The sequence below is a fragment of the Rana temporaria genome, chromosome 10 (genome assembly GCF_905171775.1).
Source record: "Rana temporaria chromosome 10, aRanTem1.1, whole genome shotgun sequence".
Taxonomy (NCBI): Eukaryota; Metazoa; Chordata; class Amphibia; order Anura; family Ranidae; genus Rana; species Rana temporaria.
In genome coordinates, this window is record NC_053498.1 from 92,358,446 (window position 1) to 92,482,151 (window position 123,706).

Consider the following 123,706-nt stretch of genomic DNA (forward strand, 5'->3'; position numbering starts at 1 on the left):
TATACACACACAGTATACATATACATATACACATACACACACTGAAAAGGTACTGGAGAGGCGGGGCAGCTATAATCTTGGGATTTATTTTAACCACTTAAGCCCCGGACCTTTAGGCAGCTAAATGCCCAGGCCAGGTTTTGCGATTCGGCACTGCGTCGCTTTAACAGACAATTGCGCGGTCGTGCGACGTGGCCCCTAAACAAAATTGACGTCCTTTTTTTTACACAAATAGAGCTTTCTTTTGGTGGTATTTGATCACCTCTGTGATAAATGAATAAATATTGATGCGCTCGTATTAACTCATGTGCAATGTGAATCGTACATATACAATCAAGCAAAAAAAACTGGTGAAGAAACTTAAAGCGGAGTTCCGGCCACAATTTCACTTTTTAAATATAAATACCCCTGTAATACACAAGCTTAATGTATTCTAGTAAAGTTAGTCTGTAAACTAAGGTCCGTTTTGTTAGGTTGTTACAGCATTTAGACACTTTATAAAATAGGAATTGACTGGGGCCATCTTAAGTGTGGGCATCATGAAGCCAGACTGTATGACTTCCTGGATTTCAGCCTTGCAGATCTCGCACATGCTCAGTGCTGCACAAGCAATGTAATAGTTTCAAGTCAGGTTTCCATAGCAACGGGAGGAACTTGCTTCCCCTTGTCTATGCAAAACTCTCCACCCCTCCTCCCTCCAGGAACCAGTAAATATACTAAATCATTTGTTATGTAGATATATCTGCACAGAAACAGGATTATATATATATAAATATACTAGACATTTGCGCCGTCAATAAATTCATTTTGTTAAGTTCCGTTTCGCAATGGCTGTTATTTTCGTATTTCGTGCCCGAAACTCAATTCAGATTCGTACGAAATACACATTTTCGTTAGATTCGTTCACTTTTCGTAACAATTACCCACATTCGTTATGATGAATTTTTAAAAAGCTGGACTAATAGTATCTGCTGTGCTCATTATGAGGGGTTCCCACCATCCCTGTGCTGACTTCCTGGGGCTGTACATCTACTGTGCTCATTATGAGGGGTTCACACCATCCCTGTGCTGACTTCCTGGCGCTGTAGGGATTATGGGAACCCCTCATGAGCACAGCAGGGGTACAAACCCAGGAAGTCAGCACAGTACAGGGATGGTGGGAACCCCTCATAATGAGCACAGCAGGAGTACAGACCCGGGAACTCAGCACAGTACAGGGATGGTGAGAACCCCTCATAATGAGCACAGCAGGAGTACAGACCCGGGAACTCAGCACAGTACAGGGATGGTGGGAACCCCTCATGAGCACAGTACAGGGATGGTGGGAACCCCTCATGAGCACAGCACAGGGATGGTGGGAACCCCTCATAATGAGCACAGCAGGAGTACAGACCCGGGAACTCAGCACAGTACAGGGATGGTGGGAACCCCTCATGAGCACAGTACAGGGATGGTGGGAACCCCTCATAATGAGCACAGCAGAAGTACAAACCCAGGAATTCAGCACAGAACAGGGATGGTGGGAACCCTTCATGAGGGGTTCCCACTATCCCTGCACTGTGCCGAGTTCCTGGGGCTGTACTTCTGCTGTGCTCATTATGTGGGGTTCCCACCATCCCTGTGCTGTGCTAATTATGAGGGGTTCCCACCATCCCTGTGCTGTGCTGACTTCCTGGGTTTGTACCCCTGCTGTCCTCATTATGAGGGGTTCCCACCATCCCTGTGCTGTGCTGAGTTCCTGGGTACTGGCTGGTGTCACTGCTTGGTACTGGCTGGTGTCACTGCTTGGTTCTGGCTGGTGTCACTGCTTGGTACTGGCTGGTGTCGCTGCTTGGTGTACTGGCTGGTGTCACTGCTTGGTACTGGCTGGTGTCACTGCTTGGTACTGGCTGTTGTCACTGCTTGGCACTTGCTGGTGTCACTGATTGGTACTGGCTGGTGTCACTGCTTGGTACTGGTTGGTGTCACTGCTTGGTACTGGCTGGTGTCACTGCTTGGTACTGGCTGGTGTCACTGCTTGGCACTGGCTGGTGTCACTGCTTGGCACTGGCTGGTGTCACTGCTTGGCACTGGCAGTTGTACAGAGCCGATTTGTCTGCTTCAGTTACACTATATGTAACTAAATGCAGAGACCAGCTGTCAGCATGATGTCGGGGGCGGTCGGGACGGGGGGCGGAGCCATGCAGATATCAAACATCAGCCAATGATTGGGCTGCTTTAGAAAGTGGGCGGGGCTACATACACGTAGCGTCCCGCCCAGATCCCATACCATTGGCTCAGCTGATGTTGGTGTTTTCAGCTGCTGTGCTGGTCCCGTCCCCCGACATCGAGCTGATTCCTCTGCAATTCTGCGATGTATTCTCCCAGGAGGCATAGCGGTCCGTGTATGACGCCGAGGCAGCTGCCGCCGCGGCGGGGATGTAAATGGGAATACAATATAACTGTGAGTTTAAAAGATAAAAAATAAATATATGCCAAAACGTCATAAGGGGACAGACCTACATGGGATGAAGCTATGTTGTGAAAGAGGGTGGAACTCCGCTTTAATGGTTTTAAAACATGAGTCTACTGTGGTATAAAGTTTAACTGCCCCATAACAGAAAGTTGCAATATGGAACCCTTTTGGACATATTCCTGCTTTGGCAGCTGTAACGCTGAGGGAATCAAACTGTAGGATCAACGTCTACTTAAGATCTTGGCTTTATCCTTCACTGAAAGCAAAACCTTGTGCCGATTATCCCATTCACAAGAGGATCAGTGCTGATGTCATCCCATGACAAAGACAAGGTCAAGACAATATATCCATGTAAGCTACTTTGCATTTCTCAAACTCTATTTGTTGCAGATAGAAGAATTTACCTGGTGCTACACAGAAATAGTATTTTATTGTAGCTGTTACGCAGTTAAACCGCAAATCAACATTCAAAAGTTAAAGTGACCATGTCAGCACAATATAAAATAAGCTCCCATCTACAAAATATATATATATATATATATATATATATATATATATATATATATATATATATATATATAAAATTTGCTGCCCAGGCCATGGAACAACACGTTTAAGCAAAATCACCAGCTGATGTCTGTGCCGAAAGTCATTTAAGGAACGTCAACTTTCTGTATCTTTACACAGCGCTTTCTCCCACTGACCCCTATAGCACTACTCTGTCCGGTCCTGATGACAGGGTTGATTAAATATGGACAATTCTTATGCCGCGTACACACGACCGTTACTCATGTCATGAAAAAAAAACAATGTTTTTCTCGACGTCATTTGTCGCGATTCCTCTCAAGCCTGCCTTGCATACACACGTTCGTGAAAAAAAATGCTCGAGCAAAGCGTGGCGACGTAAAACACGTACAATGGCACTATAAAGGGGAAGTTCGAATGGCACCACCCTTCGGACTGCTTTTGCCAATTTCCCCGTCTCATAACTTGCTTCTGAGCATGCGCATTTTTTTCTCCCTCGTTAAAGCGTACACACGACCGTTTTTCATGGCGTAAAAAAACGACAAAATAATATAGCAAGTTCTACATTTTTACGGCATTTTGCTCTGGAGCATACACACGACCGTTTTTCACGACCAATTTAAAAAATTGCATTTTTCTTGTCATGAAGACATAAAAAATAAAGTGGCCTTCAGACTTCTCTACTGCAGCTGCTCCTAGTTGCACTTACAGTCAGGTCAAGGTGAGTTCCTGTAGCCTTTCCTGTATATATAGGTAGCTCTACAATAAGGCCATTAAAAGAGAAGTCATGATTTTCACCTATAGGGTCCTTGGTCTGTTAAATATACCATTAAATATGTTTAGGTATATCTGGTGAATAAGTGCAAAATAAATACAGAAATCTTGTCTGCCAATAACTTCCTGGGCTGTCTGCTGAACTTTGTCAGTTACATTGTTCCCAGCTATCTGAAAAATATGCAAAGAAATAAAGAGGTGGTGTAGTAATGAGGGAGCCGTGGTCCACAGAAGTAAAACATGCCCTATTTTGTGATGCAGAGTAATTCATTGCATGAAGAGATATGATGATCATACAGGAAGTTGGGGTTTAAAAAGCATTTTTTTAATTTTGAACAGAGGTGAAGCTTAAAAGCTGCCATGAAATAGGTGAGAGATGGGCACATTGGAATGGTTTGGGCAGAAAGGACATTAGAAAAGGCTTCTATTCATTATGAACATTTTTATTCTGCCTTAAAAGGTGAACTTGGCCTTTAACCACTTGTGGACTGCCCACCCTACATATACTGCGGCAGGGCGGTCGCTCTGTGCCAAATAACGTACCTAGTACGTGATCTGCCACTTTCGGGTCTGGGGCACGCACTGCCAGCAACCTGCTTCCCCCTATGATCACACACAGCAGGACCCCGGTGGCAGGTACCACAGACTCAATGTCCGCCGGCATCCACCGATTAGACAGAACGGCAATCTGCCTATGTAAACGAGACAGATTGCTGTTCTGTCAGAAGGGAAGGTATTGATCCAGTGTTTTTGCAAAGCAGGAACATGCTGCTGTGACAGCCATTGCTATCCAGAAAGTAAATTGGTGATCCGACAGGGATAGTTCTCCCTAGCAGGTAACACTCCCCCTTTGGTCACAGTACCCAGGAGTCAGCAACAGTGGTACGCCCTGCTTAAGTTCCAGCTGTGTGCACAATTTAGGACCGCCCCTCCAGCTCCCCAAAATGCAGTACTCTTGGTGTGAAGTAGACAGAGGGCAAACCCACAAGTAATATGGTGACTAAAAAGAAATCCCTCCCAAACGTTTAGACACAGGAGCCACGCATGCCCATTTTCAGAGCACCACCAAGTGGTCTATGCACTGAAACTGCAGTTATATCTAGAAAGAGCCTCCTGATATTGATATGGGTGTCGTCAACCGAGCCATGAGGGAACAATTGCTTGATCCATCGTTCGAATACACAGAGTATACACCCGCTGAGCACTCCACTACCACACAGAGATGTAGCAGCCAGTCACACCAGGGCAGAAAACTGCATGGGTTTGGAAGCAGGGCTTTACATACACTTTTTGGCAAAAAAAAAAAGGGCAGAACTTTGGTTTTACAAGGCAATAAAGACGTATTTATTCATTCACCCAGCGAGAATTTGCTGCTGGAGTCCTCCTAAGATATAAGTGCTAGGGTACATGTGTTCATAAATTGGTCATTTGAGATTAGTTTTCATTCTCAAGTTTGATTATGCTAGACCAGGGATATCCAAACTATGGCCCTCCAGCTGTTGTGGGACTACACATCCCCTGAGGAATAGTAAAACTGACATTCACAGACATGAAAAGAAAGGGTCTAACGCGCTACTGTGAGTAAACAAATAAAGTGAATGTCCCCTATTATGTTTAGCACTGATTCCTTTATACATATTTCCCACCCTGTGGACCTTTAGTCTTTTATCATTAGCCATCCATGTCAGCGGCATATATGAAATATCATATCTTTGTTAGTCCGCGACATTTGAAACAGTACATCTAACTATATTTGTATTTACGTCCATTTGCGGTTCAATCTATAGCAATGCATTGTCCTAATCTATGGACTTCAAGAAAATGGCGGTTTATTTACGTCCAGTTTGTAACACATTTAAGTTGTGGCTCGACAGCCAATCAGTTCCCCTGATGAAGTCACGAGGTGCGTGACATAACGCCGTAGGGAGTCGAGACCACGTGATACCTGCACATGCCGGAGGCCAGCAGAAAGACGTAAGACGGCGATGCACTCGCCACGTTCTGTCACATTGTTTATGCACTTTACCAGTTTCATTGATGTAAGTGTCCATTTTTATATAATAAAGCACCCCCCCTTTTTAAACTTACCTCACCATTTCAAGGCATCCGCTCTCGCTTTCTTACCACTTGCTCCTATGGTACATTGAGCACCAATTAGGTCCTGTACATGCAGTGTGAATAAAAACCAGCAGCGATAAGGAACATCACTGGAAAGGAGTGAGGTCCATACCCTGGAGACAAAGACACCCAGACCATATGCACACATATATAGTACCTTTAAAGCGGGAGTTCACCCAATGATGTTTTTTTTTTTCTCTTTTCCCCTTAGATGGATGCTCGTTTTGTCTAGGGGAATCGGCTAGTTGTTTTAAAATATGATCCGTACTTACCGTTTTCGAGATGCATCTTCTCCGTCGCTTCCGGGTATGGGTCTTCGGGAGCGGGCGTTCCTTCTTGATTGACATTCTTCCGAGAGGCTTCCGACGATCGCATCCATCGCGTCACTAGTAGCCGAAAGTCGGTGCGGCTCTATACTGCGCACCGACGTTCGGCTTCTTTTGGAAAATCGTGACGCGATGGATTTGACCGTTGGAAGCCTCTAGGAAGACTGTCAATCAAAATAGGAATGCCCAGTCCCGCAGCCCATACCCGGAAGCGGCGGAGAAGATGCATCTCGTAAACGGCAAGTACAGCTCATATTTTAAAACAACTAGCCGATTCCCCTAGACAAAACGAGCATTCATCTAAGGGGAAAAATGTTTATGTACGGGTGAACCCCCGCTTTAAGGTAAGGGTACTGTGAGACCGTTTATGGAAATTTTCGACTTATTATATGAACATTGCACTTATGCACTTTTATTTATTGGAGTCACTGACACTTTGAGTCCTTTTATCTAGTCACACTCCACGCTAGCATTTTGATGCTATTTTTGTTATGTACTAATCTTATTTCATTACTTTGATTTTGTTGTGGTCACCGATTGCATATTGTCATCTGGAGCGCTTATCACATTTTTATTTTATTCACAGACATGAAGGGAACTGGAGGGCCATAGTTTGAAGAACCATGTGCTAGACCCTACATTACCTGTTTTGGGTGGACTTTAATGCATCAGTTACATAGTTAGGTTAAAAAAAATAATTATAGATAGATAGATATCCATCTAGTTCAACCAATTTAAATAAATAAATCATACCATCCCATATACAAAATCCAAGCACCCACAGTTGATCTAGAAGAAGGTGAAAAACCCCTGCAGTCTGATCCAATTTGCTACAGCAAGGAAAAAAAATGCTTCCTGAGAGGAAATCAGATTTTCCCCTGGATCAACTTTACCTATACATTTTAGTATCCAGTTATAATATGTACATAGGTGTATTTTATCTGTACACCTATGTAACGTGCCATGCGTTTTGGGATGCAGTGGCAGCACATACAGCCCCTGGTCCCAATTTAGCCTCAAACACACCCATATGGCTGTCAAATTGGGACCATCAGCTGTATCAGCATTTCACATAGGTGTACAGATAAAAAAACAGACATGAATGGAGCACATAAACCTCCAAAATAGGCAAACACAGCCCTACAGTATAAGGACATAAAGGAGACCGAATTCCTAAAGTATATCTACTTAAAGGTTTGTGTTGCAGTTTGGAAGTAGTTACAAAGGCCTGCTGATTCAATCCCAAAAACATGCAGTACTTCCAAGTATTGTCAAATGACATTCCATCCAGCCTACCAGTCACCAGGAACTTTCTGAATGTCTTGCGGGTTTTGAATTAGTGTAGGTAGGGTGCTTGCCTCCCAATTGTAGCGTTTCCTTCATGCTATAATTTTTCCCCTTTACACAGTGACTCGTTACATTTTTCTTCAATACAATTGTGCAAACTGTGAATTCTGGGTCCAGGAGAGGGACATGGCAAGTGCCATTCACTTTGACTTGTTTAAACCCGGTTGCAGAGGAGAAGAGCTGCATCTTGGCGACAAATGCTCAGGATTTGGATCAGGGTGGCATAATTAGTAACACACTTCATAGTGAAGTTTGAAAGTTTTTATTAAACGCAAAAATCTGTGTACATTATAATATTAAATAGAAAAAAATACAACAAAAACCAACCCAATAATACCCAGTCTTACCCCGTACAAGGAAGATGAGGTATTCAGTCCTGAATCATTTTCACAGTACTTCCTTTTAATAGAAGGTAACAGACAGGCACAGTGCGGTGGGGTCTCCCCCCCACTTTGGCACAACAATTTACAAAACCTGCCAGACATACCACGCTACAAAACTCAAAACAGTTTAAAGTTAATGCCCTATAGCTTACATATTCAAAAATGATGTGCTTTAGATTCCATTCGATTGTCACACTGGGATAAGAGAAGCGTGCTTTATCAGTGTTTGATCAAGTGTTACCACCTTTTACCAACCGTAGTGTTTTATTGCCATAAGTAAACTGTGACACTCAGTCTGAAAGCGCTGTGTGGGGGTATTAAATATACGCGAAGCAAATCCAGAACACCAGGAAAATCTGTCTCTCTGGTCTGGTGGGCCCATTCAAACAAGTGCATTGCACTAACGCATGCATGTTACCTGTCATTCATATTCAATTACACTCCAAACACACCTGGCTTATCGCTTATGGACATGTGTTGCACTGCCAAAAATGCTACCTGCACCCATACCAATGCAATATGGGCCTAAAACTTTGCTCTCATACGGAAGATTTGATTTACAGAAATGTATATTTTTTTTAACCAAAACTGCCGTTTTATAACCAAACTGTTATTGCTTGGGAATGGACACATGGGCAGTCTTGCTGAATAATCAGTACAAGGAACAAAGCCTAAGTGCCAACCACAGTAACCTAACAGAATTCAATATACCGAAGTCACCACAGTACAAAATAGATTCTGCCAGATTGCTGCGAGTACTGCATGGATTTATTTAATAAGCCCAATGCAGACCTTAAACACACAGTGGGGATTAGAAATACAGAATCACAGCAAATCAGACTTCACCTATTCAAAAGTAATACAGGATGTTTTTTGGTTGCCATGGGTTACCAAGCTGCCATATAAAGCATACCTGTACATTACTTAGGTTGGTTCAGCATGCTGGCCTTGCTCGATAGAAGCCGATTGGTTGATCTGCCTCTGTCAAAAGGACATGCTGGAAACATATTTTTTTTTAGATCAGTGGCTGCAGCTGCTCAGTGTATTCTGACAGTGAGTCCCGCGGTCAGAATTCAATGTCCCAGTGGGGGGTTCCTCAATCCACCTCAGACTGAATGAGAAAAAAAACAAAATCATCATCTATGGCCAGCTTTAGTTCTCGGTTACAAAAAACAATCAAGAAGCTGAACCCTTATTTGCAGTACAGCAAGAATACAGCTATTCACTATGCCTTTGGATACACTGGCATGGAGGCAAATTACTGTACAATACAAATTATTTAGATACAGTAGTGCAAAATTCTCCGTGCATGGAATGAAGATGATCACAGCACAACTCCGGTAATTCTTTATTGAGCACAGCTGGACATGTTTTGCCTACCCTTTTCCTGTGGTGACAAGGCAAAGGAAATCCAGACCAAATGTTCCAAGACTATGGAGAGTGTCGGAAATGTCCTACTTCCTATAAGTGTGTGGTGGGTGCAAAAAGAAGACCTCCTAAATTTTAGATTAGTCACACAGAAGGAAAGTAGCTTCCAGGTGTGTGGGAACCTTAAAAAGTAGGAAAGCTCTTTTGGCCCTACTTCTCCCGTGGGTCACAGGAGTCCACTTTGTTCTGCACTTCTGAGATCCATTTTCAGCCAAAAGCGTGCTAAAGCCTTCTGAAGTCACTGAGCCAGTCAAGACTATGGAGAGATCCCGGGCTTATAAGTCAGGATCCACCCATATACTTGGATCGGCAGCTGACTTAGCCTTTCAGGAAGTGGTGCTGCCGCCACCCCAGTGAGCGCTAGAGTTGTAGAGAGCCGATGACTGTCACCAGCTCTCCACTCACTGAAGACAGAACTGAGCAATCAGCAGGAGTTTAATTGGTCAATTCTTAGAGGTGGCAGGGAACAGATGCAGCATCAGACCAATGCTACACCCACCTAGGTTAGTATGTATTTTTTTTTCTTTTTATGTTCCTAAAACTACTAAAGATTTGCAGTGCATCCTCAATGTAGCAGCACAGAACCCCACATTGTGTTTATAATGCCCTGGTCACACTAGCATCTACATTACCGGAAAGTCTAAAAGGCGCAACTTTTAGATACAGAAGTCCGGTGGCCCTGAACAGTCCCTTTACCTCCCGATCCAGGTAAAACCCGCAGCGGTGAGGTAGAGGTTTCTGTTTTACATGGAGGACACACAGTTATAAAAAGGGAAATTTCTATTTAACATGCTTGAAAATAAATAAAAAATTCACATGGTACCCATTAGGGGTGCAACGGTTCCTCAATTAAGCGTGATCCATATGGATCAACACCTTCAGGTCGGCGCACACGCGATCTGCGGGCCTCCCAGTCTGGCATTGGCCATAGGAAAGGCCGCGGCTTCAGCCTAGCTCCCGGAGCAGCGGAAATCTTGGTCCACCCGGCGGCGGATGCTGTCTCATCACATCGTCGCCGCCATCTTGCTACACCCCACACTCCTTCACAGTAATGATAGAGTGAGAAGAGGCAAGCAGACATCTTGTTACACCCACCGGAGTTTTAGATTTCAGTTATTTTCAACACAAAACGGAGCTTATATACTTAAATACAATATTTGCAAATCAGACAGACTGTTTAGATGTTAAATTTTAAAAGCAGCAGCAAACCGGCTGACCTTCCATGATTGCCAATGTGACAGAACACCTCTGATTTTCACATTTAAACAGTCTGTTGGATTTACAAATACTGTATTTAAGCATTTAAGCTCCGTTATGTGTTGAAAATATATGTGAAATCTAAAACTCCGGTGGGTGTAACAAGATGTCTGCTTGCCCCCTTTCCACTCTATCATTACTGTACAGGAGTGTGGAGTGTAGCAAGATGGCGGCATTTGCATTTGTCTTTTTTTGCAGATCCGAAAAATGATCTGACCTGCGACTGATCCGAGCCGTGAGTTGTTTGATCCGTTGCACCCCTAGTGCCCATGCACAATAGATGGCCATATAGGACTAGCAAAACATTCCTAAAGAATTGCTGGAAATAAATATTTGTTCAGCCTAAAAATACCTCCATACAGGGTTAACATTTTTTTTTTTTAATGCTCTTAGAACCCAACATACAAGAGTTTAAATTTTCTAAAGTAAGTGCACACATGTTCAACTAACCAATCTTGAAGAAATAAATGTAGTTTTTCAAATTCCAATGCACATAACTGAGGTTTTACATTCTCACAGGGGCACTCCTTTGACCCACCACAGTTCAGTAAATGAATCCCTAACAGCATAAATGTATGCAATGCCAGTGTGTTGCACAGACTTGTACTAAACTCTCCAGTGGCGCTTCTAAACCAACTCCACTCCACCCTCCCCCCCCCCCTCAGAAGTAGAATCTCCCACTGGTGGTCTGCTCTTTCTCTTAAGGGGTAGTCCCTTTCCAGCATAGATCATAAAAATCTGCAAGCAATGGATTTTTCACTTGAATCCATTGAAAATCAAATGGAGAATCCAACTGGAGAGACCCCACATAATGACCAAATAGGTGGTGCAAAAATCTTGCTGCCAATGTCCTTGGGTGGCAAGAAGCTTTAGAATCACATTAGTATTTGTTCCAAAGCTTAAAGGTTGGATTTAGATGTCCTTTAATTGTAAACACAGAGTAGGCAATAGTTAAATCCCTGTCAGTTTGTGCCGTCTGGTTCCCACTGTGAATTTTTTTTTGCCAATTCTTGTCCTGACAACACATCATATGAGGAGAGTGAAGTGGAAAAAAACGCAAATCGCAACATGCCATTAAGCCAACAATTGAATAGAAAGGGTTTTGTGACATTCAAATATCACAGAGCAGAAGATATTTTAATGTAGATCAGAGGCTGGTCACATCAGCGGTGTGTTGTGTTATATCTGACCACACTTATTCTCATTGAATCAAATATCTGTCTATCGTGTTAAAAAGGTGGTACATTTTAAATATAACATACATAAATAAATCTGGCAGAGGCCTAGCTATAAGACTACTGGGCTAGATTTACAGAGCAGTCAATGTGTGGCCAGCTGTACTCTAACCATAGTGTTGTGGTGTGTTACACCTTCACAACACCATTTAGATCTGATTGTGCATCCAACTGTAGCCAAAGGCATTTAGGATGAACAACTACATGAACTTTTTACTTGGCTCAGCCACATTATTTGGGAGAGGCAAGTTTCCCATTACTACGACCCCTCTGAGCAAATATTTAGACCTACTGAAAAGAAAAATGTTGTGAAAAGCTCATGTAGGTTCAACCACCCTATATACCATTATACATGGATAGGGGAACCAAACTACAAACTTCTGCAGGGTTGGGTACTGGCCAAACCAACCAAACTCTTCTGTCACACCAAAATAACAGGCTGTTTTGGTGGGAAAAGCTTAGCACTCCTGGTAGCGTTGAAGCTTGTCCGACCTTTTTCCACACATTCCAATTGGACACTGAGGCCTTCGATGCAAAGCACACCTTGGTTTGAGAATACCCATGGACATTCTAGTCATTCCTCCTGAAATCAACAAGCTGGGTAACAATCCAATATCTATGCATGCTTTAAAAAAAGTAATTTGTAGGCTGCCATTACTGACCTGATAAATAAAAAAAAAACCTGCACAAATCACAGTGGCCATAATCTGCTTACTAGAGCATGAATGTAGCTGGTACTATGTAGAAGTAATCCTGTTTCTAGCCATTGACAGGTCGAATACAGCTAGGACTTGGTCCTCACACATTGGGTCACCGCTTTGCATCAGCTGTCTAGATATCTTGTCCATCCAGCCCCAGTATAGGTTTCCAATAAGAGCCAGAATTAGGAGGATAGGGCCGCATGGTGTCTTGACATGAAAAATGGTTGGACTCCCAAAAGATATAGCGCTCTACCCTCTCACATATAAAGCAATCAAGGTTGTTAAACATATTTCCGCAGCAATTGTTCTATGACCTTAACACCAGAATTCTATATATGGATACAAGCTGTTTCTATAATACTAAAGTAAAGATATTGTAGGGTAGAATGGCAACCGTCTTTCAGAACCTTCAAGCACCATCAATGATGGGTGATAAGAGTTAATTTCTTTTTTTTTTTTGGAAGAACAGAATATGGTTTTCAAAAAAGTGTGGAATTACACACAGTCCTTGACATTTTGTGCCGTTGAAATGCTTAGGTTGGGGTTGTATTGCTCTTCCATGCAAATTATTTATTTTCTTAATTTATCACAAAGCTAACTTGCCAACATGGCTTAGAGTCCTAGTTAACCAAAATATTTTACACAGGAAGAAATGGCAGACGCACAAAACTGTGACTACCACTGCTAAACACAGGCCTGGACCCTCGAACGAGAAAACAAGTAGAATCTTGAAAGTTGTATCACTTGCAGCCACAAAGATCCTGTATCTGATGCCATAGCCCTCATGGTTTTCACATTACACAGCCAATGGAATACAAAGCTCTTCACTGTCCTCATCTTTCCAATGAGTGCTCAGGAGTGGCTGCAGCCCACAAAAGGAAAAACTGCTCCAATGTCAAATCTGTCGTCTAAGACTGTTCTTGCTGCTGTTGCTGCATCTGTTGCTTTTTCTTGACAGAGATCCGTTTTTTCCTGGCAGCCAGCATTTCATAGAAGGGATCCACGCTTACAGCCGCTCTAAACACGGGAATAGACAGATGCAAAGTCATTGTTTTTACTGCATTATAAAAAAGGTATTAGGGTCATAATACATTGCTACTCACTATTGTATGTGCTAATTTAGATCCATCTATATGTAACAAAACTGCGCAACTAATACAAGAAAATCCACAGATGAAACAGAAAACACCTGTAAATAATGGGCAGCCAAGTGGTTAGCACTTCCACCTTTAAAGCACGAGAGGTGTGAGTTTGAATCCAAACCATGACATTACCTGCCTGAAGTTTAAACGTTCTCCCTGTACCCGAGTGGGTTTCCTTCAGGTCCTCTGGTTTCCTCCCACACCCCAATAACATGCTGGTAGGTCATTTGGCTCCTAATTTGGCCCTAGAATGTGTGTGTATGTACAAATGTGAGTTAGGGACCTTAGATTGTAAGCTCCTTGAAGGCAGGGAGTGATGTGAATGTACAATATACCATATGTACAGCACTGTGTAAATTGACAGTGCTATATAAAGTACCTGGATCAATTAAATATACAGCAAATCTTCAGTCCCAAATCCTCATCACTGAAAGCCCTGGGTACGTTTATAAGACCCATTATATAGCAAACGCTATATGGCATTATGCAACAACCATTTTGGTTGCGCTTTATATCTCCATTTTCCGTTATTAGAAAACAGATTCCACAGTCAAATTCTAATGTATATTGGTACAGGAAATAACTGCTCACACAGTTTAGTCCTGGTCCTTCCTGATCAAAAAAAAAAAGGAGTACAAGTATATACTAGAACACAGTTTAGTAAAAATTAACCTTGAGCTGCCATTTTTGGACTGAAAACTAGTATTTCCAGAAGCAGGGGGTCAGTAATGGCAGCCCCCACATTCCTTTAACAGGTTTCTTTTAAGTCATTTCTAAAAACACTATAAAATAGACCGGTCTTGGGAAATATATGGCAGGGCTCCAATGGACTATTAAAGACCAGGCAATGATTTAAAAAATTAAACATATAAATCCCTCATTCCTGGAAAGCAAACTTAAAACTGCAATGAATAGCCATATGGCTAACTTTTTAAGCAGATAGCAAGTAAATAAAAAAAGGTTTAGAGATTATCAGATCTGACAGCTTTACTCTCTGCTCAATTACGGTAGCTCAGCACACTAGTTGACCAGACTTCCTTACTGCACAGAGACAAAGCCAGAAGTCATTTTTCAGAACTGTACAGTCAGTTAAAACCACAGGATGGCAGTACAGGACTTCTTACTTTATAGATTTGATCCACTCCTCTTTCTCTTCTGGGGTTGGTGCTGAAATTCGGTAGACATTATGGTTGCCCTCCACCACTCTTCCATCAGCCTCCGTTTTGCAAGCTTTGATCAACTGGCCCTTGTTGTTGGGTATGTACAGCTCAAAGCAATTCTGTGTGAGACCAAATGTAATCAGTAATTCAGAACACAAGCCACTGGAATTTATAATATTAAGAGAAATATATCCATGACGAGCCAAGCAGCTTAAAATACAATAAGATTTACCGGTTTCCTGGGATCCTCAACTTCCCGGATACTGAGATTCTCCAGTGGTATGATCCCTCGGGGCTCCTTATCCTGAAGAGGTGTACAACACTTGTTAGAATAGGCTTGTGAGAAAGGAAATATTTAAAATTTGAATTCCAGCAATGGCTATTTTTGCATAGTTACATTGGACCTATGCAACTATGCATGTGTCATACCTGGCCAAACCCTATGGAAGCTGGAAATCAATGTAGTTGACACTGCTACTACAGTGAATGCCGCTAGCTTCCTGGGTCCCCTGCCAAGTGGCTGCCCTGATGTTTTGTAGCACAGGTTGTCTCTCATTCACCATGGGCATAATTCAGAGAAAACTTTGAATTTTTTCAATGAATGCAAAGCATTCTCTGATTGGAAGAGGTAAAGATTGTGATGTCACCGCCCTGCCTCCCCACCTCGTCCAGCCAGAGAACACTGCATTCATTGAGAAAATGCAACATGCCCTCTGAAGGACATCTGCGCCAAGCAAGAAACCTCCTGTTCCTGACTTTGCGGTTAGGACGTCAATTTAGCTTAAAGCGGTTCTCCACCCTAAAGTGGAATCCCGCTGATCGGAACCCTCCCCCCCTCCGGTGTCACATTTGACACCTTTCAGGGGGGTGCAGATACCGGTCTAAAGACAGGTATTTGCACCCATTTCCGGCCCGGCATTCACGGGCAAAAGACGGGCATTCTGTCACATCCCGTCACCCCCCCCCCCCCCCCCGTTGTGTGCTGGGAACACTCGGCTCCCAGCACACAGCGGGAGCCAATCGGCGGGCGCGGCGCGACTCGCGCATGCACCGTAGGGAACCGGGCAGTGAAGCCGCAGCGCTTCACTTCCTGGTTCCCTCAGCGTGGATGGCGGGGGGAGCAGCAGAGAGACGAGCGATCGCTCGTCCTCTGCTGCGATCGCGCGGGGCTCCAGGACAGGTAAGTGTCCTAATATTAAAAGTCAGCAGCTGTATTTGTAGCTGCTGGCTTGTAATATTTTTTTCCCATGGCACATCCGCTTTAAGGGAACACATGCTGGTTCAGAGCTTGGTAGAGCAGAGGCAATTCCTATATCAGAGTAGTCAGCTGGCCATTTTGGGCACCATTATTGAGGAGCAATAAAGTACCCCTGGAGATGGCATTTACTGGAGCATCATAACAAGTGCAGTATGACCTGCTTATGTGATATAAGGGGGTCAACGTGATCTGGTCAGCACTCTTGAAGGTCAGTCTGTAGCGCATATAATCATCAGAGGTGGTGAAGATTTGGCACAGTGTTTCCACCAGGGTGGACAGACTTTTTTTGCCTCCAATTTACATACTGGTCACGGTCTTGTACCTTTTCTTACACTTTAGGAGGATATGTTAATTTTATTGATTCATGAAAGACACAGGTTTTTACCAGTGCACATGTATTAGTAGATTTGTGAGTCATCAAGTTCATGGCACTGTTGCACTTGAATCACAATACGTTTGCACAATGATGTTTTTTTCAATTGGTGAGTACATTATCAGCACCACATTCCTTGGAAAACAGATTAGAGCTGCACGATTCTGGTCAAAATGAGAATCACGATTCTTTTGCTTAGACTAAAGATCACGATTCTCAAAAATGTATTGCCAGAAGCTCCGCCCCCCAAAAAAATTAATAAATAAACCTGTGATTTTTCTGAAAATATGAATATATAAAATAAGAGACCAGTGATATGTCTATAATGTTAAAGATCATATAACTCTTATGAAAAAAGCAGAATCAAACTTTGATTCTGCTTTTTTCATAGGAGTTATATGGTCTTTAACATTATAGACATATCACTGGTCTCTCTTTTTATACATCAGAAGCAGTACTGCCAGCAAACATTGGGTGGCGCATGGATACACACAGTTGTACAGAACTGTGAGAAGGATTATTACATCAGAAGCAGTACCGCCGGCAACCACTGGGTGGCGCATAGATACAAACTACTGTTGTGAGAGTAGCTCAGGCATCCATCCAGCGGCGCAGGCTGCTGACGTCGGTTTCGATATCGGCGCCATTTGCGTTCCACGCTGGCTACGTGGAACCAGCGGTGAACACAGAAGAATCGCGGGTCATCGCACGGGGAGATCGCGGGTGGGGAGAATCGAGATTGCGATTCTCTCCGCGATTAATCGTGCAGCTCTAAAACAGATATACAAAGACTAGTGGGACTAGTAAATAAATAAAAGACAACTTTTTTTGTATGTAGTGAATTATTGTTTATTCCTATAGCACCTAAAAAGTCCCACTAATCTTTTTGTACATGTTTTTTGCACACATTTTGATGTGTTTCAGCAGCGCCAAACCCAGAACCAAGCGAATGCCTTGTACAGTGATTTTCCTGTTTCCATGGGATCGGAAAGGTATGGAACATGGATAGTTACACTGGTCCAAGCTGGACAATGCAACTATGCAAAAATAGTCACAGCTGAAACTTAGCATTAAAAATATACAATTCTTCTTATAGACGAAACCCAGACACAATGACATTTACTAATGAACTTACAAATCGATAATCTTACAAATTAAATATGAAGAAGTTCAGGCAACACCAATTGGTGCAGCCATGTATTAAAAAAAAAAAAAAAAAAACATAGGGAAGGAGAAAAAAAAAAAGGGAGACAGACACACACACACACACACAGGATAGACGTGCTGATGTCATCTCAAAAGGACGGGCGCTCGTATGCCGGCCAGCTTCTTTACACGAACGCCCTTGTTATTATGCCTGTTTTTACCTACAAATTGTAAGTGCACATTTTGTATTTTTTTATAAATATTTATGGTTAACTGTATTACGCTATGTGAGCTTTTTACATCTTTTGGGTGGAATGGTGGTGATCCCTGAATATTAGCCATTTATCCAGTGTCCAGCAATTGTCTGAGCCGGAGGAGTTTGACTGACACCTGCAGTTGTGCGCATATAGGCTGTTTTTCAACCTGCTTCTGGCAAGCACAAAATCTTTACGGTGGTGGATCACGAGTGCTTTGTGGTGAAAATTTGGATTCAATATTTCTGCTGACACCTCCAAGACCCTATTGGACTTGTCTTTATAGACTTTTCTTTGTGTTTCAATCACTTATTATTATTAGTTTTAATCATTGTATTGTAGCGCAGCTTGCTTTGCACCTTTTTAGGGAATGGGAGTACCGCCACTAGCAGCAATCAGACTGCAGCATTACACATTGCTGTCAAACATGAGAACAGAAGGAGAGCACAGAGTGAGCACAAGGATGGTCTCATCAGTGTGCTGCTTCTTGTTTATGGTCCAATCAGCAAGCTGGTCCTGTGTCTAGGCCCTGTTGTGGTTGTGAAAGCTGCAGAAGAGGTTGCAGGCTCTACTGTCCTTTATGGCATTGATGTCTGGATCACAAGCCCAGCTAAAAAGAATTAGCAGGAAAAACAAACACCATACACTTATGTGCTTTTAACCAAGTATTTGCCTTGGGTCCAGGCGTTAACGAAGACCTGCACTGCAGTCACAAGAGAACAGATGTGCAATCTGTTCAAGAGGGAGGCTTCATACCCAAATGGATCAATGGCACATGCATTAGCCATTATATACCCACATAGGGCTAAAACATCTAAAATCGATTAATCGACAATGGAATTAATCGATTACTATTTTCATAAATCAATTAATCGGCCAGTAACATGATGGGGTAAAAAACAAAACAAAAAAAAAAACAATTAGCCCTTTAGGCCCATTTCACGCGGTTGGACCGTTCAGGTCCGCCTGTCAGCGGACCTGAACTGCCGCTCCATGCAATCCTGGGGAGCATCAGATGTCAGCGGAGACAAGTCCACTGACATCGGACCCGATCCGTAAAAATCAGACGCATGGCGAAACGCCCCCATCCGTCCATAGCGGATCGGGTGAGATCTGATGAAAACAGACATGCTGTCCGTTTTTATCAGATCTCTCTATAGGAGACATCGGCGCTGCACAAGCCCCTCCCGCTCAATGAGCAGAGAGGGACCTGTCATCCACCGGCTCAGCAGAGATCAGCAGAGAGATCTCCCGATGAGCCGGCAGAAGTCCGCCTCGTGTAAAAGTAGCCTTATAGTACAAAAAGAGAAAATAATCGTTACAGTAAATATTACTTTCACACAGTAAAAAAAAAAAAAAACCTTACAATAGCGATTATTTGCTCTTTTTGTACTATGAAGGAATAAAAAAATAGAAAATTGTGAAAACAATTATACATGCACAAATATCTGTATCAGTGATAAATGGCCCACATATGGGTTATCGTAGCATTTCCAACAATACACGGTTATATTTAAAAGACCCAATGAATACAGTAATAGGTATCAAAAACTTATTAACAGAAAATTACCTATTACTGTATTCATCTGGTCTTGCAAATATAACCGTGTATTGTTGTAAATGCTACGATAACCCACATGTGGGCCATTTAACACTGATACAGATATTTGTACATGTATAATTGTTTTTACAATTTTCCATAATAAAAAAAATTATATTATCTATCTGTGTGCCTTTAAAGTAAAACTTTTAGTCAGTCTCTACACATTATCGGGACGTTGGCACACTGTTACTGCTGTGTCCACAGTGTCACCCTGTGAGGACACACGTAAAACCAAAAAAACTTACCTTGAATAGTGAGAAATGGTTATGCACGCAACCTCTGAATTTATGCCAGTAAACAGCGCTGATCCCATTACATCTGAAGAACTGTTCTTGCTAGCTTTCTGCGGTCATTACTTATACAAATGCAGATACAGATCTGATCTAAGTGTGCCTTCATTTATTGTAGGAAGCTTGCTGTGGATGTTCGGAATGTTAAGTTTGCTCTGCATGACAGTACCGTGACCCATGTATGCAGATCCTTTTATTGACTATGTATGCATTTTTTACTCCATAAACACCTCGTTTAATTAAATTTAAAAAAAGTGTGCCTTCATTAAAATTCTGTTTGAATATACATTGTACATTTAGATGCATCTCACACATCTGTCATGCATTATATTTTTTTTTTTTTTTTAATGCCTGGCAGAATAAGATGCTCTAAAACAAACTCACTCCTGCCCAAACCCCTGAATAATCACTGGACCAAGAGAGATGAAAGAAGCAAAGATTAAACTCAACCTGTGCTTTGCCAATGCAAGGCAAACATCAGCCTGGCTGTAATGCTGACCCACCAATATTTTCTGACACATTGTCCCATATAACTATGCAAATAAAGTTAGAGAAAAATAAATAGTCCTGAACTGCATATTCTGGGTCTGTGACTTAAAAGGGGTTGTAAAGGTTTGTCTTTTATTTTCTAAATTGTTTCCTTTAGGCCACTTTCACACGGGGGGAGTCAGTAATGATCCACCCCGTGAACCTCCGCTTGCTCAGCAGGGATCGCTCCGTTGATCCCCGCTGAGCCGGCAGATGACAGGGTGGTCCCCGCACACTGTGGAGGGACCACCCTGTCTTTTCTCCGCTCTCCCCTATGGGGGGATCGGATGAACACGGACCGCCTGTCCGTGTTTACCCGATCCGATAGACGGATGGAAAAGAAGGGTTTTCCTTCGTCACACTTTGGCGGGTCGGATGTCAGCGGGCATGTCACCGCTGACATCCATAGAGGAGCACAGAGCGCCAGTTCAGGTCCGCCTAAAAAACTGGCAGGCGGACCTGAATGGGCCGCCCATGTGAAAGAGCCCTTAAGCTAGTGCATTGTTGATTCACTTACCTTTTCCTTTGATTTCACTTCTAAATGTTTTTTTTCTTTGTTTGAATATCTCACTTCCTGTTTCTCCTCAGTAAGCTTTCCACCATCATCTGAGCGGTGGAAAGTCATTCAGAACAGCTTACTGAACACCTTACTGAAGAACAGGAAGTGAGAAATTCAGACAAAGAAAAAAAAAAACATTTAGAAGGGAAATTGAAGGGAAAGGTTAGTGAACCAACAATGCACTAGCTTAAAGGAACCTATTTAGAAAATAAAAAATGAACCTTTACAACCCCTTTAACTGTAGAGGTCAAAAGGTTTAACATGACAGTCCGGAAATGGAAACCTTCAAGTTTCTCTCAAGAAAGAATATAAATATATACGGTTATAGGAAACCTAAAAATAAAACCATGCTCTTACTGTAGTATATTCAAAATAGTACAAGCAGTTGTCGGTCAAGATAAACCAGCGCCGTTTCCATGTCTTCACACGCCCACCTGTCAAGACAACAGGAAATGAAGGGAGGGGGGGTGATAGAAGAAAAGTCAACACTTATTTTACAGAGCTGCAAGAGTTGCTGTGATCCAACTACACCTTGTGGTTTCATGCCACTGCAACGTACAACGTGAACATTCACATATAACACCACGTGTGGTGACCCGACCCAAACCAAAAAGTGAGTTAACAATTTTCTAAATGGAGTGATGAGTACAATAGACTGGTGCTGACCTTCCTTCAAGTCAGTGCAATGTTACACACACACACATACAAATGAACTACCTTATCCAATCACAGTCTAGAATGAAGGTACTAATTTCTGGAATTAGTCATTTTGCAGTGATGCAAAAGTATTGCACTATAAAGAAAGCATAACTACTTGCAGAGGAGGGATCCATCATTAAAACTGGATGATTATGATGTGACTGAACATTAGCAATTGGAATTTGTTAATGGTTGGAAAATGGCGTTTAACTTATACCAGTGTAGGAAAGCAAAAAAGTTTACTAGAAGACTAATTAAATACAATTTTGTCTTTATAGTTGCCATTTTTATTGGCATGGAAAACACACTGGAAGGTTTCAGCAGGGTTTCTGGTGTGTTTATGCGCCTTTAGGGAGGAATGGTCTGCTTCCAGCATGGAGGCTCTCACAGATTAGAGTTAGAATCACACTCCAGCTTCCACATTTGTCTGCAGACCTTGCACAAGACCGATTTCTAGCCAAATCAAACCTAAGCCCCCCATCTTCTGCCATTAGCATTGTCAAATGACAGAGCTTCAGGAGCCAGAAGAGGTTCTGACAGCTAAATACTGTAATAAATAGATATTATGGTCTGTAGTGATGTCAAAATAAGCACAGTATTTGCTGTAGCCAATAGGGGATGAGCCGAACACCCCCCGCAGAAGATGCGAACAGGCAATAAAGTCTACGGGACACAAACGTGAAAAATCAAAAGTGCCAATTTTAAAGGTTAATATGCAAGTTATTGTCATAAAAAGTATTTGGGGACCTTGGGTCTTGCCCCAGGGGACATGTATCAATGCAAACATTTTTAAAAAATTGAAGTTTTTCCAGGAGCAGCGATTTTAAGAATGAATACAGTGAAAAAAAATGAAAAAAAGTTGAAATTTTGTACCGGGGGGGGGGGGGGGGGTGTATAGTATGCCTGCAAAGTAGCGCATGTTTACCGTGTTTAGAAAAGTCCCTGCAGCTAAATTGCATTTCTAAAAGGAAAAAAAGGGTCCCCCAAAACAGATAAAAATCATTGAAAAAAACCCGGCATGGGTCGTTCCCACTCAGTCTATTACCAGGCGCTTTGGGTCTGGTTTGAATATTAAGGGAAACTCCGATCCAAAATTTAAAATAAAATAGATTTGCCAGCGATTCTCGACCCAAGGAGGATAAAAAAAAAAAAAAGCCATCGCGATCTGCCTCCATGGTAGGTTCCCGTCGAATGACACTACACCTGCCGTGACAGCTCTTAAATAGCTGAGGGCGGGGCCACCTGTGACGTGCGCAGATGACCCCATCCCCTCTGACACCACAGGGGTTTCCCATGGCATCAGAGGGGGGGGGGTCACCTGTGACACCATGGGGAACCGCAGGAAACCCCCGTGGTGTCAGAGGGGGCGGGTGCTATTTAAGAGCTGTCACGACGGGTGTAGCATCATTCAACAGGAACATCCCATGAAGGCGGATCGTGGCAGCGTTTTTTTCTGTATCCTCCTCGGGTTAAGAATAGATGTACATCGCTGGAATTTTTTTATTATTTTTTAATAAAGGACTTGTCCCAAGCGGTCTCCTGTGTTTTTTACACTTTTTTTGTCAAATGGTAGGGGTACAGAGTACAAATTCACATAGTTGTTACATTACACATTGTTAAAGTGGGCTTCCACATTCCAATAAGCCCCCCGCCCGCAGACCCCCACAACCACTGGGCAAGGGTTGTGATGAGGCCCTTGTCTCCATCAACATGGGGCCATGGTGCTTTGGACCCCAAAGCATCCTCCCCATGTTGCGGGCATGTGGCCTGGTACAGTTCAGGAGGGGGCGCTCTCTAGTCCCCCCCCTCTTTTCCTGTGGCCTGCCAGGTTGCGTGCTCAGAAAAGGGTCTGGTATGGATTTTTGGGGGGAACCCCAAGCCATTTAAAAAAAAAAAAAAAAAGATTGGCTCAGGGTTCCCCTTAATATCCATACCAGACCTGAAGTGTACTGCAGGACCAGACAATTCATTATAGCCACGAGCAGTTTTAAATTACTTTTTTCCTTTAGAAATGTCATTTTTCTGCAGGGAGTGTTCTAAACAGGGTAAAATGCACCACTTTACAGGCATACTGTAGACTGTCCCCAGGTACGGAATTTAAAGGAATATTTCACTTTTATTGTTTTACTTTAAGCATTATTAAAATCACTGCTCCCGAGGGAAAAAAAACAGTTGTTTTTTAAAAAAAAAATAAAAATTATTTTGCATTGATACATATCCCCTGGGGCAGGACCCAGATCCCCAAACACTTTATGACAATACCATGCATACCAAGCCTTCAAAATTAGCCAGTTTGATTGAGGCTGCCTAAGCAAGAGATTAACTTTTTTTTTTGGTGCCATGAATATAAAAAATAAAAAAAAAACTTCCGTTCTTGAACTACCTAATGTGACCTAATCACATTAGGGCGTTCAAGAACGAAAGTTTTTTTTTTTTTTTTATATATTCATGGCACCAAAAAAAAATTTTTTATCTCTCGCTCAAAATAATCATGTAATCTAGTAATGCTCATAAGCGAGCTACAGATTTAGGGGTCATGCAAGAGAACAGCTTCATAGGGGCCTCTGCGGGGGCCGTTACAGCATTGCTGCCTATCCGTCTCTTCGATATTTGACATTTCTAAAAAGGGTCCAATGCCTGTGTCTACTGCTGCATGCCATGGCTCCTTCTACCAACCCCCATTTCACTACAAAACTCAGCGGTGATTTAGCAGGTTGTCAGGAAGACACAGGCATCTGACACTCCCAGAAGAGTCAACAGCCAATGAAACTAAAGTAAGCTGCAGTGCTAGATCAAAAGGGAAGGTGGGATAAACAGGTTGTCAGAGAGGGGATTGTATACATATTTGGATCACTTTTACCCTGGGGGGGGGGGGGGGGTGCAAACTGAAGATCCTTTTAGATTGAAATTTGCACGTTACCATCGCAAAACACCAAAGCTTAATACTTTCAGGACTAGATAAAAATGCCTTAAGACTCCCAATTAAGCTTTCCATACATAACAAAAACTACTGTGTGTATAAGGTGGGCAGTTGTAGAGTAACAACCCCAGGCTACAATGCAACAACAAAGGTGTGGAAGAAACTATTTTCCAGCAATCAGTTGAAATGATGGATCCCTTTATTGCAAACATATTTCAGGTTTTATGTGTAATTCACCCATCACTGGACAAAATGTGCACCGTGTTATTACATGAAAACTAGGATGAGGGTCAAGTGTAACACCTACCTCCTGAGCAATTATTGTGAGCAGACGGAAGAGCAAATGTCATCAGCGGCGGAGCACACAAGGTATGAAAAACAGAAAGTCAGGGAAAAAAAAGAAGGTGCACACAAGATAGGGAGGGCAGGCAGGCAAGTGAGGATAAAGAGAAAAAAGGAAAAATAAGTCACATAAACAAAAGGTGGAAATCAAGGTTCATACACATCCACTAGGCACAGTGCACTTTTAGCGCATTCAAGTACTAAATAAGAGAATCAGCAGAGCAAAAATAAGGTAGGAGCCATGTACAGGACGTGGAAAGAAACCCGTCTTAGAATATTTGCCCTTTTAGCAATAACATCACTTTTGTAGCAAAGTACATTTGAGATTTTAAATCATTAACGCACCAAACTGTTGGGAGAGTTAACATTTCAATACACTCAATTAGCCTCTCTGTGCAACATATGTCAGGGTTTGTTTACATTCAGGGCCAGTTAACACCAGACGCAGTTCCGTTCAGTGTGCTTTTTTTCTGCACAAAATGCATGCACAGTGTTTTCCATGTATTCCAACGGCTCTAGTTCACACCATGCAGTCAGTTTCCAGTCAGTTTCTGCACCGGAAACTGACTGCATGGTGTGAACTAGAGCCAACTAGAGCCATTGGAATACATGTAAAACACTGTGCATGCATTTTTAGTGCAGAAGAAATGTGCAAGGAACTGAAAGGAACCGTGTCTGGTGTGAACTGGCCCTTAAATCCTCTAACTTGCTGCCGGTCTGTGTGCCTGGAAAACAAAATGCAACCAGCACATGCACAGTAGTCGCTAAAATGGTGGACGCGCTTGTACACGTGTCCACGCAAGTCCTGTGCATGTGTGGGTGCCCCAAGATGGTCCCCATGCATGTGCAGTGAGGGGACAAGATGGCACCAAAATGCTAGTTAATCAGGCAGGTTTAATAGTGTCACAGTTAAAGTGGATGTAAAACGCAGACCTGAAATATGCTTATAAGCACGAGTCACTTCGGATTACTTTTCTTGACACCAAGAGAAAAATGGTGATGGGGAGGGCACAGCCTGTGATTGACAGACTCAAGTCTGTTCCTTTGTGCTATGGTGAAGGGGGGGAGGGGCTTCCCTCCAATTGGCTCTCAGAGCTCTCCTCACTGATATAACTTCAGCTCTCTGCCCCCTGTTTTTCAGAGATGGGGGATCCTGTGTAAATTCTGAAGTTTGAATGACGGCTGTAGATGAAAACGGGTACAACTTATGTGGAAGGATTTGTTTCATCCCTGTGTATCACCTGAGGCCAGGTCACTTCACTGGGTATATATGAGGGTTTACAACCACTTTAAGAACCGCCACAACCCTGCACATAAAGCTGTCCTAGTAGTGCATCCACTCCAGGCCAGACTGCACTAATTAGGCAGCTGGGAAAGAGGTGAATAAAGATCCCAAAAATCCAGTGCCTGCTTACTGATCCTTCAAAGTTATCTGCATCATCTGCTTACAGCCCAGCCATGCTCCCATATTGACGCGGGGTCCGGATACAGTCCCCACAGTACAAAATCAGTAGGCACACCGATCCAAAGCAATCATACATACACGCCAGCACACCATGGAGCGTCAACTTCCGTCCGAAGGGGCTCTGCGCGACTCCGAAACGTTGCACTTTTCTTTGGGATGTCATCTCTTACATAAAAAAAACGGAAGTTGTCGATCCATTGTGTGATGGCGAGTATGTACACTTTTTTTTACGTTTCCAGGACCCAACTGGTAATTGCTGCAGCACCCACCCATTTATCAGCCATATCTGCCAGTAACATGTGCGATAGGAATATTGATCAGACTGTATGGAATAGCTAGAAACTAAGAAGGATGGACTTTGAAGGCACACGGGTAAAGTAAAAAAATTAAGTTTTTTTTTTATTGTAAGAAAGTAAAACGGTTATACATCAAAATATGAAATCCGTATCAACCGTAAAAATTGTATACTGTTGGAAGTGTGATTGGAACCTGTGTGCGGGCCGTTTAATAACATTGATACGGATATTATATGTATAACCGTTTTAATAATTTCTTACAATAAAAAAAAAACCTTAAACGGTTATACATATAAAATCCGTATCAATGTTATTAAACGGCACGCACACAGGTTCCAATCACACTTCCAACAGTATACAATTTTTATGGTTGATACGGATTTCATATTTAGATGTATAAAAGGTTTAATAATTCCTTACAATAAAAACCCTTAATTTTTTACATTATCTACCCGTGAGGCTTCAAAGTCCATCCTTCTTAGTTTCTAGCTAGTCCATACACATTATCGGGACGATGGCACACTGCTATTGCTGTATCCACAGTGTCACCCTGTGAGGATACACGTTAAAATTCAGTCTTTTCAAATATTGATCAGACTGATCCAAAGCAATGTCACACGCTGCCGCCAATAGTAAAAGAATTATAAGTGTTTCTTTTAATCAATACTATTTTTTCTCTTACAGAGATGCATCCATCACTTGAGGACACTAGCCAAAATTTGAGGATCACATGGTGGGAGGGGCCAAAAAAAAAAAAAAAACGAACGTATGTGAACTGCTTGGGGAAAAAAAAAAAAAAAATCGCAATTTGGCATAAAAATGTCCCATCATAACAGAAGACTTGCATGCTGCACCTTCCACCTGATTGACACTGGCAACGCCACCCAAAGCTTTAGACACTTCCTCAAATACGTATATAAGCGAGTGTCTAAAGCTTTGAGTGGCTTTGCCAGCTTCCAATTACCTGAAGGTGGAGCATGCAAGTCTTCTGTTGTGATTAAAGACATGTGTCCTGTATTGTATGAAAAAAGAAAGGACTTTGTTTACTTGCAGGAAATTTGTGTATGACATAGCAACTGGATGGATACTCTTTTACACTGTCATACAGGAGCATTTTAGTTGAAAATACTAATTTCCACAAACTGCTAAGCCATGTGAATATGCAGACCAGGTCCAATCCAATGTACTGCCTGCTTCCTACAAATCGGACACCTAGACAGGGAAGCTGAACAGAACTGGGGGGGGGGGGGGGGGGGAGTTAGAGATCCACCCCCAGAATAACTCAGGAGCAATTAGCTGCATCCAGGCTCGGACATATGTCCCTGAACCACACCTAAATCGCTGTGTGCGATCGGCACCGATCGCTTTCAGCCCGAAATTTGTTTAAAATGAGCTGAGCAGTCGATGCCAATTGCATAACCCAGTCAGGAATCCGGAAGTCACAACAAACCAGCTGTGTGAAAGGGGCCTTACAGAGCTCCTTACTTAATTTTTACTGGACTGCATTTGCAGATAATTTGCTGAATTCACACGTATAGGAAAACATAACATTTTAAAATCAGCAAATCTGCAGTTATCCTGGAATCTTTAGGTGTCTGGAACAAGAATGGTAATCTATGAAGGCCAGTTCCAGGCATGTGCTGCATATAGTCTATAACACAGGACAACAATCAGAGGGGGGACCACATTTTAGAACCCTGGGCAGATTAACGGTCTCAAAAAAGAAGGGAGCACAGAAGTAAATTGTTCTTCGTTTGAGACATTCCCCTTCAAAGCCTACATATTAAAAAAGATGAATGGATACTGTATTCCATCATCAGGCCAATACCCATTGGTCAACACGGATTACTGATAAAAAATGTGATTATGTTACTTGTGGGGCTCAACTGGACAGAATCATTTCATACATGGCTCAGAGTCATGTGGTGGGATTGTAAGAGAAGAGAAGCTGAAAACAGAAGAAGGCAAGGCTAGATCATGTCTGCTATACACAAACCATGGCAGCCAGACTTACCGAGTTTGAGGAGCCAACCTTCTCTATCCGGATTAAAAAAAGTATGTGTGAGGTCATTCCCATCATCCTCTGGGATCTTAAATGGCTCATTCCTTATGCTGTCATAGAGGTTCTGTAATAATAAACAAAAACATCTTAAAGGCCAGTTCCAGGAAACAATCCAATGAAGAGTATTGTGTCCAATTTAAAACACAGCATGATATTTGTCATTTTGCACGTAGAGCAGAGTAAAGCCAGAGAGTCGGGCATCAAGCACTTCTGAAAATACCAAGCGAGTGGCTATAATGCTCATCCCGTGACTTCAGTACTTTCTGTCACTGGTCAGCAGAGGAGAACAGACTTAATTTTTTTTATGTTCCATGTTAGGGTCTCAGACAATATTGAAGCCAGCCAGTCAGTGACCTGGAACTATACAAATTGGACTTCATAACCGCCAAGACAACGAACATTTTCAGAACAAGATTAACAGAGGCAGCAGCCATAAGCCTCTTAATACAGATTGCCTTTAAACAATTATAGATCTGTGAACCAAGAATCCCCCTTTTAATACAAAGTTAGGAACAATAATATTGGAGTCACATTGGGTTGAATGGTATTTTCTGCACCACCAACAGGTGTTCTCCGATCAGATTACCAACAAAACAGGGGTACGGCTTAGCAGCAGACGCAAGGATCTCTTCCACGTCATATGTTGCCTTTCAGCCAATTATCGCTCAGTGGTCATGACTAAGAAAAATCTCTTATTTAATACACCAAAAAGCTTTATCTTTTGTAGCCATGATGTATGGCAGCATATTATGCCTATTCTTCTCCAATTCAAGCTCTGAACAGGATTGCACATGCAGCCTACTGAATAGTAATCCCCTTATGGCATTATATACAAAATGGTCTGATCAGTAGGCATTTTAGCATTGTCCATATGTTGCCGGGGAAGCATTGCCAGCTTGTCCCCAACTGCACTTCGTTTACAACATTAAGAGGACCAAGAAGTGACAGAAGCATAGGTACTATAATAGGGGGAGGGAGTCTCTTCACATGGATTCTATAACCAAAGAATAATCTGTATAAATAAAATGGTTTAAAGCAGGGGTTCACCCAAAAAATATGTTCAACATGACATTCAGCCGAGTTGTCAGAATGACAATCGGCTGTTTTTTTTTTTTTTATTTCAGTGCCGTACATACCGTATTTTCACCGCTGCTTCCGGGTATGTAAGCTGCAGGACTGGGCGTTCCTAATTGATTGACATCCTTTCGACCAGCGCATACAGCGCGCCACAAGTTGCCGAAAGAAGCCGGACTGCGAGTCGGCTCTATTACGCGCCCGCGCACCGACGTTCGGCTTCTTTTGGCAACTTGTGGCGCGCTGTATGCGCCGGTCGGAAGGATGTCAATCAATTAGGAAAGCCCAGTCCCGCAGCTTACATACCCGGAAGCGGCGGTTAAAATACGGTATGTACGGCACTGAAATGAAAAAAAAAAAAAAAAAAAAAAACAGCCGATTGTCATTCTGACAACTCGGCTGAATGTCATGTTAAAAAAATTTTTTTGGGGGTGAACCCCCGCTTTAAGAAAAAATAGAGAGAAATAGATAGAGATATACAATAAATACACACACGCGTGCGTGCGCTCGCACACACACACACACACACACACACACATCTATATATCTCACACACATACACAGTTGTGCTCATAAGTTTACATACCCTGGCATAATTTATGATTTCTTGGCCATTTTTCAGAGAATATGATTAACCCAAACTTTTTTCATCCATGATTAGTGTTTGGCTGAAGCCATTTATTATCAATCAACTCTTTAAAATTATAATGGCAACAGAAACTACCCACAGACCATGATCAAAAGTTTACATACCCCAGGTCTTAATACCGTGTATTGCTCCCTTTAACATCAATGACAGCTTGAAGTTTTTTGTAGCATTTGTGGATGAGGCTCTTTATCTTCTCAGATGATTAAAGCTGTCCATTCCTCTTGGTAAAAGCCTCCAGTTCCTGTAAATTCTTGGTCTCGCATGAACTGCACGTCTGAGATCTCCCCAGAGATGGCCACTCCAGAACCTTCACTTTATTCTGCTGTAGCCAATGACAAGTCGACTTGGCCTTGTGTTTTGGATCATTTTCTTGTTGGAATGTCCAAGTACGTCCCATGCACAGCTTCCTGGCTGATGAATGCAAACGTTCCTCCAGTATTTTTTGATAACATACTGCATTCATCTTTCCATAAATTTTGACCAAATTTCCCGTGCCTTTGTAGCTCACACATCCCCAAAACATCAGCGATCCACCTCCGTGTTTCACAGTAGGAATGGTGTACCTTTCATCGTAGGCCGTGTTACTCCTCTCCAAATGTAGCATTTAGGATTGTGGCCAAAAGCTCAGTTTTGGTCTCATCACTCCAAATGACTTTGTGCCCGAAGATTTGAGGCTCGTCTGTGCCGTTTGGAGTATTGTAAGCGGGATACTTTGTGGCATTTGTGAGGCGAGGATGGTTACCTTTAATAGCCATTCAAACCCCTTTGTGTCAACTTGTGTGCATGTTATCAGGCCAAAATCACCAGGGTATGTAAACTTTTGATCAGGATAATTTTGGTAGTTTGTTGCCATTATAATTTAAAAAGAGTAAACACAGTTGATTGCTAATAAATGGCCAAACACAGTGAACACACCATCTCCCCGCAGGGATGCAGTCCCAAGTGAGGGGGCGAGCACGTTGACTAAACCCCAGTCAGAATGGTTCAGAAGATGGGGGCAAGCTTACAGAGGAGGAACAGGAAGTGAGAAATTCAGATAAAGAAAAAAAATATTTAAAAAAGGGAAATTGAAGGAAAAGTGAACCAACAATGCACTAGCTTAAAAGGAACCCAATTTAGAAAAAACCTTTACAACCCCTTTAAAGAAGAGTTTGTGCCATTATTCATATTCTCTGAAAAATGGCCAAGAAATCAAATTCTGACAGGAGATTATATATATATTATATTGAGGTGGTAAGTGGATAAGGGGGGAACTAAAGCGCTGGCTATTACTAACCAAATGAGATGAAAATGTGCTGGCAATCAATACCTTAAATCATGAAACAATGCAGCTCAAATCAAATTGGTGCTAACAACAAAAATAGTGAATGTAAAAGTGGTGTGATGAGCGCAAAGTATTGTATAGATGAGTGAACAATATAACAAAATAAAAGTTTACGATCCTCTAATCTAGAGGAAGAATAACTCCAATCACCATGCGATGACGTGAGATATGTGCTAAACACAAAACGTCCAATGAAGTGATAAATGTGAAACTAAAAAAAATTAATTAAAAAATGTGAACAGTTGAATGTCCCAAATAACATCAAACAATGAAGTGATTCGTGTGAACGTGCTGGCAGCGATGGAGTGAACCAGTTGTATAAGGTGAACAATGCCCGATGATCGGGCTCACAAAGCGCTTACCTCCCTCACAGGGAAAAACAGCATCGAAATCCCCAGCTGGACTGTCCCACAGCTTCTCCAATGAACGATCGCCGTCCTCTCGATTGTCCTCTCGATTGTTCTCAGGCGCGTGTCCTCACCTCTGTGTGTGGTTCTGGTCTTCTCAAAGATGGCGACTCAGTATCACAGCAAACACAGGATGATGGAGGAGGAAAAAAGGGGGGCTCCAATAGTGTAGTAATTCTCACGAATGTTTAATAGATAAAAAAGTTTGCATGCATAGCAGAAAAGCTTTCAGTAAAACAAAATGACATGCAGCAGTGGTACGGACGAGATGCCGCAGCACTTCCGGTATTGCTAATTACGCCTTACGCGTTGCGTCACGTGACTTCATCAGAGGCTGGGGATTGGTTGAGCCCGCTCTTCTTAAATAGAGCAGCGAACGGAAGTTCAAAAGCGGCCATTTTTAATGCTGGATGCCCTTAGGCCGGGACGCGGCCATTTTGGATAAGGGAATACACACAGCAATGTTTAATAAGGAGTTGGCAAAAACATAGCTCAAATATAAATCCAAATGCACTAGCATATTGATCGATGTGTTAACTGGACTTGATTATGAGCTGCAAAGAAAGGGGAGGGGATTGCACATATAAACATATGGTTATAAAAGTGTATAATAGGGAGACCAGAGCATAGCGTGAGCACGGAAGGTCACTTAACCGTTCTAACGGTAGGTCCCAGTCTGTGCTAAATCTGATACGGGAAGAAGCAATAAGCTTCTCATATGTATAAAATTACATGATAAAATAATAAAATACATAAAATATACTGTGTAACAATATAATATATTAATATAAAATGGGTCGCCGCCCAAAATAGGTAATGTAGATGTGAGATATAATAAAATCCACCCTGGCTCAAAATAATTTGCCCAAAATCGCACAACCTGATATATGCTGGTTGCCATTGAATATGGGGCAGGCAAGGAGTGGAAAAATATTTTTAAAAAAATATTTAAAAAATTTAAAAAATATAAACCGAAGTGTGGCTACATCTCATCCTTTACAATAAACTACAATGTAACACTACTTAGAAATTACTAAGAAAGCAATTGACATCAAAGTCCACATTCAATCCATCAGGTACCAATGAATGTAAAGTGTGTATCCATTGGGATTCTTTTTGACTTATCGTTCTGACTAGATGTGACCCTCTCCATGGTTTATTGTACTTATCAATAGCCCAGAAAGATAAATGGCGTGGATTCTTATTGTGGACTTGGTCAAAGTGTCTACTAACATTGTGTTTATCACAACCCTTTAATATGTTTTTAATGTGTTCTTTAATCCGAACCATTAAACTGGATCACTCCATCGCTGCCAGCACGTTCACACGAATCACTTCATTGTTTGATGTTATTTGGGACATTCAACTGTTCACATTTTTTAATTAATTTTTTTAGTTTCACATTTATCACTTCATTGGACGTTTTGTGTTTAGCACATATCTCACGTCATCGCATGGTGATTGGAGTTATTCTTCCTCTAGATTAGAGGATCGTAAACTTTTATTTTGTTATATTGTTCACTCATCTATACAATACTTTGCGCTCATCACACCACTTTTACATTCACTATTTTTGTTGTTAGCACCAATTTGATTTGAGCTGCATTGTTTCATGATTTAAGGTATTGATTGCCAGCACATTTTCATCTCATTTGGTTAGTAATAGCCAGCGCTTTAGTTCCCCCCTTATCCACTTACCACCTCATTCTAACAATCACTAGAGCAGCTGCTATGGAAGCACTTTCCTACATGGAACACCGCCAGGTGGACCTGGATGAGGTTTTTAATGTTAATAACCACCATAAGGACACTGACCTGAATAGCCAATTTAGGATATTGGCTCATAACATGGAAAGAAAGGTCAATCTATGGTGGGACATTCATACCTTTGATAGGTACATTAAAGAGAAAATTGTTCCCAGAAGGCTCAGATGGGATGTCCCTCCCAACGATGGCCTCCTGGATAAGCAATCGATTGATGAATGGTTTCATTTTTTCAATGATAAAAGTCTAGATGATATCCACTTTCTTTTAAAACGCAAACAAAAAAGGGTACGCAATATTGATGCGATAATAGAAGAAACCAAAGTCAAATTGGAGCCTTTCAAGGATTCAGCTGATTTTAAAAAATTGGCAGCCCAATTGAATACTAATTTAGCTACCAAAGATGCAGAAGCCCAAAAAAGGAAAACCAAAAAATATCAACGAGATATTTCTGACTATGCAGCAGATCAGGTTTTTAAGTGGCAGGCTAAAACCACAGCCTTTCCACCTACATCTACATACTCTACACCTGAGAAAGAAGTACAAATTCAAGATCCCACTTTAAGCAGACCGATTCAACATATGGGTTGGCAAACGAAAGCACCAGTGATAGTAAGACCAGAACAAGAACAACAATATCACCAAAAAAATAGGGAAGAGTCAAACCATCGTACACCGCATAATAAATCGAAGAAACCTTTTAAAAAACCTTTTAAAAAATCTAATTGGAATCGCCGCAATTCGGAGAGAGAGTATAGGGATAATAGAGGACCGGTGTATCATGCACCGCCTCCTAATCCTCCACCCTATTACCATCATTACTACAATCATCCACAACGGAGTCCAATTCCCACCTACAATCATTATGAGCCCCTACGACACTATCAGGAACAGCACTATCCAACACACCAATACCATCATGATCCCCAAAGGTCTTTTTTAGACAGAGATCGGAGGGATCGGTCTCCAAGAAGACCCCCTCAGGAAACATATCGATCCCCAAGGAGACACACGCAAGTGGACCAATCACCCCCGAGGAAAACTCAGGAACTATACAGGTCCCCAAGAAGATCAAGGGAGGAAAGAGCAATCCGTACTCCAGAAGAAAACGGGGATGCAGAGCGGGGAAGAGATCCCAAAAGAAAGAGATTGGAAAAGGGGAGGGAGTCTTCAACTTAAGTGGTAAAACACTATCCACTGATGAGTTGGTGGTGTTGGAAGGGGGTCTCAAACATGCACCTGTAAAAAATCTAAATAAATTCGATACATACATTAATATCCAAAAATATATCCGCAAAGTCAATATTAAAAAATACTTCCTAGGAAATTCAGTGAAATGTCAACTACCCACATCCAGAGAAATGGACATGGTACAACACAGCACTCTTCGAAATAACTCTGTGTTTAATCCACAGGTCAGCAATGGCCAACATATTGAAGTTTTTAAAAAACTAGTGCTTCAAGATTTGGAAGCTTTGAAATTAAAGAAAGCCTCAGACCCCCCACATATTAAAAGGGGTATTCAAAGCCTAAAAAAACGGAAAGATATTGTAATTCGCCCCGCGGACAAAGGGGGAGGAGTTGTGGTCCAATCCAAGGAACAATACCATCAGGAACTCCTTGGACAACTTCAAGATGAGGACACATATACGAAATTACTGGCTAATCCGATTGTTAACTATAAATCACAATTAAAGCATTTGATCCATTTAGGCAAGAAAAAAGAAATTTTGAATAAAAAGGAGGCCATCTTTTTGTTACCCGAAACTTGCAGAATTCCTGTCATATATACCGTCCCGAAAATTCATAAGGATAAAATTAATCCTCCGGGCAGACCGATCGTTAATGGGATCGATTCCCTGACTTCAAGGATGGGCCAGTATTTGGACCATTTCTTGCAATCAGCAGTGCAGCAAACAAAGTCGTATTTGAGAGACACAAAACATGTCCTTCAAATACTAGAAGAAATACCAGTCTCAGAAGGTAACACATTATTAGCCACCGCTGATGTGTCATCATTATACACGATTGTGCAACATCACCAAGCGTGTAGTGCAACTAAATGGCTTTTGAAGAATTACACCACTTTAGTCTGTAAACAACGAAAGTTTTTGATCAAATGCCTCGAGTTCTGTTTGAAATCCAATTATTTTTGGTATAACCAAACATTTTATAACCAAAAAACAGGCATTGCCATGGGCGCTAAATTTGCCCCATCAGTGGCCAATGCGTTTATGGCACAGTGGGAAGAAGAGGCAGTGTATTCCAACACCCCACCAGAATTAATCCTGTACAAAAGGTACATCGATGATGTGCTGATTGTTTGGAATGGTTCCAGAAATTCGTTGGAAGAATTCTTCATAGGCCTTAACTCCAATGATCAAAACATTAAATTGGTGACAAACATCAGTAACATTATGGTGAATTTTTTAGATTTGGAAATTATGATTATTGAGAAGAAACTCATAACTAAAACACACTTTAAAAGCGTAGACACCAATAGTTACTTATCTCTCAAAAGTTGCCATTACAAATCGTGGTTATGGAATATACCGAAAGGACAGTTAGTCCGCATCAAACGCAATTGCACTAAGGAGACTGATTTCCTCACCCAAGCTGAATTTATTGGGGAAAGGTTCCAAAAGAAAGGATATCCGGAACAGTTTATCCAGCAACAAATTCAAGTTGTCGCTGGACTTGATAGGAAGTGTATGCTGCAAGGGAGCACTAAACCCCAACGGAATTTTGAAGCACCAGCTATTATTATGGATTACAATGTCCAATATAAAGATGTGGAGAAACTCTTTAAAAAACATTGGCATGTATTAACAGCAGATAAACATCTCAAGAAAATTCTACCTGCTAAACCCAACATTATCTACAAAAGAGCTCCTACCGTTCGAGATATGTTGGTTAAAAATGTAGTTGACCCTCCCCCCAGGAGTGGATATACCTTTTTTAATAAAAAAGGCTTTTTTCCTTGCAAGTATTGTTTTGCATGCCTACATGCAAAAGGGCCTCAATTGAAGAGAACAGAATTTTTGGCCACCCATACCAATGTATGGTATCCAATTAAAGATTTTATTAGTTGCCACACAGAAGGAGTGGTATATGTTTTACAGTGTACATGCAATCTACAATATGTAGGTAGAACCAAAAGACCTTTAATGGTTCGGATTAAAGAACACATTAAAAACATATTAAAGGGTTGTGATAAACACAATGTTAGTAGACACTTTGACCAAGTCCACAATAAGAATCCACGCCATTTATCTTTCTGGGCTATTGATAAGTACAATAAACCATGGAGAGGGTCACATCTAGTCAGAACGATAAGTCAAAAAGAATCCCAATGGATACACACTTTACATTCATTGGTACCTGATGGATTGAATGTGGACTTTGATGTCAATTGCTTTCTTAGTAATTTCTAAGTAGTGTTACATTGTAGTTTATTGTAAAGGATGAGATGTAGCCACACTTCGGTTTATATTTTTTAAATTTTTTAAATATTTTTTTAAAAATATTTTTCCACTCCTTGCCTGCCCCATATTCAATGGCAACCAGCATATATCAGGTTGTGCGATTTTGGGCAAATTATTTTGAGCCAGGGTGGATTTTATTATATCTCACATCTACATTACCTATTTTGGGCGGCGACCCATTTTATATTAATATATTATATTGTTACACAGTATATTTTATGTATTTTATTATTTTATCATGTAATTTTATACATATGAGAAGCTTATTGCTTCTTCCCGTATCAGATTTAGCACAGACTGGGACCTACCGTTAGAACGGTTAAGTGACCTTCCGTGCTCACGCTATGCTCTGGTCTCCCTATTATACACTTTTATAACCATATGTTTATATGTGCAATCCCCTCCCCTTTCTTTGCAGCTCATAATCAAGTCCAGTTAACACATCGATCAATATGCTAGTGCATTTGGATTTATATTTGAGCTATGTTTTTGCCAACTCCTTATTAAACATTGCTGTGTGTATTCCCTTATCCAAAATGGCCGCGTCCCGGCCTAAGGGCATCCAGCATTAAAAATGGCCGCTTTTGAACTTCCGTTCGCTGCTCTATTTAAGAAGAGCGGGCTCAACCAATCCCCAGCCTCTGATGAAGTCACGTGACGTGACGCAACGCGTAAGGCGTAATTAGCAATACCGGAAGTGCTGCGGCATCTCGTCCGTACCACTGCTGCATGTCATTTTGTTTTACTGAAAGCTTTTCTGCTATGCATGCAAACTTTTTTATCTATTAAACATTCGTGAGAATTACTACACTATTGGAGCCCCCCTTTTTTCCTCCTCCATCATCCTGTGTTTGCTGTGATACTGAGTCGCCATCTTTGAGAAGACCAGAACCACACACAGAGGTGAGGACACGCGCCTGAGAACAATCGAGAGGACAATCGAGAGGACGGCGATCGTTCATTGGAGAAGCTGTGGGACAGTCCAGCTGGGGATTTCGATGCTGTTTTTCCCTGTGAGGGAGGTAAGCGCTTTGTGAGCCCGATCATCGGGCATTGTTCACCTTATACAACTGGATCACTCCATCGCTGCCAGCACGTTCACACGAATCACTTCATTGTTTGATGTTATTTGGGACATTCAACTGTTCACATTTTTTAATTAATTTTTTTAGTTTCACATTTATCACTTCATTGGACGTTTTGTGTTTAGCACATATCTCACGTCATCGCATGGTGATTGGAGTTATTCTTCCTCTAGATTAGAGGATCGTAAACTTTTATTTTGTTATATTGTTCACTCATCTATACAATACTTTGCGCTCATCACACCACTTTTACATTCAATATATTATATTATATATACATACATAGTGAGGAAAATAAGTATTTGAACACCCTGCTATTTTGCAAGTTCTCCCACTTGGAAATCATGGAGGGGTCTGAAATTGTTATCATAGGTGCATGTCCACTGTGAGAGACATAATCAAAAAAAAAAAATCCAGAAATCACAATGTATGATTTTTTTAACTATTTATTTGTATGATACAGCTGCAAATAAGTATTTGAACACCTGAGAAAATCAATGTTAATATTTGGTACAGTAGCCTTTGTTTGCAATTACAGAGGTCAAACGTTTCTTGTAGTTTTTCACCAGGTTTGCACACACTGGAGGAGGGATTTTGGCCCACTCCTCCACACAGATCTTCTCTAGATCAGTCAGGTTTCTGGGCTGTCGCTGAGAAACAGAGTTTGAGCTCCCTCCAAAGATTCTCTATTGGGTTTAGGTCTGGAGACTGGCTAGGCCACGCCAGAACCTTGATATGCTTCTTACAGAGCCACTCCTTGGTTATCCTGGCTGTGTGCTTCGGGTCATTGTCATGTTGGAAGACCCAGCCTCGACCCATCTTCAAAGCTCTAACTGAGGGAAGGAGGTTGTTGCCCAAAATCTCGCAATACATGGCCCCGGTCATCCTCTCCTTAATACAGTGCAGTCGCCCTGTCCCATGTGCAGAAAAACACCCCCAAAGCATGATGCTACCACCCCCATGCTTCACAGTAGGGATGGTGTTCTTGGGATGGTACTCATCCTTCTTCCTCCAAACACGGTTAGTGGAATTATGACCAAAAAGTTCTATTTTGGTCTCATCTGACCACATGACTTTCTCCCATGACTCCTCTGGATCATCCAAATGGTCATTGGCAAACTTAAGACGGGCCTTGACATGTGCTGGTTTAAGCAGGGGAACCTTCCGTGCCATGCATGATTTCAAACCATGACGTCTTAGTGTATTACCAACAGTAACCTTGGAAACGGTGGTCCCAGCTCTTTTCAGGTCATTGACCAGCTCCTCCCGTGTAGTCCTGGGCTGATTTCTCACCTTTCTTAGGATCATTGAGACCCCACGAGGTGAGATTTTGCATGGAGCCCCAGTCCGAGGGAGATTGACAGTCATGTTTAGCTTCTTCCATTTTCTAATGATTGCTCCAACAGTGGACCTTTTTTCACCAAGCTGCTTGGCAATTTCCCCGTAGCCCTTTCCAGCCTTGTGGAGGTGTACAATTTTGTCTCTAGTGTCTTTGGACAGCTCTTTGGTCTTGGCCATGTTAGTAGTTGGATTCTTACTGATTGTATGGGGTGGACAGGTGTCTTTATGCAGCTAATGACCTCAAACAGGTGCATCTAATTTAGGATAATAAATGGAGTGGAGGTGGACATTTTAAAGGCAGACTAACAGGTCTTTGAGGGTCAGAATTCTAGCTGATAGACAGGTGTTCAAATACTTATTTGCAGCTGTATCATACAAATAAATAGTTAAAAAATCATAAATTGTGATTTCTGGATTTTTTTTTTTTGATTATGTCTCTCACAGTGGACATGCACCTACGATGACAATTTCAGACCCCCTCCATGATTTCCAAGTGGGAGAACTTGCAAAATAGCAGGGTGTTCAAATACTTATTTTCCTCACTGTGTATATATATATATATATATATATATATATATATATATATATATATATATATATATATATATATATATATATATATATATATATATATATATATATATATATATACACACACATACACACACACACACACACACACACACATATATACATATACACACACACACACATTATATATACATATACACACACACACACACACACACATTATATATATAGTTGCCTTTTCTCCATTCTGTTGAGCTTTTGTGACAGTTACCCCATTTTTATTTTTGAGCCATTGAGACTGTCTGATGCAGAGTCTCTCAAGCCTACACCTGAGAAGTAGCAGTCTTCTGCCATTCCTCCAAATCTCATTGACCATCTTATTATTGATGCTGTGCTCACCACCATAAAAAAACGCAAGGAACAGCCTATATCCTCCATTAGTTCTGTCCCCAATCTAAGCTCCTTTAGGGCTCTTAAGATGTGATTTCAATGCACCCACTGTTTACAGTCTTCCTTTAACTAAATATTTAGCATGAAGGTGCGCCTCCACTTTTCAAAGTAGGGAAGACATTGGTTAGCCTTTGTGGATACTTACACCTCAGATTCTTGGGTGCAGGAGACCATTTCCAGTGGCTAAAAACTAAAGTTACACTCCAAGCTCCATCCCTGTGTCGCCACACAAATTAGAAGCTCTCTATACAGTCCTGGCGTGTTTTCAGAAGCAGGATGTCCCGAACCTTCAGAAGTGCTAGAACCGCCTTATTCAGTAAAATAAGTGCAGCACTAAACATAACATATAATCAAAATATATAAAATAAAAAACTTCACACCAAAGTGAATCTAAAATGTGCAAACATTCAAGAGACCTTGTGAGTCTATTACCAATTCTCTTAGGGTGGCCAATGGGTGACAAAACCATAATCGGTCTAAAAAGGGTGCTCCAAGAGTGTGACGTAAACCAGAGAAGTCCTCTACAAATAGTTATCACACACAGCCTCTTACCAAATAGCTTTGACCACCAAATAAACAGAAGTCAAACAGCGCAGTTAGGTGGTCGACGGTAATGTCTGGACTTCCTGAGGATCCACCTGTTCACATTATTTGCATCAATCTATCCAACACCAGGATCGTTTCACCGAAATAGTAAAAATCCTTTCCAAGCCACTGGTTGCCAAAACTGGCTGGGTCATTCCAACCTCTACAGATCCACTGGTTTCCATGATGTGCAGTGGATTAAAAGCATATCTAAACCACGGTGGGACTCTTGTCTGAGGAGCACTCCCACAAACTACCCGACCAGTGGGTATAATGTGGCAAGATCCATTCTCCCTGAAAGGAAAGTGTGGAGGAAGCTATAGCATTCAGGCCATCGGGGGCGCTAGAGCTGCTCCGCCCTGTATCACTGAAACTACAAGCTCTCCGCTCCCAAACTAATTCTTCAGTCCAGGACTTGCCAGACTCCTGGGACTGATGGTAGCCTCCTTTAAAGCAGTCCCTATTGCCCAGTTCCACGCTAGACACCTTGGTGTCAAGAAAGTACTTTCTTCCGACCTTCTGAAACATCCTGACAAATACCAGCCTATTGGGCTGGGGAGGAGTACTGAGCATCTTGTCAGTGCAAGAGACTTGGATATCAGAAGAAACTGGTTTCCTGATCAATACCCTGAAACTTTTGGCGATTTGGTTGCCCCTGGAACACCGGACCTCTCGGCAGGATCTTCCCAACTTTGGAGAGATTTTCTCTCACTTTCTATAGTGTTTTTATAGGAAAATAAGTGAAGGGGAATCTCCCAACTGGGGCACAGATGGCCATGTTTAGGACATACTTTAGGAGAGGGAAAAAAAATTAAGTTTCCAATTAAGTTACAAAATAAAAATTTACCCGTAGAAGCTCCTCAGGTAGGTCACCTCCATCATTAATCCCTCTATTCATTGAGATGAACCGCTCCACACCCGGCTTGTCACGGACGTTGGGATTGTGTAGACTAGTGTTCAGCATGATAACCGCAAAGGACAAGACATAACACGTATCTGTATAAAAAGAGAATAATTTGTTTTCCAAAATTAGGTAGGAGGTTGCATGTTGGTATAAGGACTCCAGAACACCACACACACACACAAAGAGGCGCTGGGAACTTCTAGGCTTGCCAGTGTATTCAGAGGAGGGAAAACTTCAAAAACTAACAAGCTTACTAGCTCTTGTGGGGCAGCTACCAAACAACACAATTTCCCTCAATAGGCACTCAACAGTAGCTCAAACCATAGAAATACAGAAGAGAACACCAGGCCAAAATCGGACTAAAGAGTCCAAGATTTTTTTTTTTTAAATATTAAAGCAGCCAATGCATTTCAGGGGAAAGTCTCTCCCCCTTCAATACAGGATAAAACTTATATGGAGTCCAGCAAAACAGTGACTTCACAGATCTATATTAGAACCTGTATTAAACGCTCCACATAGAGTAACAGCTTGATAGCAGCTGCTGAGCAGCAATGCACCAAAATGAGTTGGAGGTTTTTTTTATTTATTTTTTACCAACAATTAAAATGATCTTGGATTCTCTTATTCGTTTTTTCTGGTGCTCCTCTCATGTTGGCATGTTGGCGACGTAAAGCAGTTTCTGAACACATAAATACAGTGTGATTATGATGCAATACCTGTTGACTGGAACACTCCTGGATTGCACATGCAATATCTCTGAGCAAACGCCTCCATCATGCGGTCAATTTTCTGGGCTTCACCTGGTAGACGAAAACTCCATAAAAACTGCCTGTTGAACAAATGAGAATGAAATAAGCATCTACCAAACACCACAGGTCAAAAGAGAAAGCAAGTCAGTATATACGAATGCCTAATACAATCAGAAATTATTACTTCCTTACAAGACTTTATATACACATGAAGGGAAGAAGGAAGAGCGCCTTGGGGTCAATTCACACAGTGCATTGTAAAGCGCCAGTAACTGCAAGGACACACAGGAAACAATGGTATCCTGTGTGCCCCATTCACACTGCAATGTAGTAAAGAGTTACAAAATGAGTATTGTATGAAATGGCTGCTCTTTGGATCACACATTGAAGCTCTGTGAGACCTCTTGATCTGTGGGGTCCATCAGTCTTGGTAAACAGTTTGATGTTTGGTGGAGGAGCACCAGGATTATTCTCTAAACACAAGTAACAGGTTTAGAAGCAAGGTGTCGACAACCATGTACTTTTAGGCGTTTGTGTGTTTTGACACTATAGGGATGATTTTTTTTTTTTTTTTACTTCTTTATTGGTAATTTTTGTTATTAAACATGATTTTTCAAAATTTAGTTTGATCACGCAACACATTTGATTCATATGTTTTGCATTGCTGGTGTTCAAACAATAGTAAATGCTGTTGCCTTAACTTAAATTTGTAAAAATCAAAGAAAGGAATAGATGGACAGCTGCACACCAATATCAACCTTGGAAGGTAACCTTTATTGGTGCAAAATGCACTGCGTTTCGCACAGAGGTCTAGTGCTTAGTCATAGCTATGACCAAGCATTAGACCTCTGTGAGAAATGTGTCAGTTTTTATCCCACTGCTTGCTGTGCCGTGTCTTGTAGTGCTTTTATCCTTTTGCACCAATAAAGGTTACCTTCCAAGGTTGATTTTGGTGTGCGGCTGTCCATCTATTCCTTTCTTTGATTTTTGCCTTGTGCATTGCCAGCACCCACGGTCTCTGAGGAGGACATTGATTGCTTATTGCACTCACCTGGAGCGGCGGTCTCTTTCTCCAACTTAAATTCGTACTAAGCACTTCAGCTCCGTTTTTCCCCCCACTTTGTACATGTTAAAAGTCATCCGAGTTAAGAGATGTGGAAGCGGCCCTTCCTTACTTGGTTTTCAAAAATACAGGTTGCAGGGCTTACAAATTAATCAAGTCTCCATCAGCCAACAGTCAGTTAACTCAATGCTTTATAGACTGTTCAGGTTTCTATTACACAGCTACTGGCAGCCTTTGGATCTTTTATATGTTGGGTAGCCAACACCAACTTCTGACTTTAAGAATTTAATGGGTGGGTCCATTTTAAATGGCATATCATCACACATGCCTGATGAGGGGTCTCGCTCAAATCCAAAACACTGCACTTAAATCTGGTGTGATGCAATCACTTTAATAAATCTTTGGACTTTAAATCGATCCGTTGTGTGCCGACATCTTTCTCCTTGTACAGTAATCCCCTTTTAACCAGCAGGTCGTTTCTTCAGCACACTCGTATGCCAGGCTTTATCCATAAAGGAGTGCAATGGGAATATTCACGGTCTATTCTAAACTGCCCACTGGCTTCTTTTTGGGGCTCCAGTACAAAATCTTCACACTAAACATTCCTGGCATTACAATCTCTCCAACATGACAAATGTAAAAAAAAAAAAAAAAAAGTAGGATTCTCACAAATGCCTTAAAGTGGAGGTTCACCCAAAAACTTAATTTTTAACATTAGATTGAGGCTCATTTTGTCAAGGGGAATCGGGTGTTTTTTTTAAAATCGAAACAGTACTTACCGTTTTAGAGAGAGATCTTCTCCGCCGCTTCCGGGTATGGGCTGCGGGACTGGGCGTTCCTATTTGATTGACAGGCTTCCGACAGGCTTCTGACGGTCGCATACATCGCGTCACGATTTTCCTGAAAGTAGCCGAACGTCGGTGCGCACCGACGTTCAGCTTCTTTCGCTACTCGTGACGCGATGTATGCGACCGTCGGAAGCCTGTCAATCAAATAGGAACGCCCAGTCCCGAAGACCATACCCGGAAGCGGCGGAGAAGATCTCTCTCTAAAACGGTAAGTACTGTTTCGATTTAAAAAAAAACACCCGATTCCCCTTGCCTCGATCTAATGTTAAAAATTGTTTTTCGGGTGAACTCCTGCTTTAAAGAGATATAGAGATTATATATATATATATATATATATATATATATATATATATATATATATACACACATATATATATATATATATACACACATACATACATATACATACACACATACATACACACATACATACACACATACATACACACATACATACACACATACATATATATACACACACACATACACATATATATATATATATATATATACACACATACACACAGTGAAGTGACTGGCCTCGGGTGATACACAGATGAAACAAATCCACCTACACAAGTTGTGCCAGTTTATCTACAGCCATATTTCGCCTAAATCCACTCAAGTGCAGAATTTACACAGGATCTCTCAGCTCTAAAAATCAGGGGGAGGAGAGCTGAAGTTACATCAGTGAGGAGAGCTCTGAGAGCCGATTGAAGGGAAGGGACACACCCCCTTTATACAGCACACAGGATCAGGATCTTTACAAGCTTGTTTGTCATTGTATACTATATAGTATTGGTACATAATCTGGGTAAAGCCTATAGTATTTAGTCTCCCACATTGATGCAAACTGATCCTCTTAGTGGCACTCTTGTATTTCTTTTTTTTCTCTAAAATGTTATGAGATAGGATTAAAGTTTTACTGTTGCCAACATTTTTCCCCTCATTTCCAAGTCTGTCATTACTTGGCAAGTGTGTCTTTGGAGAGCCTGGAATGACCAACAGAACTCCCAGAAGATAAAAAATAAAAAAAGTGCTTGTGATTTAACTTGGCAGCAGCCATGGAAGACTAAACTTATGAGCAGTTTTGGCCTTTAATAATCATCCTATGTGAATTGACACTGCTTGCTTTGAAGGACCATCTAGCAGATAAGCTTTAAGTAAATCGCAATGGCTTGATTACACAGAACAGTATGTACATGTATGTGGGTGGCCAGCTAAAACCTCAAAGTACTACCACAATTGTATACATAAACAATCAGCCACTTGCAACATCATGTTAATTGCACGCTCAAACATTCTCAGGGTTTCCAGACAAACCAGCCATACAAGCCTTGCATTGCATCTATACTAAAATGATAGAAGTGTTACACAGAAAACCTTATCTACATGTCTAATTATGTTATGCAGAGTGGCTGAGTTTCTCATCGCCATCACTTGTTTTACAGTTTCCTGAATAGACCGACTTATTCTGGTCAGTAAATCTGACCACTTCCTCTTTTAGATTAGCCTTCCTGTTTCTTTGCACATAAGCGAGACGAAAAAGGAACCAGCTGGTGGTTTTACAGCAAACATAATAGAAACAAGCTGCTGACCTGAGAGCTTGAACAAGATTTAGGTCTGTAAACTCATGAAGGTCCACAAAAGCATGAAGTACTGAAATGTTCAAGTCCTCCCTAAAAAGAAAGACAAAACAAAAGGAATTAGCTTTCTTTATACTGCATACTTTGGTTAACTATACATTTCAGATTGGAACAAAAAGTAAAAAATATGGCCACAATTTTTTCAAATGAGTGATAACCTGCGACAGGTTGTCATTGCTTTCGGTTTCTCAGTGACAAAGGATCTTGAGAGCAATTTTCCCAGCAGGGACCCTGACGGTAATTAAACCTGACAGAATTTCCAACTCCCCCTTATTCTAAGCCCCCAGTCACGCCAGTGTGATTGGTCATGCTTTTGACAGTTTCAAATCGCAGGAGAAGTTGCACCCTATTATCTGCAATGGAAGCGCTCAAATTGGTGCAACTCTGACCTAGAGTTGCACCGATTTAAAAAATAGTTCCTGCACTACTTTTTGCACGTTCAGGTGCGACTTGCATAGATATCTGTGCATGAAGTCGCTCAGACGTCTTCCAAGTCGCACTGAAACGCTACTTTGAAATCGTGCTACTTCATCAATTTAATGTTGTGATCGGCGTGACTGGGGTGCAAGAGCTGTATTTGTTTGGGTAACAGCAAAGGAAATGAGTAAAGATTGCCACAACTGGAAAACAGAGAAAACTGAAGAGGGTCGGTAACTTTTCCCCAGTATATTCAAAATCCACAAAAATGTTGGGCTGGATTTTTTTTTTTTTTCACAAGGAAATAGCAACTTAAAAACAAAAATGACAAGCAACTAAATTGCTTACGGCTGGGCTCACAGGAGATTGTGACTGGCGTCATTCATGCAAACATTCGGGACCGATTTGTCATTGAAAAGGAACAGGGACGCATCGGACCCCTACTGTAAGCCACATCTGAAGACAGTGTGAACCCAGTCTAAAGCCTCGTACACATGATCCAATTGTTGGCAGGGGATTGTCTGTTGTCCTAAAACCTGACAAGCCTTTTGACAATTGTTGTCCAACTTTCTGCCAACAAATGTTGGATGACATGCTAGTAAATTTTGAGCAAACAACAGTTGGCTGCTAGATTTTCTGATGGTCAGTACAGAAGTCCATCACACAAACGTTTAAAGTACAAACACGCATGCTCGGAATCAATGCTCAAACACAAAATTAGCAGAATGGGCCCAAAGGGTGGCGCTCAAGAGCTGAAATTCCTCATAGTACATCACTACGTTTGTGTTTGACGCACGGAAATTGTGTACCGTTGGTATGCAAGACAAGATCCTGGCACACGCCCTTAAGAGCAGCGGAAGGCGACGGTGGGGGGGGCATGTCCCCTCCCGCTCCTCCGGAATAGCAACCAAGGGGCTTTTAGTCACATCGGTTATCACTAGAACGCCGACCGCCTGCAGCTGCAGGCATCACAGTAATTGATTTTCCCGGTCACATGAATCGATTAATTTCGTCACCCCTACACACTATGCCACTTTTGTTGTACATCTTCCTTTAGATTTATCAAAACCATGTTGTGAAAGGGCCTGCCTGATTGCATACAAATTAAAAAAAACTCATATTATATGGTTTTGGTAAATCGAAAAGAAAAAAAAAAGAAAAAAATACAGAAAATTGTATAGTGTGTATCCAGCTTAAGGGTTAAAAGGATACATTAATTTAATAGATAAACAAATGCACATTTTTTTGCAAGTAAAAAAATGTGCATGATTTTATGTTGCAGGAGCCTGGAAAGCATTGCATCAGCGATCAGCCATGCAGGTCTCCTGCACAGGGTGAGTATCAGCTTACCCATAAATCCCATACGGGTAAGCCGATACTCCCTGACAGGAACACTCAATGAACTACCACGGTACTCCACGGCTCCATGGTAGTCGATTAAGAACTGCAAGCCAACAGCAGCTAAGAATGTCGGGGCTTGTACAGTAGTTCATTCAGACACACATCAGCAGGTGGCTTCTACAGCACTGAGAACATGTACTGTACAAGTACTGAGAACACTGAGAAAATGGGGTGTAACATGTTCCCAAAGGTGAACTTATCTTTAAGTAAATGTACATACCTAGCTAATACGAGTTGTTTTTGTCTAAACATTGGCTTGAATGTGGAAGAAAAGCATATACATACTTGAATTCTAACATAGCCGATAAGACATGGCCAGCGCTCAAAGAAGTCCAGGGCCATTTTCCTCTTTACATTAAAGTACAGGTCAGGACAAAACGCATATAAAAACAGTGAAAAAGGACTAGTTTTCTCCCAACTCCGCTGCACTGGAATTCCTTAGCAGTGTTGTTGGTCCTGCCCAAGCTCTCCTCTAGACTACAGAATTCTGCCCCCTTATGTTTCAGAGATAAGGAGACTGGGAGTGTTCTGTAGTCAGAGACGTGAGCAGTGCTGAAAGCATTGCTTGGGATTTCAGTGTGATCAACCAGAAGCAACAACTGTACAATGGTTTGAATATGATTAATGGAGTAGCTGCTACAGAAACAAGAAAAGGTGTATGTACAAATGTGGGTGTACCTCTCTCCTAGATAGTCCCCAATGGCAGTCTTATTCAGGCCTTCGCCTTTGTATAAAAAACGAGCTATATCCTCTGCAGTGTTTCTTAGCAGATCATTCTCTTGAAGGTACACGATCCCCTGAAATTAAATGAGAAAAAAATTAGAAGTCACAGTGTGGGAGAACACAAGCGCGCCACAAAGCCAGTGCCAATGTAAGATAACAGGTGTCAATTTCAGCCCAAAATAAATGTATGCCTGCTACATCTACATACCTCTAGCATTTATTTATTTATTGTCCCCCTTTAAAAGAATAGGAGAAAACACACACACACACACACACACACACACACACACACACACACACACACACACACACACACACACACACACACACACCCCCCTCCATGCTGCAGCATTGGTCTGATGCCTGCGGCTTACCCCTGCCAGCTCCAAGCCCCAGAACTGGGGCTTGGAGCGCTATGCAGGAAAGGGGGCGGGCGCAGATGGTTTTGGCACTCGGCAGTCAATCGTGCAGCTGGGTGGATCCTGACAACATGGTCAGGATCCTTCCAGAGCCTGGATTGCCACTATCAGCTCTGGGTCACAGATGGGTAATAGTAATTGCACGCCTGTGACCCACATAATTAAAAATCTTTGGCCACACTTTTAAAGAAACCCTTTCTGACCAATGTCTGGGGCAACTCCAGTGTGGAACTAGCTGACCTTCAAGCTCTTTGTTCCTCAAGGCACTATAGGCTAGATTGGTCCAGTATGTTGCCCAACAAATCGTGGCAAAATTCTGCCACGATTGGTGTGCCATTGGAAGATACAGTGGGCGCACGAGCGTCCCGCGATTTGCTGCCATTTCAAACCGGTTGAAATTGCTGCGATTCCGCACCCAATGATGTGAACGGAGCCTTACAGAACTGACTCAACAGAAAGACTGGCCAAAGTTTATGGAACAGAGAGGTTGCAGGCCAGGGAGGCTAAAAATCAATTACGTATTTATCGGCGTATAATACGCACCTTTTTCCTCTGAAAACAGATGGTAAACAGTGCCTGCGTGTTATACGCCGATATCATGTTTTACCAATAGGGGGGCGGGGAATCGGGCAGTCCACCCAAGAGCCACCCATTGGGGGGGTATCAGGCTGGCTGTCCGGAATCCCCTAGTCTGAAGTTGAGAAAAAAAAAAGTCACTTGCCAGCCCCTTCTACACCGCTCCTCCTGTGTCAGTGTCATTCTAAAACAAAGCTTTTAAATATCTTTATAGCTCAGTTTTTTCAGGCTGCTCTCCTCCTCGGAGTGTAGGTTTGATTGGAGGAGGAGAGCAGTCACATGACCTACTGTGTAACATCAGAGGAGAGCAGTCATGTGACCAGGTCAGTGAAAAAAAACAGAGCTATTGAGGTAGATGGAAGCTTCAGTTTGCAATAGGAGTGACACAGGAGGAGCAGTGTGGAAGGTGCTGACAGGGATTTTTTTTTATTACTTAACTGTAGAGATTACTGGCAGCACTGTCCCAGGAGACTGGGGGTCTCATGGGAGTGCAGTGTGGCTGTGTACTGGATGGGGGGGGGATGTATAGTGTATGGGGGGCTGTGTACTGGATAGGGGGATGTGTACTGGTTGATGGGCTGTGTACTGGATGGGGGGGGGGGGGATGTATAATGGACAGGGGCTGTATACTGGGGAGAGGGGCTATTTAATGGATGGAGAGATGTGTACTGCATAGGGTGGGTTGTATAATGGATGAGGGGGCTGTGAAAAATGTTTTTTCCCTTTAACTCCCCTCCTAAAATTAGGGTGCGTGTTATACGCCGATAAATACGGTATATTAAAAAAAAAAAATTTTGCTATAATAAATATCCCATGTTTATTTTTTTAAACAAAAATGTATCCATCAGTTTACGCTGATATATATTCTTCTACATATCTCTGGGAAAAAAAATCAAAAAATCCCAATAAGCGTATATTGATTGGTTTGAGCAAAAAATGATAGCGTCTACAAAACATGGAAAAGATTTATGGCATCTTTATTATTATTTTTTTTTTACAAGTAATGGTGGTGAGCTGCAATTTTTATGTGGACTGCGACATTGCAGCAGACAGATCGGACACTTTTTTGGGACCATTTACAGTTATACAGTGATCAGTGCTATAAAAATGCATGTAAATGATATGTAAATGGCACTGGCAGGGAAGGGGTTAACACTAAGGCTTCATTTCCACGGATGTTTTTACAGCCACTTTTCTGAGCGTTTTTTGCAGCTTAAAAACGTCTCTCCATCCATGTTAGTCTATGGTTTCATGCCCACCATGACGTTTCTGAGCTGTAGATGGTTGAGCCGTATTTAAGCTGCAAAAAAAAAAAACAGGGCCAGTGCGTTCTGAAGCTCCAGCGCTAGAGCCCCCCCCAACTGTGCCCCCCCAACCCAAAGCACCTTGTCCCCATGTTGATGGGGACAAGGGTCTCTACCCGACAACCCTGGCCGTTGGTTGTCGTGGTCTGCGGGCGGGGGGCTTATCGGAATCTGTAAGCCCCCTTCAATAAGGGGGCCCCCAGATCCCCACCCTACGTGAATGAGTATGGGGTACATCGTACCCCTACCCATTCACCGGGAGGAAAAGTGTCAATAAAATAAAAACACAAACAGGTTTTTAAAATAATTAGCCAGCTCCGGGGGTCTTCTCCTGCCTTCGGGAGTCTTCTCCCGCTCTCCGGTACCTTCTTCGGGGCTGGCCGCTGCCATCTTCTTGCAGCTCTTTTACTAGCAGCTGCCTTCTTCCGATGTTGCCACGACGCTCCCTACCGCTGTAATGCCAGGTGTGCGGTGCGCAATGATTTATATAGGCCTCTTATGACGTCAGTCCCAGCATGCTCCGGGTGATGTCGTGGCAACATCGGAAGAAGGCAGAAGGCGACGAGGAAGACCGGAGTGGGCTGGCAGCTGCTAGTAAAAGAGCTGCAAGAAGATAGCAGCGGCCAGCCCCGAAGAAGGCACCAGAGAGCGGAAGAAGAACCGGGGAGAGCGGAGAAGACCCCCGAAGGCAGGAGAAGACCCCCGGAGCTGGCCAATAAATTTTAAAAACCTGCGTTTTTTTTTTATTTTATTGACACTTTTCCTCTCTGTAAATGGGTAGGGGTACGATGTAGAGGTACGATCCTAGGGGGGGGGGGGGGGGGGGGGGGGTTACCTCACGCAATTTTTTTTTTTAATTTGAGCAGGGTTCCCCTTCAAGATTCTCTGCAGACCAGTCGCCCCGCAAGTCGGATCATCTTGATCTGACTTCTGGTGCGACCACTATTCAAATCAATGGGCTCCCATCGGGAACCATAGATTTTGAATATAAACAGAAAAACGCATCTGAAAACTAGCGCGGCAAAACTTGCATTGACATCAATGCAAAACGCGGAAAAAAATTGTGTTCAAAATGCCGTTTTTTTCCTGGCGTTTGTACTAGCTTTGCAGCCCATTTTTTAAAAGATCCATGGAAATTAAGCCTTAGGTGGCGATCAAGGGGTTAACTATGTTCCCTATGAGTGTTTCTAACTGTGGGGGGTGGGCTTACTAGGACATGAAAGATCACTGTTTCGACCACTGGGAACAGAGGATCCCTGTCCTGTCAGAACAAGGAAATGCCTTGTTTACATAGGCACCTCCCTGTTCTGCCTGTGTACAAGTCAATCGCGGGCCTCCCGACCCACGAGCGTGATGGCAACTGAGCAAACCGTCACGAATTTGCGCAGGAGAGCCACTGTGTCGCCGTTAAACAATGGTGGCCGGTCTTAAAGTGCTTAAATCAAGACTTTTTACTAGAGATTTAAAACCGATTTGATTAAAATCAAATCCACCCTGTTACAGGCACATGCAGACACCAGCAAGGAAGGCGGATCATGGTGAAATAACTTTGGATCACTACTGCCCAAACATATCCTAGCCAGAGATGTTTCCAGGTGCACCCTGAAATGTGGGGGTAAGCAGAAGATGGAGCAATGGCCCTAAACATTGTGTGCACATTTACAACACATTGGGCGTTATTTACAAAAGGCAAATCCATTTTGCACTACAAGTGCACTTGTAAGTGCGGTCACTGTAGATCTGAAATAAGGGGATGCTCTGCTGATTTTATCATCCATCATGTGAAAGCAAAAATGCTGTTTTTTTATTTCCTTGCATGTCCCCCTCAGATCTACAGCGACTTCACTTGAAAGTACACTTGTAGTGCAACATGGATTTGCCTTTTCGTAAATAACCCCCATTGTCGCCAACAAAGAAGTTCTACTCCGGCAAACCTCAAAAAGCTGCTTAAAGTGCGAGCCCTGTATGAATTTATTATATTCTTTTTAGCAGAACAAAGAGCTGGTCCTCTGCTTATTCATTTTTCTTCATATCCTTAATATACCTTACCCAGGTCTGCGATAGGTTTATCTTAAGACTTGTACATTAAAATCAGTGCTTATGGAGTAAAACTTAAAGTGATTGTAAACCTTACACTGTTTTGTTTTTATATAAAAAACAAACATTCCTATACTTGCCTGCTCTGTGCAATGGTTTTGCACAGAGTAGCCCCGATTCTCTACCCACAGAGCGCATTAAAAAGGTGAAAAACTTTGAGGCTTTGCAGCCACTTACAGCCATCGTTATACGTTGCTACCTTGAAGAGGAATACCGTTGTTATGGTAGCAGCTAACTACCATAAACCCGGTATCCTCTTCTTCGGCAGGCGGCCTTTCAGATAAAAGTAGTCTCTGTGGCGGATCACTTTTAATCAGCGGCGGGAGAAGGCCCTCTTCCTCCCGACGTTCTCTGGTGCCCTCCGCCACTTACTGGAGCTGTCGGCAGCGGCGGAGGCGATTTTGTCTGTCCCCTGCCTGGGTATGGAGACGAGTGAGGGGGAAGATGGCCCCCATCCGTCTCCATATCACTGCAGGGCGGAAGCGATGTCAAAAACTTAACTTCTGCCCAATGCTCTTAAAAAAGGGACTTTTTTTTTGCATGGTAGTCAGAATATGAGATCCAAGGTCTTTTTGACCCCAGATCTCATATTTAGGAGGACCGGTCATGCTTTTTTCTATTATAAGGAATAGGAATAACCTTTATTTATTTTATTAAACAGTGTAAAAAACACACACACACATACATACATACATACATATATATGTGTGTATATTAAAAAAAAAAAAAAAAAAAACAGACACTTTATTTGTTTGGTGGTTCCCAGTAATTTTCTAGCAAAAAAAAAGGGTTTTTAACTTATAGATGCCAAATCTCAGAAAGAGGCTTGATTCTTAAGTGGTTAAAACAGAACTTCACTCTCAGTCAACATCATTTTTAATCCTACTGCTGCTAGTTCAGTTACTTCCTGGTATCTTGCCTAGGCAAAAGATGTCATACATTCCAGGAGTCACCAGGAAGGGGGGAGGGGGTTTCTCAGCCAAGCACACCCCCTTTCCTGCATGTCTGAGCTAAGGGCAGATGGATTGCAGAAATTAAATGCTACATGAATTATCTGCTCTTCCTCAAGATGGACACAGCCAGAAATGCTAGGGGTGGTTTTCAAAGTGATCTCTCAGCAAAATAAAGCATTGAGACCTGGATTGATGGATGATTTTGCTTTGAATATTAAAACTTTAATAGTGTTTTGTTTGTAGTGCTCAGATGCAGTGTAGTTCCACTTTAATTACAGCTATTATAAAACATTCTCCCACCAAATTAAGAAAAAAAAATACCTTTTTAGGATCCATATTGAACTTCTTTCTGCCCATTCCAATTTTTCGATTCCTCTGCAAAGTTTTACTGCCAAGGGGAAAAAAAATAAAAAATTTACCATATATCCATAAATACCCACACACAGTCCTTGCCAAAAACTGATAACTTAGCCAAATGCGTAATATGTTGTATTTGTGGTTATAGTGTTGCCCTTATTTCTCAACATAATTCCCAATGACTATTGTAACAGCCAAAAGTGGAAACTATTGTAACAGCCAGTGACATTTCCTTTTAAAAAGGAAAAGTTCACTTTCATTGGAACTGACAGCAAGGTTTTTATCCTAAGGTCTGCTATGATCCCGAATGAATGCTGGGGAAAAAGGAGAACATAAACTAGACCTTAAGAGCTTTAAAAAATGTAAAGCTGAAAAACCTAAAATTCCATCACAGTCATTTGAAAGAACAGTTAGGGTAATCAGATGTACCTTATGGGCCAGATTCACCAAAGAGATACGACGGCGTTTCTCCTGATACGCCGTTGTATCTATGTTTCTATCTATGCGACTGAATCAGTTACGCATAGATATCCCTAAGATCCGACAGGTGTAATTGTTTTACACTGTCGAATCTTAGGATGCAATACCGCGGCCGCCGCTGGGTGGAGTTTGCGTCGTAAACCAGCGTCGGGTATGCAAATTAGCAGTTACGGCGGATCCCCGACGGATTTTCGCGTTCGCTACATCGCTGCTAGTCTAGTTTCCCGTCGCAAAGTTAGTCGTTGTTTGACCTGCCCTAACTTTAGTCAGCAATCGTATTGCTGTCTAAAGTATGGTCGTCGTTCCCGCGTCGAAATTTAAAATTTAACGTCGTTTGCGTAACACGTCCGGGAATACAGAAGTACGCTACGTGCGTCGCCGCTCGAAAAAATGACGTCACGACGCGCAAAGCACGGCGGGACTTAGGAAACGGAGCATGCGCAGTAGGTCCAGCGCGGGAGCGCGCCTAATTTAAATGGCACACGCCCATTTGAACTGGCGTAGTTTTCATCGCAATTGCTTTGTGAATCAGGCACTTGCGATGAAAACTTGCGGCGGTGTAACGTATCTACGATACGTTACGCCACCGCAGTTCTATGTGAATCTGGCCCTATATACTCAAGTATAAGCCGACCCGAATATTAGCCAAGGCACCTAATTTTACCACAAAAAAATGGGAAACGTATTGACTCGAGTATAAGCCTAGCGTGTCCATGCCTCACTGTGCCCATAACTGACATTTAACATGGGAGTCTATGGAAGAAATGCCCAGCTTTGAAAAAACGGTGCTCCCAAGCCGTAAGTCCCCCAGACAACAAACTTTGCACACTTGTAGAGGAGAAATGAGGCTACATGTTTGCAAAGTTCCAGGTCCAGGAGACCTTCGACCGACCAGTACCGGGTCCTCAAAGTCACCAGAGAAAGGACCGTTTAACATGGGAAAAAAGTGCCCCTTGGCCGTAGGTCCCCTGGACAACAAACTTTGCACACTTGTAGTGGAAGAGTTTGGGGTCCTGGGAACCCAATCTGGAAGATCAGGCGCAAAAAGGTGACTCGAGTATAAGCCGAGAGGGGCATTTTCAGCACAAAAAAAAAAATGTGCTGCAAAACTTGGCTTATACTCGCGTATATACGGTATAAGCACTTGGGGGGGGGGGGGGACATTTTTTTTGTTTGTTAGACGATCTGCTGAAAGAAAATGGCTTATTTTTCTGTTACAAAAGATCTTACATAATGCAAGTGATAGCATGAAAACCTGTATCCTGCAGGACTTGGCACCCATTATAACAAGGGGCTTGGATGAATCTACAAGGCTATTTGACATGTGTATGAAAAAAAAGGACAAAATGTCCACTTGGATGATGACATCATACCTTCCTTCGTTGGCCTCGAGGCCTTCCACCTCATTCATGGCCTCGCTCAGCTCATCCCGAAGTCTCTGGATCTCCACCAGCAGTTCCTGTTTCCTGCGGCGGATATTCTCCAACTCTATGCGCTCTTCAGGAGTCAGGTCAGCGGGGACTGCAAAGGAAGCAACAAAACAAACATTCTCAAGGCTTCGCATACTCAGCAGCGTATTACTCATGGTGAAAGCAAGGAGGAACTTGGTGAAATTTCTCAGTGCTGCTTCAGCAAAACCATCCCCTTGACATGCAACCCTTCAAAACACGAGGATCAGACTGCTCTGTGCTAACGAATATGATTTCCATCAACAATAAAAGCTGTAAATCATTCTGTAGAATAGTGACAGTTATTGCAAACTTTACAACTCCAGTGTTCCTCAGTGTGGCAGATGTCAACAACCATTGAGAAGGGTTCCTAAGAGCTTATTAGAAATTGTTTCATAAATAACCTCAGTCAAAAGAAATGATGCTTTGTTTAACTAGATTCAAACATTTGCAGCTGCTGCTGGAAACAAACAAGACATTGTAACTCCCCAACCAGAGAAAGCCCTTTACTGTACAAATAACACCGGACAGTGGACGCCATTGGCTGTCCATTGCATGAAATCATATCATTTTAGGGTGAGAACAAGCTCAAAACACCTAAAGTGTTACCAAACCCAGGAACGCAATTATTTTAGTAAATATAAACTACTTTCTCATCAGCAGTATAAAGCAGTCGCGTGACTTCTATCAGTATCTGGTTAAAGCAGGGTTTGACAAATTTGCTTGGAATCTAGGAGCCCGCTAAAAAAAGTTAGGCGCCAGAAAACGCGCCCCGACGAGCTTGCACGCAGAAGCGAACACATACGTGAGCAGCGCCCGCATATGTAAACGGTGTTCAAACCACACATGTGAGGTATCGCCGCGATTGGTAGAGCGAGAGCAATAATTCTAGCCCTAGACCTCCTCTGTAACTCAAAACATGCAACCTGTAAAAAAAATTTAAACGTCGCCTATGAAGATTTTAAAGGGTAAAAGTTTGTCGGCATTCCACGAGCGGACGCAATTTTGAAGCGTGACATGTTGGGTATGAATTTACTCGGCGTAACAGTATCTTTCATAATATTAAAAAAAATGGGGATAACTTTACTGTTGTCCTATTTTTTAATTAAAAAAAGTGTAATTTCTTCACAAAAAAGTGCGCTTGTAAGACCGCTGCGCAAATACGGCGTGACAGAAAGTATTGCAACGATCGCCATTTTATTCTCTAGGGTGTTAGGATAAAAAAATATATATAATGTTTGGGGGTTCTAATTAGAGGGAAGAAGATGGCAGTGAAAAATAGTGAAAAATTACATTGTAACTTGTAATACCAACGGCTCACCACCAGATGCCCACCTTCCAAGCCAAGTCGCCAGGACACTATTTCTAGTCGCCATGGCGACCGGGATTTGTCGAGCCCTGGGTTAAAGCTTGGAAGAAGAGTTTTTATTCTCCTCTGATTGTCCTATGAGGCTACAGGAACCCTGACACTCGGTCTGAATAGTGCCGATTGGACCTGTGCCGATCACATGCACCCTCCCAAGAAGAAAAAAATAAATAAAAAGCTCTAGCAATGCAGACCAAACTGAGCATGTGTAGAGTGCCCCCAAGGCCCTATCTTATCAGGAGATGGATTGAGGACAGTGGGTTAAGGGGTGGATCAGAGAAGACAGGATCAAACAGCCTTACACAATACACAGGATTAACACCTTAGGTTCCACGGTGAGTATAACAAGAATGCTTTACTGCAGGGCTTGACGAATTTGCTTGGAATCTAGTAGCCAGCTAAAAAAGTTAGGAGACAGTTTTTTTTGTCTTGTTTTTTTTTTTAAACAATTTTCAACAAAAATTAACCGATCTTAAATTTACACAGAAAACAGTTTTCCATCTTAGGGGGGGAGGGAGGTGGTGTGTAAATGGAACTAAAGCTGTTCACACCAGCTGCCCCATAATCCCTGTCCACTCATCGTTACGGGTGCCAGATCAAGCCCGCAACTCCTTTAACCAGTTCCCAGTTGTCAAGCAGAGAGAGCAGGCAGGGGAAGCCCTCAGCGTAGTCAGTGACGGCTTGTAGCAGCCCCGGCCACATGAAGAGGGCGCCAGTTCCCCTTCAGTGTGAGCAATGTAAGGGCCATGCCCTCAGTCAATAGAGTGAGCGGTGCACCTCGCTCCAGAAGGCCGCAAAGCCGCAGCCTCAATTACTGTCCGGAGCGCAATTTTAGTCCAAGCACCCACGGGATGGTGTCTTACATGGAGACGAGACACCTGTCGTAGTCTAGCCCAGGCTCCAAGCCGTTAATTCTAGGCGCCAATGAGACCTGGCGACTGGGGTTTGTCGAGCCCTGCTTTACTGCATATACTGACTGATTTTACGGTTGAAGATTTAGTAACACCAAGTACCGAGCCCTAAGTCCATAATGCCATGCAGGCCTGTGGGAGGAAACAGAATTGCGCTGGGCTGCTGTAGATGAAAACCATGGAGTAATGGTAAACCAGGAAAAAAATATATAAAAACAGTGCTCTGAGCCTTTGGTAGGAGTGGGGTTAATTTAGAAGCCAATCACCATATCATACCGGAACCATAGTCCTTCAGGGAATGCCATGTAACCTTCAATGAACATAACTTTATTCCCAAACACGAAACAGTCAGCGAGCCATAAAAACCATCAGTAAACTCAATTGAATAAGGCAGGGCCAGTCATCGCGTCCCGGGCTGTGATGAAGGATAGAACAGGGCTCGACAAATCCCGGGCGCCAGGTCGCCATGGCGACTAGAAATAGGGTCCTGGCGACTTGGCTTGGAAGGGGGGCTCCATCTGGTGGTGAGCCGTTGGTATTACAAGTTATTACCACCAGATGTGTAAGCTGGCGCCATCTGGTGGTGGACGTTGGTATTACAAGTTAAGCATTACAAGTTAAACAGCAATTCTAATGTAATTTTTTGCCATCTTCTTCCCTCCAATTAGAACCCCCCAAACATTATATATATTTTTTATCCTAACATCCTAGAGAATAAAATGGCGATCATTGCAATACTTTCTGTCACGCCGTATTTGCGCAGCGGTCTTACAAGCGCACTTTTTTGGGAAAAAATTACACTTTTTTTAATTAAAAAATAAAACAGTAAAGTCATCCCCATTTTTTTTTAATATTATGAAAGATAATGTTACGCCGAGTAAATTCATACCAAACATGTCACGCTTTAAAATTGCGTCCGCTCGTGGAATGCCGACAAACTTTTACCCTTTAAAATCTTCATAGGCGACGTTTAAAAAAATCTACAGGTTGCATGTTTTGAGTTACAGAGGAGGTCTAGGACTATTGTTCTCCGCACGGGGGCGGAGAACAACGCCAAATTCAAAAAAGTAAATAAACACAGTACATACAGTATACTGTAATCTTATAGCTCAGTTGCAGAATTGTCGCTGTAGATTACAGTACTGTATGTAAAAAAATACACACCCCCCTTGTCCCTAGTGGTCTGCCCAGTGTTCTACATGTACTTTTATATAATAAAAACTGTTCTTTCTGCCTGCAAACTGTAGATTGTCCATAGCAACCAAAAGTGTCCCTTTATGTCAAAAATGGTTTTAGAGCAGCTAGAAAACAGCGATAATAAATTAGAATCACTTGCAGAATTGTGCGATAGCGATTTGTGGGGAAATTCGTCATAAAAAAAATAAAAGTAATGACAGCGACAATTCTGCAACTGAGCACATTTCAGTGTTTTTGATTTGATTACATTATTGAATAATTTTTATTATAATTATATTATTTGTTATAATTATTTATAGTTATTTATTATATTATAATTTATGGTTTTGTTTTTCAAACTTTATCATACCCGAGATGTCTACTAGACTCTTGTTTGGACAGATTTAAGTGAGTTATTCCTAAGAATTACAGGCCTACAATGTAAAACGCCAAATTTCCTTGCAAATAATTGTACCGCTTTCAGCACCTAAAATCTAAAATAAACATAACGCCAGGGAGGTTAAGTACACAATGGGACCAGAGCATGTATGTAAAACGAAAATGTACTTAAAAGTGAAGCAATACATTCTTTCATTTCTAGGCTGTAGTGTGGGCGCCAGGGGAACACTCACATGTAAATAAGCTCTTAGACTGCAAGGGGGTCGCTCCAATCCATCCCCTAGACATCGCGCTGTGCACAGAGGACAGTGCTGTGGAGAGGCTGGATGGCATTCTATGGCCAACAGGGAAGCCGGAAGAACCACTGAGTGGAAGCGATGTCACTGGAGGTGGAGACACGGCCAGGATACAGGAAGAGCACACCGGGAACAGGGCAGGTTATGTGCTCAGAGCTTCAGTTCCGTCTAGTGCGGGTTCATGGAGTGGGAATATTCTTACTTGTGAGGCACTTTACGTACACTCGCAGGTAGGTCCGTACTCGTGAGTGTACGTAAAGTGAGTGTCCGTAAAGCGGGGTATGCCTGTATTATACTGTATTGCACGGACTGATTTCCAGGTTCAAAAGGGGAATAAAGTTTATATGTATTTAAGAGCTTAGATTTTCAACACAACACTAAAAAGGCACAACTCCCCCCCCCCCCCCCCCCCCCCCCATTTTAGAAAACTCCCATCCTTTTTTCCATCCGTGTCCCATTAGGGATACTTCTCTTCACTTCTTATCCCATATCCAAAAACAAGGGAAGGAAATCCCTCCAAAAAGTGAGGGAATCCCGGGGTGTCATCAGAAGTAGGTGTTCCCATTGGAAGATTTCCCCTCCCATTGTGTTCTGATGCTTTGCCTTTACACTTTAACATTAGATTCCCTAAAGGTTCCAAAATCTGTTGATTACTCTGATGTCTATTGTGCAAAACAATTTGATATTCTTCTAAATGTGAATACATTATTCATTGCATCTGTTATTTACAGTAATTATTCACAATGAAGCTGATATTTTTTGCATTCCAGTGCAAATGCCGCTTGGTTAAATGTCATTTTCATTGTACTGCTTACACAGCATGTATTTGTCTATGGCACCAGCTGTGGAGGAGGGGGAAATCACTGGATGTATTGATCAGTTTACTGGATAATCTGTTCATTCTCATTCAGCATAATGACCTTTCTGACAATAGGTCTAAATCAAAATTAATCATGTTGTAGCAGTTAAAGAATTTAGGTTGGATTTACACCATTGTGTTTTCCATAATGCCTTTTCCAATAAAAAATAAAATACATGTGTTAACATGCATATCAGCACGTGTCCCGATCCACACATCAAAGCTCTTTATGACACATGGTGACATTTAATGCAAAAGTGCGTTGCAACACACGCAGTGTGATAATGCCCATCAGCATGCATTTCCTTTGATTTAAAAATGAAAAAAAAAAAAAAAACTGGCATGAGTCGGACTTCAGACTATGGATAATGCTAAAGCTGGCCATAGATGGATTGAAATTTGGACGGTTCCGCTGGGACTGTCCAAAATTCAATCAGTGGGTGGCCATTCCTGTTCGACAGAACAACGTACGAATCATTAGAACGTATTGCGACAGAGCCAAGTCCTGACAGGAGAAAGTTCCTCTATACACCTCATTTGTGTGGATGGAGGAATCCGTTCATTTTTTTAATGTTTTTGCACAGAGCAGCCCGAACCCCCTTCTGGTGCCCCCCGCCGGCTCTCCAGGCTTCTCTTTGGCAAGTACCCCCATGGAAAGCTGCTTTCTAGTCAGAGTGACCGGCTCACCCCCGCTGCGCTCGGCACAGCATTGTGATGCCCTTCTGCACATCGCTGGATCGGATCGGGCGCGGGCTAGTATAAGGGGTGGCTGGGGGCTGGATTTTGCAGCACAGATTTTTCACCTTAATACATCAAGGTGAAAAACCAAGGCTTTATAACCACTTTAAACCAGGGTTTGACAAATTTGCTTGGAATCCAGGTGCCAGTTAAAAAAAGTTAGGAGCCAAAAAACGCACCCTGTCCCGCCAAGCTCGCACGCAAAAGTGAACGCATATGTAAACGGTATTCAAACCACATATGTGAGGTATCGCCGCGATTGGTAGAGCGAGATAAATAATTCTAGCCCTAGACCTCCTCTAACTCAAAACATGCAACCTGTAGAATTTTTTAAACGTCGCCTATGGAGATTTTAAAGGGTAAATGTTTGTCGCCATTCCACGAGCGGACGCAATTTTGAAGCGTGACATGTTCGGTATCAATTTACTCGGCGCAACATTATCTTTCACAATATAAAAAAAAAAAATTGGGCCAACTTCACTGTTCTTATTTTTTACGCGGACCCGATCGCCGCTGGAGTGCGGTGATCGGTCCTCGGAGCTGAAGAACGGGGAGAGCCGTGTGTAAAACACAGCTTCCCCGTTCTTCACTGTGGCGGCTGCATCGATCGTGTGATCCCTTTTATAGGGAGACACGATCGATGACGTCAGACCTACAGCCACACCCCCCTACAGTTGTAAACACACACTAGGTGAAATGAAACTCCTTCAGCGCCCCCTGTGGTTAACTCCCAAACTGCAACTGTCATTTTCACAATAAACAATGCAATTTAAATGCATTTTTTGCTGTGAAAATGACAATGGTCCCAAAAATGTGTCAAAATTGTCCGAAGTGTCCACCATAATGTCGGTCACGAAAAAAAAAAATCGCTGATCGCCACCATAAGTAGTAAAAAAAAAAAATATATATATAAAAATGCAATAAAACTATCCCCATTTTGTAAACGCTATAAATTTGCGCAAACCAACCGATAAACGCTTATTGCGATTTTTTTTACTAAAAATAGGTAGAAGAATACCTATCGGCCTAAACTGAGGAAAAAAATGTTTATATATTTTTGGGGGATATTTATTATAGCAAAAAGTAAAAAATATTGAACTTTTTTCAAAATTGTCGCTCTATTTTTGTTTATAGCGCAAAAAATAAAAACCGCAGAGGTGATCAAATACCTCCAAAAGAAAGCTCTATTTGTGGGGGAAAAAGGACGCCAATTTTGTTTGGGAGCCACGTCGCACGACCGCGCAATTGTCTGTTAAAGCGACGCAGTGCCAAATTGTAAAAACCCCTTGGGTCATTTAGCAGCATATTGGTCCGGTCCTTAAGTGGTTAATCACTTGAAGATTGGTGTGATTTATGGACACTTTTATACAAATTTTTCTTATTTTCAACTTTTATATGTTTATGGATCATTCACATGCACTATTAATTCACTGTCACTTGTTCATTTTTATGTGCTAATCTTTATGTGCTTATTAATGTTATTTTAATATAATCACTTTACTAGTACCGTTTTATGAAAGAGCGCTACTATTTTTTTCACTAAAGATTCACTAAGTGCAGAGGGAACGATGCTACACATTTCGGGACTGTGCCAAACTTGGGCCTTTTTTGGCACGAGGTGACCTGCACAAACACCGGACCAATGTTACTCTAGTGAGGAATCCCACGGCTTGCTTGCTCCATCTTTCAGAGCGACCAATCAAGAAATATAAAGCCTCCTTCACCATCCAATTATTGAATGCGACCAAGGCATGCATCCCCCTCTGTTGGAGATCGGAGAACCCGCCATCAAAATCTCTGTTTTTTTTTAATGTTAACAAACAGAGATATGGAGGATCTCATTGTCGCCTTGCACACCCGGGAGGAGACAGACCTGGAAACCATGGCATCATTTTGTGCACATTAATGCCCACCTCTGAGAGGCTTCGTAGCCTGACTGACCTCCCAGATTAGCATTGCTCCCTGGGTGGGAGGCACTACCTGCCTTCTCCTTTTCTCTCTGCTCTTGATTGCGTCCTTATCTCGCAGTAGAGATACCTGACCCCCTTATCCTTTGACTGCCCCCCTTCTCTGTATACTTGGCTCAGTTATGGGCTGTATTAATTAGATACTGTGAATATCCTCGCTTGCATCATCCCTACCTCAGTGTACCATCTCTGTGCCCAGCTGGCCATCGGATGCCCTGCCTCCCAATATAATGTAAGAGTTTGGTTGCAAAGTTTTGCTTCTATGAATATGTGTTTTGGGTCTCATGTAGTTGGTTGATGTCTTCCCGGATCTATGCACGGACAACATTTTCTACACCATGCAATTCCTTTGCATCACTCATACTGTGTATTGCCAGGGCAGTTGATATGTTGAGCTCATTGTGTGACCCTTTCTGCAATCTGACTTTATTATACAACACTTCATTATAAAGCTCTGTTATTTTACTTTGGCTGTAAAATGCACTATGAAACATAAAAAAAGTAATAACAAAATTAAGTTTGTTTAGTTTTTTTTTTTTAAAGCGGAGCTTCAGCCTAAGGGCTCTTTCACACGTCCGTTCCGTTCGTCCATTTTTTGGACGTCCGTTAACGGACCGCAATGCTTCCCTATGGGTTAACGTCCGTTAGCGGATGAGCATCCGCTAACGTTTGTTAGCATCCGTCTGTGTTAAGTTCCGTTTTTTTGGACGGAAGAAAACCCTATTTTTCTTCCGTCAAAAAAACGGAACGGACGAAAAACGGGCGTTAGCGGATGATCCGTTTACCATCCGATCCGCTAACATCCGTTTTTCATCAAAATATGTAAAAAGCCCCAAAAAAATAAAACGGACGGAAAAACGGACGGAAAAACGGATCAACTGATGAAAAAAAAACTGATCTAAAAAACTGAGCTGACGTGTGAAGGAGCCCTTAAGTGGAACTCTCGCTGATCGGAACCCTTTCCCCCTCCGGTGTCACATTTGACACCTTTCAGGGGGGTGCACATACCGGTCTAAAGACAGGTATTTGCACCCACTTCCAGCCACACAGTCTCGGGCAGATTGCGGGCATGACGTCACTTACACCCCCCCCCCCCCGTTGTGTTCTGGGAACACTCGGCTCGGAGCGCTTTACTTCCTGGTTCCCTCACCGAGGATGGCGGGGGGCAGCAGAGTGACGAGCGATCGCTGCTGCGGATGGCGCTGGCTCCAGGACAGGTAATTGTCCGAATATTAAAAGTCAGCAGCTGCAGTAATTGTAGCTGCTGGCTTTTAATATTTTCTTTTCAGCGGACATCCGCTTTAACATGTAAACAATCAGCTTGATATGATTATCAGTACGATTAACATTTCAAAAGTATTGTTTTTATGTATAACTTTAAACATACATACATACATACATACACAGTATAGAGGCGGCCATATTTGCACACTGCATGCTCATGTTACTGGTTTGCAGTTCTACACAGTGGTTTATTTTTATTGTTCTTCACAATTCAAGTCTAATGCCCCTTCCACATGGGGCGGATCCGCTCAGCGGAGTCTGCTAGCCCAGAGAAGTTGATCTCCGCTGAGCTGGCGGATGACAAGCCGGTCTCTTCTCGCTAAGCGGAGAGGGGAGGACCCGGTCAGAGCCCTGCTGATTCCTATGGAGAGATTGGACAAAACAGACAGCTTGTCCTTTTTTAATCAGATCCAATTCGATCCACCAGACGGATGGCTGAAGTATCGCCATACGTCTGATTTTAGTGGATTGGATGGTAGAAGATGTCAGCGGACACATCTGTGGCTCCCCCCTGGGAGAACACAATGGCTCCACGGGATGTATTTTTCAGTCAACAGTAGGGGTGTAACGGATCGTCACCGATCCGTGATCCGAACGGGCCACCCCGTTCGGATCGGCACACCCCGCGATCCGCGGAGCGCTCCGGAGCCTAGGCCTAGGAAAGTCCCCGGCTTCGGCCTAGCTCCGGAGCGGCGGCCAGTCTGCTTGCCAGAGCCCAGCGTGACACGCCTCCCCGGGGAGGCGTGTCACGCTGTGCACTGGGCTCTAGCAAGCTGAATGGGAATGTTAGCAGTGAAGCACTGGTGTGAGAGGAGGGGGGGAAAGGGGGAAAAAAGAGCACAATAGCAATTCACAGGGGTGGATTAAAGAGGAAGCAGGTGAGGCTGTTTGGGACAATCAATCTTGATGTTTTTACAGCAAAAAAAAAAAAAAAATTATATATATATATATATATATATATATATATATATATATATATATATATATATATTGCTGTAAAAACATCAAGATTGTACTTTAAGTCCCAAACAGCCTCACCTGCTTCCTCTTTAATCCACCCCTGTGAATTGCTATTGTGCTCTTTTTTCGGATCAGCAAAAAAAAAAAAAAAAAGGTTCCTTTTTTTAATTGGTCCAAAAAAAAAAAATATATTATTTTATTATATATATATATATATATATAAATTTTTATTTTTTTGGACCAATGAAAAAACGGACCCCTTTTTTTTTTTTTGCTGATCCGAAAATGATCCGATCCGTGACTCCTGATCCGAGGATCGATCCGATCCGTGAGTTTTTTGATCCGTTGCACCCCTAGTCAACAGTGATTGTGTTGATGGGGAATCAAGCAATTCTCTCAGAGTGTGACTTTAATGGACTAAAAATTCTCAAAAAGTAGGGGATTTTAAAGAATTACAACAAATTAGTAAAATTTATAAAATTTGTAATTTTTTTAACAAAATCCCCTACTTTGAGCATTTTTGGTCCATTAGAGTCCCACTCTTTGAGGAACCTAGGATTTAACATGTTGTACTAGGGATGTGGACGTAAATTAGCTTTTTTTCCCCCAATTAGTTGGCAATAATCTTTTTGTATCAAGGAATTCTTTCCTGCAACCAAAAATGTACACCCTCATTGGTTTAGAGTTGGCATACTCAATGGAGGTTCAGTGTGGTTCTAGCTGGCAGGGTATAGTCATAGAAATCGGTAAGCCCCTCCAGCTTCTTACACCTATCAAAAGGCTGTATCCAGGAGACATCCCCATTGTTGCCAGAGGCACAGTTATCCACGGTCATTACAAGAAAATCTCACTGTTTGACTTCTCCTTTGTTAGTACTGCACAAGGACTGAACCTTCTCTTGCTTCATTGGGAGCCGTGGGACTTTCACAGGGTCTAGTGGTAAAAGCAGGATACTTTGAAAGAAAAAAAAAAAAACATACCTATGGAGATAGAAGCCCAGAGACTACTTCTGGCATCTATACATAACCAAAATATCAGGATTTGGGTAGAGAGGGCTGGCCACATAACCAATACAGTTTGGGACAAAATGACTCCAGAACTCTAAAAGGACTTGGTGCACTGCAGTGTAAAACGCAAACCATAGCTGAAGAAATGTGCTCATCTTTGTAAAGTACTACAAACTTCCCGAAGCAGGACATTTCAGCAGTGGCGCCAAGAGTCAGACCGTTTATCCCTCGGAAATTTGGCAGGCAACAAAGCCGCATGAGAGACTTCATTGTTATAAACATCTAAAGTACATTACAACAAATCAAAATGCAAATTAGCAGTGGCCTCAGATACTTCAAATACCAGCCTAATAAAATCCTTCCACAAAGCCATCTTTATCATGGCATAAACCGATTTCCAGGCTGATATGCTTACAGTAACTGAACAACAATGCTCACAAGTCACATAAAATAATGAGGCCTTTTGTATCTAGGGGAGATTCTCCATTACACAAGCAGTAATAGGCGCACAACCCCGTTCTGCATCCAAAAGGCCAGCCTTCAGTCCCACCAAGGATGCAGTGGTTGATGCTGCCAATTAGGGTTGTATGGAATCAGTCACTGGCAGGATTTCCAACCCACCAGCCACACTCCAAGCAACCCCTTCCTCATGTAGAATCTACCACTGAAGTCACATCTTATAATGCACCACCCATTCCATACTTCTTCTTACAGCACAAGACAACCATTAAACCTGAAAAGATGCTAGAAGCTTTGCATGAAAATAAAATGTTGGGTCATTCTCAAGCCTCCCCAGTCTCAGAAAGAAAAAATTTGATAAAGCTTTTTACTTGATTAAGCAACAAGCGGGTGACCTTAGCCTGGGTTCGACGAAGTCCGGGCGCCAGGTCGCAATTGCAACTAGAATTAGTGACCTGGCCCTAGGGAAGGAAGCCCCATCCTGTGTCTGTGCGACCCCACCTCCCCCGATGCACGATTGCGTTGCGCCGTCAGGTAATTGAGGCCGCGGCTTTGCGGCCTTCTGCAGGTCTATGCTTCCTTCTGTGATCTGTTAGGATCTTGTGGTGCCCATTGGTATGACAGACAAGACAACCAGCAATGCTAATGGAGCTTCCCCTGTGTTTTCACTGCCATCTCCTTCCCTTTACTTAGAAAAAAATATATACATAATGGTTTGGGGGTTCTAACACCCTAGAACAGGGATCCTCAAACTACGGCCCTCCAGCTGTTGTACAACTACACATCCCATGAGGCATTGTAACACACGGACATTCACAGACATGACTAGGCATGATGGGAATTGTAGTTCCTGAACAACTGGAGGGCCGTAGTTTGAAGACCCATGCCCTAGAGAATAAAATGACGGTCGTTGCAATACTTTGTCACACCGTATTTGCGCAGCGGTCTTAAAAGCGCACTTTTTTGGGAAAAAATACAGATTTTTTAATTAAAAAAATAAAACAGTAAAGTTAGCCCAATTTTTTTTTTTATATTGTGAAAGATAATGTTAAGCCAAGTAAATTGATACCAAACATGTCACGCTTCAAAATTGCGTCCGCTCGTGGAATGGCGACAAACTATTACCCTTTAAAATCTTCATAGGCGACATTTAAAAAAATTCTACAGGTTGCATGTTTTGAGTTACAGAGGAGGTCTAGGGCTAGAATTATTTCTCTCGCTCTACCAATCGCAGCGATACCTCGCGTGTGGTTTAAATACCGTTTACATATGCGGGCGCTACTCACGTATGCGTTCACTTCTGCACGTAAGCTTGGCGGGACAGGGTGCATTTTTTGGCTCCTAACTTTATTAGCTGGCTCCTAGATTCTATTTGTCAAACCCTGGTTTAAAGTGGTTCTAAAGCCTTGGTTTTTCACCTTGATGTATTAAGGTGAAAAATCTGTGCTGCAAAATCCAGCCCCCAGCCACCCCTTATACTAGCCTGCGCCCGATCCGATCCAGCGATGTGCACAAGAGCATCAAAATGCTGTGCCGAGTGCGGCGGGGGTGAGCCGGTAACTCTGACTAGAAAGCAGCTTTCCATGGGGGTACTTGCCAAAGAGAAGCCTGGAGAACCGACGGGGCTCTGTCGCAATACGTTCTAATGATTCGTACGTTGTTCTGTCGAACCGGAATGGCCACCCACTGATTGAATTTTGGACAGTCCCAGCGGAACCGTCCAAATTTCAATTCATCTATGGCCAGCTTTAGCATTATCCATAGTCCGAAGTCCGACTCATGCCAGTTTTTTTTTTTTCCATTTTTAAATCAAAGGAAATGCATGCTGATGGGCATTATCACACCGCGTGTGTTGCAACGCACTTTTGCATTAAATGTCACCATATGCGGGCGCTACTCACGTATGCGTTAGCTTCTGCGCGCGAGCTAGGCGGGACGCATTTCTGGCTCCTAACTTTAGCTGGCTCCTACATTCCAAGCAAATTTGTCAAACTCTGCCCTTAGTTTTCCTGGAAGAGAATTTGAAAAGCTTCATTCCTAGCCATAAGAGAGCTAGGATCTCTATACCCATTTATACTTCATGCGCCTGAGGTTTAAAATACGTTCTACTGCAAAATAGATGTTTTCCCATCCGGGGAGCTCTAGGCGACCCGTTTAGCTGGCCATAGAAATTAATGCCTGTATGTGACCATACTTTATCACACACCAATAGTTTTGCGCACCTGCCTAAACATGCATTACATATTCTCCAAACGTAGAAATTCTGAAAACAGACATTACAGAGTAAGGCCATGTACCAGACAGGGAAAACGTAAGTTACATTTCAAGCCTCAAACTGTCCGTCTGCATATAAAACCTAATCCACTCAGACACAAGCAGACTGAATAACTAAGCTTTTGTCTAAGGAACTGAAATGGTGAGATCTCATGATGGTTCTCCTAGGCTTGTCCAATTTACACAGCCCTTTATATGCTCTTTGTCAAAAGAAACTGTACTACATATTGCTGCAAGCTCCATCCCAAGAGAAATGTAAGATATTGCTCTTCATGCCCCCAAGTCAGACATCGGATTAACATTGTGACTAAACAGAACACATTGTACAGTGAAAGAGCAGGCTGCCACACGCTTGCTCTCACACAGCAATAAAATATCTACGATCATCCTTACACTTTTTTTTTTTTTTTAAATAAAAAAAAAATCACAGCATTCTAGTTTAATAAAACATCCACAGTTCAGGGATGACTATGAAAATTCCAAGTCACACAAGCCACCATTTAGTATTGCCTACTAAATTGGTTACTGCCCAATTACCTAAATTATATGGGCAGCAAGTGGTTAAAAGGGGTTGTAAAGGTTTGTTTTTTATTTTCTAAATAGGTTCCTTTAAGCTAGTGCATTGTTGGTTCACTTACCTTTTCCTTCCATTTCCCTTCTAAATGTTTTTTTTCTTTGTCCGAATTTCTCACTTCCTGTAAGCTTGCCCCCATCATCCATGGGGGTTAGTCAGCCAAAACCGCTTACTGTGTTTTTTGTTTTTATAAAAGTATTGGGTTGGGAGTAGGGGTCTTTTTGAATACATATAATATTTTATTACTAGACACGTTTTTTTTTTTGTTTTTTTTTTTAGGAAACACTAGAAATCCACACGTTTTTTGTTTTGAGTTGTTAAGATCTCTACACATGAACAGGCTGGAGTTCTATAATATATAATAGTGTATCGCTAGATTTTAGTTGTTTCATCAACCATTCACACTAGGAAATTTTAATTTTCCCTTCTCTCTCCCACCCCCCCTCCTTTTTTTTACCCCCTCTTCTCTTTTGTTCTTTCTCCTCTCTATCTCCCTTTTTTCCTACCTTTGTTGATTCCCCTAGTGGATTTAGAATACGGGAGATATATGGCTGGGTATGTTTTACATATGATAAGTAGACTTTCATATTAGTCTAGGTTAATGAAGGAGGTATATTGAGACCGTATATGTGTGTTTTATATGTGTCTTAAGTATTTATGTAATGTAATGTTGAAAAAGATTATTAAATAAATTATTGTAAAACAGCTTACTGAGGAGGAACAGGAAGTGAGAAGTTCAAAGAAAAAAAATACAATTAGAAGTGAAATTGAAGGAAAAGGTAAGTGAACCAACAATGCACTAGCTTAACCACTTCATCCCCAGACCATTCTGCTGGTCAATGACCAGGCCACTTTTTGTGATTCGGCCCTTGCGTCGCTTTAACTGACAATTGCGCAGTCGTGCAATGTGGCCCCCAAACAAAATTGGCGTCCTTTTTTCCCACAAATAGATCTTTCTTTTGGTGGTATTTGATCACCTCTGCGGTTTTTATTTTTTTGCACTATAAACAAAAATAGAGCGACAATTTTGAAAAAAATATAATAATTTTTCACTATAATTAATAACCCAACCAAAATATATAAAACAAATATTTTCCTCAGTTTAGGCCGATACGCATTCTTCTATATATTTTTTGTAAAAAAACAAAAAAAAAATCGCAATAAGCGTTTATTGATTGGTTTGCGCAAAAATTATAGCGTCTACAAATAGGGCAGGGATATGCAAATAGCGGACCTCCAGCTGTTGCAGAACTACAAGTCCCATGAGGCATAGCAGGACTCTGACAGTAACAAGCACGACACCCAGAGGCATGATGGGACTTGTAGTTTTGCAACAGCTGGGAGGTCCGCTAATTGCATATCCCTGAAATAGGGGATAGTTTTATGGCATTTTTATTAATATATTTTTTTTTTTTTTACAAGTAATGGCGGCGATCAGCGATTTTTAAATCGGTACTGCGACCTTATGGCGGACACTTTTGACACATTTTTGGGACCATTGGCATTTATATAGCGATCAGTGCTATACAAATGCATTGATTACTGTAAAAATATCAACTGGCAGGGAAGGTGTTAACACTAGGGGGCGAGAAAGGGGTTAATTATGTTCCCTGGGTGTGTTCTAACTGTAGGGTGGGTGGGACCGACTAGGGGAAATGACAGATTGTTCATACAATGTATGAACAGCAGACAAACAGTCATTTCTCCCCCTGACAGGACCGGGAGCTGTGTTTACACACACACAGCTCCCGGTTCTCACTCCAACAAGCGATCGCAAGTGCCCGGTGGTGATCGTGCCCGCTGGGCACGCGTGTCGGCGCCAGGGGCGAGCAGGCGGCGCGCACGCGCCCCCAATGGCTGGAATGCAAAATGATGTATAGCTACGTGATTTCGTGCAGCCGAGCCGACCTGCTGCCGTATAACAACGGCGGCTGGTCGGCTAGTGGTTAAAATGAAGCCATTTAGAAAATAAAAAACAAACCTTTTTCTGCCGTCACTCTGTTCTATATGACTTTCTTCATATTTCCTACTTATCCTTACCAAGAAACGTGCTGCCTCTGTGCATCTGGGTCCTCGTTCCCATGCAGCCACAGCTTTGTGAGATGTGTTAGGGAGGGGGGACCTTCTCAAGAGATTGTGGGGAATGATTTTAGCCCCCCCCCCCCTCTCCCCACCCCCATGCCTGTAGTGTCATACATGCATGCACGAGATAAAGCGCATGGCAGAACGCACTTCATCTTGCACATGTGCAGAATGAGAATATTGTAAGATCCCGCAGTTTGGGTACAGAACTTCCCTGAATGCAGTGCTGACATTGCCCTGCAAGGTGGTCATCAGTGGGTAGAGAAAAAATAAAATAAAATGCATGCTGATGTGAAATATAGATTAAGGTCCACTTTAAAAAAAAAAAAATGCCTTTGAATGTTTATTACCGTTACATTTGTGATGTATATAGGTAGAATTAACATCGTTATTTTGACCTTGTCTGGAAAGGATAATCTCTTTAGATCATTAACACCAATGGTAATAAACGTTTTAATCAATCCCTTTAAAAGATTTGCAAGTTAGGATTCTAAGAGGCTAAAACCATTGTAAACATTATCATCAAACTGTTAAATACCAGACAACTGTCTGATCAAAAAAAGTCAACAGCTTAATGGTATTACTAACAAATTAAGCCACGTAAAATGAATTAAAAAAACAAAAAAAAAAAAAGTGGCACTAAACCCACACCATAAAAAATAAAATAAAATAAAAAAAAAACACAATAAAATGCTTTATTACATGTTGGTCATACTCAGTCACTGAGATTCTTTTTCTGTATTCTGCAAAAAAAACCCTGGTGGACCTGCTGCTGTCTCCCCCTTCTGTCCATGTGCCCAATTCAGCTAGGAATTTTGCAGCTATGGTGGCAACTCTGCACATGCTCAGTTTCAGCGAGTTTCTATACTGAGCATTTCCTCCCCATCACATCTGAGCAGCCCATGTAACTATAGAGCCACATATGTGGTAAATAACAGCCCACTCCCTCCTACATGCCCACTAACCAGCTAAAAACAATGGAGGTGGAATATTACATGTAGATTAATGGAGGCTTCCCCTGCCCCTTATACTAAGACACATGCTGTAGGGGTGTGACACAGCCTGTGACTGGCAGATATTGGTCATCATCATGTCAACATTTCTACAAAATAATAGAGATTTTATTTCAAATATATAAATATATTTGCAGAATTGTCATTACTTTTATTTTTTTATGACGGATTTCCCCACAAATCGCTATCGCACAATTCTGCAAGTGATTATAATTTATTATCGCTGTTTTCTAGCTGATCTAAAACCATTTTTGACATAAAGGGACACTTTTGGTTGCTATGGACAATCTACAGTTACCAGGGAGAAAGAAACGTTTTTATTATATAAAAGTACATGTAGGACACTGGGCAGACCACTAGGGACAAGGGGGGTGTGTATTTTTTACATACAGTACTGAAATCTATAAGATTACAGTATACTGTATGTAATGTGTTTGTTTACGTTTTTGAATTTGGCGCCGTTTGTCCGCTCCCATGCGTCGTAACATCGCAGGGAATGGAGATCGGCGGCACAGGAGGACGCTGTGTGAATCGAGCGAGCACCCGCTCGCTCACACAGCGCGGTGGCATCGCTGGATCCAGGGACAAGGTAAGTAAACAGTGCCTGTGGATGCTGCGAGGCGAGCCCGAGTCTGACTCGGGGTTACCGATCGCAGCACAGAAATCTAAACCCGAGTCAGACTCAGGAACACCGCCAGGAGGGTTAAAGCGGTAGTAAACCCGCTGCTGGTTTTTTTTCCCCATACCTAAAAAAGCAAAAGCCATAATGAGCTAGTATGCACCGTATACTAGCTCATTATGAAATACTTACCTTGGAACGAGGCGTGGGGAACTTACTCGGTCCACGCCGAGGGAGATGTCATCTTGCCTCGCCGTGTCTTCCGGGTATCGCCGCTCCATCGCTGTGATTAGCTGGAGCGGCGATGTCGTCACTCCGACGCATGCGCCTGGGAAACTTCTTTCCGGCAAGGTCCGGTGGCTGCCAGGCCTTTAGCCGAGGATCCCTGCTGCGCATGCGTCACTGCAGTCAGCGGCACATTGCGAGGGGAATATCTCCTAAACCATACAGGTTTAGGAGATATTCTTTATACCTACAGGTGAGCCTTATTCTAGGCTTACCTGTAGGTAAAAGTGGTACTACAGCGTTTACTACCACTTTAAAACAGTTTATTGATATTTACTTTTGAACAGATGACCAGTAGCAGCGGATTAGAAGCTCCTCCTGCTTATATTTCCCTACAGGCTGGAAAAGATCTGGGTCATGTGACAGCTGTTTATCGATTAGGAAAAAGGTAGATTTTTTTTTTATTAAAATATTTACAGTGCCATCATCCAGAAATAGATATAAAAAAGGAAAAAGTGCGCTTACCAATGAAAATAATAAAATGGTGAACAAGCTGCTAACTCAAAAATGTTATACTAACATAAAATCTTATACAAAAAAATGTAGCGCTAAAAAAAGACGTGGTCACGGCTAGAGCAGACGAAACGTAGGGAGGCGACGTGCTGACGTCACCGCGATTTGAGGATTTTGTTCTGACACGCCGGCCGGCTTTTTCTCTCTCTGCTGACATTTCTGTACCTAACTGTAAGTGATACTATTTTTTTAATAAATACCCATACGATATCACGCCATGTGAGTTCTCTTTCCTCCCCTTATACATTGGATTTACTGCATCTCCTGTTCCAACATCGGCTGAGACGCTCCATTGCTGCCCACTGTGTATATCCCTTATGCTCTGACTGATCCTGATGGATCCTATGCTCTGGTAAGGGTCAGTGTGTGTACTGGTGGTGGTTTTTTATGTTCACACTGTCTGTTGCCAGTCACAGGGGGATACACTTAGGTGTTTGATTCAACACAGATTTACACTATATGAGTTTCCTTTTTTTTCTGGTTGCTATATTAATGGATTGGTGACCCCGGGAGGGACCGTTTATACAAACAAGTTCTTCTTCAACACACCCAGCGATTTCAGCTTGACTAGGTCCGTTGGGACCTTCGTTTGTGGTAAGGGTCAGCAAGTTGCATTTTTCCACATTGGAGCCAGACTTCACTTTATTGCTTGGGGCGTCACGCTCCTAAATTTGTTTTTCACTTGGACTATTGACCATTTGTTTTTATTTATATGAACCACACTATCTTGATTGATATTTTCACACAGCCTTTTGTCATTTGAAGGCCTTCAATTATTTTTTTAGCGCTACTCCAGAAATAGATAGCTTTATTGAAATGGTTTTAAAAAAAAAAAAAAGTAAAAACTAATGCAAGAACAGCAGATCTCAGTACAATCTCTGATGTCATAGCAGAAAGTACATATGGACAAGGCAACATACAATGGTAGGCACATAATGAGCCATTGAGTATAACCTGATAAGCCCAGTAACAAAAAGAAAAAAGGAAGAACACAGTGGTTGGGACGTCACATCTGATTGATTCGCCTCCCATAACATCATGACACAGGCTACAGTGGAAATCTTATCCTACCTGAAGTCTCAGCACTCGGGCAAACCCTAATTTTATCACATGTCCTTGGTCTACAGATCAGCCAAAAAGGTGTAAAAAAATAAATAAATTGTATAGCGGTCAACGTTGTAGAATCAACTATACTGGAATTTTTATTTATTTTTCTTATACTGTAATGGCAGCGATCAGAGACTTCTAGCGTGACTATAATAGTGCAACAGTAAATCTGACATCAGTAACACCAATACACACGGTCACTGTACTAATGCCACTGGATGGAAAGGGTTTAAAAATTGTTTGCCTATGTTTACTAGATGACGTGACCATTTTTACTCCCTACTTTGCAGGGGGAAAATAAACTGCACACCACAGCTCTCTGTAGAGTCCTGTGTTGTTTAACCACTTGTGGACTGCCATACGCCATTATACGTCGGCAGAATGGCACGGCTGGGTACAGGTACGTTGCCCTTCAAGTGCCCAGCCGTGGGTAGCGCGTCATTGCACGCTCGCGACACAGTCCGAAGCTCCGTGACCGCGCCTGCAGGACCCGATCGCCACCGGTGTCCCGCTATCGGGTCACAGGAGCTGAAGAACGGGGAGTAGTGAGTGAAAACAAACCTTCCCCGTTCTTCTCTGTGGCTTGTCACTGACAGTCTGTTCTGTTATAGGGAACGACGATCAGTGACATCACACGTCCAGCCACGCCCCCCTACAGTAAGAATCACTCTTAGGGCACACTTAACCCCTTAGCGACCCCTAGTGGTTAACCCCTTCGCACCCCCTAGTGGATAACCCCTTCATTGCCATTGTAATTTTCACAGTAATCAGTGCATTTTTATAGCATTTTTCGCTGTGAAAAAGACAATGGTCCCAAAAATGTGTCAAAAGTGTCTGATGTGTCCGCCATAATGTCGCAGTCACGAGAGAAAAAAAAAAAGCTGATCGCCGCCATTACTAGATAAAAATGCTATAAAATTATCCCCCATTTTGTAAATGCTATAACTTTTGCGCAAACCAATCAAACGCTTATTGCGACTTTTTTTTACCCAAAAAAAAAAAAATAAGAAGAATATGTATTTGCCTAAACTGATGGAATTTTTTTTTTTTTTATATATTTTTTGGGGGATATTTATTATAGCAAAAAGTAAAAAAATATTGAATTTTTTTCAAAATTGACGCTCTATTTTTGTTTATAGCGCAAAAAATAAAAACCGTAGGTGATCAAATACCACCAAAAGAAAGCTCTATTTGCGGGGGGAAAAAAAGGACGCCAATTTTGTTTGGGAGCCACATCGCGCGACCGCGCAATTGTCAGTTAAAGCGGCGCAGTGCCGAATCGCAAAAAGGGGGCAAGGTCCTTTACCTGCATCATTCTTTCGGCAGGCCCATAAATCATTGGAACCGGCTGATTGGCTTGTGCTCTTGTGAATGACAGCACAGCTGGGGTGGCAGGCGCGCGTGTGCCCGCTACCCAGAAGTACTGGATCACGTACACTTCTAAATAGGTGGCAGTAAATATGCGGTAGGTGGTCCGCAAGCCGATAAACTTGCATTCAATTTGTTTATCAACATTTATCCTTTTCAACTCTACTTGAGGACGGCTTCATCTGAAGGAAATATCCATTCAGATCTGAAAGGCCTAGGAGGGGGTTACAAACTTTATCCAAGATATTTACATCACAGCTCACCAAGGACTATAAATAGAAGACATTCATATGTAACATCCCTTTTCACCAATGATCCCTTTCTAATAGGCCAAAGATGTTCTTGTCCCAACCGACATCCTCTGAAACTGCCAGAGAAGCAATGAGAGTTTCAAACTGCCGATGTTCCTAAAATGATTCATATGGTGGGAACAAATACTACCGTGTCATTTACTGGCAGAAGAAGAAGGATTGGAAAGGATTTAGACAGGAAATGCAGGGAACGGCCTCAACTAAAAATACAGGAACTACTCTGAGTCAAAACGTCTCAAAGTTCCGAGTCAGGAACAATATACAAGATATACACATTGATAATAAATGATTACACATTCTGAGACAGCACCATGGCTTAGTGGTTAGCATGTCTGCCTTATGGCAACAGGGTCTTTTGTAGGAAGCTCGGCGAGGACGCCATCTGCATGTCCTCCCTGTGTTGGCGTGGGTTTCCTCCGGGCATTTCTGTTTATTACTACATTCCAAAAATATGTTGGCAGGTTAAACGGCTCATCTAAATGTTCTCCTTGCTGCATCTCAGGAACAAGGGAAAGTTCCCCAAAGTGACACAAAAGAAAAAACGGACAGACGTGGAACTTTACTTTCTCAGTGAACATTGACTATTGTAATCCTTATGCTGCTGGCATTAGTAAATAGATAGGAAACAGATCATACTCGGATTAAACTTTATTTTATTTATTTTTTCCTTTAGTTACTTCCTGGTTTCCATGTCGAGGCAAATGTCGTCACATACCAGGAGTCTTCAGGAGGAAAGGAGGGGTTTTCTCAGCCAAGTAGTAGCACACCTTCCTGTCTGCATGCCTGAGCCAAGGTCAGATGGATTCTAGGAAGTAAATGCTACAATAATCATCTACCCTTACTTAAAGTGGAGTTCCACCCATAAATATAACATTACATCAGTAGTTTTAAAAAAATGTCATTAGTCCTTTACGGAAAAAAAAACAATTTTTTAGATGCCTTCAAAGTGTTGTTGCTAGGCAGAATAGTTAATCTTCCCTCTTCCTGCACCTAGGTGCTTAAAGAGGAGTTCCACCCAAATTTGGAACTTCCTCTTAACCCACTCCTCTCCCCCTTACATGCCACATTTGGCATGTAATTTTTTTGGGGGGGGAGTGGGGGCTTCAGCAAGAGTGGGACTTCCTGTCCCACTTCCTCCTTCCTGTAGGCGACTAAGCTTTATCGCCTTCAGGAAGGGGCTGCTGTAGGCGATCGCCTAGGACACGTCACAGGTCCTAGGCGATCTCCTGGCTAATTACACAGCGCGGCGCCGCGCCGCTCACGCATGCGCAGTGCCGCTCGCGCATGCGCAGTGGGTGCCTGGCCGTGAAGCCGAAAGCTGTCACGGCCGGGTGCCCACACTGAGAATGAAGACGCCGGCCGGGGAGGGGGGGGGGGGAGAGGAGCGGAGCCCCGGCCGGCGCGTCGCTGGAGCAGGTAAGTGTCTGTTTATTAAAAGCCAGCAGCTACACTTTTTGTTGCTGCTGACTTTTAATAAACATACAAATGGCTGGAACTCCCCTTTAATGCTTCCTAACCTACACCGCACAGACTCCTGGGAATGTAGTGGGTGTAACTTTCCAGGAGTCTGTGCACTCCCCAGTCTCAAAGAATCATGTGACTTGGACAGCACAGGTGCTGAAACCTGATCTGACACTGCTTGTGCAGGACTGAGCATGTGCGAGATCTGCAAGGCTGAAATCCAGGAAGTCATACAGTCTGGCTTCATGATGCCCACACTTAAGATGGCCCCAGTCAATTTCTATTTTATAAAGTGTATAAATGCTGTAACAACCTAACAAAACGGACCTTAGTTTACAGACTAACTTTACTAGAATACATTAAGCTTGTGTATTACAGGGGGATTTATATTTAAAAAGTGAAATTGTGGCCGGAACTCCGCTTTAAGATGGCCGCTGACAGAAATGCTAGGGTGTGGTTTTCAAAGTGATTTTTTAGCAAAATAAAAGCATAGAGACATGGATGATAGATGGGCGAGTTTGCTTTGCATATAAAAAACTAATCAAATAAGTGTTTGATTTATGGTGCTCAGATGCAGTGTAGTTCCGCTCTAACCATCCCCTATATTTTCTGTCTTTCATTCCACAGCTCTTCAGTTAGACAGCAGCCATGAAAACGATGTAAATATTAAATTGACAACATCATTTCTTTCTACCTTCCTTCAATTCTGCATTGGTTGGATTTTGCTTTTATTTTTGTGAACTTGTCAACTGGTAAAAATATGAGGCAAACTGGAGAGAGCGATGATGAGAAAAGGTCCTTGTATCCAGGCAGATCAGGAAAAACTTTTAAGGTAAACTCACAACCTAGGAATTGCTGAGGAGCCGAGACATGAGAGGGCGTTAGATCCTATACCAGTGATGGCGAACCTTGGCACCCCACATGTTTTGGAACTACATGTTCCATGATGCTCAGCTACACTGCAACAAGCATGAGCTTCATGGGAAATTAGTTCCAAAACATCTGGGGTGCCAAAGTTCACCATCACTGTCCTATACTCTGCTTTCCTCCAGCACCTAGGCAAGGTTGAAGTCATTTTCCTTATGGCAAGATCTGATGAATGTAGAGTAGCCCAGATCTCACTCAGATGTTCCTGGCACGGTGGTACATTAAAGTGGATGTAAAGCCACTCTCATCCTTTCTAAACTACTGCCATAGTGCTGATCTATAAGGATATACATGCCTCCTGCATGTATCCTTACCTGTCAAATGTCTCCCCTCTGTCTGTTATAAGAACTGAAAAACTGCAGATTCTGTGGGTGGGTCTGTTGTATGGAGCTCGGTGGGTGGAGTTGTGAGGTCAGACTCCCCGCCCACATCTGCACTCCCCTTGTCAACATGCATTTTTTCCCAAGTATTCCTTACACTGAATTATGCTATGATCACCAACATCCAGTCAAAAATACAGAAAAGTAACCACATGACTTCAGAAAAGGAGTGGGGGTGGGAATTAAAAAATAATGCCTGTCTCCAGGCTAGTGCATGAGATATGTAAATAACATGTCATTCACAGCAAGGGGGCGGGACGGACCAAGGTTTTTCTCTGTAAGTCCATTTTATTTCACCAATTAACTCTGTGTGGCAAGACTGGGCACAGATGATTGGAAATCTTATACTCTACATTGTGACATCAAAAAAATAAATACTAATTTTCGGGGTTTACATCCACTTTAAGGTTTCCCTCTGCACCACAAAAGCTGGAGGAAAGGCGCGTAGAAGTACCCTTTTCCACCATACAGATGCGAAGGTTTTAATTTTTTTTTGTTTTCGATTTCAGAATTTATGCACAGGCAGGGAGGCACAGGCAGGGAGGCACATTTAAAGTGGAGGTTCACCCAAAAAATCTTTTTTTAACATTAGATTGAGGCTAAGTATGCGAAGCAGAATCGGGTGTTTATTTTAAAATCAATGCAATACTTACCGTTTTAGAGATCGATGTTCTCCCGCCGCTTCCGGGTATGGGCTGCGGGACTGGGCGTTCCTACTTGATTGACAGCCTTCCGACGATCGCATACAGCGTGTCACAAGCTCCCGAAAGTAGCCGAGCACCGTATAGAACCGCACAGACGTTCGGCTTCTTTCGGCAACTGGTGACGCGCTGTATGCGACCGTCGGAAGGCTGTCAATCAATTAGGAACACCCATTCCCGAAGATTATACCCGGAAGCCACGGAGAACATCGATCTCTAAAACGGTAAGTACTGAATTTATTTTAAAATAAACACCCTATTCTGCTTCGCATAATTAGCCTAAATCGAATGTTAAAAAAAAATTTCGGGTGAACTCCCGCTTTAAGTGAACCTTACATTTAGAACAATTTTAACTTTAAGATAAATGTTATAAAAATCACAAACGTAGAACTTTCTGACCCTATACTATAGCTCCCTCCTTTATGAATGTAAAATTCCACATTTCTAACTTGACCTAAACTAGGAGTTATACATGAAAAGAATCTAATCTGTTGAATCTTTACTGGTAATAGCGTTATACAATACATATTATGGGAAGGGTTATCTGCTTAAAACATCCAAAGCAATGTTTTCCTGAACAACTGACAAAGCAATACCTGCATGACCTGAGCTGTGGGTGTAGCTATCAGATCACCGTTACAGAAGCAGGTCTGTAGAGTTTCCAGAAATATTCCACATATCAATGACCAAACACCACAATAGTGGTCTTAAAGAGGCCGACACCTCAAGCCTTTAGGGCAAACTGACAAGTTCTATTGAAAGAACAAGTCCCCACCCACTGACATGCCCCATCGGATGCCCCAGTAAATAGAGTTTCTCAATATGTCGGGCATGTGGACTTGACCCCCTTTCCTCCAGTATGCAGCGCTAAGGCCTCATGCACATGGACCGCCTGCGTTTAGGGCCGATTCACACCAGGAATCACAAAAGGAACGCACTTGTTTTCCTGTGTGATTTGAGTGCAGTGCGTTTCCAGCCCATTCACTTGAATGGGCTGAATTTGCACTGCTCCAAGAGTAAAAAAAAAAAAAAAAAAAATGCGATGCAATTGGATTGCATGGTACCTCTGTACCATGTGATCCAGTGTAGGCTAATGCACTGTGTTTTGGGAATCATTAGCATTGCATGAACTAAGCCATCTGGCTCTACTCACGTTTCCAGAAATGACATCTGCAGATGGCAGGGGTCAAATCTTTGTACCCAGAAACTGCCAGGTAAGGCCACAATGAGCCCCAGAGCTGAAAATGCAGCGAATCCCCGTCTGGTATCCTACAGCCCAGACAGAACATTTGGTCATTTGATGGTTTTAGACCACCCACAGACAACTTAAAGGGGTTGTAAAGGTTCGTATTTTATTTTCTAAATTGGTTCCTTTAAGCTAGTGCATTGTTGGTTCACTTACTTTTTCCTTCCATTTGCCTTCTAAAGGTTTTTTTTTCTTTGTTTGAATTTCTCACTTCCTGTTTCTCCTCAGTAAGCTTTCCACCATCATCCGAGCAGTGGAAAGTCATTTAGAACAGCTTACTGAGGAGGAACAGGAAGTGAGAAATTCAGACAAAGGAAAAAAACATTAAGAAGGGAAATGGAAGGAAAAGGTACGTGAACCAACAATGCACTAGCCTAAAGGAACCCATTTAGAAAATAAAAAACTCACCTTTACAATCCCTTTAAGTCTTACGAGTAAACATGCACTCTAAATAATTTCAGACAAAATGGAATTGGAACAGAAAAAAGAAAAAAAAAAAAAAAAAACTGCAGCTTTTCAGCAAAACAAAGTTACTTTCACTTGTCTGTGCCATCTTAAAAATGAAGTAAACCCTGGTGGGCTTTACTTCCTCTGGACATGGAACAATCAGATCCTTCAGACAAGACATTGAAAGGAGAGCTAAAGATTGATTGTACTTATCCTATGGAGAAGGGAGTGCAGTTTATTCTGCACTCCTGTGACCAGTTTTCAGCAGACAGTGGGCTGAAGCCTGCTGATGTCACAGAGCCGGTCCAGGCAAGATTGCGGTGTAAGGAGGATCCACTCACATGCTCAGGGAGCCCTGACAATAGTGCAATCAGTGTCACCACCAGGTCAGGGGAGGTCAGATGCAACATTGGACCTATGCTGCATCCATCTTGGTAAGTAGGAGTCAAAAAAAAGCCAAACCCTACACTTCTCTTTTAAAAAGGGATTGTAAACTATCACCTTGTAAAAAAAACAACCTATGCAGTCTATAATAGAAATGAAAGTCAAATGCACACACACACACACACACACTTGTGATAACATTCCCTCTGTTCTCGGCATAGGTTTCGGGGGGGCGGGGGGTTCTTGGGTTGAAGAAGCAGCCGAAAACTGAGCTTCCCAGTGAATGGCTGCACAGTGGGGGGGGGGGGGGGGTCAGGACAAGTCTGATCATTGGAGAGCACAGCTAGAGAACTGACCACAGTGTGCTCTCCTGCTTAGTGTGTTCAGTTTCCAATAGGAAAGCAGAAAGACTGGCAGGAACACCAGGGATTTCACACAAAGGAAGCAATACAAAGAGAGCAGGATATTTTCTCATACCAATACATGGCACAGGAGGCACAAATCAGGAATATGAAATGTTGGGGTAACCAATGCTTTAAGTTCAAATCCCAGCTGCCAGAGAAATTGAGGCAATGTTCGTGTTTCACCACTTTGCTGCGAAGAGCAAGATTACATAACCTCACGTCAGAAATATCACTGGCATCCACTGAAGTTGACCACTTCCTACCCTGGAGCACACAGGGATGTGGGCACAATCTGGTTGGGTCATGTTTCCAGATACTGACACAGCTCCCTGGGTGCCTTCTTGGTTTTCTGAATCACTATGGAATATTTTGTAATAGTGTTTATTTTATACAGCCCCGGGGTATGTTATACATCTGAGTGCCATTACGATTGCACAAATTATACACAGCTGCACCTTTTCTCCCCCGAGTGATTGGGAAGGCAAAAAACAAATTGCCAAAGAGAGGAGTACATGAGAATACCAGGCTGCAAGGTAAACTAATCAGCGAGGTGGCAAGGCATGACGTAGGTATGCTTGTCAAGGGGACTCATTACCACACTAATGTTTTACAGAAAGCATACATTGGGCGATACCAGTCCTCAACCCAGTAAGCGGCATTCAGCCACCCAAGCAAAAAGAGAATAAATATTTATTATGGTTAATAAAAATGTATTAACCATAAGCAAAAACACTTATCACACCAAGGACTTGTTCAAAGATCATCTACCAAGACCAACTATAATGTGCAGCAAGGCTTGGCATACATGGATCGAAATTTGGCCAGTTCAGCAGGGACTGGGCAAATTTCAATCCACGTATGGGCACTGTGGTTATACAGAAGTCAAGCACCCTCTGTACAGCCGCATTCTGGTGGATGTCCTTGCTGTCTTTTCAGTTTCTCCATGAATTTATTGGACGTGGTTGGTGTCAGGCCCTCTCAGTATTAGTGTACACACATTGCTACCAGCAGTTATTTCACCATGTGGTAGGTTTGCGATACCTTGCCCGCAGGCACTGTACTTTCGAGACAGATTGTCCAAGTCCACGTTTCATATTCCACCCATATTTAGATTGTGACATGTAACATACAAAAAAAAAAAAAAAGAAAAAAAAGAAAAAAAGAAGAAGGATGGAACACCTCTTTAAATTATTCGAAGCTGCGGCACACAACACATGTTCGCCTTCCTTGTCCCATACGCACACACACACACACACACACACGATAGGTCAGGACACGATCCTACTGCATATGGCAGTCAGGACTGAGGGAGGAGAGTATAGACCAGGGGTGCCCAACCAGCAGCCCAGTGGCCACATGTGACCCGCGGAGCCCTCTGATGTGGCCCGCGACCTCCTGCTTTGGGATAGCAGGTTCGCAAGCCCAGATTGCAGGTTGCCGACCCGTGGAAAAGCAACCTTAGGTCCATTTCACATGATCGGTTCAACCCACGCAGACCCATCTCTATGGAGCGGCAGATGTAAACAGACTCTTCTCCATTTGCACCCACCTACCTCCAATCCAATCCGCATAAAAAAAAAAAAAAAACAGAATGGGATCTGTCCCCTTCCATCTGGTCGGATCGGATGGGAGGGCCCACAGAGCAGAGTTGGCTGTGTCCGTGCCCGCTCTGCATATACAGAGCGGACACAGATTCTGTCTTCCGTCCGCTCCACTGATTGTGGCCCACGACCAGTTACCCAGTCGCTTTATGTGGCCCTCGCTCTTCAAAAGGTTGGGCACTCCTGGTATAGACACATCATTGAACTGGTGCAGTTTCAATTATTTAGTATGAAATGAAGCACAATATAACCATATTGTAATGAAGATTATGCGTACCCAATCGGAGGTTCACATTCTCTGCAAAACGTTAGCGCTATTCAAACAATACAACTCTGGGGGAACATTCCCTTCCCCCAGTAATGCACAATACATACAATGCAATAAACGTCACAATGAAAAATGAGTAGGCTGCTAAACAGCATTAACAAGCTTAACAAAAGTTGGCATGGGCAGCAACCAATCAAAATGTATCTCATGCTCTGACAACAGTAAACTGAACTCTGACTTAGCGGCCCTTTGCTTATCATTGTTCTTTCCACTCCCTAATAGCTTGAACCCAAACAATTTTAGCTGAAGACCCAGAATTCCATACTAAAGTATAACTAAGACACTTTTAACCCCTGCTAGCGGTCCTGCTTTTTTTTTAATGTCCTGCCAGCGCAGCGCCCCGTTGTTAAAGCTTTCACATAGGGACTACAGGGGAGACGGTTTTTCAGGCGCTTTAGAGGCGCCATTTTTAGCCCAAAAAAGCCTGAAACAGCCTTGAGTGTGAAAGGTGTCTAATAGATGGGGAAATCTTCCAATGGGGACACTAGTTTTGGTCACCTGGGGGTCCCTAGGATTTCCTTCATTTGCTGGGATTTCCTGTTTTGGCTATAGGAAGCAATTGCAGTTTTCCCAAAGGAGCCACAAACTGTTAGAGAAATAGATAAATCTTACAGGGGTTATAATCTTCCCATATTTCTATCCAAAATGAAAAAAAAAATGCCTACAGTTCCACAAAATGACAAGTTTGTGTGAAAGCACAATATTTCCATAGAAGATGGAGTTGAACTCCATAGGTTCCATGGTGCATCATCGATCGGCATAGCCAATCTTGTTGCAAAAGCAGCAAGAATGAGAAATTCGAGATTTTGTTGACATAAAGGAGGGCTAGTGTAGGAGGGGCTTAAAGCCCATTTACATCTACGCGTTTTATTATGTCAATGCACACACTGGCACATGTCATGCATTGATCCTTGTCATAGGGCAGGGATATGCAATTAGCGGACCTCCAGCTGTTGCCAAACTACAATTTCCATGAGGCATAGCGAGACTCTGACAGCATCAAGCATGACACCCAGAGGCATGATGGGACTTGTAGTTTGGCAACAGCTGGAGGTCCGCTAATTGCATATCCCTGTCATAGGGCCTACTGATGACAACGACAGCACGAGACAATGCTAGATTGTTGATAGCACCCATAGAAACTTGTGAAAATGCACCAAAACAGGGATTATTTTCATTACCGGAGCCTGTAGACATTCTACTTCTGGCCCCACAAGTAACATCCCTCTGCTGGGATCATCTGGCTAAAATGTATAAAAGGGAAAAGCTGCCTCTTGTCTCTGCCATCCAAAGGCAAGTCCCTACTGTGCCCATTGGTAGCGGCCTCTCGTAGAAAGATGTGCATCATTACTGGTCAAACTACCAGAGCAGATCCCGATAACACCCGACCGTACACATTATCAGGCCGGCCATAGAGCCAATTTCTTTCTTACAACCATGGGTTGCAGGAAAGAAATTTGCTTGATTCAACCATCAACACAGACAGTGCTGACAGGAGAAACCCTCCAGCCGAGCCATTGGGGGTTATTTACGAAAGGCAAATCCACTTTGCACTACAAGTGCACTTGGAAGTGCAGTCGCTGTAAATCTGAGGGGTAGATCTGAAATGAGGGGAAGCTCTGCTGATTTTATCATCTAATCATGTGCAAGATAAAATGCTATTTTTTATTTTCCTTGCATGTCTCCCTCAGATCTACAGCGACTGCACTTCCAAGTGCACTTGCACCGCAAAGTGTATTTTCCTTTAGTAAATAATCCCCCGTGTTCTCCCAGCATTATGACTGGTAGCATTGATTATTGGTAGCGGCTATAACAGCCACTAGTGATAATCGCATGTAAAATCTGGCAGGCTGGTTGATGGATCAACTTGGGTACATTCAGCCTGCCCACACATGGTTCGAATCCCAGCTGGTTCTATGGTTGGCTTAAAGCGGTAGTTCCCCCTCAAAAAAAATGATACCCTTAGATGGATGCTCATTTTGTCTATGGGAATCGGCTAGTTGTTTTAAAATCGAAGCTGTACTTACCGTTGTAGAGAGCGATCTTCTCCGCCGCTTCCGGGTATGGTCTTCGGGAGCGGGCGTTCCTATTTTGATTGACAGTCTTCCAACAGGCTTCCGACGGTCGCATCCATCGCGTCACGAGTAGCCAAAAGAAGCCGAACGTTGGTGCGGCTCTATACGGCGCCTGCGCACCCGACGTTCGGCTACTTTCGGAAAATCGTGATGCGATAGATGGGACCGTCGGAAGCCTGTCAATCAAGAAGGAACGCCCAGACCCAAAGACAATACCCAGAAGCGGCGGAGAAGATCACTCTCTACAACGGTAAGTAAAGCTTCGATTTTAAAACAACTAGCCGATTCCCCTAGACAAAATGAGCATCAATCTAAGGGTAACAATTTTTTTGAGGGGGAACTACCGCTTTAAGGGCCCTTCCAGGCGGTACTGATGTAATAAACGATGGGTCTTCCTGGCAGAGAGTTAAACCGCAATTAACAAGTGTAAGGCTTGGCGCACACTGCATCGATGGGGGAACCCTGCGAATCCACTGAGGGTTCCCGCATGGCATGTCTTCCGGCGAACTGCTGGGAGTATCAATTAAAAGTAAGCAACACCCCTAAATCAGTTTGCATATTGAGGTGCGAAATAAAAATTTGGACAGGAATCGGATCGCATGGGTGTGAACACCCATTCAATTTGATTCTGCTGCGGACCAAAAAAAAGGGGTCCTGTGCGAGTTTGGTTCAAATGCGATGCAAATTCAGCCATACTCTCTGTACAGCTGAAATTGCATCGCACAGCCATCGCATGAGATTTACAGTGCGAATGTCAGACATTGCACCAGTGGAAATCGGCCATAAATGACCAAAACACTGCCCAAAAAAATCTCCAGGGGGGGGGGATACATCTGGCTCCCAGAACTAAAGGGAGGTGTGATCTACATGTGTAGAATGCTGACTAGTAATGCAGACTTTCGCATTTTAATCTGATCTAAATAGGGTCGGTTTACTGACATTAAGATGGAGGGAACATTAAAGGCAATGGGCTGTGTTCTGATCAGGAAAAATAAATAAACAAAACCACCACTGAACACCTAAACATGAGGTCCCACCATCCTATATGTGCCCAGTATGCCCACACTGAGCTCTGGTTTTCTGCAGACACTCCAGTTGAAAGTCCTCAGCTGAAACATCCATTGTGGTCTCCCAGTCATCCCGTACAAGCAGGTAAGTGAACAGCCATCTGTACAAGCAGGTAAGTGAACAGCCATCTATCGTCTACAGCAGCGATTCCCAACCTTGACACAGAGGAACCCCCGAGTTCTCAGGACGTCAAGCCAATCATTTTCATACCTACCACTCCCAGCATGTTAGTGTGAACAGGAAGTAGAGATACAAGAATAAGAGGAAAAAGGAACATGGTGTACTGTGAACAATTGACACCAGGGTGATATCACTCTACCACAGAACAGTAGGGATAAATAAAGACGGTGTTTCCTTACATCAGTGGTCCATAAAGCCCCCTTTATACTGACAGTCACCAGGAATAGGGCCCTGCTCCTTCACCATGGCGGTCAACCGAGGAGAAGGGCCCCTTCCTTTGCCATGGCGTTACCTGGGAAAAGGGACCCGACCCTTTGTCATGGCGTTACCTGGGAAAAGGGACCGGACCCTTTGTCATGGCGTTACCTGGGAAGAGGGGACCCGACCCTTTGTCATGGCGTTACCTGGGAAGAAGGAACCCCCTTCCTCCACACTGCAGGTCCACCTGAGGAGAAGGCCCCACACCTCCGCCATGGTGGTCAATGAGAAGGGCCCCCCCTTCCTTTACCATGGCGGTCAAGGAGAAGGGCCCCCCTTCCTTCACCGTGGTGGTCAATTAATGAGAAGGGCCCCCCCTTCCTTAGCCGTGACAGCCAATTAATGAGAAGGGCTCCCCTTCCTTCACCATGGTGGAGAATTAGAAGGGCCCCCCTCCTTCGCCATGGCGGTTAATAAGGGCCCCCCTTTCCTTGGCGGTCAATAATGAGAAGGGCCCCCCCTTCCTTCGCCATGGCGGTTAATGAGAAGGGCCCCCCCCCTTCCTTCGCCATGGCGGTTAATGAGAAGGGCCCCCCCCTTCCTTCGCCATGGCGGTTAACGAGAAGGGCCCCCCCCTTCCTTCGCCATGGCGGTTAACGAGAAGGGCCCCCCCCTTCCTTCGCCATGGCGGTTAACGAGAAGGGCCCCCCCCTTCCTTCGCCATGGCGGTTAACGAGAAGGGCCCCTCCTTCCTTCGCCATGGCGGTTAACGAGAAGGGCCCCCCCTTCCTTCGCCATGGCGGTTAACGAGAAGGGCCCCCCCTTCCTTCGCCATGGCGGTTAACGAGAAGGGCCCCCCCTTCCTTCGCCATGGCGGTTAACGAGAAGGGCCCCCCCTTCCTTCGCCATGGCGGTTAACGAGAAGGGCCCCCCCTTCCTTCGCCATGGCGGTTAACGAGAAGGGCCCCCCCTTCCTTCGCCATGGCGGTTAACGAGAAGGGCCCCCCCTTCCTTCGCCATGGCGGTTAACGAGAAGGACACCCCTTTTCCTTGGCGGTCAATAATGAGAAGGGCCCCCCCTTCCTTCGCCATGGTGGTTAATGAGAAGGGACCCCCCTTCCTTCGCCATGGTGGTTAATGAGAAGGGCCCCCCCCTTCCTTCGCCATTGGTGGTTAATTAATAAGGGCCCCCCCTTGAAGAGAGGCCCCCATCCTTCCCCATAGTGGTCAACCAAAAAGTCCCTTGGCGATGAGTGACTCAGGAGAAGGACCCCTAACAGATAGAGATGACTGGGGTGAGTGGATATGAGGCAGGACTGGCTGAGCATACAGCTCTGTCTATGGACACAGTGGACAGTCTGCACAGCAGCCATGATCCCACACTGACTGCTGGGACCGGATGGACTCATCCGGGGGGGGGGTCTGATGTGAGGACTGTGTCGCTCCATACTCAGGGTTCCCGAGCTCCCCCCCAATCAGGTGTGCTCGCCCTGTACGGCGCTCTGCCTTCCCTCACCACACCAGGACTGCACCATTACCCTCCCCCTCCAGGAACAAATGGAACGTTCTCCACACACAATAGTATCACTCCTCCCCGGCACCAACATGGAGCACCCTGCGCTCTGACCGGGAACAGAGTCCATACAAGGACACCTGACCATTCACTAAGTCATAGATACCCCCATAACCCCGTTTTGCTGGTACGTTCCGCAGTCCACTTACCGTAAATGGTTTCGTCCATGTTGAAAGAAATGGGGGCCAACGATTCGGCAGACAATCACACCCCCCCCCGTCAGATATCTCCCTCACCGATGTCCCCTCAAGCACAACGGCTATAATATTCCTCAAAGCGGCCGACATTCATCGGAACACACACCCAGATCCCCGTTTACCCATATCCCACCCACTGGCTTCTTAGCAGCCACTCTCCAATCCCACCCACTGCCCTGACCGACAGCGGCCTCCGCCAATCCAGAGTCCGGTCATAGAACAGGCCGGGCGGAATGTGGGCGGTCCTATAGGACCCCTTTGTTTCGAGGCTGTGCTTTCGTTTGTGATGGACAGGCATGACGCCCTATCAGAGCTCGGATTCCTTATCAGCGGGCGAAGGAGCGCTTGAGGGAGAGGACACTGACCAATCACATTCCTCGAGGGGTGTGAGGGCGGGGCGCACTCCGGGCGATAGTGAAAGGAAATGCTGTTGGAATTAGTCAGGAATAGTTGTGTGCTGAGGCGGATCTCAGTGTCATGTACGACAGAGCGTGTTCATGTGTCATTCCTATACTGAGAGGAGAGCATTTACCCTTCATTACTATACTGAGAGGAGAGCTCTTACCCTTCATCCCTATACTGAGAGGAGAGCACTTACCCTTCATTACTATACTGAGAGGAGAGCACTTACCCTTCATTACTATACTGAGAGTAGAGCACTTATCCTTCATCTCTATACTGAGAGGAGAGCACTTACCCTTCATTACTATACTAAGAGGAGAGGCTTACCCTTCGTCCCTATACTGAAAGGAGAGCACTTACCCTTCATTACTATACTGAGAGGAGAGGCTTACCCTTCATCCCTATACTGAGAGGAGAGGCTTACCCTTCATCCCTATACTGAGAGGAGAGCACTTACCCTTCATTACTATACTGAGAGGAGAGCCCTTACCCTTCATCCCTATACTGAGAGGAGAGCACTTACCCTTCATCCCTATACTGAGAAGAGAGCTCTTACCCTTCATCCCTATACTGAGGAGAGCTCTTACCCTTCATCCCTATACTGAGAGGGGAGCCCTTACCCTTCATCCCTATACTGAGAGGGGAGCCCTTACCCTTCATCCCTATACTGAGAGGGGAGCCCTTACCCTTCATCCCTATACTGAGAGGAGAGCACTTACCCTTCATCCCTATACTGAGAGGAGAGCTCTTACCCTTCATCCCTATACTGAGAAGAGAGCTTTTACCCTTCATCCCTATACTGAGAGGAGAGGTCTTACCCTTCATCCCTATACTGAGAGGAGAGCCCTTACCCTTCATCCCTATACTGAAAGGAGAGGCTTACCCTTCATCCCTATACTGAGAAGAGAGCACTTACCCTTCATCCCTATACTGAGGAGAGCTCTTACCCTTCATCCCTATACTGAGAGGGGAGCCCTTACCCTTCATCCCTATACTGAGAGGAGAGCACTTACCCTTCATCCCTATACTGAGAAGAGAGCTCTTACCCTTCATCCCTATACTGAGAAGAGAGCTTTTACCCTTCATCCCTATACTGAGAGGAGAGGTCTTACCCTTCATCCCTATACTGAGAGGAGAGCCCTTACCCTTCATCCCTATACTGAGAGGAGAGCCCTTACCCTTCATCCCTATACTGAGAAGAGCCCTTACCCTTCATCCCTATACTGAGAGGAGAGCACTTACCCTTCATCCCTATACTGAGAAGAGAGCTCTTACCCTTCATCCCTATACTGAGAAGAGAGCTTTTACCCTTCATCCCTATACTGAAAGGAGAGGCTTACCCTTCATCCCTATACTGAGAAGAGAGCACTTACCCTTCATCCCTATACTGAGGAGAGCTCTTACCCTTCATCCCTATACTGAGAGGGGAGCCCTTACCCTTCATCCCTATACTGAGAGGAGAGCACTTACCCTTCATCCCTATACTGAGAAGAGAGCTCTTACCCTTCATCCCTATACTGAGAAGAGAGCTTTTACCCTTCATCCCTATACTGAGAGGAGAGCTCTTACCCTTCATCCCTATACTGAGAGGAGAGCCCTTACCCTTCATCCCTATACTGCGAGAAGAGCCCTTACCCTTCATCCCTATACTGAGAGGAGAGCACTTACCCTTCATCCCTATACTGAGAGGAGAGCACTTACCCTTCATCCCTATACTGAGAGGAGAGCCCTTACCCTTCATCCCTATACTGAGAAGAGCCCTTACCCTTCATCCCTATACTGAGAGGAGAGCACTTACCCTTTATCCCTATACTGAGAGGAGAGCACTTACCCTTCATCCCTATACTGAGAGGAGAGCCCTTACCCTTCATCCCTATACTGAGAAGAGCTCTTACCCTTCATCCCTTTACTGAGAGGAGAGCTCTTACTCTTCATCCCTATACTGAAATGAGAGCTCTTACCCTTCATCCCTATACTGAAAGGAGAGCTCTTACCCTTCATCTCTATACTGAGAGAAGAGCCCCTACCCTTCATCCCTATACTGAGAAGAGCTCTTACCCTTCATCCCTTTACTGAGAGGAGAGCTCTTACTCTTCATCCCTATACTGAAAGGAGAGCTCTTACCCTTCATCCCTATACTGAAAGGAGAGCTCTTACCCTTCATCTCTATACTGAGAGGAGAGCCCTTACCCTTCATCCCTATACTGAGAGAAGAGCCATTACCCTTCATCCCTATACTGAGAAGAGCTCTTACCCTTCATCCCTATACTGAGAACCTGTACCCTTCATTCCTAGACTGATAGCCCTTCCCCTTCATTCCTATACTGAGAGCCCTTACCCTTCATTCCTATACTTAGAGCCCTTACCATTCATCCCTATACTGAGAGTACTTACCCTTTATTAATATACTGAGAGCCCTTATGCTCCATTCCTATACATAGAAACATTACACTTCATTACTAGACTGAGAGCTCTTACCCTTCATTACTAGACTGAGAGCCTTTACCCTTCATTCCTACACTGAGAGCCCTTACCCTTCATTCCTATACTGAGAGCCCTTAGCCTTCATCCCTATACTGAGCGTACTTACCCTTCATCCCTATACTGAGAGCACTTACCCTTCATTCCTATATTGAAAGCCTCTACAATTTACACCTATACAGAGAGCCCTTCCCTTTCATTACTGGACTATGAGCCCTTACCCTTCATTCCTAGACTGAAAGCCCTTACCCTCCATTCCTAGACTGAGAGCCCTTACCCTTCATTCCTAGACTGAAAGCCCTTACCCTTCATTCCTAGACTGAGAGCCCTTACCCTTCATTCCTAGACTGAGAGCCCTTACCCTCCATTCCTATACAGAGAGCCATTACACTTCATTACTAGACTGAGAGCCCTTACCCTTTATTCCTATACTGAGAGCCCTTACCCTTCATCCCTATACTGAGAGCCCTTACCCTTCATCCCTATACTGAGAGCACTTACCCTTCATTCCTATAATGAGAGCCCTTACCATTTGCACCTATCCTGAAAGCCCTTCCCTCAATTACTATACTGAGAGCCCTTACTCTTCATTCCTAGACTGAGAGCCCTTACCCTTCATTCCTATACAGAGAACCTTTACCCTTCATCACTGGACTAAGAGCGCTTACCATTCATTCCTAGCCTGAAAGCCCTTACCCTTCATTCCTAGGCTCTGAGAGCCCTTACCCTTCATTACTAGACTGAGAGCCCTTATCCTTCATTCCTTCACTGAGAGCTCTTACCCTTCATTCCTATACTGAGAGTACTTACCCTTTATTACTATACTGAGAGCCCTTACCCTCCATTCCTATACAGAGAGCCCTTACCCTTCACTACTAGACTGAGAGCCCTTACCCTTCATTCCTATACTGAGAGCCATTACCCTTCATCCCTATACTGAGAGCCCTTACCCTTCATTCCTATACCGAGAGCCCTTACCATTTACACCTATACTGAAAGCCCTTCCCTTCAGTACTATACTGAGATCACGGCTCTTACACTTAATTCCTATAATGAGAGCTCTTACCCTTTATTACTATACTGCAAGTCATACCCTTCATTATAATACTGATAACACGGCCCTTACTCTTCTTTACTATACTGAGAACACGCCCCATACCCTTCATTACTATACTGAGAACCCGCCCCTTACCCTTCCTTCCTATACTGAGAACATGGCTCTTACCCTTCATTCCTATGCTGAAAACACGGCCCTTACCCTTCCTTCCTATACTGAGAATACGGCTTTTAACATTCATTACTATACTGAGAACACAGCCTTTACCAGTCCCGGGCAGTTTAGACTGGACAGCCCCAGATCAGCCCTTTCTCGCTACAGAGTGAGACTTTGGCTTTAACACACACTGGATCAGTTTAGGGTTCAGTGCACTCACCTTCCTCCTTGTGCAGCTGTCACAATGTGCCAATCAGTGTTAGAGAAGAGGGCTGTTGGCCCTTGAGTGCAGCTATATCTCCAGTGGCCAGCCCGTGAGGTGTCTCTCTCCTGCAGGTTGCTCTTCTTAGGATGTGCAGCCCAAGGGGCCCTGGCCCACCGAGCAAACGCCGGTATGCCCCGTGGCCAGTCCGAGCCTGTTCTTACCCTTTATTACTATACTGAGAACATGGCCCCCCAATTTCGTCCCTAGGGGGGGCCAGAGGGGGCCCTGACCCCCCCAACATTATGCATTTTTTTTTTGCTTTTTTTTGTATTTTCATCTGGCTGCTACTGGAGTAACGCAGTCTCTCCTGAGAGGGAGAGCGTCCCCTGTCAGCTCCTGCGGGAAATTCCTCCCCCTCCCTCTGATCGCTGACACTGCATAATGCGAGCTCTCACACAACCACAGCCGCCCGATCTGCTCCTTCCCCTGCATCCTCATTGGCACGGAGAAGAGCGAGTTGCAGGAAGGACTCCACGAGCACTGTGGGGGGGGGCAAGCCTTCATCTCAGTTACTGAAAAAACAGACTGATTTCTCCCATCCTTAGGACAGGAGAACCAGCCTGTAAATTCCGAGAGTGGTGACTGCAAGCTGAGCCGAGTGTCAGTCTATGGCACTCTTTCAGAGCCCAGCGAGTCCAGCCACCCCCCCCCACTCTCCTCACATACGAGCAGGGAGGAATACAGCTCCTCCTTCTCCTTCCAGTCCCGCCCACACTATCCCGGTGTGCTGTATCTGAAGAGGGGATGTGTGGGCGGGAAATATGGAAATCAGCAGCATTCCTGGCTGTGTGTGAATGATGCCTGAGATTCTAGCCTGGACAGTGTGTGCATACCTCCCAACTGTCCCTGATTTCGAGGGACTGTCCCTGATTTGGAGCAATGTCCCTCTGTCCCTTATTCTCCTCATTTGTCCCTCATTTTGGTCTGATCTATACAGATGTATATACAATGCACTTTTTATCTATCAAAAAGTGTTTCCCAGTGCTAAACCTTTCATCTGATTTCCAAATTGCTGCATTTGTAAATTCCAAAAGCCAATATAAAGAAATAGTAGTGGAAAAAAAAGCACTTGTGGGTTTAACCAATCTTATTTTTTTGTACAATTCTCCTTTAAGGGGGTGTGGCAAGGGGTGTGTCCTATGCCTGCGTACTTTTGCTGATAGGTGTCCCTCATTCCTATCTCAGAAAGTTGGGAGGTATGTGTGTGCACTGCAGACTGAAGTACACTGTAATCACTGAACTACATTATCGCCATCCCCATCTGTCTCCCTCCCCCTCTCCTGTTCTTTCAAGACATTCACAATTTACTTTCACTTTCAGTTAGGCAGGTAATATACGGTGCAACTGAAAGTAGGAACAGTGTAACCAAAATAGCATAAACAAAAAACTGATCAGTGAACAATACTGGTGCAAATCATATAACTCCACACATTTCTCTTAATGTGATAAAATGAAATAAGGTAATGGATAGTGCAAAAAACAGTATTTTGTGTATAACACAACACCCGAATAACTGTGATGGGTAACAGTATTAAACTGGTGATAAAAAGTCCATAGACAAGGCTTGAACTGTGTCAGCCAAAATATATATGAATAATAATTAAGCAGTCCAAAAAGTAAGAAAAAAGTGCTGGTGTAGGTCCGCAGTGTGAGGTGGAAGAAGGATGGGTATCCAGTGATCCTTTTAAGGTGAATAAGGGTGTCCCCTTACCTTACTGCTGTAAGGTAACAGCATATAGATCCAACCACATTAGGTGGTTAACCAGATGGGCTTTTATCCAGAAACGATAGATCCTCCTTGGAAATCTCGTCCCGGATTGATGAGTATCACACCCCAAAGAAAATAAAGCATCGATAGTGTGATATCGTTTAAAATTTTAATTCTCGTAAAAAGTATAAACAAGGGTACTCACATTGTTAAAAATACAATAAGGCATGTAAAAAAGGAGAGCAGTCTGTCGCCAACGTCACCTCCGATACCTCTCAGTGGGCTCATGCGCATTCGTCACTATCATGTGACTCCTGAGGAAGTCACATGATAGTGACGAATGCGCATGAGCCCACTGAGAGGTATCGGAGGTGACGTTGGCGACAGACTGCTCTCCTTTTTTACATGCCTTATTGTATTTTTAACAATGTGAGTACCCTTGTTTATACTTTTTACGAGAATTAAAATTTTAAACGATATCACACTATCGATGCTTTATTTTCTTTGGGGTGTGATACTCATCAATCCGGGACGAGATTTCCAAGGAGGATCTATCGTTTCTGGATAAAAGCCCATCTGGTTAACCACCTAATGTGGTTGGATCTATATGCTGTTACCTTACAGCAGTAAGGTAAGGGGACACCCTTATTCACCTTAAAAGGATCACTGGATACCCATCCTTCTTCCACCTCACACTGCGGACCTACACCAGCACTTTTTTCTTACTTTTTGGACTGCTTAATTATTATTCATATATATTTTGGCTGACACAGTTCAAGCCTTGTCTATGGACTTTTTATCACCAGTTTAATACTGTTACCCATCACAGTTATTCGGGTGTTGTGTTATACACAAAATACTGTTTTTTGTACTATCCATTACCTTATTTCATTTTATCACATTAAGAGAAATGTGTGGAGTTATATGATTTGCACCAGTATTGTTCACTGATCAGTTTTTTGTTTATGCTATTTTGGTTACACTGTTCCTACTTTCAGTTATACCATCTTCCATTCCCTTCCCCCACTTGTCCATACACCCACCCATCCACCACCCATTAGCGCAGCACTACCCTCCCTATTATCAAGTATTTATGGTTTGATACACCTTCCAGTGCCGCAGCTGTACCCTTACCCCTCCCCACCTCCCTCCCCCCCTCTTCCCCTCTCCCCTGATAAGCGCGGTAATATTCACTTTTTTCATAATATACGGTGCAAATTTCTTTCCTACATCCACAGATTGCAGGAAAGAAACTTGCATGATTCCCCCATCAACACAGACAGTGCTGACAGGGGAATATCCCTCCTGCCCAGGGCCGGACTGGCCTTCCCGGGAGATCTCCCGTTAGGCTGCCTGTTCTGCGGCCGGTTTCAGTTGCGGGGGTTCCGTTGCTCTCTGTCCCCTTGCTCCTGTGTATTATTACGGAGCTGGCTGGCTCGGTCTGTGTTTGGCTGTGACGCTGTAACATGGTCCCGCCCCCTAGACCGGCTCATGTGATAGTAGATAGAATCAGTGTTCAGCCTATCACACAAGCCGGTCTAGGGGGGCGGGACTGTGTTACAGCGTAACCTCCGAACACAGACCCAGCCAGCCCAGTCAGTGATGAATGCTAGATGCTCATGCCGGTACAGTACAGCTTGCCCTAATAGGAGGAGGATCGGATTCGGCAGGGTGGCTGCATATAGAAGAATTGAGCTGCCTATATTCCTCCATACAGCCGCTGATCGCTTGCAGGAGGGAGAGGAGGAGAATCAAGCATTCCGCGGCTGTATGGAGGAATATAGAAAGCTAATTTCCTCTATATACAGCCACCCTGCTTCTCCTCCTATCAGGTTCTCCTTGAAGCTCCCCCCCAAGTGTTCTCCCCCCCCCAGTGTTCGCCTCCCCACCACACTCTCCAGTCCCCCCACAGTTCTCTCCACTCCTGTCCCCCCCCAGTGCTCTCCACCCCTGTCCCCCCCCAGTGCTCTCCACCCCTGTCCCCCTCAGTGCTCTCCACCCCTGACCCCCCCAATGCTCTCCACCCCTGTCCCCCCCCCAATGCTCTCCACCCCTGTCCCCCCCAATGCTCTCCACCCTTGTCCCCCCCCAGTGCTCTCCACCCCTGTCCCCCCCAGTGCTCTCCACCCCAGTTCTCCCCCCGTGCTGTCCACCCCTGTTCTCCCCCCCCGTGCTGTCCACCCCTGTTCCCCCCCATGCTGTCTACCCCTGTCCCCCCCCCCTGCTGTCCACCCCTGTCCCCCCCAGTGGTCTCCACCCCTGTTCTCCCCCCCCCGTGCTGTCCACCCCTGTTCTCCCCTGTGATGTCCACCCCTGTTCCCCCCCGTGCTGTCCACCCCTGTCCCCCCCCCAGTGGTCTCCACCCCTGTTCCCCCCATGCTGTCCATCCCTGTTTCACCCTCCTTGAAGCTCCCCCCAAGTGTTCTCACCCCCCCCAGTGTTCGCCTCCCCACCACACTGTCCAGTCTCCCCACAGTTCTCTCCACTCCTGTCCCCCCCCCCAGTGCTCTCCACTCCTGTTCCCCCCCAGTGTCTTCCACCCCTGTTCCCCCTCAGTGCTCTCCACCCCTGTCCACCCCAATGCTCTCCACCCTTGTCCCCTCCCAGTGCTCTCCACCCCTGTTCCCCCCCCGTGCTGTCCAACCCTGTTCTCCCCCCCGTGCTGTCCACCCCTGTTCCCCCCCGTGCTGTCCACCCCTGTTCCCCTCGTGCTGTCCACCCCTGTCCCCCCCCAGTGGTCTCCACCCCTGTTCCCCCCCCTCGTGCTGTCCACCCCTGTTCTCCCCCCCCCCCCGTGCTGTCCTTCCCTGTCCCCCCCCCCAGTGGTCTCCACCCCTTCCCCCCCCCTGCTGTCCACCTCTGTCCCCCCCCTCGTGCTGTCCACCCCTGTTCCCCCCGGTGGTCTCCACCCCTGTTCCCCCGCTTGCTGTCCACCCCTGTTCCCTTCCAGTGGTCTTTACCCCTGTCCCCCGCCAGTGCTCTCCATTCCTGTTCTCCCCCGTGCTGTCCACCCCTGTTTCCCCCCCCAGTGGTCTCCACCCCTGTCCCCCCCCCAGTACTCCCCACCCCTGTTTTTTCTGCCCCCCCCCAGTGCTCTCAAGCTCCACTCATCGCTCTCCAGGCCCCCAGTGCTCTCCACCCCTGTTCTTTTTGGCTCCCCCCCAGCACTCTCCGCTCCCCACTCCTGTACTCTCCACTCCACCTGCATTTTGCCCCCACCCACGTGCTCTCCAACCCCGCCAGTGCTCTCTTCGCTCCCCCCTAGATTTTGTCCCCTCCCATGTGCTGACCAACCCCGCCAGTGCTCTCTGCTCCCCCCTGCATTTTGTCCCCACCCATGTGCTTTCCAACCCCGCCAATGCTCTCCGCTCCCCATAGTGTGGTCTAGCCCCCCGTACTTTCCACCCCTGTTTTTTCTGGCCCCCACTGGTGCTCTCAAGCTCACCCCCATTGCTCTCCACTCCCCAGTGCTCTCCACTTCCCCCTGCTCGTTGTACCCCCCAGTGCTCTCCAGCCCCCATGCTCTTCACCCCTGTTCTTTCTCCCCCCAGTGCTCTCAAGATCCCCAGTGCTCTTTACCCCCACACTCTTAGCCCCCTTAGTGCTCTCCAGCTCCCCCTCTCAGCCTCCCGTGCTCTCCACCCCTGTTCCTTTTGGCTCCCCCCTGGTGTTCTCAAGCCCCACCAGTGCTCTCCGCTCTCCAGCTCCAGCCCAGTGGTCTCATTTCCCCAGGACCAGAGGACAGGCTGACTGGGGGAAGAAAATGAGGACGGCTGAAGGTGCAGGTGACCAGGGACCACTCCATCTCACAGCAAACAGATCCTCTGGAAGGAGCACTGTCCCTATCCAATACGAGAACAGACCCTGCCTGCTGATGGCGATCATGGATATCCTGCTGGCATGGAAGGTACCCTACCGAGCATCAACAACACACCTTCCCACAGACAGGGACTGCAGACATGGGGCATAAGAGGGGCTGCAATGATGGGCACAGTGAGGCTACATTCGTGGGCACAGTGAGACTGGATTTGATGGGCACAGTGAGGCTGCAATGATGGGCACAGTGAGGCTGCAATGATGGGCACAGTAAGGCTGCAATGATGGGCACAGCGAGGCTGCAATGATGGGCACAGCTAGGCTGCAATAATGGGCACAGTGAGGCTGCATCGATGAGCACAGCGAGGCTGCAATGGTGGGCACAGTGAAGCTGCAATGATGGGTACAGTGAGGCTGCAATGGTGGGCACAGTAAAGCTGCATTTGATGAGCACAGTGAGGCTGCATTTATGGGGACAGTGAGGCTGCATTTGATGAGCACAGCGAGGCTGCATTTGATGAGCACAGCGAGGCTGTAATGGTGGGCACAGTGAGGCTGCATTTGATGGGCACTGATGAGGCTGCATTGAGCTCTTGTATCATGTCTGCAGCCTTTGACCATCTCCTGTATCATGTCTGCAGTCTCTGAGGGAGTCTGGAGAGGAGTCAAGAGTGGGATCACCGCCAGGGTGGGGGTCATGGGAGAAGTCAAATGTGTGTGGACTGTGGAGAGGAGACTATATAGGATAAAACTAGAGCCAACGAGCTGGAGCCCTGCACGGTGCACCTGAGAGGAGGTGAGTAACAGCATCGCTAGGCCAGTCTGAGGGGGGGGGGGTCACTGATGTAAGGGGGAAGTAAATACAATAATGTAAGGGGGCACTGATATAAAGGTTTCCCCCTTATATCAGTAACCCACCCCCCTTACCTTAGTGTATTCTTTCTGCGGAAGATGGTCCCCCCCACGTTCTGAGTTCCTGGGGTCCCCCTTTATGATTGACCACTTTTACCACTTTTAACTGAAATTTGCTTTTATAAATATAAAGCCCTATGGGCCAGATCCACATAGCGAGTACTCCGGCGTATCTACTGATACGCCGGCTTACTTTCAAATTACCCGCGTCGTATCTTTAGTTTGAATCCTCAAACCAAGATACGACGGCTTCTGGGTTCGATCCGACAGGCGTACGGCTTCGTACACCTTCGGATCGTAGGTGCAATACTTCGGCGCCCGCTGGGTGGAGTTTGCATCGTTTTTCCGCGTCGGGTATGCAAATTAGCTTTTTCCGATGATCCACGAACGTACGCGCGGCCGTCGCATTCTCTTACGTCGTCTCTAGTCGGCTTTTTCCGGCGTATACTTAAAGCTGCTATTTTGCTGCGTATAGATAGACTTGTCATGTTAAAGTATGGCCGTCGTTCCCGCATCGAAATTTGAATTTTTTTTTTTTTTGCGTAAGACGTCTGTGAATAGGGATAGACGTAAGTCACATCTAAGTGAAAGCACGGCGGGAAATTTCGAAACGGAGCATGCACAGTTTAATCGGCGCGGGGACGCGCTTCATTTAAATGAATCACGCCCCCTACCCGCCGATTTGAATTCCGCCGCCTGAAATACACTACGCCGCCGTAACTTACGGCGCAAAATCTTCCTGGATTTGACTTAAAGCCAGGTAAGATACGGCGGCGTAGTGTATCTCTGATACGCTGCGCCTATCCAATTATATGTGGATCTGGCCCAATGTGTTTTTATATCTGTCTTCTCTATATATAATACACTCATTAAATGTGCTTTAAAATGTATGGTTTTCCCTTTCATGAACAAGAAAATAATGACGCTATGCTGTTACGCTGGTATAATAATGCTGTGGGGCTGGTATGACATTTTTTTCAGTGCTGGTTTTTATTCCCAGTCCGGCCCTGCTCCTGCCCAGCAATTGTATTCTCCCGACAAACAGTGGGCTAGATTCAGGTACCTTTTGCGCTTTTTTTACGGAGGCGCAGGGCAACGTTTTTGCCCTGCGCCCCCGCAAATTTTCTGCGCTACCCGCGATTCACGTAGCTCCGTAAATTGCGTGTGCGCTCCGGGAAAAAATGCCCGGTGTAAGCGCGCGCAATTTAAATGATCCCGTAGGGGGCGGGAATCATTTAAATTAGGCGCGTTCCCGCGCCAAGCGTAGAGCGCATGCTCCGTCGGGAAACTTTCCCGACGTGCATTGCGGTAAATGACGTCGCAAGGACGTCATTTGCTTCAAAGTGAACGTGAATGGCGTCCAGCGCCATTCACGATTCACTTACGCAAACTACGTAAATTTTAAATTTCGCGACGCGGGAACGATGGGTATACGTAACATTGGCTGCCCCTGCTAATAGCAGGGGCAGCCTTACGCGAAAACCGCCGTACGCAAACGACGTAAACTGCGTACGCAGGGCTCGCGTAACGTTGTTAATCGGCGTTAGTATGCAATTTGCATACTATACGCAGAGCACAACGGGAACGCCCAGGCCCGGATTTACTCCCTTTGCCGCCCCAAGGCCGGGTCCTTTAATGCTGCTCCGGCCTGCGCAGTACGGGGGGGGGGGGGCATTATCCGCCAGGGGACTTTTTTGGCAGGACACTGAGAAGGGGGGGGTGGTGTTGCTTCCAAAAATGACATTGAGCATTGGGGAGTGCTGCTGCCGAAAATGACAAAATGACATTGAGAAGGAGGGGGGTTGCTGCTGCCAAGAACTATCTCACCTCCTCTTCCCTCTGTTTTTTCTCCTCTCACCATCCGCATGACAGGGGGGAACTCCCGATATGAAAGTGTCCTCTCCTCTCAGCCGCAGGGCCGCCCCTGCACCCACTGCCACCCCGAGGCCTGGCCTTGTTGGCCTTGTCTGGAATCCGGCCCTGGGAATGCCACCTAGCGGCCATCGCAAGAATGCAGCCTAAGATATGCGGGCATAAGAGCCTTATGCCACGCATATCTTAGGCTGCAGTCGGCGTAATGAGGTTCCTGAATCAGGAGCATTCGTTACGCCGGCGCAAGTAAGCAATTGCGCTGCGTAACTATGGTTACGCAGGCGCAATTTCTCTCTGAATCCGGGCCAGTGATTATCACTAGTGGCTATACAGCAACCACTAGTGATAATCATGAGAGAATCTGCTCATTAATGGTTCAAATCTCAGCCAGTTCCTGCTGAACCAGCTGAGATTTAAACTGTCTATGGCTGGTCTTAGCTCTTAGGCAGCCCATACATTGATCACTTTTTTCATTCAACTATTAGGTTGAATGAAATTAATTTTTTTTAAAAATGATCCAATTCCCCCATCTACACATTATAGGTAGATGGGGGAATCCTTCCAGTGTGGACCAGTGCTGGAACAACCAGAGTTGCTGTCCTGTCCCAGCTATTCCCAGCGCTGGTCTCTGTCTCCGTGGCAGTGGTGGCAGCACATTGGAACCCAGTGCTGGTTATTTATGGTGCTGATGTACAGGAGGGCCAGCACAATTGGTTGTTAGAGATGGGCTGGGCATGTTCAAAATTCCACATGCCAGAGCCTGCCAGGAAGCCCACACTGCACAGATCAGGAAATGTCTCACTGCCTGTGATTAGCACTGTGGAGTGTCGGCTTCCTGGCGGGATCGGGCATGTGGGATTTCAAACACACCAGAGCCCATCTCTATTGGTTATAGACAGTTGAGCTCCCTGCAGGTTGCTTACCAGCAGTGGAGCCTTCTCTGACATGCTGATCGTGACGCAATCCAGGTGATGCTCCTAGTCAAATCCTAGTGTTAAATATCAGTGATTTTATTGATCAAAGCCCACACTTTACAGGCATTGAGCCCACATGGCTGCTGAACATACAGTTGATTGAAAAAGGTGGGGGAAAGGGAATACGTTGGGACTTTAAATAAGGTAATGGGTCAATTACCTCCATCCCTGATGATTGTATGATATAAAGGAGAACAAGAGAGAGTGGAACTTTAAATGAAGCATGTGCGGGGAAAGATTACAGTGGTTTGGGGGAGAATAATATATCTGGAAATGAGTTATAGATTAAATATTTTAATACTTTCACATAATGCATCGTACATGACTATATTGCATTATTAAATAAATTAATAAACATATATAATTCACAGACTTAGTTGGAAAAGGGTTATACAAGCAATGACCCAAATATACAGATACTAGGTACAATAAAATATACTGCAGTGATACATATGAAAGCATGAAGTTTGTAGCTCGACGCTTTTCGTGACTTGGGTCGCTCATCAGGAGTAAAAATGTCTTGTATTTCTGTAACGACATGAACACATTTGGGATTAGTCCAGGGCATCTAACATTTTGGAGACCATGAACAAGTCAAGGTCCCAGGTGGTACCCACCAGATCACCAAGTGTTGCCGGCATGGAAGTGAAGCACTGTCAGGTCCCCATAAGCTGGGACAACTCTCACCGGGGACTGTGGCAAGATACTGAAGGACACACGGCCCCCCCCGCAGGACGCACCCAGGTTGCACAGGCATCAGGTAAAAAATGATGTGTGGCCAGAAGTCAGTGAGTGAGGGTAGCTGTGAGATAGGAAAATGAAGCGATAACTAAATAAAAATGAGGTTAATATGTGTTGACAAGAGCAGTGAATCGTTTATGTGGAACTTAGAAATTAAACCAAAAGGAAAGGTGTACTGCTGAGTATGAAAGGGGTACCTGTGTGATCAGAAAATGTTGCATGTAAATCTGTAGCGTGTAGGAAGCCAAATGCCTGCAACAAACAAAGGCGGCGTACTTACATAGGGACCGCCGTTCAAAATTCCCGCCAACGTCACACATGCGAGGGGGAGGGGGAGGGGAGGAGAGGCACCTACACCAACCGCCTGGTAGTTTGGTGCCAAGTTCACTCCCCTCACCCCTCGTGGATGTTGAATAACAACGCTGCATGGGGAACAAGCTCCATGTAAGGCAGAATAGGGCGTGATGCCGACACGCAGTGCCCGCCCACACGTCAACGCATAAACGCGGCATAAGACGGAGAACGTAGGCAGTGCGCATCGCAGCCCCCGGATTGGAGCGAACCCCGCAGGGGGCCGGAAGTGCACAACATCCAAGGCCAGAGCCGACACTATTGAGACCTGTGCAAAAGTAAGGGATAACCCCGGGCAACCGGAATGGGAAGGCCGTAATGAATGGGTAAACAACAAATTGGACATGTTATTGACACAAATCAGAAAAAGACAACACAGATACAATAATGCAATAATGAATAATATATGTAAAACACATATTAAAAACCATCAAGTCCCATAAAACACATGCTTCCATCCCTCATTAAATGATTGAAAAAGGTGGGAGAAAGGGAATACGTTGGGACTTTAAATAAGGTAATGGGTCAATTACCTCCATCCCTAATGATTGTATGATATAAAGGAGAACAAGAGAGGGCGGGACTTTATTCTCCTCCAGACCCAATGATTCCCTTGTTGGATCAGGGAAAAATGCATGAGACTTTTGAAGTCGCTCAAACCAGCTATCCCTCAGCTTCCCCCTCAGTGTCAGAAGTGGATGATCCAGGGACAGGCTTTGATTATGCCTTAGTTCCTGCTTTAGTGAAAGCAGTCAAGGAAGTTTTGAATTTAGAAGATCCAATTATCTTTCCTCCCAAAAAAAACTTTTTTAACAGCTCAATAAGGAGCGACATTATTTTCCGTTTGTCACGAAAATAGGTGCCATTATCTCGGAAGACTGGGGTAAACCTGATAAAAAAAAAAGGCTCTATGCAGTCAAAAATTGCAAAATGATATCCTTTTAAAGAGGAAGACGTGGAACATCTTGACTCTGCTCCATTGGTTGATGCAGCTTTAATGCATTTGGTGAGATACATAACCCTTCCCCTGGAAGATATGGTTTCTTTCAAAGATCCTCTAGAGAGTCGGATTGATTCAGACCTGAAGAGAATCTACCTGACAGCAATTCTGGCTTAAGCAGCTCTCTCAAAAGCCTTAGAGCCATGATCAGACAATGTGAATGATTCCCTCAGAAGTATCTCTGAAGAAATGGCCAAGAGCTCTCCTATTCAGGAAATCAGGCTAGCATCGGCCTTTCTGGGGGAGGCCTCTATTGATGTTATTCCCCTAGTGGCTCAAGTAATGTTGTCAGCGGTCACTGCCCGTCGTGCCTTATGGCTCCGTCCCTGGTCGGCGGATCCAGCTTCAAAGCAAGCTTGGTGCAGCATTCCCTTTAAGGGCTCTTCTCTATTTGGCAATAAACTTGATAGTGCCATTTACCGGGCCACAGGTGGTAAGTTGGGGTTCCTCCCTCAGGATAGGCGTTTACAAAATCAGAAATGCACCTTTTTCAGAGCACAGAATACAGACCGTGCAAGGGAAGCACGCAGCTACAGGCCTGTTCGTGAATCTTCAAGGCCCTGGAAATCCAGACAGTCTTCTTTCAAGAAGAAAACTAAGAGTACTCCTTCTAGTAATCAGGAGTCTACTGAAAAGTCTTTCTGAAATTGAGATTGAAATTGAGATTTTGGACCATACCTGGGTCTTCAACAGCAACCCCAGGCTCAGATTCATGCTCTTTAGTAACTCAAGGCACAGCCATTACTGTTCCAGAGGACGAACGAGTCACCTCGGGTGTTATCCAAAGTTCTGTTAGCCGTTGTGGCTCTCCTCCGAGGGAAAGGAGTTCGTCTTCATCACTATCTCGACGATCTCTTACTTCTAGCTCAAGACAGAAGTCAACTCCTGGAACACAGGGACCTAGTAATTGCCACTCTCCAAGAATTCGGATGGCTATTGAATTTGGAGAAGAGTCATCTTGTTCCAACACAATCTCTGATATTTCTAGGTGCCCTCTTCAACACAATAGAAGGCACAATTTCATTGCCCGAAGAGAAAATTGCAACAATCCGGGACAGGATACGCGCAACACTTGCTGCTCCTCACCTATCTGCTCTTCAATGTTTTGAAAGTGATTGGCACCATGGCAGCCACCATTCCTATGGTGAAGTGGGCTCAGTGACACACTCACCCATTCCAAAAGGGTTTCTCCAGCAATGGGACTTCCCCAGCAAGAGTCAACGCATCATGCTCACTCAACCCATGAGAAAGTCTCTTCTGTTGTGGCTGTTGTGGAAGAATCTCTGCAACTGTCATTCGATCCGTCCCATCACTTGGGTTACAATAACCTCAGATGCCAGCAATCAGGGCTGGGGCGCTCATTGCCTGACAGAAATAGCCCAAGGCAGGTGGAGCACACCTTCTCAAGGAACTGTATCCAACATACTGGAGCTGCGAGCTGCCTTTCGGGCGCGCCGCTCATATCCTTCCACCATCTATTAATGGATTCCTCTGTGATGCTCAGGCTGGACAACACAACCGCTGTTGCTTACATAAGGAAGCAGGGTGGAACCCGCAGCTGGTCCTTACTCCGAGAGGTGGGGCCAATTATGGATTGGGCCCAGAAGAACCTAGTCAACATTTTGGCAGTGTACATTCCGGAGGTCCAGAATGTTCAAGCGGACTTGAACTTCAAGTTGATCAAGTATTATTCGAGGTTCCGGGATCCCCAAGCCTATGGGATAGACTCTCTCACAGATCGATGGAAATTCAGCATAGCATATGCCTTTCCACCAATACCTGTAATTCTTCAGTTTCTTCGCCAATTCAGATCAGAGGATGTAGAAATCCTAGCAGTGATTCCATTTTGGCCCAACAGGCCATGGTTTTCCCTCCTAACACTTCTCAGTTACCGTGACTCAATCCCTCTTCCCCTCAGACCGGATCTCCTCTCTCAGGGCACAACATTGCACCCATGTCCAGATGATCTGCACCTCAGGGTGTGGTTCTTGAGGGGAAGGTTTGAAGCATTAGGATGTCCAGAAGAAGCCATTTCAAACGCTAGAAGAAATAGTACTAACAAAGTTTACGAGCGTATCTGGTCAAAATTTACAGATCATATGTCTTCCAGAGCTAACCCTTGCAGTTCCCCAGAGGTCCAAGATATACTCAGTTTTTTAGAAACAGGTTTGGACTTCAATCAGTTCACTCCGAGTGCAAATCTCAGCCATCTCTGCATTTTACTGGAATCTCTTGGGCCAATCATCCCTTGGTTCGCCAGTTCTTCAAGGGTGCCCTCCGGCTTAGAGCACAGAGAAAAACCAAGGTTCCCCAAATGGGATCTGCCTCTTGTCCTGGGCTATCTTACCACGATCAGCTCTGATCTGGATAAACCACAATCAGCTAAGGATTTTACTCTCAAGACCGTCTTTCTAGTAGCGGTCACTTCAGCTAAAAGAGTCTCTGACATCAGAAATCTGGGTTCAAAAGAACCATTCTTGACCTTCTTTCCAGATAGAGCAGTATTAATTCCTATGCTGGGCTCAAATCCTAAAGTTACATCCATTTTTCATGAAAATCAGGAAATTGTACTGCCCACTTTTGGGTTATCTGAAGATCAAAGTATTCATCCCCTTGATGTGGGGCACACATTAAGTCAATATCTGGAAATGACAGAATCTTTCAGACAAACAGATTTTCTTTTAATTTTTCTTCATGTAAAGAACAAAGGAAAACGGGCCTCAATCAGTCCATTGCAGCTTGGATAGTTCAGACCATCCAGAGAGCATACAAAGCCAAGGGCTTGGCTCCTCCAGAGGCAGTGTCTGCGCACTCAACCTGGAGCATTTCGACTTCTTGGGCAGCCTCACGTCATGTCGCACCTGAAGTTATATGCAGAGCGGCTTCGTGGTCATCTATTAATACGTTTTGTTTCCCACTATTGTGTTGAATCGGCTGCTTTATCCTCACTGAATTTTAATTTACAAGTGCTGTCAGTTGACAGTGTTAAATGAATTTATTTTCTTGCCTCAGCATTTTGCCTGCCCGGGTGTGTTTGGTGAGTTATTTCCCACATGTATGCTGCCATGGAGCAAGTCAGGAAAAAGGAAAATTTATTATCAAATACTTACCGTAATTTTCCTTTCCTGATAGGCTCCATGGCAGCAGGAGTCCCTCCCAATGCTTGGAGTAGGCTAGTTACGGAACACGGCTGAGAGCCCACAGCTGAAATTTATAGGGAGGGGTCCTATTGGGTAGTTATGGAGGCTGGGCCAACCCCACATGTATGCTGCCATGGAGCCTATCAGGAAAGGAAAATTACGGTAAGTATTTGATAATAAATTTTCCTTTTTTTTATGAAAAAATAAGACAATAGTAAAGTTAGCCCAATTTCTTTTATATTGTGAAATTGATACCCAACATGTCACGCTTCAAAGTTGCGCCCGCTTGTGGAATGGCGACAAACTTTTACCCTTAAAAATCTCCATAGGTGAATTAAAAAAATTCTACAGGTTGCATGTTTTGAGTTACAGAGGAGGTCTATGGCTAGAATTATTGTTCTTTCTCTAACGATTGTGGCGATACCTCAAATGTATGGTTTGAACACCGTTTTCATATGCAGGCACTGCTTGCGTAAGCATTCGCTTCTGCACGCAAGCTCGGCGGGAAAGGGCGCGTTTAAAAAAAAAAATCTTATTTCTTTTACGCTCTCCCGGCGTCGATTAAAGTGATCTCGCAGGCGCTCTGGAAGTGGTTAAAGTAAAAAAAGAGCCTTGTATGCATGTCATCTGTACGAAATGAAAGCTAGCGCCAATAACTTTGACTCTGCCTACACCATATTAATGCACACAACTTACACATTTGGGGGTAGATTCAGGAAGCAATTACACCTGCGTATCCATAGATACGCAGCGTAATTGCCAAGTAGCGCCGGCATATCAACTTTCTGTATTCAGAAAGCTCGATACGCCGACTGTAGCCTAAGATACCACTGGCATAAGGCTCTTATGCCGTCGTATCTTAGGCTGCATTCTGACGCTGGCCGCTAGGTGGCGTTCCCGTAGTTGTCAGCGTAGAGTATGCAAATTGCATACTCACGCCGATTCACAAACGTACGCGCGCCCGGCGGTCGTGTTTTACGTCATTTGCGTTCGTCGCTTTCGTCGTAAGGCTGCTCCTGCTATTAGGAGGCCCAGCCAATGGTAAGTATAGACGTCGTTCCCGCGTCGTGATTTTCAAAATTTACATCGTTTGCGTAAGTGGATCGTGAATGGCGCTGGACGCCATTTACGTTCACGTCGAAGCAAATCGGCTGGCCAGTCGGCTGGCCAGTCATTGGGGGTTATTTATGAAAGGCAAATCCACTTTGCACTACAAGTGAAAAGTGCACTTGAAATTGCACTGAAAGTGCACTTGGGAGTGCAGTCGCTGTAAATCTGAGGAGTAGATCTGAAATGAGGGGAAGCTCTGCTGATTTTATTATCCAATCCTGTACAAGCTAAAATGCTGTTTTTTATTTTCCTTGTATGTCATCCTCGGATCTACAGCGACTGCGCTTCCTAGTGCACTTTTAGTGCAATTTCAATCTGCACTTTCCACTTGTAGTTTGCACTTGTAGTGCAAAGTGGATTTGCCTTTCATAAATAACCCTCAATGTGTGCTAAAACACATGTTCATAGCTCTCCCAATACTACTGGGAAAATCATTTCCATTAGAAATATATACACAATAGGGCCAAATTCTCAAAACCATGTGTAAATTTAGGATTATCTAACTTATGTCATTTAAGTTACGGCGCCCTAAGTTGGTGTCGTAACTACCGTATTCTCAGTGCATTTGCGCACAAAACTGCGCCATCCTTAACTTAAGTTTCAATGCCTAAGGCGTGGTTATGGCAAGTGGGAATGAAGTGGGCGTGCTTCATTGTAATGAGCCGTGACCCCATGCAAATGAAGTGCCGGCCGTACTGCGCATGCGCGCACGAATCTGGACCTCAATGCGCATGTGCAGAACTTTGGTCAGCGCAATCAGTGAGATAGGTAAAAGGCCAAGCGTACTTAGTTTGAAGATCGCCCTGTGTCTAAATAGCCCCAGTCAAACACACTTCAATTGCAAAAGTATTTCCCTGTGTTCCCTTCCTAAAGCAAGTTGCTTCTGCTTTGAACGTTTGTCAGTGTTTGTTGGTAAGATTGTTTTGTGAGAAAAGTGTTTGTGGAGTTGGAGGGTATAGTTGGTGTTTGTTTTTGCTAATTTGTTTTTTGTTTTGATTGTTTGCCTGTTTGTTTTTCCTATTAGTTTTTTTTGGGTTTTGTTTATATTTTTTGTTTTCCTTTTTTGCCTGTTTGTTTTCGAATTAATAGTAGCTGTCTGTCTATTTTTTATTTTGGCTTGTTTGTATTTTCTTTGGTGTGTGTGTGTATTGTTGTTTGTTTGTTGGCTGAGTTCCCTGTTGCTGGGTGTTGTCTGTCATGGCTCCCAAGCGCAGGAAGCTAAATTTTTCACCGGCAGAGAAGCATATACTTGCTCAGGGCGTCATTAAATTTGGGCGATTTCTCCATGGCCCTGAGAGCCACACCACCACCCCGGCCAGGAGGAAGGAGATCCTTCAAAAGATCACCGATCGGATCAATGCGGCGGGGGGGGGGGGAGACCAGGACCATCGCTGGAGTTCAAAAAAAAATAAATGACTTGAGGAGCGTGTCCCGGAACAAGCTGGCAACGCTGCATGCCCATACCAGGGGCACTGGAGGAGGGGGACCCTGCCCAGTCAGGATGAGTGAGGAGGAATGGGCAGTGGCCCAGTGTTTCCACCCACAGCAGGTGGTGGGCCTGCCTGGCTTTGACAATGATCCTCTTATGAGGACAGGTAATTTTTTGCAATTTCTATCTGGTGATTAGCATGTGTGGGTGGGGGAAGGGAAGATGTGCCAAGTGTATGGATCCAACAACCTGTGATTGTTTTGTGTCCTCCCCAGATGGCCAGGAGGTGGCAGCCCCATCAGCCCAGGAGGTGGCAGCCCCATCAGCCCAGGAGGTGGCAGCCCCATCAGCCCAGGAGGTGGCAGCCCCATCAGCCCAGGAGGTGGCAGCCCCATCAGGTCAGGAGGTGGCAGCCCCATCAGGTCAGGAGGTGGCAGCCCCATCAGGTCAGGAGGTTGCAGGCCCATCAGGGCAGGCTGCTGCACCACCCCCAAGACAGGCTCATGCAGAGTCCCAAGAAGGGCAGGATTCGCCATGGGAGGGGAGTGCCCACAACTCCCCTAATTTGGATGTTGAGTGGGAGGAGGATGAGGGGGAGGAAGATGACAATATTCTGATTGGGCAGGAAATAATGATGGGCCAAGATATGACCTTTGAATCATCCCCTGAGGGAACCCCACAGGCGCCCAGAAGTCAGGCCACCATCATGGGTCGCCCCTTCCAACCCTCCTCCAACATGCAGCAGCACCCATGGCTCACTCCAACTCCTCCTCCAAGGCCACAAGCCTCAGGGGCAAGTAGGATGCCGACCCCTGAAAACAGGGGGGGGTTGGTGCGTCTGCCGGTCAGTCTGTTGAGGGACAATGTCCGGCAGACCCGCAGTCTGTCTGCAATACAAAAAACTATGAGCAAGGTGGAGCGCAGCCTGGGTGCAATGAGGGAGTCACGTGGCCACCAACTCCGTGGGGGTCATCACCTGTTTGTGGGACCTGAGGAACGCCACAACAGGTGTGGCCCAGGAGGTGACTGCCCTCACCCAGGCTGTGCAGGCCAATACCCGGGCTGTGCAGGCCAATACGGCTGACATAACTTCCTGTCTGACAAGGATAGCCGTTGCCTTGGAGGGAAGGCCAGCAGGAGGACAGACACCAGGGGAGGCTGCTTCCTCCCCTGTACAGTCCCCCCGCCCTGAAAATACTCCCTCCCCTGCACAGTCCCCCCCCCCCTGAAAATACTCCCTCCCCTGCACAGACCCCCCCCCGTGAAGATCCCCCAGTTGGCCGTGGCCGTCCCCGTGGCCGTCCCAGTGCCCGTCCCCGTGACCGTGCCCGTGCCCGTGGGCAGCCCAGAAGGAGCACTCGGCAACATCCCTAATTTGCAGGGGTACTTTTTTTTTTTTTTTTTTTACACTGTACTTATGATTTGGTATATGTGTGTGAATGATGTGTGAATGTGGGGGGATGGCATTCCTGAAAACATAAGGGTGTCACCCTCAGTTTTGGTGGAGTAGGGATCCCCAGGACCAGGGAGAAGTCATCCTAGGTTCCTGAATGGTGTATGAATGCACAGTGACATAATTGGAGCCGTGGCGGGGCGTTACTGCTCCCAAGTACCAAAGGGGGGGGGGTACTTGGATCTAATCCAATTCTATGTGCATGTGATGTGTCTGTGCTAGGGACCACAGTGACGTGCATTCATGCATTCTCATTGTGAGATAATTAATGTGCGTTTTGTAAATAAAAATAAACATTCTCTTTGGCATATAAGTAATGTGCATTTATTTACCAAAATAAAGATTTAAAGGTCACATAATCTCTGTGATTTGGTCTTGGCAAATCAAAAACAAAAATAGTATTAGGATGCATTTACTGGGCAAAGATGCCTTCAGACAGTTGTCTCCTGATTGCCTGGCCCTCAGCAGACCGGGTAGAGGGGTTTGGGGGGGGGGGTTGCCTGGGTGGGGGGTTAGGTCAGGAGATATCTCCACATGCATGCCCCTTCTTAATGCAAAATTGTGCAGTATGCAACATGCACCAATAATTTTGCATACAAAGTCTGGGGAATACAATAGTGTACCCCCAGTCTTGTCCAGGCATCTGAATCGTGACTTTAGCATGCCAAAAGTCCGCTCTACTATAGCCCGGGTCTGGCTGTGCACCTCATTGTATTTTCGTTCTCCGGGTGTTTGGGGGTTCCTAAAGGGGGTCATCAGGTGGGGTCCCAATGCATATCCTGAGTCACCTGTAAGGGAAAAGACAGGAGGATATTAGTCATGCATGTGCCCCTTGTGATGTCTCCATCATGGGGGGGGCATACCTGACACCAATGTCACTCACCAATCAGCCAGCTGTCTCCATACATGTTCATCTCAAAGTCTCTGTAGATCTTGGTCTGCCTTAGTATGAAACTATCATGGCACGAGCCGGGAAACTTGGCACAAACGTGCCAGATGAGGCCATGTGCATCTACGATCATCTGGACATTGATTGAATGCCAGCCTTTCCTGTTTCTGAACAGGTGTTCAGTATCATGGGGGGGCTGGAGTGCCACATGGGTGCAGTCAATCGCCCCGATGATCTTAGGAAAGCCAGCAATATTGTAAAAGTCTGTCATTGCTTGCACACGCTGGTCCTCCTGGGTGGGCATGACAAACTGGTGGCTCATGCGCCGCAGTATGGCAGGGACCACCTGATGTAGGCATTTACTCATGGTTGACTGCACCATCCCAGCCACACCTCCAGATGCTCGCTGGAATGAGCCACTCGATAGAAAATGGAGGGTTGCCATAACTTTTTCAAGAGGTGTCAGGGCATGGGAACGTAGGGTTGGGGCAATTAGATCATCATGAAGGAGTTGGGTGATCTCCAGGATGGCCTCCCTATCAAATCGGTAGTTGCCAATGACCTCATAAACTGGCATTTGCCAAATATCACGGCGTGGCCGATAAACACGCGCCTGTGCCCTCATCCTCCTCCTCTGTGCCCTCCTCCTCCTTTGTGCCTGTAAGGCAGCAAGTGCCGTCAAAATCATTGCTGGTCCTGGCATTTTTCAAAATAAACCTTCACAACTAGAGCTGTAACCTCTAGTCACTTCCTTCTGCAAACCCTTCCACAGCATGTGTAAAATTAGGGCTGGTTTTATAATGTGGAAATTTAGTCAGAAAAACTAACAGGTGCGCACAGGGCGGAAAATACGGCACACACACTTAATTCTGAGAATCGCCCTAACTCCCTCATTTGCATCTTTGCCTATCAAAAACAGCGGCGAGCCTAGCGTAATTTGCGCCCGGGAATGCGCAGGTGTAACTAATTTAAGTACGGCTGAAAATACGGAAATCTTTGCTTAAGTCGTTTTGACGATCGCGCGCAAATATACGCGCCGTGTAAAATTAGAAAAATGGAGTTAAGTCTGCGTATCTCTTTTGAGAATTTGGCCCAATAGTGTGTAATCAGCAGCTGTGACACAGCAAATTACACACTATTGATGTGTTCATGTTGGCCCGGAATGAACCCGTCATGTGGCGGACGCGCAGAATGCCCTCTGCTGAATGACTGAAGCCCAAGGGCATCCTATGCATGCACCGGCACTGCATGAATGGCTCATTTAAGGCAGGCATGTATTGGTGCATTTTCTGTACACCAAGTTAACAAAGTTATAAGATAAGTTGTATGTGATGTATCAGTGTAAATACTGTAGTGAAAACAACTTCAGTTTTGCGCCATAATTTGGTTGCGTGTGAGGTAAACGCCCCATTTTTTATATATATTTTTTGGGGGATATGTATTATATCCCCAAAAAAATATATAAAAAAAATGTACCATATTCAACAGTTTAGGACGATATATACAGGTAAAACGCGAAAAATTAGAATATCGTCCAAAACTTAATTTATTTCACTAGTGCAACTTAAAAGGTGAAACTAATATATATTGTTTACTCCTAAACAACAAACAACGTCAGCAGCGTCTTACCTGGGCTAAAGAAAAACAGATCTGGTCTGTTGCTCAGTGGTCTAAAGTCCTCTTTTTTGATGAGAGCAAATTTTGCATCTCATTTGGAAACCAAAGACCCAGAGTATGGAGGAAGAATTGAAGTCCAGTGTGAAGTTTCCTCAGTCTGTTTTGATTTGGGGAGCCATGTCATCTGCTGGTGTTGGTCCACTGTGCTTCATAGTCCAGGGTCAACGCAGCCATCTACCACTAGATTTTGGAGCACTTTATGCTTCCTTTGGCTGACGAGCTCTATGGGGATGCTGACTTCATTTTCCAGCAGGACTTGGCACCTGCCCACACTGCCAAAAGCACCAAAACCTGGTTCAGTGACCGTGGGATTACTGTGCTTGATTGACCAGCAAACGCGCCTGACCTGAACCCCATAGAGAATCTATGGGGCATTACCAAGAGAAAGATGAGATATGAGACTGAACAATGCAGTAGAGCTGAAGGCCGCTATTGAAGCATCCTGGTCTTCCATAACACCTCAGCAGTGCCACAGGCTGATAGCTTCCATGCCACGCCGCATTGAGGCAGTAATTGCTGCAAAAGGAACCCAAACCAAGTACTGAGTACATATGCATGCTTACACTTTTCAGAGGTCCGATATTGTTCTATTTACAATCCTTGATTTATTGATTGCATGTAATATTCAAATTTTCTGAGATTGTGGATTTGGGGTTTTCATGAGCTGTAAGCCATAATCATCACAATTATGACAAATCACGGCTTGAACTATCTTGCTTTGCATGTAATCAGGGCCGGATTCCAGACAAGGCCAACAAGGCCAGGCCTCGGGGCGGCAGTGGGTGCAGGGGCGGCACTGTGGCTGAGAGGAGAGGACACTTTCACCACTTTCACTTTCATTTTGGGAGCTCCCCCCTGTCATGGCACGGATGGTGAGGGGAGAGAAAACTGAGAGAAGAGGAGGTGAACACCCCCCGCTTCTCAATGCAATTTTCAGCAGCAGCAAGCCCCCCCCCCCCCCAGCCTCTCAATGTCAGCACCCCCCCCCCCCACTTCTCAGTGTCCTGCCAAAAAAGTCCCCCGGCGGATAATGTCCCCCCTGTACTGCAGGGGCGGCATTAAAGGACCCGGCCTTGGGGTGGCAAAGGGAGTAAATCCGGGCCTGCATGTAATGAGTCTATCTCATATATTAGTTTCACCTTTTAAGTTTCATTAGTGAAATAAATGAACTTTTGCACGATGTTCTAATTTTTCGAGTTTCACCTGTATTCTTCTACATATTTATGTTAAGAAAAATCGCAATAAGCGTATATTGATTGGTTTACGCAAAAGTTATCGCGTCTACAAACTATGGGATAGATTTAGGGACTTTTTTTTTTCTATTGTTTTTACTAGTAATGGTGGCGATCTGTGATTTTTAGCCGGACTGTGACATTGGGGCGGACAAATCTGACCCCAAATTACACTTTTTGGGGACCAGTAACATTATTACATTGATCAGTGCTATAAAAATGCACTAATCAATGTAAAAATTACACTGGCAGGGAAGGGGTTAACATTAGGGGGCAATCAAGGGGTTAGCTGTGTTCCCTCAACATGTTCTAACTGTAGCGGGGATGGGCTACCAGGGGAATGACAGAGATCACTGTTCCCGATCACTGGGAACAGTAGATCTCTGACATGTCCCCTGTCAGAACAGGGAATTGTCTTGTTTACAAAGGCAGTTACCCATTCTGCCTCTGCAATAGGTGATTGCGGGTCACCAGCAGACATCGAGTCCACCTGACCCGCGGGCACGCTTCTGCAGCATGCAGCGAGAGCGTGCCATCGGGGGCGCGTGTCCGCAACTGCACCTGCGTGAGCCGCCATACAGGTACAGCAATTCACACAGGAGAGCCGACCTGCCTCAGTATATCTGCGTGATATTCATACCCCTTGAAATTTTCCACATTTTGTCATGTTACAACCAAAAACGTAAATGTATTTTATTGGGATTTTATGTGATAGACCAGGGGTCTCCAAACTTTCGAAGCAAGGGGCCAGTTTACTGTCCTTCAGAGTTTACAAGGGGCGGACAGTGGTCAGTGGGAGTCAAAAAGGTCCTGACATCAGTGGGAAAAAATTCAACGCCCCATTGTTTGTTTCGGTGGGAGTAATTGTGCCCCGTCATTGGGTCCCATTGTTGGTGTCATCACTGATGTCATTTTGCCCCATTGTTGTCATTGAGAGGAACTGTGCCCCATTGTTTGTGTCATTGTGAGGAATTGTCCCCTATCATGGGTGTCATTGTAAGGCATTGTGCCCCATTTTTGGTGCCATTGTGAGGAATTGTGGCCCATCATTGGTGTCATTGGGAGGAACTGTGTCCCATCATTGGTGTCATTGGGGGGAATGTGCCCCATTGTTGGTGTCATTGTGAGGAATTATGCCCCATCGTTGGTATCATTTGGAAGAATTGTGTCCCATTATTGGTGTCATTGGGATGAATTGTGTCCCATCATTGGTGTCATTGGGATGAATTGTGTCCCATCATTGGTGTCATTGGGAGGAATTGTGTCCCATTGTTGATGTCATTGGGCCCCATTGTTGGTATCATTGGGCCCCATTGTTGGTGTCAGTAGGATAAATTATGCCCCATGGTTGGTGTAATTGAGAAAAACTGTGACCCATTGTTGGTGTCATTGTAAGGAATTGTGCCCCATTGTTGGTGTCGTTGAGCCCCATCGTTCGTGTCATTGGGCCCCTTTGTTGGTGTTATTGGGATAGAATTGTGCCCCATCGTTGGTGTCATTGGGAGGAATTGTGTCCCATCGTTTATGTCATTGGGTGTCAGTAGGAGAAATTATGCCCTAGTGTTGGTATCAGTGGATTAATTAGTGCCCCAAGGGCCAGAAAAAAACAAGCAAAGGGCCACATCTGGCCCCCGGGCCGCAGTTTGGAGACCACTGTGATAGACCAACACAAAGTGGCACATAATTGTGAAGTAGAAGGAAAATGTTAAATGGTTTTCATTTTTTTTTACAAATAAATATCTGAAAAGTGTGTCGTGCATTTGTATTCAGCTGCCTTTACTCTGCTACCCCTAACTCAAATCTAGTGGAAACAATTGCCTTCAGAGGTCATCTAATTAGTAAATAAAGTCCACCTGTGTGTAATTTAAAGTGGAGGTTCACCCGTACATACCTTATTTTCACCGCCGCTTTCGGGTATGTCTTTTGCGGGACTGGGCGTTCCTATCTGATTGACAGGCTTCCGACCGTCGCATACAGCGCGTCACGAGTTGCCGAAAGAAGCCGAACGTCGGTGCGCAGGCGCCGTATAGAGCCGCACCGACATTCGGCTTCTTTCGGCAACTCGTGACGTTGTACCTGAAGGCTGAGAAATGTGAGTTCGAAAAGAGTACAGTACAATTTCTCGGTTTCATCGTCTCCACCTGTGGAGTCGCCATGGACCCACAAAAAGTTCAAGCCATTCAAGACTGGCCAGCTCCCGAAGACAAAAAAGGGGTGCAACGTTTTATCGAGTTTGCTAACTTTTATAGACGGTTCATCACTGGATTCTCTGCCATAGTAGCACCTATTACCAAGCTCACCCGTCAAGGCAATCGCTTTGTTTGGTCACAGGAGGCCCAGGAAGCTTTCCTCAAACTCAAGTCAACGTTTACTTCAGCACCTGTTCTACGTCACCCCGATCCGGCGCTACCCTTTATACTCGAGGTTGATGCCTCCGAAACAGCTGTTGGGGCCATCCTATCCCAAAGACAAGGACTAAAAGCCCTTCTACATCCTGTAGCCTTTGCCTCTCGGAAATTGAATCCGCCAGAGAGAAACTACGACGTTGGTGACAGAGAATTGTTAGCGATTAAGTTCGCTCTTGAAGAGTGGAGATATTTGCTGGAAGGGGCAGTTCACCCTATTATGATTTTCACAGATCATACAAATCTAGAATATTTGCGATCAGCAAAACGATTGAGGCCCAGGCAAGCCCGTTGGGCTCTTTTCTTCACCCGGTTTAATTTTCTCATATCCTACAGACCCGGTTCCAAGAATGGGAAAGCAGATGCTCTCTCCAGAATGTTTTTGGAAACCCCCGTGGCCAGGGCCGTCTTTAATATGGTTTGGGCCCTGGGCAAACATTTTTTTTGGGCCCCCCTCCAGCTTATTTTGGGCCTGGCTGGTTCACATGTATGTTTTGGCGGCCCTCATTTGTGCAGGTACAGCAGTCCATTCATTTGAATGGGCTGCCATGCCTTCGTTTCCTGCAGAAAAAAGGTGCATTCAGCATTTTAAAAATACAGTTGCCTTGAAATCCATTCTGCTTTTGCACCATGCTACTTACCTGCAGTTCTTGCACACACAAACGCACTGTGTTTTTAAAAGCGTGACCTAAACGTCTAAAAATGCAGCAAGTTTGACAGTGCGGGAACTGCAGATAAGTCACAGCAGACAGCAGAATGGACAGACAGTGCTGTATTTCATTGCTTGATGGGCATAGGTGTGCTGTGTACGCAGCCTATTACATGAGGCATGCGCTTTTCTTTGCAGGAAACGCAGGCATGGCGGCCCATTCAAATGAATGGGCTGCTGTGCCTGCGCAAATGTGGGCCTCCAAAACACATACATGTGAACCAGCCAGGCCCAAAATAAGCCCATCAAGCAGTTAAATACAGACAGTAATGCCATGTGCTCTGAGGCCTTACTCAGCCTGGACTGCAGGTCTGGTCTGTGATTTAAAGAGTTCCTCTATTTTACACATGGCATGGCATGGGGTCCCATGGTGCTAAAGCAGAATGGACAGACGGTGCTGTGACCCCCATGCCATGCCATGTGTAAAATAAAGGAACTTTTGAAAACACTGAACAGACCTGCAGTGAATCATCAAATATTATAAAGACTTTGGGCACACTCTACAGAAAACTTCTATTTACAATATAGATTAGCAAACAGTGACATACCTTGAGGAGCAGGACATGAAGAAGTCAGCCTCAGGAAGAGCAAACTGGTGATGTTATAAAATCACATTCTAATTCACTTTTATATACAAGCAGCACCCAGTGGCAGGAATGGAGAAGTGCACGTCTAAAAGGGAAGCCAGGGGTGCTGTACATTTTAAAACACTGGGAAGGGAAGCAGTACTGTCACTGGCTGCGTGCCGCTGATGAATTTCAGCCTGATTTGTGGGCAGCACAGGGGCTTAACGGGCGGCAGGGCCACCATCAGGAATTATGGGGCCACTTACACAGCTTCAGGCATGGGCCCCCTGGAGCAGAGAACCGGCGGGGGGGGAGGGGGGAGCTGCCGCCTGAAATTGAGAAGCAGGGGGGGGCTGCCGCGAATTTAGAAGCGGGGGGCCCTTTACAAAAAAGAAATAAAGAAAGAAATAAAGAAAAATATATATAAAAAAAGGGGTGTAGCCATCCGGGGGGCCTGGGGACCTCTGGGCCCTTTAATAAAAATAAAAAAGAAATAAAAAATATATATAAAAAATATATATATTTTTTTTTTAAAAAGGGGATTGCCATCTGTGGACCTCTGGGCCCTTTAATAATTTTTTTTTAATAAAAATAAATGACAAAAAAAAGGGGGTTGCCATCCGGGACCTCTGGGCCCTTTAATAAAAAATAAAAAATATATATATAAAAAAGAAACATTTATAAAGAAAAAGGGGGGGTTGCCATCCAGGGCCCTGGGGACCTCTGGGCCCTTTAATAAAAAAAAATTAAAAAAATATATAAACAAAAATAAAAAAATAAACATTTATAAAAAAAATAAAAAAGGGTGTTTGCCACATGGGGCCCTGGGGACCTCTGAGCCCTTTAATAAAAAAAAAAAAAATATATATATATATATATATATATATATATATATATATAAAAGAAATAAAAAGAAAAAAAAGAAATAAAATAATATGAAAAAAAAAAATGTATAAAAAAAAGGGGGGTTGCCATCCGGGACCCTGGGGACCTCTGGGTCCTTTAATAATAATAATAATAATAATAATAATAATAATATATTATATATATAGATAATAATAATATATTATATATATATATATATATATATATATATATATATATATATATAAAAAAAATAAAAGAAATAAAGAAATATATTAAAAAAGTTTTTTTTTATAAAAAAAAGGGGGGCTGTCATCCGGGGCCCTGGGGAACTACGGGCCCCTGGGGACCCCCAGACCTCTAAAAAAAAAATTGGCCCTTATTAACCACTTCCATACAGGGCACGTATACACCTTCCCGCCCAAGCCAATTTTCAGCTTTCAGCACTGTCGCACTTTGAATGGCAATTGCGCGGTCATGCTACACTGTACCCAAACAAAACTGGCGTCCTTTTTTCCCCACAAATAGAGCTTTCTTTTGGTGGTATTTGATCACCTCTGCGATTTTTTTTTTTGTGCGCAACAACTAAAAAAAGACTGAAAATTTTGAAAAAAAATATGTTTTTATTTTTTTCTGTTAATTTTTTTGTAAATAAGTACGTTTTCTTTCAATTACGGGCACTGATATGGCGGCACTGATGGGCACCGATGAGATGGCACTGATGGGCATCGATGAGGTAGTACTGACGGGCACAGATGTGGTGGTACTGATTGGCGGCGCTTGTATGCGGCACTGATGGGCACACACAGGGCGGAACTGATGGGCACTCATGGGCGGCACTGATGGGCACTCATGGGCGGCACTGATGGGCACTCATGGGCGGCACTGATGGGCACTGATGGGCGGCACTGGGCACTCATAGGCGACACAGATGGGCACTCATGGGCGGCACTTATGGGTGGCACTGATGGCTACTTATGGGTGGCACAGATGGGCACTGATAGGTGGGCACTGGGCATGGATGGGCACTGTG

At 44.2% G+C, this 123,706-nt stretch overlaps 1 protein-coding gene across 1 annotated transcript; it reads right to left on the bottom strand.

The window, feature by feature from the left end:
* Window positions 1–10,972: 10,972 nt before the first annotated feature.
* Window positions 10,973–91,695, bottom strand: CYTH2 (cytohesin 2). Its single transcript, XM_040325691.1, has 12 exons — window positions 91,417–91,695; window positions 56,652–56,799; window positions 54,763–54,829; window positions 49,048–49,166; window positions 46,504–46,584; window positions 42,962–43,074; window positions 42,189–42,337; window positions 28,599–28,710; window positions 21,220–21,296; window positions 15,084–15,155; window positions 14,816–14,970; window positions 10,973–13,566 (listed from the first exon to the last, which is right to left on the bottom strand). Exons 1-12 carry the CDS (start codon window positions 91,433–91,435, stop codon window positions 13,458–13,460), a joined length of 1,221 nt encoding a protein of 406 aa, XP_040181625.1. The 5' UTR covers window positions 91,436–91,695; the 3' UTR covers window positions 10,973–13,457.
* Between the last annotated feature and the right edge of the window lie 32,011 nt (window positions 91,696–123,706).

Coding starts and splice junctions, on each gene's coding strand:
- CYTH2 (XM_040325691.1), bottom strand. Junction 46,585..49,047: donor GGGGACTATCTAGGAGAGAG/GTACACCCACAT, acceptor CTTTCTTTTTAG/GGAGGACTTGAACATTTCAG. Junction 42,338..42,961: donor AGGAGTGTTCCAGTCAACAG/GTATTGCATCAT, acceptor CTTTTTATACAG/ATACGTGTTATGTCTTGTCC.